Source organism: Plecotus auritus (genome assembly GCF_963455305.1).
Source record: "Plecotus auritus genome assembly, chromosome: 9".
NCBI classification, from domain to species: Eukaryota; Metazoa; Chordata; class Mammalia; order Chiroptera; family Vespertilionidae; genus Plecotus; species Plecotus auritus.
In genome coordinates this window covers 91,665,081-91,802,178 of record NC_137783.1, presented here as the reverse complement: position 1 = coordinate 91,802,178, position 137,098 = coordinate 91,665,081, and the positions used below count along the sequence as shown (strand labels likewise).

At 40.8% G+C, this 137,098-nt stretch overlaps 1 protein-coding gene and 1 long non-coding RNA gene across 2 annotated transcripts; both read right to left on the bottom strand.

Annotated features, from left to right (window-relative positions):
• Positions 1-13,391: 13,391 nt before the first annotated feature.
• LOC308234267 lies at positions 13,392-18,974 on the bottom strand. Its single transcript, XR_013959039.1, has 4 exons — positions 18,754-18,974; positions 14,998-15,163; positions 14,289-14,353; positions 13,392-13,772 (listed from the first exon to the last, which is right to left on the bottom strand). It is a non-coding gene; the product is annotated as an uncharacterized lncRNA (long non-coding RNA).
• A 21,963-nt stretch (positions 18,975-40,937) lies between these two features.
• Positions 40,938-109,678, bottom strand: SESN3 (sestrin 3). The gene is made up of 10 exons (XM_080641951.1): positions 109,259-109,678; positions 69,746-69,811; positions 66,034-66,231; positions 64,386-64,568; positions 57,621-57,857; positions 56,593-56,767; positions 50,871-50,989; positions 49,560-49,750; positions 45,247-45,391; positions 40,938-44,542 (listed from the first exon to the last, which is right to left on the bottom strand). Exons 1-10 carry the CDS (start codon positions 109,334-109,336, stop codon positions 44,456-44,458), a joined length of 1,479 nt encoding a protein of 492 aa, XP_080498077.1. The 5' UTR covers positions 109,337-109,678; the 3' UTR covers positions 40,938-44,455.
• Positions 109,679-137,098: the final 27,420 nt, after the last annotated feature.

Here is a 137,098-nt window from a genome sequence, read left to right as displayed (position 1 = left end):
TAGGAGATGCCTGCCTGTGGGGAAGAAGAGAGGGAAGGAAATGTGTGTGTTCTCCTCAGAGGGAGAGCACACCCAAGTCCTATTTTCTTAAAACTCAATAAATCCCCTCTTCAGTAGACTGCTCTGCACACACCTCATGCCCATTTGTTTTCCTTCTGTATGAGTCAGCTGAATCCCTAAAATATTAGGCATTGTAAAGAAGACGCCAGATGAATCGTAAAAGAATAAGAGCTGAACACGAAGCAGGTGCTAGAAAGTGAAAAGTCACAGGGGAGTCTCAGCACTAGCAGAAGTTCCCCAGACCTCTCCTGGCAGCCTGCAAACTGAAGGCCAGCCCATACCTGCCACCGAGCCATCCTTCTCCAAGAACACCAGGCAGCAGTTCCTGAGATTATGTTCTCTCGAGTGTGTGTTTCCTCAAGATATTTATTGATTAGACAAATCCAGGTGTATCCCATTCACTGCATCTAGAAGTAGACTTCTGGGGCCGTGGACGTTCCAGACGTGAGGAATGAGCAGGCTGGTCAAAGGGGGGGGTGCACCTGGGACACGGAAGATCCAAGTTTACTTCCTTTGCGTTACTGCACCTTTTCTGGATGTCATCATTGGCATATTGGCAAAACAGGACCTTTTTTAAAAAACTTCTTTATTGATTAAGGTATTACATATGTGTCCTTATTCCCCCATTACCCCACCTTCCATTCATGACCCCACCCCCCTGTTGTCTGTGTCCATTGATTAGGCTTACATGCATACATATAAGTCCTTTGGTTGATCTCTCCCCCTTCCCCCATCCTCCCCTGCCTTCCCAGAGGTTTGACGTTCTGATTGATGTTTCTCTGTCTCTGGATCTATTTTTGTTCATCAGTTTATGTTGTTCATTATATTCCACAAATGAGTGAGATCATGTGATATTTATCTTTCTCTGCCTGGCTTATTTCACTTAGCATAATGCTCTCCATCTCCATCCATGTTGTTGCAAATGGTAAGAACTCCTTTTTTACTGCAGCGTAGTATTCCATTATATAGATGTACCACAGTTTTTTAATCCACTCATCTGCTGATGGGCACTTAGGCTGTTTCCAAATCTTAGCTATGGTGAATTGTGCTGCTATGAACATAGGGGTGCATATATCCTTTCTGATTCATGTTTCTAGTTTCTTGGTATATATTCCTAGAAGTGGGATCACTGGGTCAAATGGGAACTCCATTTTTAGTTTTTTGAGGAAACTCCATACTGTTCTCCACAGTGGCTGCACCAGTCTGCATTCCCACCAGCAGTGCACAAGGGTTCCTTTTTCTCCACATCCTTGCCAGCACTTGTCATTTGTTGATTTGTTGATAATAGCCATTCTGACAGGTGTGAGATGGTACCGCATTATTGTTTTGATTTGCATCTCTCCAATGATTAGTGACTTTGAGCAGGTTTTCATATATCTCTTGGCCTTCCTTCTGTCTTCTTTCAAAAAGTGTCTATTTAGATCAGTTGCCCATTTTTTGAATGGGTTGTTTATCTTCTTTTTGTTCAGCTGCATGAGTTCCCTGTAAATGTTGGAGATTAAACCCTTATCATTGATATCATTGGCAAATATGTTCTCTCATGCAGTGGGCTTTCTTGTTATTTTATTGATGGTCTCCTTTGCTGTGCAAAAGCTTTTTATTTTGATGTAGTCCCATTTGTTTATTTTCTCTTTAGTTTCCATTGCCCTAGGAACAGTATCAGTGAAGAAATTGCTTCGGCATATGTCAGAGATTTTTCTGGCTGTGGATTCCTCTAGTATTTTTATGGTTTCTTGTCATATGTTTAAGTCCTTGATCCATTTTGAGTTTATTTTTGTGTATGGTGTAAGTTGGTAGTCTAGTTTCATTTTTTTGCATGAATCTGTCCAATTTTCCCAACACCATTTATTGAAGAGACTGTCTTGACTCCATTGTATGTTCATGCCTCCTTTGTCAAAAATTAATTGAGCATAGTGATTTGGGTCGATTTCTGGGTTCTCTATTCTATTCTATTGTTCTATATGTCTGTTTTTGTGCCAGTACGAGGCTGTTTTGAGAACAGTGGCTTTGTAATACAGCTTGAAATCTGGTGTCCTGTAGTTTTCTGTGTATAGTTCTTTTACCTCCTTAGTTAAGTTTATTCCTAGGTATCTTAATTTTTTTGGTGTGATGGTAAATGGGATTGCTTTTTTAGTCTCTCTTTCTGTAAGTTCACTATTGGTGTATAGAAATGCCATAGATTTCTTGGCATTAATTTTGTATCCTGCTACATTGCCAAATTCATTTATTAAGTCTATTAGTTTTTTGATGGAGTCTTTTGGGTTTTTTATGTACAATATCATGTCATCTGCAAATAAGGACAGCTTTACTTCTTCTTTTCCAATTTGGATGCCTTTTATTTCTTCTTCTTGTCTAATTGCAATGGCTAATACTTCCAGTACTATGTCGAACAGGGGTGGTGAGAGTTGGCATCCCTGTCTTGTTCCTGTTCTTAGGGGAAATGGTTTTAGTTTTTGCCCATTGAGTATGATGTTAGCTGTGGGTTTATCATATATAGCTTTTATTATGTTGAGGTATGATCCTTCTATTCCCACCTTGTTGAGAGTTTTTATCAAGAAAGGGTGTTGGATTTTGTCAAATGCTTTTTCTGCATCAATTGATATGACTATGTGATTTTTATCTCTCAATTTGTTTATGTGATGTATCACGTTTATTGATTTGCAGATATTGTGCCATCCTTGCATTCCTGGGATAAATCCTACTTGGTCATGGTGTATGATCTTTCTGATGTAGTGCTGGACCCGATTTGCTAGAATTTTGTTGAGGGTTTTGGCATCTATGTTCATGAGGGATATTGGCCTGTAATTTTCTTTCATTGTGTTGTCTTTATCTGGTTTTGGTATTAGGGTGATGCTGGCTTCATAGAAGGAGCATGGAAGTGTTCCTTCCTCTTGAATTTTTTGGAATAGTCTGAGGAGGATAGGTTTTAGTTCTTCCTTGAATGTTTGGTAAAACTCTCCTGTGAAGCTGTCTGGCCCAGGCTTTTGTTTGCCAGAAGCTTTTTGATGACTGCTTCAATTTCTTCCATAGTTACTGGCCTATTGAGCTGTTTAGATTCTTCCTGATTGAGTTTTGGAAGGTTATATTTTTCTAGGAATATGTCCATTTCCTCCAGGTTGTCCAGTTTGTTGGAATAGAGTTGTTCGTAGTATTTTTTAACAATCCTTTGTATTGCGGTGGGGTCTGTTGTTATTTCACCTCTTTCATTTCTGATTTTGTTTATTTGGGTCCTCTCTCTTTGCTTCTTGGTGAGCCTGGCTAGAGGTTCATCAATCTTGTTTATCCATTCAAAGAACCAGCTCTTGGTTTTGTTGACCTTTTGTATTGTTTTTTTTTTTTTTTTGGTCTCTATGTCATTTACCTCCGCTCTGATCTTTATTATTTCCTTCCTTCTGCTTACACTGGGCTTTTCTTGTTGCTCTCTTTCTAACTCTTTGAGTTGTAGGGTTAGGTAATTTATTACCATTGTTTCTTGTTTTTTTGCAGTAGACTTGTAGAGCTATGAACTTCCCTCTCAAGACTGCTTTCGCTGTGTCCCATAGATTTTGGATTGTTGTGTTTTCATTGTCATTTGTTGCCATGATGTTTTTTATTTCTTCCTTGATCTCTCTGGTAACCCAGTCATTGTTTAATAGCATGCTGTTTAGTCTCCATGTGTTTGATTTTTTTGGATTGTTTTTATTGTAGTTGATTTCCAGTTTTATGCCTCTGTGATCTGAGAAGATGCTTGATATGATTTCTATCATCTTGAATTTGAAGAGACTTTGCCTATGACCCAACATATGGTCTATCTTTGAAAATGACCCATGTGCACTTGAGAAGAATGTATATTCTGTGGCTTTGGGGTGAAATGTTCTGAAGATGTCAATTAAGTCCATCTGGTCTAATGAGTCATTTAGGATTGATCTTTCTTTGCTGATTTTTTGTTTAGAGGATTTGTCCAATGGTGATAGTGGGGTATTAAAGTCTCCTACTATGATTGTATTGCTGTCAATCTCTCCTTTGATATCCTCCAGGAGTTTTTTTTATGTATTTGGGTGCTCCTATATTGGGTGTGTATATGTTTACCAGAGTTATTTCTTCTTGTTGGATTGCTCCCTTTAGTATTATGAAGTGGCCTTCCTTATCTTGTTATGTCCTTCACTTTGAGATCTAATTTGTCAGATGTAAGTATTGCTACCCCAGCTTTTTTTTCATTTCCATTCGCCTGAAAAAACTTTTTCCATCCCTTCACCCTCAGTCTGTGTGCATCTTTTTTTCTGAGGTGGGTTTCTTGTAGACAGCAGATATATGGGTCGTGTTTTCTTATCCAATCCATTACCCTATGTCTTTTGATTGGGGCATTTAATCCATTTACATTTAAAGTTATTATTGATAGGTACTTATTTGTCCCCATTTTTATTCTTTACCCCTGTGTTCCTTCTTCGCTTCCTATTTCTTTTTTTTACAGCAGACCCTTTAGCATTTCTTACATTGCTGGTTTGGTGGTAATAAATTCCCTTAGTCCTTTTTTGTCTGTGAAGCTCCTGATTTCACCTTCAATTTTGACTGACAGCCTTGCTAGGTACAGTATTCTTGGATTCAGACCCTTCCTTTGCATCACTTTGTATATTTCATTCCATTCCCTTCTGGCCTGATGAGTTTCTGTTGAGAAATCAGTTGCTAGTCTATTGGGGGTTCCTTTGTAGGTAACTTTCTGTCTCTCTCTGGCCGCTTTTAAGATTCTTACTTTGTCGTTGGTGTTTGCCAGTTTAATTATAATGTGCCTTGGCGTCGGTCTTTTGGTGTTCATTTTGCTTGGGACTCTGTGAGCTTCTTGGATTTGTGTGGGTTTTTTCTTCCCTATATCAGGGAAGTTTTCTGTCATTATTTCTTCAAACAGGTTTTCTATTCCTTGCTCCGTTTCCTCTCCTTCTGGAACCCCTATTATGCAGATGTTGTTTTGTTTCATGTTGTCACAAAGTTCCCTTAGGCTCTCTTCCTGCTTTTTAATTTTTTTTTCTAGAAGCTGCTCTACTTGGGTATTTTTTCCTACCTTGTCTTCTAGAGCACTGATGCAGTCCTCTGCTTCTTCTAGTCTACTCTTGATGCTTTCTATTGAGTTCTTTACAGCAGTGATGTCATATTTCATTTCTTCTTGGTTCTTTTTCATTTCCTCTTGGTTCTTACTCATATTGTTGAATTTGCCTTCCATTCTTTTTAGCCACCTTATGACCATTTCTCTGAATTCTTTCTCTGGCAGGTTGCTTGCCTCCATTTCGTTTACTTCCTTTTCTGGTGATGCCTGCTTTTTTTTCATATGCGGGTTGTTTCTTTGTCTCCCCATGGTCTCTCTTCTCCGGGTGTCTGGTAATGTATTTCTCTCTCTCCTGCGTTGATTTAAAGGCACAAAATGCAACACAACCAGGTACAACACACAAGGCACTGAACAGAAATGTATTCATGATATTAATAACCCCAAATAAAGATGACCACCAGAGAAAGGCAAATTAGAGGATAGGAGAGAAAGAAGAAGAGAGAAAAAAGAAAGAAAGAAAGAAAGAAAGAAAGAAAGAAAGAAAGAAAGAAAGAAAGAAGAAAGGTGTGCCAAAATTGGGAGAAGGAAAAAAAAAGTAAGAGAGGAAAGAAAGAGAATAAGAAAGAAAAGGGGAACAAACTACATATATGGGGAGAAAACTCCAATAGAACAGCCACTAATTCCAGTGAAAGCCAGCAACAAGTACCTGGAGATGAATACAAACTACAAACAACAACTAATATCAAGTGAGGCAAGGGAAAGCAGAAGCAAAAAACAAACAAAAACAGAGCAAACAAAAAAAACAACAAAAAAAGTATAAGCAAAACAATCTCACAAAAAAGCATAAAAAGTTTATATAATCAACATTCAAGCAAACAACAACAAAAGGACAGAGAGAAAAACAATTTTTTGGATAGTGAAGACATAGAAGAGAGAAGTGTGTATGAACTCAGAGCAGGGGATTGGAAATTAGATATATAAGTAGGGTGAAATTTTAACGGGGTAAAAAGAAAGAATAGGGAAAATCTAAAGCAGGAAAAGAGTAAGAGAACAGGACAACAAAAGGGGAAAAGTTAGGAAGAGAGTGATGGCATAAAGGTGGAGTTGAGATAGAGTAGAATGATGCTAACGGAAAGATGAAAATAGAATGTAGAATATTAATCTCAAAGTCAAATAAAATGACACTTTTTTTAAAAAAAGGTAAAATAGTAGTAGTAATAATACTGATTGAAAATAAAAATGTAATAATTAAAAAGGTAAAATCAAGTGAGGAAAAAAAGAAAAAAAATAGTTTCTTAAGTAAAAGTTGAAAAATAAAAAAAATAAAAAAAAATAACAAATAAAAATAAAAAATAAAAATAAAATGTGCAGTAGTGAAGGTCATTCACTTCCTCTATTGTTCTGTTTGGCACGCCTGTTTCCCAGTCAGGACAGTACTGCAGTTCCCTGCATTCTACTTCTCCTCAGTGTTGTAAGCCAGTCCTGATTTTTAAGCAGGCAGTGTGTCTTACTTTCTTGTATTCCTTTATTTGTGATTACACAAGAGTAAATTTGTGATTCAGCCCCTGGGTGGCAGTGTTTCTGGATTGACCTCCGGGTCTATAGGTCCTTTCTAGCCTGTGCTTAGATCCTGCTTTCCCTGTGGCACTCAATACCGGTTTGTCGGAGTGAGCTGCCCCAGAGCTGGTTCTTCGATGGTCACTCCCTGCTCTGATGCCCAGGTTCCAGAAAAACAACTTTTCCCTGCAGTCTCCTAGGGTGTCCCTAACTGGGTGATCCTATGTATTGGGCTCAGTAATCAGAAGCAAGGATTCAAAGAGGAAAAAGTGCAAGTGTGCGAACTCCGGGGCTGCGCACAAGCCTGCGCAATCCCCTTTTCCCCCTTGTGTCCAAGCAGCCAGCAAGGCACAAAATTTTTAGGCTGTCCTTCTGCGTCAGATCAAAATGGGTTGCTTTTTAGAGATCCCCTCTGTTAGCAGCACTGAGGACCCCCTTCCACATTCACAGATCACGCCAGCCCCAACAGCCACGGATTTTTCAGGGTGCAGACTTCCCCCAGTCCTCCAGCTCCCACAGTGCGCTTGTTTCTCTCTCCTGCCGGGACCAGAGACCTCACCTTATCCCAGTTGAAATCTGACCTTTCCATGGTGTAATGTAGAGCTCCTCTGAATCCGCATGTTTGCGCCAATTGGGGACTGGTGCTCTGGAGTTCGCAGCTGTTTGGTGGGTGCCACAGTTGTAGATTTTCAGGCTTCCGATAACATCCACTTTCCCCTTCAAGATGGCGTGGTCTCCGCGTCTGAGCCAGTGGCTCTGGGAGGGAACCCAGCAGCAGTGGGGGCTGTCCGGTCAGGGGAGCCCTGTCCAGCAGTCCCCCACCTTCTCCTGGAGTATAGCTGTCCCTTAACTCTCCAACAGACACTCCCCATGCGACCCTCAGCTGTTCTTTCTATCTGCTCCAGGTCAAGGCTTGGGACACGTCTGTCTATTCCACCACCATTTTTTTTCCCAACAGGACCATTTTTAGCATCTTGCCAAATTGTAGGTAATACATCGTTGCTTTTGGACAAGAACTTTTCTATCATTGAGGAGCAAGGTTATCAAAAGTCAGAGACATCCTCTGGGATACTATCAGGAAGGACAGTGAACCATCATCATCATCATCATCATCATCATCATCATTATCATTATTATTAGCACTCCTTCCCAGACTTGCAAAATTAATTAGCAGGGTTACCCTTAGGTAACCTGAGAACATTGAGGAAATATCTGAATGCTCCTTGCTCCCAATAACTCCCCCAGAAGTCTGCAGTGTTGCTAGAACTTTTACCCTTTGGCTCTCTTCCCTTAAACTGTCTCTGTTTCCTATGAAAATGCAAACAGTCTGAGGTGAGTTACACATTGTGTCAATACTAACTTAGAATGAATGGTCTTATCAAATCCTTCCCGGGAGCTGGAACACATAGTACCTTTGAAAGGTGAGAGGCATGGTGGGAAGCACTGTGCTGAGGACCAGAGGTATCTGCACTAAATCAGCTTCCATAGAGCCAGAGCCTTGGCCAGGCGTGCCCTTTAATGTGAGGGCTGGAGAGAAAGTGAGGTGCCCTTTAAGAAATAACAGCAAACCTCGCTCTCTCCGTGTCCATAGATCAGCCTATAATGGATCAGAGCAGAAATACACACCTGCAAGAAGTAACAAGGCTGTCGGGCCTGTTGCCCTCATAACTAGCAGTGTGCTAGTTACTGAACAACCAGCTTTTTTTGGGGGTGGGGGTGGGGGTGGGGAGAATAAATAAACCCAGATTTGTAGTGTTTGCCAATTTCTCTAGTATAAATACTCCCACCACGGCTGATTTTAAGCTGCCAGTGTGACATCACTGCACACAACTTGCGCTCCTAATCACACAACCTCCTAATCCCATTGAGTGCAGTAAGATTTATATAGAAAACATGTTTCCAGAAGAAAAGGAGGTGGGTGATCAGCCATAGTATGGCAGAGGAAGAAAAATCAGTGGACAGACACTGACCATGCCTATACGAGTCCTACCCAGGAGCGAGAAAGGCTTGGCAACTTGAACTATAAATATTTCCAATTCTAAAGGCTATATCACCTGCACTGTAAAATGATTGTATCAAATTATTTTTAAGCTCAATGCCATTAAACCTCAACTTACCTAACAACTCTTTTTCCAATCCCATTCTTCTATCCTGAGCTGCCTTCCTATGTTGGTTTACCTCCATGGCAAGAGTACACTGAACATATAGATTTCAAATCTGCTTGACAATGCTGTATCACAGCAAATTTTAACAAGTAACTTTCTATTATGTTTTGGTTTCCCATGTAGCTTAAGAACGTAATGTATTAAGATACTAATAGAAGTGTTTCAATCTATACATCATTTCTATTTTTCAGTGTAAATTAAGTAAACATCACTATGGTGTCCTCATGTGAATCCTTTTTTTCTAGAGCGCATAACTTCTGGAAGCTCATCAGAGCCCACATCCATGCTTTCAAATCTGAGAAAATATCTCAGATTGTGGTGTCAAATCAACACAGAAAATTCTGCACATCCCTGGCTAACTTCCCCTGAAACACCACGGCCAAGTTTCTCTTCTCTCAAGACTCACCTCTTAGCTATGTAACCTCTTTGAATCAAATATCATGAGGAGGTGTTGGAAATTGATGAAAACACATCAGCTGCCATGGTTTTTCAAGATGGCAACATGCATCTGTCAGGATTCCTTTGGTTGCACACATCAGAAAACCATTTCAAGCTAGCCTCATCCCAAATTTGCTGGATCCTATAACAAAAGGTTGGCAAGGGCTTATTGATCTCAGGGACTCACATGATGACAGGATTCTGTCACATTCTCTGTGTTGTTGTCATTCTCCCCTAGTGTCGATGGTTGTTCTTCATACAGCAAGGAGCATGGTCACTGGAAGCTCTGGGGACTTACCCTTGGCCTCATATCCAGAGAGGGAGGGAAGCTTCTCTGTTAGCTCTGGCTAGGACAATCCCCAGGAAGTTTTCTTTTCAGTTGAATACAACCCATCTTGGACCAATCGCTGAGGCCAGGAAGCAATGATAGGATGATTGACACAGTCTGGGTCCCGGCCCCATGTGATGGTGGTGTTAGATGTCATAAGAAAGGCAGTGGAGGGGGTTCAAGGTAGACTGCTCCAATGGTCCCTTACAGGGTCACAGCTTGACTTACTAGATATAATGATGCTGTTTATAAGGTGCCATATGATTAATAAAGCCCTTTCACATTTATCAGTGGACTATATCTGAACCACAGATATTTTTTCAAGACTTCTCTTGAAAAAAAAATAGGCCTTATACTCTCTGTGTTCTTGTGGGGTGGCTGTTTGCAGGAGAACCTTGGTGCTTCCTGCGGGAGTGGTGGTGGGAATGTGGACATGGTGCTGTGTGTGGTCCCTGAAGGTCACAATGGACAGCAAAACTTAAAGGCAGGTGGGAAGGGAGGGTGAAAAGGTGGGGGTGAGCTTTGGCTCAGGAGAGGGCATGCAGTGGTCTTAATGAAAGACAGAGGTGGGCCTGGCTGATGTGGCTCAGTGGTTGAGTGTTGAGCCATGAACCAGGAGGTCACCAGTTCAATTCTGGTCAGGGGATATGCCTAGGTTGCAGGCTTGATCCCTAGTGGGGGTGTGCAGGAGGCAGCTGATCAAAGATTCTCTCTCATCACTGATGTTTTTATCCCTCTCTCCGAAATCAATAAAAACATATATTTTTAAAAAATTAAATAAACAAAAAGAAAGAAGTGGGCAGCAATAGGGTGCTATCGCAGGGCAGCACCAAGGGCAGCCACGTGCTGCACATGTTCCGTGGTTCCATGGGAAAGCCATGTTCAAATGCATCCCCATGTTTGAGAGCAACTTCATCCAGATCAGCAAAAGAGGAGTGATCAATGTGCACAACAGTGTGCAGATGGTCACTGGGCATCACAGACACTAGCCCCAAACTCATAGTACCTGATATCCGGCTGTTGGCATGACACCCAGGGAAGAGGATTCAAGTCAGCAAGGAGCTTGGAGCTAAACTGGCTGCTTCCTTTGAAGTTTGTCAAGTCCATCTATAGTCATGAGAAAAAAACAGCTTCACTTGAAGCTTGCAGCACTGGCCATTCTTTTTATCTACAATTATCCCCCCTCCTGAGCAAAAGAAGATGTGTTTGCACACTGGGAAGGCCTGGTGTTCTTCCTGAGACCACCAGTCGGGGCTTACAGCGGTACCCGAGCTGTACCAGCTTGGGACGTGATGGACGGACCTGTGTTGGAGGCTGAGGACAGGAAGAGCCCAGCAGTAAGCTTTTGCAGAGACACTCAGCGAGAGGCCTGGGGGAACATTGCACGTAGAAGGGCTCAGGCTAGATAAGCCACTATGTGGAGGCCTTACCACACTGGGGAGGCCTCAAATGCATCTGAATATCCGAGCTTCCTTAGATATCAGCTCTTCTGTCCCCATACCCGATGTTGTAATGCTGTCAGCAGCAGCCTGGTGGCCACAACCATTTAAGGGTGATTTTGTGCCTTGCAATTTTCCTTGCTCTATAAGTAACCCAATCTCTCTTGCTCCCTTCAACCTTGAGGCCCATTTAGCCACGGTCCAGAAACTGTCTATTTAGTTTTCTAGTGCATCGGCCTGCAGAGATAAAATTGAGTCAGCTGAAGAACCTAATCTCAAGGAGCTCACGGTCAAGTTGACCCTCTGATCCATCAGCTCATCAGGTGTCCTTGCCTCTTAGTTTGTTTGCTTATGCAGTCCCAGAACAATGTGACCCTGGAAAATTATTCATTTATTACCAGTTACTGTTGTGTTGTGAAGAATGAGAAGATGGATGAAAAGTGCTTAGCCCATTGCTGGGCACAGATAAAATGCTTCCTAAATCACCTCTGTTATGCAGCAGTGTTGTGAGCCATCCTGCCTGCTTCCTGACTCCCCTGGCAGGCTGTTGGAGGAGGGTGTGATGCTGTTGCAAATGCTTACATGCCACAGCCCCTTGAGCCATGTTCCTGCCCAGAGAAGTGTTGGCACTGCTCTACCCAGGGCTTCACCTCCAAGCTGTTGGGCTGGACAAAGAAGATAGGGAAGGTGATGTGATCATTCACATACATCTGTCTCCAGCACATTTACATAAGGAACGAGTCTCAGAATTACTCATTGTGAGAAGTTAGACATGGTTTAGGCATTTCTCCAAATGCTAACATTATGTAAAGGCATGATATTGCTTTTTTTTTCTTCCTTTTTTAAGAAGGATGAGTAAAAATCAATGTTAGGTGGTTGATTTTAACCAAGTCAGTGAAAAGAGCAAAAAAAGAAATCAACTGTTCAATAATGAAACTATATCCATCCATCCCCACTGGGGGAGGAAGTGTTTTGAATATAACAAAAATGCAGCCAGTCAGTAAAGAAACTCCAGGATCTATTCTGATTTTTTTTAAAGTATGTTATTTATTTATTTATTTATTTATTTATTTATTTATTTATTTATTTTTAGAGCAAGAGGAAGAGAGAGGAATAGAGAGATAGAAACATCAATGAGAGAGGAACATAGATCATCTACCTCCTGCACGCTCCCTACTGGTGATTTAGCTAGCAATCTGGGCATGTGTCCTGACCTCTTGGTTCACGGGTCGATGCTCAACCACTGAGCCACACTGGCTGAGCTGATTTATTTAAATTACTGAAAAATGTAAGCAGATCTTATCCCTGAAAACTATTTTATTCCTACCATTCATCAAACAAATATTCTTTCTCTTGAGTGAGTATCTTAGTCAAAGAGTTTATCCCTCTGTCCCAAGAGTAGACAAGTGCTCACCAACTCCCCCAAGAAGAGGTCCCCATTGTCTCTGAAGTTCCTGGAACCATTCCTCCCTCTGCCAATTGTAAAGCTCTGCCTTTCCCCATCAATTTTTCTTTGTCTTCTGACTTCCTGTATTTTCCTCCCAGGGAAAGTCTGGGTGAATTTGTATAGCCCTCTCCTTACAGCTGATTAAACAGAGTCTCTCCCCTTTCCCACTGTATGAATATCTTGTAGCAACACAAATACGATAAATTGCTAAATAAAAGATACCTTAACTGTGTTTTATAGAAACTACAATTGCAGTCATGCAGAGAAACAATACAAATGAATAAGTGATAACATTTTCAAATAAGGAGGAAGAGAATGAGGAGGAAGGATCTGACTTATGGTTAAAGGCAAACATAAGGCAATGAAGCAAACTTCGGTCTCTTCATGCAAATTGCTCCTGTCCCCAATACCTGTGGGGAATGGCCCTTGCTCCTCAGCAGGAGAGTGAGGCTGGGAGAAAAGGGCCCCATTCAGGAGGCCGGTGCTCTCTCTGGTGGGTCATCCTGTCCTTCAGTTTCTCAAGAGTAGAAGTCAAGTGCTTTCTCAAATGTGACACAGAACTTACATTTACTATTTAAAATAAAAAGTCTCTCCCCCGCTAGCTTTGTGTGAAGCTCATGGTGTACAAAACATCTCTAAAGATAATCTTCAGAAGCCATAAAATGGCTATGTGAGGAATCAGGGATAGCTCATAAATTGGCTCCTGAACTACTTGGCTGTAGTGAACTCTTCTGGGGTTTTCAAAAACTGGTTTCACCCACTTATTAAAAACCCAGCCTATTAAAAACGCAGGGTTGCTTGTAAAGCTTGAGGAAGCTTATGCTGGTCATTTTCTCTGCTGCCATTGTTTGTAACAAACTTGAATTAAAGGCACCTTTGTCATTTTTTTTTTGAACCCACACATAATGGGGTGCATATTTGGGTTGTTGTTTTCTTCTTTGGTTGCTCTAGGAGCTGGGGCCTCGGTGATGAATAAGACCCAGCTGCTGCCCTCAAAGAGCCTGCAGGCTGGGGTTCAAGTGCCAGGTGAAGCTCACCTTCCTGGACCAGGGTCAGCTTGAGCAGAGATGGGTAAGTGGATGTGTAGATAGCTGACTGCAGGATATAGAACAAGAAGGAAAAGAACCCAAGGATTGCCACTCAAAATACAAGTCGGTACACAGAAAATACATTCCAGAGTTGGCCGACAGTGAAATAACTCACCCCAATTGTGTCCCTCTCCTCTGAAGGTATTACGCTGTGCAGAAACCGTCCCTGTGTTTGCCCCGGCACTGGACTGCATCGTAATAATCTCTGTCGGCATTTTCATTCACTATACTTCCTGGCACAGAGCAGGGTTAATAAATAATTGTTGGATTAAAAAACATTCAAGAAGGAATGTCCTCACTAGGTAGAAGGTTGAACTAGGAGAATTCCAAGATTCTTTTCTACTCAGAGATTTTATGATCATATAGAGAGCCTGACATGTGACAGGAGACTGGCATGTGATGCCTGAGTAGTATTGGGGTTATTTGTACCCAGGTTTTATCTCCCCATACAACTAGCTCATCCTTTTCTGCAAATGTAGTAATATTTACTGAGGACTATGTCAATCATTTTGCATGCATTATCTGATTTAATATTCACAATGACCCCAGGAGGCAGTGTTTTGGTTTCTATTGCTGACTACCATTTGCTGAACTGTTTCAGTGGTCCAGGTAGTTATAGACTATATTGTATATAGACCCATTTAACCCTCACAATAATGTTTTTTCCCCAGATGAAAAATGAAACTTAGAGAGGTTAAATAACTTCCTCAAAGTCACTCAACCACTACATGCTAGAGCCAGGATCTTACCACAGGTATGTCTCAGTCCACTTTCCATGCTGCTCCATGCTGAGGTCAAGCTCAGGAAGCAGACTCTGGGATGAGATTGACATGAAGGAAGTTAATAAGTAGGGCTCAGGGGCAGTGAAAGACACAGCACTAGGCAAAGCAGAGGGTGGGCTGTGATACTGTCAGAACAAAGAGCTCAGCAGGCCCATGAGAGCGTTGAAGCTGGGGTAACCCTTCAGAGTTGTCCTGAATGGGGGAAGGGGTCTGGACTTTATTACCAAAGCCCTGTGCCCCCAGCAGGCATCACAGTAAATAGTTGCTGTGTAAACAAATGGATCAAGCAATCAATCCAGATGGAAGTGTTAAGGGAGGCAGCATTGCAGCGGGAGGGATTGCTTCTGTGTAAAGGCAGCGGCCTAGCTCTGGCCCAGGAGGGGCTTTCCCACAGAATGTTAGACTATACGGGGCCCTGACTCCCAGGCAGTCCTCAGGAGAAGCCAGATCTCTAAGCTCGAACCAAGAGCTAGATGAACACTGTGAGTCCACTCTATGACCTGCCCAAGGAGCCCTCAGCTCAGGCTGGTACATTTTTAATGTTGTTGAGTTTAGGCATGGCCTCAAATAGAATCAACTTACAGTATTGAGTTTATTTGCTCTAGGATTCCAAAGTGTGATCACACACCCAGTGAGGAGTTCCTTAAAGTAAGTAATTCAAGAGCTAGTCACTCACAGAGGCCAGTGGTGGGATATTATTAGCCGAAAGATGTTAAGAGCCAATCATCAGGATAATCATCTTCAAAGGGTGGTGTCCAAAGAGGGAGGAATGAATCAAGGAACCGCACATTTCCCACACCCATTCCACACATCTGGGCCTGATCCAGCCTCGCCTTCAGTCTCTGTGGAGAACGGGAGGAAGGAGAAGCAGGGAGAATTGGAAGTTAACAGGGAAGAGGAAAAGGTGAGATGACTTAAGGAAAATAGGACTAATGTATTGAATATGTTTATCTCACTTAATCCTTATCACAACCCTATAAATTATAAGCTTTTCAGATGATGAAATTGAGATTCAAAAGGACTAATTGAGATACCATGACTATGGGAAGAAACAGGGGAGGGAAGAAGAAAGGGGTGAAGGGAGAAAGGAGGAGACTAGAGTTGGGTACATTTATCAGAAAAGGGGACATTTTAAAAATTGATTTTGAGAGGGAGCGTTGGAGAGAGATGAGAGAGAGAAAGAGAAGAGAGAAACAGAGAAGCATTGATTTGTTGTTCCACTTATTTATGCATTCATTGGTTGCTCCTTGTGTGTGTCCTGACTGGGGATGGAACTTACAACTTTGGAATGATCCTCTAGCCAACTGATCTACCTGGACAGGGCCTAGGGGACAATTTGTAAAATCTCACTAAAACATATTCATGCTGCCAGAACACTATGCTTCCTCCATCCACACCCAAACTGAGAAACCAAAAGGCAAATCAGTCCCTGAACCCTTAGTCCTCATTCTACTTCCCTTACTCCTGTCTAAATATCTCCTGATTCTGCTGGAGGTGCCCAAGGACCTTTGATGGACTGTCTTTCCAGGGGTATTGACATGTGATGACAGGAATCACTTTTCACTTTATTTCTAATACAATTTTCAACAAGAAATGAACACTTACTGAGTATTTCTTATGCATCAGGAACTTTCAAATATGTTATTTAATTTACTCTTCACAACAACCCTGTCAAGATAAATAGTGATTATTTCTTCTGTTTATGGAGGGTGAATCTGAAGTTCAGAGAGGTTGAGTAATAGCTGGTGTAAGAACCAGGATTCTAAGCCAGGCTGGAGCCCACACTTTTCACCTAACCCTCCTGCCTCAAGGTCACTCGGGTCTGAGAGTCGTATGCATAGTGCCCTGGCTTTGCCTTTGGTTGATCCAAACATTCAGGTTCCATCAGAGATTGCACATTTTGCATGAATCAGTTGCCCCAGTCCTGGGCATTTTATTTTTGTTTAATTAATTCAATTTATTTGATGATTCTTGGTACCTATATAGCATACAGGCCTCCCTCAAATAAATTAAACTTCCCACCTATACTGAGTCTTTGGCAGGAAGAAATGGTCTGGCCAAAGCAAATAGAGGAGGAGTGCAGGAAAGGGGAGGGGTGAGAGAATTTTGTAATGTATGGAGCTGTGAGTGTAAGTGCCTCATTTTTGCCTCCCCACCCCCTAAATAACCAGCACCCCCAAGGAGTCATTTAGTCTGTATTTTTGGATTATGGTTCCATAGTGACCCCACAGCCTGTGCACTTGGCAATCATCCGTGGTCTGGAACTGGCTCTAGCCTGTGTGGACAACTATGGATGCTGCCAATAGTTCCCTGGCGGGGGTGGGGGCGGGTGACCATTATCCACTGTACCCTGAGGCCCTCACTTTCTGCAGAGTGGATGGGAGGGCACAGGTCCTCCCAGGTCCTGGCAGTGCATTGAGGGAGAGCTGGCAAGACAGAGGGGTGTGTGTGTGTGTGTGTGTGTGTGTGTGTGTGTGTGTGTGTGTGTGATTCTGGAGGCACAACCAAGTAGAAGGCACTGTCCACTCTGAACCAAATGATGAGGTAAGGCCCATATAAGTCAGGGTCCCCCAAACAGTCATACTGTGGCCCTAAGTGTTACCATGCAACCAAGGATGTGGGGCCGGTAAAGAGAGCGTGGGAGAAGGAGGGTGTGGGAAAATGTTATTTACTGGGGCATGTGGAAAAACTGGAGTCAAACAAATGCCAGCCGAGTTTTGGATAGTCTAGAAAAGGAACAGTTTCAAAGTGTCATTAATCCTCAACCCTGGGCAATAGAGAGAAAATACGTATTCATGTATCTATGTTATGCACATATGCATCTGTAATTTCTCTAAAACAGCGCTGGGTTTGAGACCTCCTCTGCCATTTACCAATCATGGAACCTTAACAAGGTACACACCTCACTGCGGATAATGATTGCTCTGGACCAGCTGTCAGGCAGGTTCAAGGGCTGGCACCTGCTCAGAGCGCAGGAAAGTTCCCTTCCCCTGCACTCCCTCCCAGCGACTGGGAAGAGCGCTTAGTTTCCTTCCTGTCTGACCTCCAGCCAGTGAGGCCCCTGGCTCTCTTTGGCTCCAGGGAGCCCTGAGCATGGAGGGACAGTACCAGGACCATGGTATGGTGTGTGTGTGTGTGTGTGTGTGTGTGTGTGTGTGTGTGTGTGTGTGTGTGTGTAGGGGGAGGGGTTGGGGGACAAAGGGGCTTTGTTCGGGAAGGGCTGGCTGGCCAGGCGCTGCCTCGGCTGCTGGCCTGGGAGTGGGCAGTCTGCTCCCTCTGAGGGGAACTCCTCCAGCCCAGCCCACCACGGCCAACCTCCAACAATAGTTTTGTTAAAAGTCAGGCAGGAATGCGGGAACATGACCAGGGACCCTTTATATTCCCCTGGGGTAGGTAGGGGAGAAAGCCGCTCCTCCTCTTGGACTGGATTGAGCCTGCCCTGCCTGTGGGGTGGTTGCACCCAGTCCCTAGGTCCCCAGGGAGGCGGCCAGGCCAACATGCCGCCCCAGGGTCTCCTTGGCTGCGCTCAGCCTGATTCCTCCCGCGCAGAAAGGAGATGCTGATGCCTACGACGCACAGGCCCCCAGCCGGGACGCACAGGCCCCCAGCAGTGATAAACTTGACTCCCCTCCTACCCTCTTCAGACCCTGGAGCCTGAGCGGGGGCTCAGTCCTGAAAGCTGGCGATCCTGCAGCTCCGATTGCAGAAAAATAATTCTATATATCGTGCCTATACGCAAGGCAACCCGTACCTCCTTCAATAACGCCCAGCCCCACGAGGGCGCGGCGGGGAGATTCTCAATGAGAGCGGGGCGCTGGGTGCGGGAGGGCTCTGCTTGGGGTTGTCCGCTGCCTCGGCGCCCTTTCTCGGGGCTCGGGCTCGGAGGAGGAGGGGATCCGGGTGTGAGTCTTTCTTCACTACGATAGCTGTCCGCCCCGCGAGGGCAGGCGGTGGAGAGTCCTACAGCGGCGGCCCCAACCCCTGCCCCCCCTCCCTCCCCCGCTCCCAGCATCTTCCCGGCACTCGCCGCTGCGGGGAGAACGAGCCTAGAGAAGCCCACGGAGGCCGGAGAGACTGCCGGTCCTTCCCTCTCGGGGTCTTCCCCTTCCTCGCGCTGGGAAGGAAGCCCAGACTCCTCCCAGAAAAGGGCACACTCCTCTACCGAGTCCCCACTACCCTCTGCGCCTCCCCGGACCCCGGGAGAACCCCGTGGGCCCTCATCTCACCCTGGGAAGGGCGGCTGCCCCGCGGGAGGCCGGCGCTGGGCTCTGGGTCCGGACACCTCTCGCCCTCTCATGTCCCAACCCGGGGGTGGGCGCCTGCGACCCCCGGAGGTCTCACCCCGGCCGACTGGGAAGGGCTGGGCGGTGCTAACCAGGGAGGGAGGGTCACTTATTAATTTACACCGAGAAAAGGCTGCCGGGGTCCACACCTGGGCGTCCACCTGGGGGTGCGTCTTGTCCCTGGAGTCAAGCCAGGGGAGGCCGGAGCAGGCGAAGGTGCCGGGAGACCGTGAACTCGGAGCGGCGAGGCGGGTGAATGAACCGTACGGTGGCGTCAGGCTCAGTCTGCCGACCCAATTCAGTGTGACCAGATTCTTCCGTGAGCCCAATAGGGTCCAACCTTACCTAGACCCGTGCCGCCCCTCTTTGTGATGCCCCGCCTCTAAGATGTTACAATTTCGTGGAGCAGTTCTTGGCACAAATATCTCCGCGCTCTTCCACCGTGAGCTGGTTTTATAGGTTCACCGGCAGAGGGCAACCTCTTTCCAAGTTCTCCTACGCTGGTCTCTGCCCACCTCTGCCTGGGAGGTGGGACTTGGTACTTTCCCTGTTTACAGCCCTTTCCTTGCCATGGTGCTCTTTCCTACTCCTCTCCGGCTCGCATCGGGCGTCCTCCAGTGGATCTAGTGGGTCTGGCCTCTCCCTCCCGCAGTGAGGTTTAAGGGAGAGGGTCCCAGCCCATCTTGTCTCTAGCAGAGCCAGTTTGAACTGGCTGTGTACAGGTGACTTGTCCTTTTATTCTTTAGGCCCCGGAAGCAGGGGGTGGGGTGGGTGTGTGCAAGGGCACGAGGGGGGCGGGTAGGTGGGGAGAGAGAGAGAGAGAGAGAGAGAGAGAGAGAGAGAGAGAGAGAGAGAGAGACAGAGAGAGACAGAGAGAGAGACAGAGAGAGAGACAGAGAGAGAGAGAGAGGGAGAGAGAGAGAGAGAGAGAGAGAGAGAGCGCGAGCGCTGGGCAGTCTCTGAAAGAGAGTGAGGGAAGGGTTTTCCAGTTTTCTGAAATCACCTCAGATTCCAGTTCAGTTAGCACATGAAAGCGCCTACTCGGTGCCAGGCACTCCATTGCACATCGTCTCACTGGAACAAGCTCTGTGTTTGAAGCTGTCAGATCCAGCTAGAGTTCTCTTTGTATGGATTTACTCTTAACAGTAGTGCATCTTGTTCATAGCACTTACCACTATGCAGCTAAAATCTTGTATAATTATTTTAGGCATTGAATACATATTTATAAAGTGCTCACTATGTGCCAATAAATGACTCCTTGCCAAGCTTGTAGTCAGACAGACAATAAGCAATTAATAGAATAACTAAATCATATCCGTTGGAAGGGGACCAACTGTATAGGGCTTTGCAGACATTTATGGACTTTCGTCTTCATGTGAAAGAAACGGGAAGCCATTCGTGGGTTGTGAGCAGCAGATGGCCTTTCTTGGGGAACACACTGGCTGCTGTGTTGAGAATAGATTGGGGAGGTCACTGAGGGAAATGGAGGCCCAAGTAGTGATCCAGGTGAGAGGGTGCTCTGTCAGGCGGGGGCAGTGCTGGAGGTGGAGAGAAGTGGTCAGATCCTGAATATTTTTTCCAAAGGAGAATAAAAAAGATTCCTGTTTAGTTGTGAGGTCTGAGAGAAAGTGGAGTGGAAGAATAGAGATGCTGCTGACTAAGACTGGAGGGCTATGGAGCAGAGGTAGAGGAGAGCTTAGCTTTGGACCTGAGGTTTCTATTAGAAGAACTAGGAGAGAGGTAGACTAGGGTGACCCTTGTGTCTAGAGAGGGCTGGGCTGGGGGTAAGAAATGTGGGGTTGTCAGGACACATATGAGCCTGGAGAGAGTGAATGAGACAGAGCCTGGGGCTCCCAACATGCACATCACATCTGTTCCCTCTGCTCAGTCTTAACTCCCATAATCCTCTCCTGCTCATGGCTCCATGCACAGAACCTACTCAGAGAACATCTATTAAGCTACCGAGGCTCCCTTCTCTGACTCTCCCTTTCATCACATGTGAAATGAACATAAACATGATACCTACCTTATAAGTTTGTTGTCAGGAAATAGACACTCAGTATTTTTTAAAACTGTAGATTTGATGATCTCATTCTCTTATTTATAACTCAGGTTTAAAAGAACTTTATAGCTTACATAACAATGATAGCTTCACAGTTAATTCCTGGTGCATGCAGGGCAAACACTGCTATGGCATTCTCATTTTGTAGGTGAGGAAAGCAGGCTTGGTGAGGTCAAGTAACTTCCTGAAGGCACCCATCTCATAGTAATACCAGTGGCTGACATATCTGAGCACATCTGTGTCAGGCACTGTATTGATGATCTTGCTTGTATCTTGCAACACTCGGAGGTGGGTATTATTATCCTCATTTGCAAATGAGGAACCTGAAGCTTAGAGAGGGTGATTAACTTAGCCAAGGTCACGGGGTGAGTGGGTAGCAGAGCCTGGGTCACAAAGCCGACATCCTGATCCTGACTTGAATGTTCTTTTTCCAACCTTGTAGCTCCTCTTTCCCACTCACATCCTAGACTGCTGCCAGGGCTGGGCCTTACTATAAGTAAACTGAGGCTGCCTACTTGCTTTGATGTTGGCAAAATTCTCTTCTCACACTCCCCTCCTACCAAGTCTGCCTTAGGATCTGAAAGTTCAGTCGCTCCTTGAGAACCATAGTCAGCTAGATCAAAGCACTTGACTCATTGCTTCCTCTCTCTGGAATGTTCTTTCCCTCCTGTCTATACAGTGAACAACTCCTGGGTGTCCTTCCTCATTCTGGTGAACTACAATGTGTTTTTCTAAATCCAGCTGATATGTTACTTCTACTGGGAAGTCTTCCGTGCTTGCACCAGAGTTAGTCACCACTTACTTCACATGACACTTTGTTCACACCTCTGTTGCAGCAAGAGTCACAACAAATTGAGTTTCCTATGGGTTTGAGTGACCCCACTGTAAGATTGTGATTTCCTCTGGGAAAGCTTCTTATTGTTTTCATGTCTTTGTATTAGACATGGTGTGTGCTTCATGAACATCTAAATGAATGAATGACCCATCCATAATCGCTATCAAGGCACTCTCATGGATATGATTACTGTTTTAGAGATGAGGAAATAGGCTCAAAGAAGTGACTCGCCCAAAGCCACTCAGCCAATTAAATATTGGAGTCTGGGCTCCAGATAGGTGATGAGTTCGTGCCTCATGAAGTCTCTTGACAACTGGTGAAGCGCAAGGACTTGACTCTGCTGTTACCCTCTTTATCTGCTGCCACCCAGGGTCCTTGAACTCACCCCAAATGATCCTGCAGGTGGCAACAGAGGCCAAGAAAAGGTACAGCATCTGGGTGGGAGCCCCTGTCTGGGTGTGTGTGTAGGAAGGCAGAGCTCCCTGAGGGCAGGGGCATGATGACAAAAAAATCCAGGCAAGGGAGAAACATCTCATGCCTCCATCATTGTGACTCAGAGAGGAATTGTTGCTTCTTTCAGTGTAAACACTAGTCATAAAGTTGCAGCGAAGAAAAGGAAAAGCAAGTAAAATAAAAGGACATCAAATAACAAAGTGAAACCTTATATTTGGATGGAAAAGCCAATCTGTCTCAAGCCACAGAGTTAGAAAGTGGCAGAGCCGGGGGAGGGGGACCGAGGAGGGGAGGTTGTCCCAGGGCCCACTGCCTCATGTCACTTGCAGAGCAGCTTTCCACCTGATGGTTGAGCACAGAGCAATCAGGTGTAGGTCCAAGTACATTAGATGGGACCCAGAGGATGTTTGGTCATGGACTGATGGCTCCCGGAGGGTCAAAGCTTCTGGCTTGTGGGGCTCTGTCCCAAGCTCTGCCCTAACAAACATTTTTAGCCATGGCTCATTTAAAAAGCAGAGGAAAGGTCATCGAGATTGCCAAAGATAGGACACTGAGTACTTAAAAGTGCCCATGTGGAAGAGTGGGGAATTGTACAAATCCAAGCGGTATGGGGGGATAGAACAAGGTGACATATCACCCTTGTGTCCCAAATAATTGGTCAAAGGCATCATGGAAGAGGCCTGGCTTCAGCGGTGGAATATATGGAAAAGAACAGGACTGGGTCCCTTATGTCACAACTCATGTTTGTGTAGCATTTGTAGGGCATCTCCATGATCTCTTTACTCCTCATGACACACTATGAGTTGGTAACAGGGAAACTGAGTCTGGGAGTATCTTATGTGATTAAGTGGCCGAGCTATAGAGTGAATTGTGTTTCTGTAACTCCTGGGCTACTTCTCTGCTTTTGGTCACATCTCCACATAGGCTGCATGTTCTGCTCATTCTTTCTTCAGACTGTATCTCACCTCCAGTCCAGCCATCAGCCCTGCCACAGGGGCATATTCTCTATCTCTTTGGCTATTGCACAATCTCCACATTTGATCTCATCCTCTCTTTCCTCCCATTATTTTGATATAAGCGACATGAGTAGCATTGGGTTAAAAAACAAAACAGGATGTTCAACTAAGTTTGAAATTTAAAAAATAATGAATGGTTTTTATTGTATGGGACATAGTATATTTAAACTTTTTTGTTTATCTGAAATTCAAATTTAACTGGGCATCCGTACTTTATCTGACAATCCTATATACAAGTGTTAGTTCTGAAACATTATTTTCATTATTCTGAAAATAATCTATGTCCCCATGACCTATAGGGCTGGGGCCACAAACTCAAATTCTTACAGGGCCTAGGCAGGTAATATAAATGTATAAATTGGGTGATCAGTAGGAGGAATGGGGCTTGGAGCTAAATTGAAAATTGAAGAGCAAATTTTTCCCAAACCCACCCATTCAAATTCAGATTTTAAAAATATATAATAACCCTAGCCAGCTTGACTCAGTGGATAGAGCATCAGCCTGCGGACTGAAAGGTCCAGAGTTTGATTCCAGTCAAGGGCACATGCCCGGGTTGCGGGCTCAATCCCCAGTAGGGGGTGTGCAGGAGGCAGTTGATCAATGATTCTCTCTCATCATTGATGTTTCTATCTCTCTCTCCCTCTCCTTTCCTCTCTGAAATCAATAAAAATATATTTAAAATATATCTATACTAACAAAAAGGTAATATGCAAATTGGTCAGAATGCCCTCACAGTAACGACCGAACAACAGGCTGCATGGGGCAACAAGGCCAGCAGGGGGGTTAGTGAGGGATGACCAAATGACTGAACAGCAGGCTGTGTGGGGAGACCAGGCCAGCAGGGGAGGGGGTGTGAGGGGCGACCAGGCCGGCATGGGGGGGCAGTTAGGGGCAAGCAGGCCGGCAGGGGGCGATCAGGCCTGCAGGCAGAGGCGGTTAAGGGTGATCAGGCTGGCCGGAATTGGGCCTAAACCAGTAGTCAGATATCCCCCAAGGGGTCCCAGATTGGACAGGGTGCAGGCTGGGCTGAGGGGACACCCCTCCGCCCTGTGCAAGAATTTTGTGCACCAGGCCTCTAGTATATATAATAAGTCCCTATGAAAGCAAAAAACAAACACACACACACACACAGACACACACACACACATCCATGGCTTTCAGAATTGACTTCCTATCTGAAACCCAGGCTAAGCCAAAGCACTGGACTGGCATTGGAGGCCCTGATGAGACCCCTCCCCCCCGCCCAGCAAATTCTCTCATCGTGGCCCATCTCACCCACCCCTGGCCATCTTCCACTATGCCAGTCCTGCTGGCCACTCAGGTCCACAGCAATCTTTCCCTTTCCATGGTCAAAGTGCTCCTCGCTGCCCGGGGACAGCACTATTGGTCACATCATTTTCCTCTCCAGCAGTCCACGGGGAAGACAGGAAGTGACTTTGAGAAGCCCCTACCAGGTGCCACGTCCTTTCTATGCAGATATTTGCTTATTGTTGATATCTTCTTTGTGAGATGGTGAATCACTCTATGGTAGCAATCCTGGGCTATATACCTCTAAATTCTATATTAAGTTGTGGTATAAAGATGTGTTCAGTGTATATTTACCAAGAGGGCCAAGATCATGCAAAATAATGAACTTAGTTACTACAGATTGGAAGCAAAACGATCCACTAGTGCTTCCCCCGCCCCCACATTTCCTTACCAACCTCCTACACCTCCCAATTCTAGTTACAACCATTTTTTTTTTTTAATCTGAAGCCTTTAGCACAATTTAAACCTTGGCTTAAAAATCCATTTTTTTTTAAAGAGCTGATTAGGACCTAAATTTGGAAGATGCTGGTTCTTTATTGGCCCTAATTCAAAAAAGTATTGTTCTATTGGAAAATTAGCTGTAGCACCTTCAAAGGCCTCCTCTTGTGCATGCTGAACTGAGCCAGATTTGGGGCTTTGAAAGGAATACCAGCTAATCTTGGCTGAGCCCCACCTTTTGTTTCTAAGCGGGGAAAAGGCTGGAGGAACACAGATGACTCAGAGCAAAGGACCAGTTGGCCCCAGATGTGATCCGCTTCTGATGGGAAAGGGCATGAATCCTGGAAATATATGAATTAGACTCGAAGCTTGGAAAAAGAAAGGGACAAGTGCCAGCCAGGCAGCCTTTCAGTTTTGCTAACTCCAAAGATTTTTCAAATATTCCCCGCCCTCATGATTCCTGGCCTCCCCAGCTACTCCACCTGTGATGTGCTGAGTGCAGGTCGGCTGGGCTGGCTGGGCTGCCACTCCGGGTCTGCTTTGCAGCCAGTGGTGCCTTCCTGGAGTTCCCTCTTCAAGACTTCCTCCTGCTGCATGGCGGCGCCCAGGAGCTGCCCAGGCAGGGCAGGAAACGTCTGGAAGCCCCCTTGCCTTTGGAATTTTTTATTACTCTTTTTCTTTTAAAATGGAGTCCGTTCCTTTCAATGGAAAAGGTTGTCATGACAAATAATATGTCTCTTTTTTATTATTAGGCTCCAAACTTCTCCATGGGGGTGGGGAAATGCTTTTCAAAAAATTAAAATAAACTTGAAGTTGAAGTTCTTTATATTCATCAACTTCAAAGAGACTATACTAGGCTCCTTGGGCAGGACTCAGAGCAGAATTTCTTAATAAAAAATCAGGAACAGAGAGAAAAGGAGACCAGGACACATGAGTGAAATTTACTGGATTAGTGTTTTTCCTTAAATAATTTAGTGTCTGGAGGCAGGGAGAGGGAGTGTGCATGTGGGTGTGTGCCAGGTACTATGCTGGCAGCTGGGGATGCAGATGCATAAATGAATGAAATAGTCCCTGGCTTTCCATGCCTGATGGAGGAACTGGACTTAGGCGCTCTGTGCCCAGGAGGAGCAGTGCAGTGTAGTGGTTAGGGGCACTGCCTGCAGAGTCAGAAGGTCTGGTTTGTGCATTGGCTCTGCTGCTTGCTTAGGGGCTGTGTGGCATCGGGCAAGTTACTTAGCTTCTGTGCCTTACATTTTTTTGCATCCTAAAACAGGGTTTATTATAAACCCTACATGATGGGGCTCCTGTGAGAATTTAAAGAGTTAAAATAGTTAAAAGTACTTTGAAACACAGTGTTTGGCACTTGTGATTATTACTCTCGGTTAGAAGGTGTGGAGGAAGTGTGTGGGAGCACAGAGGAGGGGCAGCTGACTGCCTGCATGTGGCAGGGGAGGCTGCAAAGAGCAGGTGACAGCTGATTTGTACCCTGAAAGATAAGTAGGAGTTTGGTAGACAAAGCTGGTGCCAGTGAACCTGGCTGGGGTGGGAGTAGGGAGAGTGCTGGTCAGAGGCAGGAGGGAAGGCGGTGGCTGTAACAGGAGCAGAGGCCAGTGTGGCTGTAGCCAAGGATTGTATCTGGAATGGGGAGGGAGTAAAGCACAAAGGAGTCTGGAAAGGCGGGGTCAGGCTAGACCGGGAAAGGCCTTGAGTTCCTTGTAATAGGTCATTCATTCATTCATGTAAATCACCTCAACTGTATCTGACAAACTAAACGAGAGCTTCAATATTAGCACTGTTATTACTACTTTTATTATCAAGTTCTTTACAGACATCATCTCACTGAATTCTCAAGACAGCCCTGGGAAGTAGGTTCTATTGTCCCCATTTTATAAACAGAGGGAAGTTACATAATTGGCCCAGCCTCACTGAGCCAGTAGGGGGCAGAGCCAGGAGGTAGTAGAGCTGGAATTTGAACCTGAGTCTGAGTCTAGAGCCTAAGCTCTTAACCATAATTTGGTGCTTTCTCACAGTGTTCTCACTGCTGCCTTAGAATAGTGCTTCCCATTTGCCTAGTTAAATGGGATTGTTTGTGAATACCATACTGTTTACTTTGAAAGATAAAAATTAAAGGAATCCAATAAAGCAGTCTGACAGGGACCTTGGGTGAATACATGCGCCCTCAGCCTGGGTGTGTGTCGGGCAGCCTGGGTGTGTGTCGGGCAGCCTGGGTGGGGAACGCTCAGGCTGTATCTCCCAGGCTCAGGCCCCAGAGGAGAGCTGTTTGACCCCCTGGTGTCCTCAGCACAAAGACCGCCATGGCAGCCCCAGTTAGCATTTCTTTGCAGACTACTTGGCAGGGCTGAGCGGTACCTGATACCCTCTGGGGTCACTTCGCTTTGAGCAAGGACTTGGCTCCCTTAGGGGTCAGCGCAGGCCAGGGTGTGCAGGTCTCCAGGCCTTGGACAAGAGCCCAAACATCTTCCGATTGGACCAGGGCCTGGGATACCTTCTATTCCACCCTCTCACGGCTGGCTGGGCACTTGTGCCCTGGGTTAGTTCTGCAGGTCCACTCCCTTCCTTTGGGAGACACTCATTGGTGGAAGGCACTGAGTCAGTGGGCCCCCAGCACCTGCCGGGAAGTAGCTGGGGAGGGAAGGAGGTTCTCCAGGGGGGAAGCAGGCAGCAGGCACCAGGGAGTTCCCCTCCTCCACTTCCCTGTTCTCTGTGGACTGACTAGTGTCTTCAGTGCCAGGGGTTAAAGGAATCACCAGGGGCTTTTTGTGTGTGTGTGTGAGGGGGGGGACGCGCAGGGGGGAAAGGGAGGGTGGGGACCTTTGCTCTGTGTTTGTGGTGTTTGCCTTCAGTCAAGATTCCAAATAACTTGATTTGGGGAGAGAGAGGAACCTCACCTTGCTTTTTGGCAGCGGGCAATGCTTTCTGGGCCCTCTGTTTGACAGGGAGAGTTGGTAAAGTGATGGCACTATTTTGGGAAGATAACTGCCCTTTGGAGTGAAAGAGGGAAGAGGAGGACAGAAATGCACATTCTCAGGCACAGCCCCAGATCTGCATTAGGAACTGGTAGACGAATAGAATGAATGTGCCTTTGGCCAGGTGGCCCATGGAACTTGGTAAGAAATTACAGCAGGCCCTGAGCCTGGGCAGGTCTATAAAGACGATGTGGTCCTTGGACCTAGGAGGCCCAGAGAACTTTCTCAGAATGCCTGAGTTGAAAAACTGAAACTAAGATGATACTTTCATCCTCAAAGTTGGTTTTCTAACCACATGGCTGGATGAACAGAAAGCAGGAGCCCATGAGAACCTAGATGTCCTTTTATTAAACATCTATTCCTAATGTATTTATTTACAACAACAAAAAAAGAAAGAAATCATCAGGGGTCCCGAGGCATTTACCCTGGGACAGGGGCCCCGCATTGGCATCCCAGTGCGGATGATCTGCTTTGAAGTAATTGTCCCTCAGAGAACCCTGCTCGCCCCACAATTCACTCTTATTCTCTCTCTTTCCCTTTGCAACATTAATTCCAGTTTATCTGTATATATAAAAGCCTAAGCAACCGTACAACTGGTGGACTGAATGACCGGTCACTATGACGTGCACTGATCACCAGGGAGCAGATGCTCAATGTAGGAGCTGTCCCCTGGTGGCCAGTGTGCTACCATAGCCAACTTCCCACGGTCCCTCCCCCAAGCCGGCCACCCTGATTGGCCCTGATCGCAGGCCAGGCCGAGGGACCCCACCTGCGCACAAATTCGTGCACTGGGCCTCTAGTAGTTCTATAATTTTATGGCTTTCTTGCTTAATGTCCCTGCCCCTCCACCTGACTGTAAACTCCATGCAGGCAGGGAACATGCCTGTTTTATTCCCTGTTGTGCAGCCAGGTGGAGCCCATGGCTCTTTTGTCTGCATTTCTGGCTGTTCCTTCTCTCCCTCCTTCCCTGGCTCTGGTGCCTTCTCCTCTTTCTGGCCTTAAATAGTGAGTTCTTCAAGGCTGGCTCTTTGGTTATTTTTGGTCTTTTCCCTAAGCCCGTGGTCGGCAAACTGCGGCTCGCGAGCCACATGCGGCTCTTTGGCCCCTTGAGTGTGGCTCTTCCACAAAATACCACGGCCTGAGCGAGTCTATTTTGAAGAAGTGGCATTAGAAGAAGTTTAAGTTTAAAAAATTTGGCTCTCAAAAGAAATTTCAATCGTTGTACTGTTGATATTTGGCTCTGTTGACTAATGAGTTTGCCGACCACTGCCCTAAGCCATCTCACCCATGCTTCATTTCACCTACTTGATATCTTTGTCTGTACGTCTTAGCATCACCCCAGGTTGTCAGTGACCAAGGCAAACACATGGTTTCTTTCCTAGCCCCTGGCCCTTTCCAGTGTTCTCGGAGTAAGTGGCTCCATCGGGCAGACACATGGGCAGGCCAGGCGCCTAGGAGCACCCTGACACCTCCTTATTATTTATCCTCCCCCCAAATCCAGTCACTGTTATCTCTTACTTATCTCCCCAGCCCATCTACTTCTCACCATCTCTGCCGTCCCCATCCTGTTCCTCACCACCTGCTCCTTTCGCCTGACTGGCTTATTAACTAGCCTCCCCACTTCTATTCCAGTCGCCTTCACTCTTCATGCTCCAGCCAGAATGTTCTTGAAATGCAGATTCAATCATATCAGTATCCTTCCTCCCCTCCTCCACACACTCACTTGAAAACTCTTGCTAGAGCTTCCATTGCTCAGCCACAGCCCAGACCACACAGTGGACTGTTGCAGGAGTATGTTCTCTGGCCCATGTGCTGGGGGCATCTCACTTAGACAGTGTCCCTTCAAGATATTGCCAGCCTGGTTACCTTTCAATTCTTTAATTCTTTGCTTGGTCTATAGAGAGCTTGCACATCCTTGCCATGATGAAGGCTGGAAGAGTTGTTTTTGCTGACCCCCACCCCCTCCCCACCAGGCTGGCCTGCCAGTGAGGGCAGTTCAAGCCACAGTTCTTTCTAATTAAATCATCTCTTCCTGCCTCTTCAATTTCAAGTCTTTTTTTTTTTTAAATCCTTACCTAAGGATATATATTTTCTGTTGATTTTTTTTTTTTTTTTTTTTTTTTTTTTTTTTTTTTTTTTTTAGAGAGAGAGAGATTAGAAGGGAGTGGGAGAGACAGAGAGAGAGAAACATCGATATGATAGAGACCCATGCACCCCGACTGGAGCCAGGGATTGAGCCTGCAACCAAGGTACATGCTCTTGACCAGAATCGAACCTGAGACCCATCAGTCTGCAGGCAGATGCTCTAACCACTGAGCAACCGGCTAGGGCTCAACCTCAGTCTTTTATAGCCAGGAGTAGAGTTGAGGAAAGGCTCACAACAGGTTGTGTTGTTTTTGGTTTTGCTTGTCCTGAGCACATGGACCGTCATTTCACTTTGGGGTATGGGAGCACTTTGCCACATCCTGAATCCTTTTGGGGCCACAGGCAGAACTGAGCAGAAAAACTGCCAGTTACAGAATCCTGTTTTATATAGAAGGTGCTCAGTGAAAGCAGTTGGTCAGAATCTAATGTTACATAAGAAGGGACATGTTCCTTTTGGAGAACTTGGGTAGGCAAAGCCCCGAGCAGCTAGCACCCCATGAGGGCACCAGGAAGCTGAAAGAGAGGGGATAAGGGCTAACTTGGCTCCGTCGCTGCCATGCCTGCTGCCTGAAGTTAGAGCTCAGGGTATCTGAGGCCCTCACCCTCACCCACCTCTGTTGACCTCCTTCCCTCTCAGTCAGTCCCTGTACCCCATCTGGGGACCTTCCCCATGGACGCCAGCCCCTGTCTCAGCCCAGATGGGTTCCTTTTGGAGATGGCTCTAAGAAGTATCCACCAGCCAGGAGATAGCAATCTAGAAATGTGTACTAAGAGCATTGAGTGTTTTTGCCTTTTGATTGAATAATTCCATTTTAGTAGTTTCCAATTCAGGAGTAGTTTGTAACAGGTTTATGATGGGGAGTTCATTTTCCCCATGGGGAATCCATCTTTTTTTGTTTGTTTGTTTGTTAATCCTTTCTGGAGGATATTTTTTTTTGCATTGATTTTTAGAGAGAGAGTGGAAAGGAGGGCGGGTGGGAGAAAGAGAGAGAAACATTGATGTGAAAGAGACACATCGATTGCTTGCCTCCTGCATGGGCCCTGACCAGGACCAGGGATTGAATCTGCAACCCAGATATGTGCCCTTGATTGGGAATTGAATCTGAGACCCTTCCATGCGTGAGCCAACGCTGTAACCACTGAGCACACTGGCCAGTGTGGGAATCCAACTTTGAGGGAACTTCTAGATTCCATTTGATTTGCTGCTGTAATAAGATGTGAACCTTCTTTGGTTTCAGTCATAGACTGAACAAAGAGGGTGAGGCAGTCAATGAGGATTTAAGTTCATGTAGAAAATGTTGTCAAGGGGGCCTGCTTCCAAAAGGTATCTGGGTCTGAAAAGGAGATTGCTGTGGTGCTGAGTGCACAAAAATTCATGTGGGGAGCCTGTAAAAAGGGAAACTGTATGAGTCCGCACCTCCCTTTCTGATTCAGGAAGTTTGGGTGGTTTCCAGGAACATCTATTTTTAAGAAGCTTCCCTGCAGATTTTGATGCACAGAGAAAAGGTTCTGAGAACCACAGCGTAGACCAAAATCTACCCTAGTCCATTTCGTTTTTAAAGAAATCCCCTGGGTCTTATTTTCATGGGAATATGGTATGTCACATAGGATGCTTGCATTCAAGAAATATCTGAAATACCAGACAAGCATTCTTACCACACAGTTATTGGGAGAAGAGTAGTTACAAAAGACATTATGTAACCCATATACCATTTTTAAGTGCACATGCTGCTATATACAGAGAAATCTAGAATGACTTCCTTATGCAAACATGTTCTGCTCACAAGCAAGCATGGACACTTGACTTCTCCTGGGGGTCATGGTCATGGAAAATGGGTCCACGTTTCCATGATCACCTTCCCGGCACTAAGATTCCACTGTAATATGATTTTAGAAGCCGCTGGGAATTCCTTTTTGTATCTGCCTAATCCAGCGGTCTTCTCTACATTCAGCCTGCAGGTCAGTTTGGTAAATCAGGGCTGCAGTTCTTCCCACTGTTAGGACATAGCTATTTGGTGGGAGGTGTTATGAATTTTGCCCACTGATTCTCAAAATGTGCTGGGCATTGGAATCACTAGGAAAGCTTTTCAAAACCAAAATGGCCTGTATGCGCCTTAGACTGATCCCATCAGAACCTCAGGGTGGGGCATTGGTTCTCAGATATCAGTATTTTTAAACTCCTCAGGGGATTCTAGGTGCAGGGTGGTTGAGAATTATTCATTGGATCTAAATGCCACCTGAGATAGGAATAGAAGCATAGCAAGAACTTTCATTGAAAACCAGGAGAAAAATACTTATTTTCCTTGCCCCCTACATTTCTGACTCCATGGTGACTTTCTGTGTCCACTTGTCTTCCTGTGGTTTGTTTTGTTTCTTGTTCTTTTTTCTCCCTTCACAGCCTTCAAGTATTACCTTCCATGTGGCAACCAGGTACTATATATATATTAGAGGCCCGGTGCACAAAATTCGTGCACAGGGTTGGGGGGGGGGGCCTCAGCCCGGCCTGCACCCTTTCCAATCTGGGACCCCTTGGGGGATGTCCAACTGGTGGTTTAGGACAGTGGGACATCCCTCTCACAATCCAGGACTGCTGGCTCCTAACCGCTTGCCTGCCTGCCAGCCTGATTGCCCCCTAACTGCTCCTCTGCCAGCCTGATTAATGCCTAACTGCTACCCTGCCAGCCCAATCACCCCCAACTGCCCTTCCCTGCTGTGACCCGCCTCCTCCACTGGGACCGGCCTCCTCCACGCCATGCAGAGCTGTGGGACCCCCAGGCCTCACTGCACAGAGCGGCCACTGGGCCCTGCCTCTGCTGTGTGCACAGCCATCTTGTGGTGGCCATCTTTGTGGCGGCCATCTTATGATGTCGTCGTGCACAAGGGCATGAGGACCACCTAGGCTTTTATTACTATATATATATATATATATATATATATATATTAGAGGCCCGATGCACAAAATTCATGCAAGGGTAGGCCCTCGCAGCCCCACAGCCCCGCCCCCCATCCACTGGTCATTTCGGAAGGTTGTTCTACTGTCTGGTCTAATTAGCATATTAGCTCTTTATTATATAGGATATCAATGGAAGTTCCTGGTCTCTGCTCCATACACACTAAATCAGAATCTCTGAGGGTAGTTCCATAAATCTGGATTTTTAATAAGATCCTCAATGATTCTTATATATACTAAAATTTAGGTATTTGGGCCATAAACTCACTAGTCTAGTTATGGGTACAGTCATGCTTAGGGTCCAAAATATTGAGGATGAAGATTTAAGAACAAGCTTAACAGGAATATTATATATTTTACCCCACAAAGAGGGGACAAAGAAGGGTGATCAAAGGGCTGAATATTAATTTACTAACTACTTTGACTCTAGTTTAGAGATATAAATGAAAATCCCTGAGACTATTTCCTATTTTTTTCTTTTGTTGAATTTATTGGGATGCAATCTATAATAATAATAAAAGCATAATATGCTAATTAGACTGGACATCCTTCCAGATGTCCTTCCAGGACGAAGCCAGGGCTGCAGCCGTGGGATTAAGGCAGCTGCTGTGGCTGTGAGGGAAGGATCCAGGCAGCCGTGGCTGCGAAGGCCTACTCTTACATGCATTTCATGCATCAGGCCTCTAGTTGGTTAAAAAAATTGTATAGGTTTCAGGTGTATAATTCTACTACATCATCTGTATATTGTATTGTGTGTTCCTCACCCCAATTCAAGTCTCCTTCTATTTATTCCCCCATACCCTCTTCTACCTCCCCCTCCAAGGCTACCTTAATAGACTGTGATATAAGGAAGAAATTTCCCAATCCCGATTCTTATGAAGTGCCAGCCACCTGCAGCATTTACATCATGTCAGTTATCTATTGCCACAATAATGCTGTGTAATTTACAACCATAAAACCTCAATGGTGCACAATAAACAGGGAGTTGTGCTCAGGAGTCTGTGGATGGGCTGGGCGATTCTGCTGCTCTGATCTGGGCTTGGAGAGGCACTCCCATGAGTCAGCATCTGTTGCAGGTCTGCTGAATTGATCAATACCTGGGGCAACTCAGCTTAACCAGTTGGCTCATCCTGTAGCAGGCTAGCCCTGTGGCAGGATTCTAGAGAGAGTGGAAGCTTGCGAGGGCTCTTAAAGCGCAAGTCTACAATGCGAGTCACAGGACGAACCCATATTCAGAAAGTGGGGAAACAGACTCACCTTTGGATGAGGGAAGTTGTTACGTTACAGTTCAAAGGGTGTGGCTGCAGGGAGGACAGTAATTGATGCCTTTTATGCAAACAATTGACCATATCCACCCCCTAACTTTCACTCATTTAGGTAAAGGGTAGTTAGCACAATGTTCTGAAGGCTCTCCTCTCAGCCCTGGGCATCGGGGGTCTGTGTGCACATAGTGGGAAGGTAAGGCCTTGTATGTCAGTAGTCTGCTTTACCAAGCACAGCCTGGTGTACATCGTCAAGGGTGTGTATGACAGTACTCGGGAGATTATTTCAGATGTTCCTAACACTTCCCAAAGGAGGCTTCCCAGTTACCTTGCAGATCCTGCTTCTCTCCTGCCCTGGAATTCTAGTCAGACTCCAGTTAGCAAGGGGCACATCCATCCCAGTGGTAAAAAACCCATTGAAAGTGGCTTCCATCTTTTCTAAATGAATAAATACAAGTGATTTAACCTAACCTTCCAGACCCTGCACTGTCTGACCAAACAACACTTTCCAAAGTCACGTCCTAATGTAAGTCCTACACATCCGCACTATTACAGGGGGCTTTCTCCATCTGTCCTCTCTGCCTAAATGTCTTGTTCCTCAGTCTCTGCAAATCCAAATCTTAGATATTCTGTAGGTCCCTGTTTATTACCTGCTTTAAAAGCTGTCACTGATAACAGCAAATACAGTGCACTACTCCCCTATGTACTTGGCAGTGAGGAAAAAGGGTATTAAAGTCACACAAATCTGAGAACAGTTCAACCATCGACTTGTTTGATCTTAGACAGTTGCTTAATTGTGCTAAGCCGCGGTTTGCCGCTCTGTTGACTAATGAGTTTGCCGACCACTGTGCTAAGCCTATAGTTTTAACTGTCTAAAATCGGGATAATACCCACGTGCAAGATGATTATAATAAAAATAATGTTTAAAGTTCCTAATATTGAGAAGGTTCTTGATAAATGATGGCTATTTTATGACCCCATTTTACAAGCTATTACCTTATTCTTTGCTATGCTGGCAGATGTCACCTATCTTTTCTTCTTCTTACCCACACTTCCCCTTCTTAAGGACAAGGGCTGCCTTCTTTCTTATTACCTGCATTTTACAGATGAGGAAACAAAGGAACCACAATATTCAGTGATTTGCTCAAGGTCAGGTAGTTAGCAATGGTGGCACTTAGATTTGAATTCATTCCAGGATCTGCTTTCTAACCCCTACCTTGTACTGCCCTATCTTGGCCTGGGCTCCCAGGGGAGCAAAGCCCCAGATCCAGGCTGATTTGAGACCTAGGGGGCAGGACTGCAGGCCAGGGGGGCTCAAACAGGAAAGGAGGGATGACCGATGGAGTTGGCCTGGTACTCAACTCCACCAGACCCTTGGAGTCTCCAAATCGTGGCTTGGGGAAATGAAAGGAGGAAGCATTCATGCATTGTCTCCATTTACTGCTCCTGGGTTAACCACGAACTCCCTGCACTTCTGGTTGTGCACACTCAGCTCAGAGGCTGTTCCCTCTGCATCCCGCCACAGACTCCAGCAGCCCCGAGGCAGGAAAGCAGACAGCAGTCCAGGGCCACCAAAGGTACTTTCCCACCGAACCTGTGAACACCTGGCCACAGCTGGCATGGGACTGGTGGCCACAGCAGCAGGATGGGAGAGGTAGAGGGGCCATGGTGACCGCGAAGTGGGGTCTGAGAGGCATGCACCACCTCGCAAACCGAGGTGAAAAGTACTGCAACCAGGAGGATTCTCTGAACTTCACCTTGATGCAAAGACGGATGATTTACTTAAGTTTATTTTGGAGCAGGCCAGTGTAAGAGGGAGTATTAAGAATTCTTGCCTCACGTTCTTTTTAGAGTTCTATGGAAAGGCTTGGGCCCACCTGCGTTTTGAAACGTGAAGTATGTGAGATCCTGCGAGAAGAGACAGTCTCTGAAGCTGACTTTCTTCTCAACTCACAGAAAGTTAAGTGCATAAGAAACTATGACTTTGAATCGGTAACTTCCACCACGCAGCAGCATGTCCTAAAAATAACATGGCAGCAGTTGCAAGCTTTCCCGAGTCTTCCTAGCATCAGGCTTCGTGTTGGGAGAAATGGTCAGCCTTTCAATGGACAGGTACCGCTTGTCTACACTGGTCTGTGCACCTTCCCCTGTGGAACCTTCTAAATCAAAGGGCCCATTCAGGAATGGAGGAAAGAACTATAAAAGTTGCATGTTAGCCAGAGAGGAAAGTTATCCAACTTTTGGCTGGCAGTAAAACGCCAGGTTGATAGCATGGTCATTTAGATCATTAAGCAAGCCACTTGGGCTTACTTGAGGTAATGAAGTTCAGTGTAAAAGGCGGTAACACAAAGACCGAAGTACAAATCTTCCCCAAGCCCATTCCAGGTGCCAGCTCTCGGGCAAACAAAGATCTCTTACGTCTCAATTTCCTATAAAATGTCACTTCTTTACTATTTTAGTAACAAGAGATAATACTGAAATTAATTTGTCTCTTGCCGAGTTCACAACTGATATTTTAAAAGGTAACAATAACTATATATTTTGCCTAATTTATACTATTGCAATAGTCTACTAATGTAATATTGAGTGAATGTAAGAAATGTCATGAGACAACTGTGGGTCGGGAAGAAATAAGGGGAAAAGTGACTCTTATGATTCTGATGTCTTGTAGAATGCATGTCTATACTCAAGCAGAAACAAACCCAGGCAAGAATGCTACTTCAATGTAAGTACAAATATGTATATAAATATATAAGAAAGAGCAAATAATCGGGGTTCAGTTTTGCCAATTTTATTGAACCAATAAAATTCCTACTAATAACAATGAAATAAACTTTTGCAAGTATAAATGTGATACAGTTTAACAAAACCCATTGTTCTGTACCTATAAATAGATTTTCAAAATGTCATAGAAAGTGCAGTTATGAATTGTTAACATGTTAATACACAGTTCCTTTATTTCAAATGTGTTTGTCTTGACTCACTAACAGTTCCTTCTGCATCTGTTCAAATAATATTACCCATCCCTCCAAAAAAAAAAAAAAAAAAAAAAAGGCATTAAAGCACTAGAATATTACACATACACTGATCCGTTCAGGTCAGCTTTAGTCAGAGTTGTAAAATCAGCAACGTAAGAAAAATAAAACCTAGTTATACATACAAAAAGCTTTCATGGGTTCTATAATCTCCTTAACTGCTGACTCATGTGGAGGGCATAACAGTGGAGAAGGCTTATATGGGTAACTACCTCAGACTACATCTACAGCAGGGTCTGGTTCGCCAGAACACGTTTAAAGTGGCTGTTTCTCAAGTTTGCTATTTTCAGAATTGAAACTATAAATATAAGACTGCCATTTGACAATGCAAATTGTGTAAATCCTAAATTTCATCAATGATCTATTTGATAAAAGCTTATTCTAATGGAAAACCTTATATAGTAAGAGACTGATACATATCTAGCAGTCTTAAGATCATCCGCCTCACATTAGTCCAAAGTCACGTGCTTCGTAAAAAAACATTACAGTAACAAAGCACAGGACTACAAAGGCAAAACATCACAGCTTCTGATTACATTGAATAAAAAGTACCAAGGAACGCAAAAGATAGTTCTGTATTAATACTGATGAATTAAAGAACTATAATAGACATTTCACAGCATGCTACATATATCGCTCACAACTTAAGGATAAAATGAAGTCTAATTTTGAAAGTCAAGAAGTTGGCAATCTGATTTCATGTGCAATTCAGCTACAAAGTCTTAATATATACATTCATCGTGTAGCTGCCCTGCAAAATCAGGATTAAAAAAAAAAAAGATTTCAAGTTCAAATCCTGTTTCATAAGCTAAAGGATACATCCAGTTCTTCCATGACCAGAAAAGGTATTTTCAGGTTTGAAGGGGCTAATCCAAGTGGCAAGGCCATGTTCCACGTCGACCTGACAGGGTCCTTTTTGACCTTGCTCAGACTGTGCCTGTGATGTCACTGTTCTAGTAGCACGAAGAGGCCACACTGGCTTGTGGTTTGTTTTCTGTCTCTCCTATCTTAGGTTGAGAAGAGTAAATGTGAAGAGAAAGAGGGAGGGAAAAATTGTATTTTCTTTCCAGGGAAGATGTATCAATGCAAAGGAAATATCTGCATTAGATAGAGTTCGGATAACTTTCCTTGAGGAACAAGGGTACCATTGAACTCTGGCATTTTATTTTAGAGAAGCAGTGAAATTCAGACAGGAGAAAACAGCCTCCACATTACAAAGGAAACTACTTGGCCACCCAATTGATGTGCTTCCTTTAGCCTACATTTGATCCTTCCACATCAGATTTAGAAGCCAGATGGAAAATTTGTGAAGACTGATTAAGGAAGAGATGTACAATCGATTTCATTCGGTGTCATGATGGATATATCCAGCTAACCAGGATTCAGACATTTGCTTCTAAGAGGTTAAATTGAGGGGTAGAAGAGAAGATTGTTTTTGCAAGTTTATATACCAAGAATTATATTTGTCACATTTAAACTTACTAATGTTTGATACTGTCCTATGAGCTATAAAATGGGGTGTTTGTTCTAAAGGCTATTTTATAGTATGCATTTCATTTTTCCAGAAATTTCCACAAGCACTGCAAAGAATCAGATATTCTTCCTTCCCCCCACTTCTTATCTCCTTTTTCAATTCTGTACTTCATGATGGTGCAGCCACGATGAATTTAAAGCTAGAACAAATACTTCATGACATACAATTTAGTAAAAACCATTCCTTCAGTTTCCATTATTGTCTCATTCCTTAGCTAGGCACTGCTCCATTCCTGGGCCCTTAAAGGCATTTACTAGACTCTGCTGTCAGGTTGGGTTGCTCATGAATGGGAATGGAAAGCATCCAGATGCCACCATTGATCATAATAATCGATACTTTCAAACAGGTGGTTCGTTCGTCCCCAGGCCAGACAACCATCTATAGACAACCCTGCCCCATGTGAGAAACCTGACAGGTTTTCCTCTGTGACGACACCGAGTACACACTGGCGGGAGAGGAAGAACTGCTGCGTCTTCCTCCTCTGCATTTCCTGCTCCTCACAGATACTGCCTGGAAGTACCTAAGTGCAGCCAGAAAGTACAGATGACAAGGGCAACGCATTTCCTCTCCATCTCATAGGACGTTCCCCCCAAGAGAACAACAGGGTCGGCATGGGGGTGAGAAGTTAGTCTAACCCAGGAAAGCTTCATCAAACTCTCACGCAGCCAATTTTGTGGTGGGCTTCCGTGATCCAATAGGACCACCTAACCATCTTTTAGCAGATATCCTTCTACTAGACATGTGTTTCAAGGCCCAGATACCACCAAATACAACAAATGATCTGAAACACTGCCCATTTGTATGCCAGAAACCCCCTGTAACTGAAGGGTTACAGATCTGTCTGGACTCCTAGGGAACTTTAACTCCACATTCAAATAACTTGGACTAATACCAGTATTAACTACCTAATACAGATCCAGGTTAGAATGGCAATTCAATCACTTTAAAATCTGGTTAAATGCTAAGTTCTGCATGGTAGAAATAGTTCACTTTCTGTATCATGTATAAATATAAAGATTCCTACTTTGTTAGAAGGCAAAAACCTTCTATGATTTATTTTAACTATGGAAGTAGTATTACTGAACAACAGAGAGTGGATCCATGAAAAGGCTGGATACTCTGAATTTACAGGCTCTTTGGGGATGAGGTAGAGGAGAGCAAGACATTTTGGCAGCTGGGAAAGGTGGAACAGTCTGGGATGGACAGGATTACACTTGGTGCTGCGTAATATTTGGTAGGGCATCTGGGGCAAGGATTAGCCAAAATATAGCTGGATGGTTGTGGGATTTAGAGGGAGCTGGGACAATGGAGATAAAAATGACTTGGTAAAGTAAATGCTGGTGACTATCAGCAGGTGGCTGGTGATGTCTGGTTTGTAGTGTGACAAGGCATTCAGATCAAGATGGGCTGAGGGAAGGGGAGGAGAGGGAGCGGGTAGAGATTGAGGCACTTGGAGGATGAGAAAGCAGGCGGGAAGGGTGGATGGAATGCAGGCAGGAGCTCCCACGATGGGAAATGTCCTTTATAGTAAGTGTATGATGCTGAGGACAGCCACACTCTCCAAATTATGTTCCACGTGTTCTTTGAAAACCTTTTCCTTCCTCACCAGGCTCTGCCTTGACATATACATCTACCTCTATGATCCATTTCACCCCTGCTGTTTTTGTTCTAGGTCTCACCTGAGCAGACACTGCTAACTAAGCCACATTAGCATGAAAATAAGCTCCACATCCAGGAGGCAGGTAAGTTCTGTTGACTGAGATGAATACATTCATGTTACAGTACTGCTTCGAGGAAAGACTACTTATTTTGATTCTCAGTCTCCAGAGGAATATTATAGGGAAACACAGTTTATGATGACGGCCACCTAGAATAGGCTCTGATTATACAGATTAGCTAACTTAAAACTTGATCTGAACAGTACAGCCATATGTCTTTCAGTTTGCTGTTGAGTTATCCTAAGAACATTTCATATACTATTTATGTAACATTATGGTTGCCTACGTTTATTCCATGTAAGACCATCTATTTGCATAAAAAGGAAAAGTCCTATTAGATAAAGAGGTTAAGGTCTTGCTTTCCGGAGGAATAATTCAGAATTGTCTTTAAACACAACTAAAACAACACAAAAACCTCATTCTACTAGTATAGTGCAGATCATTTTTATAATTTGCACTGGAACTTATTTATTTCTCCCTGATGAATTTCTTTAGAGTTTAAAAGAAAGTTACCGTCATATACGCATGCACTCTGCACTACAGTGGAGAACTATTTTTAAGCACAGATCTTTGTTTATTAATTTTGTTTTGCTGTGGCATAAAAATCTAAGTTTTTGGATTAAAAAACTCTTTAAGGTGGAAAAGGAAAAAGAGTTCTGAAATAATGTTAGCTTTCAGAAGCACTGAAAAATTTTAGGGAAGTGTAACACAATTAAAATAGGGGTTCTGGTTCAAATAGCATTTTGATATAAAGCTTACACTGAGTTCTCTGTTCTAAAACAGCCTTGTGAAGCTTGGTCATTATTTGGGTTTGAAGCCATGATTAAAGGCCAAGGCCATGCCCCAGATTCACACTGGCCATCTTTTATTTTAAAAGTACCCCAAATGAGACAAAGATCCTTCCCCAGACTAAGACAATACACTTAGTTCAAAAAGGTGAGGAAGGTAATAAGTCATCGAGTCTCAAAAGCCTCTTTTCCTCTACATATTATGAGTCTGCCCGAGAAGGCCTAATCTCAAGGATCCCATGAGGCCACTTCTGGCCACTCCCGCGGTCAAGGGATCGGGCCAAAGGACAGATTCACTTTCAGATGGCAGAGTATTTAGATATTTCTTAAGGGGATCTGAGAAAGGAAGAATTACAACGGAAGCTGGAAAACTTGAAATTCAAAGTAAATCGACATTGATCAAGCATTTACATCAGTGGGTGACTAAACTAACTTTAACATAACAAGCTACGAAGGTAGAGAATTCACATTCGCATGTGCTTTTTTTTTTTCACGTACACTTGCACATTTAAAGTTTGGCACGGTGTGAGCCCATGGGATAGGTTAGCGTCTTGTATAACCACATCACTTCACCAATTGAACCAGATAGCTCTTTTAAAAATATCACATTTTAATATAAAAAGCTATACTATAAATTACTACATAGTAAATTCAATACTCTGAAAAAATACCACCCTGGAAAACCGCATCAGAATTTCAAGTCTGCATTAGATAAAGTCCACAGCAAGCTCGCTGTAAAATGGTATCCACAACCTGGAATGCTGCGCATGCGTCTGAGTAGGTGCTTAATTAAACACCTCCAGAGGTCACCTTCTCTAGGCTGGTTCACTGAGATTCATAAATAGATTGTTTTGTTTCTGTTTATAGTTCCAAGCCAACTTATTTTCCTGATTACTGATGAGATGGATCAATGCTGAGCTGGAAAGAAACCTTGCTAGGAAAGAGATCTAGTAAAGGCACTAAATTTCCATAACCCAAACTCCAACTACTTACATTTCTGAGGGAAAAAAGCAAAAAACAAAAATGAAGAGGCCCTTTTAGTTACTTAAGCCTTGTTTCCTCTTTTGGTCTAAAGCTCATAATGGTGTTCTGTGAGACTTTCTCCTCCTTTTCAATATATAAAAATCATTTTCCTCCTATAATAGAGGTCCCCTGCACAAACATAGGGCTATTAACTGAAGGACTCCTATTAAAAAAACAAATGTCAAGAATAAAAGAGATTCTCAACTTGAAATTTTTTTAAAGTTTGGGAAGGTAAATGGACATTTATGTTGTCGTACGGGTTTTGCCATTCTCCTATATACTTTTTAAATACATAACTATATAATATGATATTGAATAAAGCCAATATATGGCATATCAACAAACAAAACAGAAGAAACCTGGCACAAGTTCTTTAAGTAATCTCTTTAAATAAACCACCCTCGTCTTTAAAAAATTAGTAATTTTTTCCTCACATGGAAGTTTTCAAAGAAGATCCTGGAATCCAAAAATGCAGAACTGCCTTATGTTACTAGGCTCACAGTCTTCTTCCTATTTTCTCATCTGGGACAAAATTTAAAAGAAAGCAACCTACTGCATTGTACCAGAAAAGGATGATAAATGGGAAGGGGGGAATCATTAAACGAAACACTAGCCCACTATTCTTTCATGAGAGAGGAAAAAGAGAAAGTCCTCTATAACAAATAAGTCTAAAATGAAATCTTTGTGGGAAATCTAACAAAAATTTTAACTATTAAATACTATTTACTAGGAAAAAATTGATCTGCTTTAAAAAAATTAGCATGTTGGTGTACAATTTAAGTCACCATTAATTAACCACAAAGTGTTTAAGCTGTGCAGTTGTGTCCCACCGGATGGTTGTAAGCATCTCTTTAGGCACTTCGCTGGTTCATTAACGTAACACAAATTAAAGCTATAAACACAGAATGTTGTGCTCTGTGAAGATAGTCTAATCAAGCAACACAAACCAATGCAAAAATGTGACTTTTTGGATGCTTATATTCCTCCCCTAAGACTTGTTCATTTTTTTTTAAACTTGTCGTCCAAAGAGATTTTTCTGGGGAAGGGGATGCTTTGGCTTTATGAAAGGAACACTGTTCAACCCCAGTAAGATGAAAGCCTTGTGCAATAAAGAAATCTGAACCAAATTTCTTTATGGCTCTGTCTTAAAGGACACTTCTGCAGTGACATAATAGGGGGGAAGTTTAGTATGTTTTTTAACATATTGCACTCTTTTTGTTCTTGTTGTTGTTGTTCATTCACATTAATGCATAGAAACACAATTTTTAACTTTGAATAATAAACCATTTAACCTATTATAATAAAAATCATGGAAAATAAGTTCTAAAAGCCTAACAGGAAAAAAAATATACGTCGAGTAACCTTCTTATGCTTACTGCAATATAGAAAACACTATGAGAAAAGAAAAATGTGCAAAGAAAATTTTTGGTCAGCCTAGTGTGGGTACAAGTTTACATGTGCCAACTAAATAAACTATAAGCAGCACTGTGAGCACTGATAACTGAAGATGACGGAGGATTACTGTCAGTGATAGGAAGGATTGTGCATAATTCCACCTTTAATATACACATCTGATATGGAAAACAGAAACTTCTGTTTCAGAAGAGAAAGAAAATAGCTGAATTTGGCATTTCAGTAGCATGCTATAGAATTCATCATGATTAATTTCACATTAAATTATGGACAATGGCTGTATCACATTTCACGTTATTGCCAATAGCAGTAAAAGAACAAAAACAAACAAAAAAACCAAACAGTGCCTGACAATAATCTCCTGGGGACACAGGGTTGTGTCCTGTGAGCAGCTTAGTTCAACAGCGCATGCTTTTCCTCTACCAGATTTAGGACACACCATGAAAAGTGGAGTGTCCAGAGGAGGTTATTCTTTGCTGAATTCCAATATCTGAATAAACAATTGCTTGAGCAGATTGTAAGCGCTTTTCCTTATTCAACAACAACAAAAAAAGGTGGGGAGAGAAATACACATACACACAAACCCCAAAGCGCTGAAGTTAAGCATTAACAAACCAGGTTCATGATTTATGATCAGTTTCCAAAACTCCAACTATAACAATGCAAAGTAGTGCTCCTCAGTATTATTTTCGCAATTGTTAGTAATGTTAAGCATCAAGAAAAAGAAAACACATCATTGCACATTACAGCCGCCCCCCCAAACGGCTAAACTTTGACACAGAGAATTGAATAACTTTTGATGCTACATCACAAACTGCTTCTGATGTATATATCTTATGTGAAAAGGTCTTTACACACATCTGACATTTTCCCTGGGTGAGGCTTCAGGTCAAATGCCGAGTTATGGCACGAAGAGCATACAGAAGTTCAGCTTGCATCCGTGCTTCCATTAACAGTAAATTGACATGAACCTGGAAATGAAAATGTTATCAATTTAATGACCATTATAAACAACTGAAAAACTTTAAACTTTTTTCATATAGCAGACATTCACAAAGGTTTTTCTTGTGTATGAAGACTCATTTACAAACATACACGCCTAAGCATTGCTATACATGCACATGATGTGAAACTCACAAGAAAACTGTTTATAAAAAAATGGCTCTTGTGCCCAGCTGGTGTCACTCAGTGGAATGAGCATCATCCTAAGCACCAAGAGGTCACCAGCTTGATTCCCGGTCAGGGCACATGCCCAGGTTGCGGGCTCGATGCCCAGGTTGCGGGCTCGATGCCCAGGTTGCGGGCTCGATCCCCAGTAGAGGGCGTGCAGGAGGCAGCCAATCAATGATTCTCTCTCATCATTGATGTTTCTCTCTCTCTCTCCCTCTCCCTCTCCCTTCCTCAGGGATCAAGCTTCTAACCCGGGTATGTGTCCCTGACTGGAATCAAACCCAGGACTCTTCAGTCCGCAGGCTGTCGCTCTATCCATTGAGCAAACAGACTAGAGCTAAATATATATATATATATATATATATATATATATATATATATATAAAGTTGGCTAGATTATGCCACTTCCATTTCTATAACGGCACTAATTTATTAATATTTTCATAATCATTACTTCTCATATTGAACATCTATCTATGGTATAATGTTTAGTCATGAAACAGACCTTTTCTGAGTGTTTGAACTGACGCCAGTAACTATCATACATGCGCTTGGTAGTTCTCTCAGGATAGCAGGTCACTGTCTTAATGTAAACCTTCAGGCTTCGTTCAAGTAATTGATTAACTTCTCCGTAATCATAGTCATCATACCTATGAGGAATGACAACAGCTTTATAATGACAAAATCAAAATTTCTGATTTCTAAAGCTGTAATAGAGACACTTATTGTCCAGTAATTAAATACCAAAAGCTCATTAATTAAATTCATCTAAAAATATTTATTGAGTGCCTATTATGTGCCATATGCTTTCTAGGCACTGGTGATACACAAATGAACAAAATAGACAAAAGCCCACAGTCTTGTAGAATTTAAATTCTATGGGAGAAAAAAAAGTTAAAAAGATAAACATAGTATGTAGATGTGAGAACTGCTATGGAGATAAAGTGAAACTGGGGGCTAAGAGGAGAGGAACTGTGATTTTAGATAGGAAGGCCTCTCTCAGAGGTCAACATCTGAGCAAAGACCCAGGAGCAAGTATAAAGCCCTAAGTAGGAGTCAAGTGTTTCAAGGAAGGAGGAGTAATGACTCAAATAAGATGATAACTGGAAACCACCAAAGTAGCATGTACAGAGGTCACTGGCAACCTCAATAAGATAGTGGTTTCAAGAGAGAATGAGAGTTAAGAAAATGGTGATAATAAATATACCACCAAAGAGATTTGCTGTGCACAGGAGCAGAAAAATGAGGCAACAGTCAGAAGGAAAAGCCTGATGAAGAAAAAGAATCTCTTTAGCCCAGCGAGTGTGGTTCAGTGGTTGAGCATAGACCCAGGAATCAATAAGTTTCTGGTTTAATTCCCGGTGAGGGCATATGCCTGGGTTGCAAGCTTGATCCCTGGTAGGGGATGTGCAGAAGGCAGCAGATCAATGCTGTTCATCTCTCATCCATGTTTCCATCTCTATCCCTCTCCCTTCCTCTCTCTCTAAAAATCAATAAAATGATATTTTAAAAAAGAATCTGTTTACAGATGAGAGAAATGCATGTTTATATACAGATGGGAAAGATCCAAGAGCGAGAGTAAAGGTGATCACGCAGTAGAGGGGAGATTGCTAGAATAAGGATCTTTAGAAGAAGAGAGGAGATGGGACTTTGTGCCCAAGGGCATAGGAGCATAGACAGTTCATCCACAATAAGAGAGAGAAGCCAGAAGAAGGAGGCACAGAGGCAGACAGGAGGGTAAATGCAGTAGTGGGGGTTTGTAGAATTTCTGGTCTATATTTTCAGTTAATATTTAACCCAAACACAATGCTTAAAAAAAGAGCATCTCAAGAATTTTACATAAGCTTTATTTAGTAGCATATCAGAGATAAAGTCACCATAATATTTGTTATTTATTGTCATGAATAAACATTATCACAACTGAATTAAATTCTATTGTTTATTTTTAAAAATAAATCTTTATTGTTCAGATTATTACAATTGTTCCTCTTTTTTCCCCCATAGCTCCCCTCCACCCAGTTCCCACCCCACCCTCTGCCCTTACCCGCCCCCCCCCCCCACTGTCCTCATCCATAGGTGTATGATTTTTATCCAGTCTCTTCCCGCACCCCCCCATGACCCTTTCCCCCCAAGAATTGTCAGTCCACTCCCTTTCTATGCCCCGGATTCTATTATATTCACCAGATTATTCTGTTCCTCAGGTTTTTTCACTCACTTGATTTTTAGATTCACTTGTTGATAGATACGTATTTGTTGTTCATACTTTTTATCTTTACCTTTTTCTTCTTCTTCTTCCTCTTCTTAAAGAATACCTTTCAGCATTTCATATAATACTGGTTTGATGGTGATGAAGTCCTTTAGCTTTTTCTTATCTGTGAAGCTCTTTATCTGACCTTCAATTCTGAATGATAGCTTTGCTGGGTAGAGTAATCTTGGTTGTAGGTTCTTGCTATTCATCACTTTGAATATTTCTTGCCACTCCCGTCTGGCCTGCATAGTTCCTGTTGAGAAATCAGCTGACTATTGTATGGGTGCTCCCTTGTAGGTAATTAACTGTTTTTCTCTTGCTGCTTTTAATCTTCTCTCTTTGTCTTTTGCTCTTGGCATTTTAATTATGATGTGTCTTGGTGTGGTCCTCTTTGGATTCCTTTTGTATGGGGTTCTGTGCGCTTCCTGGGGGGAAGTTTCCAGGTGGGGGAAGTTTTCAGTCATTATTTCTTCCAATAGGTTTTCAGTATCTTGCTCTCTCTCTTCTTCTGGCACCCCCATAATTCGGATGTTGGTATGCTTGAAGATGACCCAGAGGCTCCTTACATTATCTTCATATTTTTTCTTTTTTCTTTTCCAGTTGGGTGTTTTTTGCTTCTTTGTATTTCAAATCTTTGACTTGATTCTTGCAATCCTCTAATCTTCTGTTAGATCTCTGTATATGATTTTTTATTTCAGTCAGTGTATGCTTAATTTCTAGTTGGTCCTTTTTCATATCCTTGAGGGTCTCGCTAAATTTATCAGCCTTTTCTAGAAAATTCTTGAAAAACCTTATAACCGTGGTTTTGAACTCTATATCCAGTTGTTTGCTTTCCTCCATTTCTTTCATTTGTGATCTGTTTCTTCGTCTCCACATTTTGGCTGTTTCGCTGAGTTGACAGAGTGGCTTTGTGTGCTAGGTGTCCTATAGGGCCCAGTGGCTCAGCCTCCCCAGTTGCCTGAGGTGGACACTCTTGGTGCACCCCCTTGTGGGCTGTGTGCACAGTTTTGTTGTAGTTAAGTCTTGATTGTTGTTGTTATCACTGGGAGGAATTGACCTCCAGGCCAATTGGCTGTGAGGATCAGTTGTGTCTATGCTGGGAGAACTTCTGTGCTGGAGACACCCTTATGAGATAAGACTTGCAAAAGCCTCTGTGCTCAGCTTGGATGGGGTGGAGTCTCAGGGCAGAGCAGACAGCAATGGCTTCCCGTCAGCCCTGCCCTAAGAGGCTGGGTCTCAGTGTCCTGCGGTAATTGCTGCAAGCACCTCTGAGAGAAAGCCGCCCTTGAGTTCCACCGCTGCCAGACAGTCCAGTTTCTCCCCGAATGAGTCTGGGTCCCCAGAGTCTCGCCCGGAACTGGAGTTCAGTGCAGTTGGGAGCTTTTGTCTCCCTCCCGCTTGAGAAAGCCAGCTGCGCACTCAGTTGCCAGCCTCTCCACACGCGCGTCTCAGTACCTCTGCCTCCTGCAGCTCCTCTGAGTCTCAGTGTGCTTTTCTCTTTCCTTCTAGTTGTAGAATTTCCACTCAGCCAGTCTTCCTGTGGTTCTGGATGATGTCCGTTTTGTCTTTTAGTTGTAGTTTTGAAACTGCTGTGCGAGGCAGCAGTTTAGGTGTTTACCTATGCCACCATCTTGGTTTCTCTCTCTATTGCTGTTTATTTTTCTTATTTAGGTAGGTACAATATCTGTTTTAAAATGTAATGATTCTGTGATAACTTATTGTCTAGGATGGTAAGTGGGTAAATAGCAATTACTATATATCACCATAGTAGTGTCTTCTAGGTAGAATGTTGATTTTTCAGGAATTTTTTTTTTTATGTTAAAATTATAGAAACTACTTCACTTAAATTCTAATTCCACTTCACAGAGACTTCCTGATACTATATCAGAAAGAACATAGTACAGAGTCAAACTGAATGCATCCACATCTGGGGATTTCTCTTTCTACAAATCTATCTCCTTAAAAGCCTCAAAAAACAGCTCAAAAGGGCACATTAAAAATAAAAAGCTTTCCTGATCACACCATGATTAGACTCTTCAATCTCATTTATTCACTGTCCTCTCAATGCTAATCTTTAAAAAACTGAGAGGCTATTAATTTACATTGATTGAGAGTTTTCTTTCAGTGTTTTTATGTGAACTTATGCAAGCTTTATGAGAGAAGAATCTATCCTAGTTTTATTTATACCCTAATTATTATTCATTCAAAATAACTATCTAACCAGCATTTATTAAAGTGATCTAAAGGAATACAATATATGGTTTTTAACTGCTATTTCTTCCAGTAAGGATTCTCAAACTGAGTCTGATTTTATCCTATCTCCAATAATTCCTGATATTTTCCCCCTCTTTAGTAAATTATTACTACTGTATTTACATATGCATATTAATATTCACCACAGTTAACCATAGAAAAATGCTTTTCTATAAAATGGAATTGATTTTCCAAAATCAGAAGTCCACATGTAGTATTTTCTCCCCAAAATACATACTCCTAAACAGGACAGGAGTAAGGCTAGTGTCAGAATTTTCTTTTAGAAATGTGTAAACCGGTCTCCACAATGAGCATACCTGATTCCAAACATACAGTGGACATAGTTAAATAAAGCTCTGCGTAGCATGGTTGTGTCGACATCTTCGTGGGTGGCCATAGTGTTATAGGTGAGACTGTAGACCATGCGAAACTTTTCATCAAGAAGATGTCCAATGTCAGAATAAAGTCTGTTCACCAGGGAGAACCCATGGTTTTCCCAGGTATAGTCCTAAAAGAGTAAAACATACACACTTACAAAATGGGTATTCTTCATTTAAGTAAACTCTAGGTTTTTATTAACTACTAGGAGCCCAGCTCGCGATTTGAAATTGTGCGGTGCCGCCCACCCTCGAGTCGCCGGTCCGGCCCTGCTTTGCTCTCTGGGCCCCGCAGCAGCCGAGGCCGCTGCCAATCCGGCCCTGCCTCCCTCTCCGGCCCTTGAAGCAGCCTTGGCTGCTGCAGATCAGGCCCTCCCCCAGCGCAGGAGCACGGAGGCCCCTGCCGCCCCGCCCCACATGCTGCGTGTGCAACCTCCTCCTGTCCGGTCGACCCGTTACGGTGTCCTGGTTAATTAGCATATTTCTCTATTATATATATAGATAACTACTTAAGCAAGTAAGTGAAGATATTTCAAATTTATTTCTAAATTTGTAGCTTTGCTAAAAAGTCTTCACATCAGTTTGTAGATTTGAGTGCCATGCTATTTCCCACGTTCAGGGGTTAGCATGTTCGTGATAAACTGGCTACTTCCTATGGTCAAGTGCTATGCAAACTACGCCCTTATCTGGAAGAACCCCAGAAGATCTTGGACTATTTTTATGTGACCAAACCTATTCAATGACATGGACAGTTAGCAGATCATCTGAAATAGGCACAATGGAGTTTGTCTTAATTCAAATTTGCACCCTCTTTAGGGGTAAATCATTATTGTGACTGTTTTTCTAGGGGTGGGGAGGGGATAACTCTGAAGCCGTTAGCTACTGATTTAGGATTGTATTATAAAATGTCTTTTTGTTATAAATGTGATGTGATGCATCACTGGGTTTTTTCTCTGCTATGTTCCTCCCCCCAAAATGGTATGAATATTATACAACTACAATGTAATAATGCCATAACTGAAGGAAGCCTTTTCCTTTTGCCTTTTTAGTGGGGAAAATGTTGAGATAATAATCTACCTATTAAGACATCAAATTAAACTAGGCTGAAAACAAGATTAAATAAAGTGATTTATAGACTATCAAAATGACCTACTAATTTCTTTAGAAGTCAATTTATTTACATTTAAACATGTCACAGTTAAAATAACAGTATTTATTCTCTAGTTTCTCTGAAATACAGACATCTCATACCTGAGCTCGGAATGTTGGCAAATGTTCTTCTCCTCGTCTAGCAAAGTCTTCATACCCAAAACCAGGGTCTTCAATGTATCGGGAGACATCAGATGTTATAATCATGTCATCCTCAAAATCTAAGAGCAACAACAATCTAGTGTTAGGGAAACCACATAGTTAGAACAATGAAACCCCTCCATTTTCCTCCACTTTTTAGTTTTTCCATGGATTTCCAGAGTGATAATATTGACTACCTGGCTTAAATTCAAATAAAATATCTACTATTTAAGTTTTGAATACAATTTCATTACCAAATCCTGGCCATCTCAGCATTTAACTATAGTTACTCAGTCAAAAAATTGATGAAATTAAAATACCTAAATAGTAGTAGCACATTTAGACAAGGAAGATAGCCAGGCCTCTGGTTAAAATGCTTAAACTTTTAATCTCTCTGGGGATGAAGTGGGATGTGGGGAAAGAGAAGAGGTGAAGGTAAAGAGCACTTTAAGTGAGCTGAATGTTAAGATAAATTTTGTTAAAATTAGATAGATGGTGTTTCATCTGGATTCACAGGGAAAATGAGTTCATTTTTAGTTTACCAGGAGGCATATAAGGAGAAGGAAGGGAACACAACAGGGAGGACAGTAGACTTCCAGGAGTCACTATTATTATTAGTTGATTTGCTGTCAGTTAAAGAGGAGGTTTCTGTTTGGGAAAATTCATTGAGTTCTACACCTAAGATATGTGTGCTTCTCTGTGCACATGAAAAGAAAAGGTATACAACATGTGGAGTAAACAATATGCTAATGAGATTGTGAATGGAATACTATCAAAGTGGCATTAAGGAAGAGAGGAAGACTACAATATCATCATAAGACAGCTAATTTCTGCATTCTTGATAATATTAAAAATTCACCCCTGAAAGACTGTAAAAACCCAATGCATGTTAATTTAATTTAAAGATAATTACCTTTTAACTCACTTTTTTAGGTTAATCTTTATAATTACTTTTCCCTGATTTCAACCACAAAAGGAAATGAACCTTTATTTACTACCTTCTGTTATAAAAAATAAACATATTTTAAAAAATAAATGAAAAAACTAGCTCCTTCCACACAAAGAATATTTTATTAGTATTTTAATTAATATTAAAAATACATTAAATATTTAATAAATAAATATAAATTAAATAGTTAAAATAATTTTATGGCATAACAAAAAACTATAACTCTTAATGGACAGTGTTGATAGGCTTAAAAAACAAGTGCAATTATAGTAATTCATCTGAAAGACCTGGTAAACTAGTAGTACCTTCATTATCTTTATTTAATCTTTGTTATTTCATGAAAAGCCTCACAATAAGTATTCTTTTTCAACAAGTTTTGAGCTTCCTTGGGTCATTAGCAGGGACTAATTGGAGTGCTTGATAATAAGGCAAGAAAGATCAAGTGCCCAGACTACCCAACCTAGGAAATATTGTATGAAATTCTTAGCTAATTCCTTTATTACACCAATGAGACTGGCATTGTTGAGTACTTACTCTATACCAGGTACTATGCTATGTACCTGTTATTTATTTATTTTTTTGTTTCATTACAGTAAAAGAAGTATCTACTTAAGACATAAGTAAACCAAGTGTAAGTTACGGATACTATTGTTGGTACTGAGTGTCAGAAAGAAATACAATGTGGATTAGTTTAAGATGATGTGGAAAACTTGTAAACATTAAATCACTGAAATTGGTCTGAAGCTTCAAAGTGACTTTCAGCTCTAAAGAGAAATCTCAAACTCCCCCAGCCCACTCCTCAACCACTCTGTTGCCTCCTCCTTATGCTCCAGTTCTTTATTCCGGGTAAATAGAAATGCTTTATGAATGGCGTTTTCAATGCATTATCTTTTAACATTTACCAATGAGGTTAATTAAGCTTGTCCATCCCATAATAATAAAATAAAGCCAAAAAAAAAATGCAATTGCTGAGGCCACAATGAAAGCAAGGAGTTTTGTGGAGTGCAAAGTAAAATTAAAACAAGCACAGTGAGTGATAACTGAACTCTGTAAAACAGTTTCTCTCTTGAAGTGATTTCCCCCCGCCCCCCACACTATATAGCCTGCTGGTTTCATTTGCCAAAAATCAATACTGGAGTTGGCTATTACTTAGCTAGTTCCTTTGACTTTAATGTTAGTTTTTGTTTTGCTCCTATACATTTTTGGATTGTTATATGACTTTCAAACATCTTTAAACAATAAAGAGTAACTAACCAAATAACATAAAAATGTATCCTATGAATATTATCCATTCATTCATTTTTAAATTAGGAGTCAATTGAGACCTGTTTTCTAGACAATTTTGTCTACAGAAAAAAATATACAAAGATCTTTCAAACCACACATATCTTTTTTCTAAATCTATCTTAAGATGTTAAAGTTTAAAAAAAATTAAAATTAGTACTGTGATTAACAAATCTAAAGCTCTCACTTTAATTCTACCTAAATAAATATTTCAAAGTCTGAACTGAAAGGAAATAGTATTTTGCACTTTGTCTGCACTCTTCTGCCCCTAAGAAGTAGCTATTAATAAAATACAGAAAACATTATGCTATAGTAACGAAACACCTTTCTAACTTGAAAAAACCCCCAACACAATAAAAGCTAGTTAACTCTGTTACCAAGCTACAGAATATCACCCTCATATAACACTCTAAATATTTATTTTCTTCAAAAGACTTGAAAAACTATTGTTAGAATCTCCCCATAGAATCTGGAATGCTTTATCACACTGGTTAAACCAAGAAATCGTTTACTTTTTTTAAAACCAAGAAATTTTGCATAGGAAAAAATAAATTTCTATTTTAAAACTGTGCTAAGTTTATAAAAATGACACAATTAGCCAGTGTATGAAGTTATTTTTCTAACTTATCTTTGTGTGACCAGCAAATTTAGTACTGGGAATGTTTAAGAGTAAATAATGAGATGATTTATTTCCTTGAATTATTTACAAATGATACAGCCTCTACTGTTAAAATTAGAACACAATTTGGGTCTAAGACTTGCTAGTCAAAAATTCATTTTAGAAGGCAGTAGTCCTGCTCAAGGGTCCAGGAAGATAGAAACTGGGATCCAGGAAAGATTTTCAGCAGTAAAAAAATAAAAACAAAAACCTATCTTTTAAATTCTAATGATCTTAGAGAAGCTCTTAAAAAGTAATATCTAAAAGCAAATAGATATTAGTAACTTTAATAAAAATGTTTACATTTTAGAATATTGGCTTACCTAGAAGGTTACTCTAGGCTCATTATTACTATTATAATAATTATGTTTTTTCTGACTTGAGAGACAGAAAGGGAGGGAGGGAGGAAGAGAGGTAGGGAGAAGGAGAGGAAGAGGGAGAGGGAGAGGGAGAGAGGGACAGAGAGACAAAGACAGGTTGACTCACCACCTTTTGGTGTATGAGACTATGTTCAACCAGCTCAGCCACCCAGCCAGGGCCCTAGGCTCATTATTTTTCGTTGTTTCATTTGTTCTACCTGGATGATTTTTATAATCAACTAGAGGCCAGATGCATGAAAATTCGTGCAAAAGTAGGCCTTCCTTCCCCTGGCTGCTGGCACCCGGGACCCAGGCTGCTTCCCTCCGACCCTGGCTTTGTCCAGAAGAACATTTGGTCTAATTAGCATATTACCCTTTTATTATTATAGATTATTTTGATTTTAACCCCAAATATATGCTGAAAACTTCCAAAACTTTATCTTGAGCTAAAAACTCTCTCCTGATCGTCACACTAACTACTCTGAGTGTGTTTGCGGACTAGCATTAGTCCCACCTGGAGCCGTGACAGAAAGTGTGGCCTATCCCGTCCTAGCCCAGATGGACTGCACTCCAGCCAGATTCCCCAGTGACTCACATGCACAGTAAAGTTTGAGAAGCACTGTGCAGACATCCCTGGACTGGATGTTGTAAAGGAACTCCACATGTCCAAACTAAGGCAGCTTATCTGTTCCTTAAGGTTAGAAAGATCAATCACTATGATAAGGCCCCTGTCCACCTACCCAGCTCCTTGTCCCATTACCTATATCTCATGATTTATGTCCTAACAACATGGCCATTTGTTCCAGAAGCAAGCATCCTATTTCCTTACCACCGTGCCTTGGCTCAGGTGTGGATGCTGTTTACACCAACTCCCTTATCCCCCAGCCACTGCCTGACATCCCTGCACTCAGCTTAGAGCCAAATGGTTGGAGAAAGTCATCTTCTGGGCACCCCTTCTGTCTACACTCCTCCCCCACTAAGGCTGGGTTCAGGGTCCTCTTCTGGGCTCAAAAACCTTCCACATTCCACTATGTATTATAATTACTTATCTTTCCCACCAGCAATGACAGTTCCCTGAAAGCAGGAACCATGCCTCATGTAGGCTGAAAATCCATTTGCCACAGTGCTGAGAGTATATGGCAGGGGTGGGCAAACTTTTTGATTCGAGGGCCGGAACAAAAGCATGGATGGAGTGTTTGTGTGAACTAATATAAATTCAAAGTAAAGGAGCAGAGGGGAGAGCAAGAGAACCCTCCGCTCTTTCAGCTCCGTGGGCCGGATAGAACAGCCGAACGGGCCAGATCCGGCCCGCGGGCCATAGTTTGCCCACGGCTGGTATATGGGGTACTCAATAAATGTTTATAGAGTAAATATTAAACAAATAACTAAAACACCAGGTTTCCTTTTTGAGGGGGATTTCATACTGATTAGAAGCTCTGAGAAACTAGTACTTAATAGACTCAATTTTGAAGATAAAATCTTCATTAAAAGAAAATCATCATGAGAAATGATAAAAGGAATTCTTATTTTTCCTGGTAAAATTTCTGAGAGCTATTGGCTGATGCTATGTTTGAAGTTAACAAACAAGTATGGGCAAATCAATTACTCACAGAACTTATGAGACTAACTAGTCTTAAGACTAGTCATTTTGAAGCTCCCTTTTAAACCAAAATGGAACTCTATTTAAAAATAAATGTTATGTAGATGGATGACTTTGAAGGATTTAAGCTTTCTACTGAGTCTATGCTATTTTAATAACATTTACTACATGGTGTTTAATATATTTTTTAGTCATAATTGAAAAGTTTCCCTCCTTTTTCAAAGTCTGTTAGAGTATTAGATAAAAATGGGTTTTTTTAAGACTACGGCAAAGAAGCCTAGCTTTAAGTATGGAATAAATTCCTCCAAATTCAACCTAAGAAAATAACCCAAATAATACATTTTTATAAATTCCAAAGATTTCTCCAAAGAAATGCAAATGCAAGTGAAATGTAATTTTAAACTAACCTGGAAAAGCAGAAATGTGAGAATAGTCCTCCTACACACTCTCCACCCACAAAAAAGGCAGAGATATTTTTTAAAAATTGTATCTATTGAAACAGGATTTCACTGATCATGAAAAAAAAATCACAAAAGTAGGATGAATTAAGTATTTCTATCTAATTTTATAAGCACCTGGTCTGCTTTGAATTACATTTTATCCAGGATAGAGTATGGAGTATTCCTCCCAACTGGGTCTGAAATATATTCAAAGATGCACCAACATAACAGAGGAAGCCCGTAGTGTCAGCTATACAATCTATAACGCAGAGGACGAGAAAGAAATAAAAGGAATGTGTAGCACAATCATTTTTACAAATCCAGATGGAAAACACTGAAGGTGGTCTGTCAGGGTTCCAAGAACAACCAAAAGATAGTGGAAAAAAAAGGCACCTGAATGAGGAAATGAATGAAAAGTATCTCCAGAGACAACGAAAAGACTTTCTTTCGTCTCCTTCTCAAAACGAGTGGTCATTTCTTCCTGAGATGTGTCTCCATCTTCCCTTTCTTCTTGAAGCATTTTCATTCTTTCCATTAAGGACTCCAGCTCACTTAGGGAACCTACAATCTGAAGCCAGGAAGGGTGATGGTGTTATTAATATTAGAAATGGGTCCAGTAAACATCTCCACCTCCCACGGTCACCTTGTTATGTACAGAGGTATCAGTACTATTATTAAGTTCCTAAGTGGGTTTTCCACCAACTCCAAAGAAAATCATATCACAGCTTTAAACATTTTCAGAAGTAGGATGTTTTTACCTCAAAGTTTATAGATACATTCGATCTAGAATTCTAGCATTTGGTATATATTAAATCATTTTATGGTTTATTTTTTAAAGTGAGGCAGCTTCAAATTCTTTAATTTTTCTGTCATAAGACATATTTGCTATTGGTTAGTCCAGCATCTTATGGACCAAAGATAAACTGTTCTAGGATCTGCTGTTCAAAGGGTCTAACATTAAAAGCCTAGGATCATTGGAATGCAGCCTTGTTTTAGTCTATGATTTGTAATGGTATCATCTGCGGTAAAAGCCTCTTTAAGAAAATTCAGAATTTCAGGTACAGGTTACATTTTTATAGTAAAAATTATGCTAAAAAATATATATCCTATTTAATCAGAGAATAAATGCTCTGTAGATATTTTTTAAATGTTTTTATTGATTTTTAGAGAGAAAGGAAGAGATAGGGATAGAGTTAGAAACATCGATGAGAGAGAAACAGCATCGACTGGCTGCCTCCTGTATGCCACCTATTGGGAATCGAGCCCACAACCCAGGCATGTGTTCTGACTAGGAACTGAACCGGTGGCTTCTTAGTTCATGGATCGACACTCAACCACTGAGCAACACCGGCTGGACCCTCTAGATATTTTTAATGTTAGAAATTATAAAGGCAAAACAATAAGGAGAGGAGAAAACTGACCCCGAAGTTGTTGCCTGTAAGGGATGCATTCTCTATGTTGTTGTCATTAGCGAGGTCACAAACACAGAAATTGTTGACTGATATTAGCCTGAATCCATTGGAGATTTCTGGATCTCTCTCTGGATTGATGCCACTACCAAAAACAAAGCTTGCCAAAGCATGATAATGTGCCAGTAGGACCACAGCATGTACCAGTTCGGGCAGAGACCAATTATTTTCTCCAGTTTTGACAAGTTTCTAAAATGAGAAAGCAAATCAGAGTAAAAATGAAAATCACAGAATGCTACAAAGCAATAGAAAGCATAAAAAAATCTATTAAATTTCATGTATGTTCATTTATATGAATAAAACTTAAAATTCTGTTTTAAACATGTTTCCTATATTAAAGATGTAGCTGTAGTCAAATACTACTATTACATTAAAACTATCAAACCTAACAATATGATTTTGTTGTGGCTTCGCCTAAATTCATATATATATACTAGAAGCCTGGTACACGAAATTCATGCACTCGAGGTGGGGGGTGTGGGTCCCTCAGCCCAGATTGCGGGAGGGCACAGGCCAGGCTAAGGGACCCCACCAATGCACAATCGGGGCCAAGGAGAGATGCGGGAGGTTGGCCAACCAGGGAAGGACCAAGGGAGGGCTCCAGCGTGTATCCGACTCATCTCGCTCAGTCTCGATCGGCTGGATCCCAGCAGTAAGCGAACCTACCAGTCAGAGCATCTGCCCTCTGGTGGTCAGTGCATGTCATAGCAAGCAGTTGAGCGGCCTTAGCATATCATTAGCATAGTACACTTTGGTTGGTTGAATGGATGACTAGACAACTGAACACTTAGCGTATTAGGCTTTTACTTTATTCACATATATATATATATATATTAGAGGCCTGAAATTCATGCACTCAGGGGAAGTGGGGGGTCCATCAAACCAGACTGTGACCTCTTGCAGTCCAGGAGCCCTCAGGGGATGTCCAACTGACAGCTTAGGCCCGCTCCCCCTAAGCTGGCATTCGGGCATCCTTAGCGCTGCCGCGGAGGTGGGAGAGGCTCCTGCCATTGCCACTGTGCTTGCCAGCTGTGAGCCCACCAGGGGGGCAGCTCCTGTGTTGAGTGTCTGCCCCTTGGTGGTCAGTGCATATCATAGTGACTGGTTATTCCACTGTTCAGTCGATATGCATATTAGCCTTTTATTATATAGGATAAATTCATATATATAGTATCCCCCAAAATGTATATACACTTTAACAGCTGATAGCTGTTATATGAAAATGAAACGTATTTTAATAAACATTGCCTTTATAATTATTCAAAGTGTGTGCATACATTTTTTGGGACACTATCCTATATAATAAAAGGCTAATATGCAAATCTACCGAATGGCAGAATGACTGGTCGTGATGATGCACACTGACCACTAGGGGGCAGACGCTTAACGCAGGAGCTGCCCCCTGGTGTGGGAGTGCTGCTCAGTCAAAGGCCCAGAAGCCAGGCTTACGCGGCAGTGGCAGGAGCCTCTCCCGCCTCTTCGGCCGCGCTAAGGAGAGCAGGGAGTGGCCTAAGCTGTCAGTCAGACATCCCCGAGGGCTCCCGGACTGTGAGACAGCGCAGGCCAGATTGAGGGACCCTCCCACTCTGATTGCATGAATCTCGTGCACCAGGCTTCTAGTTATATATAAAAGTGCTTCCAAAGCATTTTTCCATGTAATGTTATTTTAGTAAGATATTTCAGAGAATTTAAGAACTTTACATTGACATTATCTAGCACAACCATTCATTTAAATTTTTTAAGGTAGAGACTCCACCTTTAAAAATCATATAAAAATCCAATTCAATAAATCAACATTGTTAATCCCTTCATCCTCTCTTCCCCCAAGAACCAAGTCCATCCATTAACCCATCAGGGATTTGTTCTCATCAGTGTTTGCTTTCTCCTCTGTCTATCCATCTGTGTGTGTGTGTGTGTGTGTGTATGTCCTACAGCTCCCTCCAAATTTAAAACATTGTTGAAAGTATCACAGATGCTTCCCCTTTTACCCCATTGACTGTTTTACCCAGCACCTGCCCCCACCCAGGCCTTCACCACACTATTGTCTGTGTCCATAAGTTATGCACATCCTATATAATAAAAGCCTGATATGCAAATTGTCCCCTCAGGTGGTCGTTCAACTGCTCGCTATGATGTGCACTGACCACCAGGGGGTGGCACAGAACATGGCGGGCCTCGGTGACGCAGCGCTGGCAGTGGGCAGCAGTGGAGGTGCTGCCAGCCCTGATGGGCCCCAACGAGAGCGGGACTGTGATGGGATGGTGGAGGAGGTGAGTGGGTGGCGCCAGGCCAAGGTGGGTGCGATCAGGGGCCCGATCACCCTGCCCAGCAACCAGCGGCGGCAGCGGGACTGCTGCCTGGCTCCCAGGCACTGAGGGAGCTGAGTGGGGGGTCCAGCCCTGACCAATCGCCCTACAGGCGGGGCTGGTGGAGCAGGTTAAGGGGGCTATGCCAGGCCAAGGTGGGGTGCCAGGCAGGGCTGCGAGGCTGGAGCCCGATCTCCACAGGCCACCCCAAGGGACCCCACCTGTGCACGAATTCATGCACTGGGGCTCTAGTATTCATATAAGTTCTTTGGTTAATCTTTTCCCACCCACCCCCGCCTTTCCTCTGAGATTCGACAGTCTGTCTCTTTCATGCTTCTATGTCTCTGATTTATTTTGCTTATCAGTTTATTTTGTTCTTTAATTTGGCTCATTTCATGGCTAAAAACTAAAACCAAATGACTGCTTTTGTTTTACTTTCCATTATTTAAATACACACACACACACACACACACACACACACACACTCACTCACCCATAATTTATTACCAAAAACAAATTTCAGGGAAAAGAAAAGGAAAAAACAAATCAATTATATTCTACCCCCTTAATATAACTTTTACACATCTTTTATTTTAATAGGCATGATTATATAATCAGAGTATACATCTCTTTTTATCTGCTTTTCACACTTCACATTTTGACATGTTCATTTCTCAAAGGCGACAGTTCTATATTAATGTTGAAGCCTGGGCTACACTGTCTAGGAGTGGGTGTACAGAACTACTTCTCCACTCCCTATTGTCAGACACACACATTGCTTCTAAATTATTGTTGTTTATTTGCTACTATAGCTTCATGCTACAGCTTGGTTATTATTTTAGAAACAATTCCCGGAAGGAAGTTTAGGGCAAAGGGTATTAATAGTTTTATGACTTTGGATAATACTGCCGGAGAGTTTTCTAAAAGATTGGTAAAATTTACAATGCTTTTGTCAGTTTTTGCATGTTTATCATTAAACCTGAAAGGATAGCCAATATTCATCTTTCAAATTTCTCACCTCATATTCACTTCTTTTTTTTATTTATTATAATCTGACTTCTTTTTCAAACAAACTCCTGAAGCTATTTTCTATTTCTTTTTAGTCCTTATCCTATTAGATCTCTGCAGAATTTACATCTTCCTTGCTTCCTTCTAGAAATTTATCTCCCTTGACTCCATCTCCCTCGCAGACTCCTCCTTTTTCTATTTGTCTCCACAATGTTGGCTTCTCCATTCTGCCCATGATCTTTTCTTGTGCAATTTCTCCCTGAATGGATCATTCATTCCTTCAACCTGACCTTTGCTTATCCTATCTAATAAAAGAGAAACATGCAAATTGACTGCACCTCCGCTATGCCCACAAGCCACGCCCACAAGCCAATCAGGAGTGAGTATGCAAATTAACCCAACCAAGATGGCGGCAGCCATGGAGCTGGAATGAGCAGGAGGCTTGGGTTGCCCCCGGCGATGGAGGAAGCCAAGCTTTCCGCCCACCCTGGCCTCCGCTCAAGGTTACAAAGTTTCAATTATAGAAGCTAAATAAATCCCAGATACCTGCTTCCAGCTGGCCCTGGCCTCCACTCAAGGAGGCGCTGAAAAAAAAAAAAAAGAAGCAAAAAAGGAGGGGCTGGGAGCTTGGGTCGCCGGGGGCCATGGCCAGCCTGAAAACAGCCATCAGCCCCTCACCCAGGCTGGCCAGGCACCCCAGTGGGACCCCCACCCTGATCCAGGACACCCTTCAGGGTAAACCAGCTGGCCCCCGCCTGTGCACCAGGCCTCTATCTATACTAATAAAAGGGTAATATGCTAATTAGACTGGGAGACCTTCCAGGAGACTTCCAGACATTCCTCTGGACAAAGCCATGGTGGACGGGCCGAGGTAGAGGCGGTCAGAGGCCAAGAGGGGATGGCAGTTGTGGGTGATTAGGCCAGGATGGGACAGCAGTTGTGGGTGATCAGGCTGGTTGGGGGTGGGACTGTTGAGTGTATGCAGACCACAGGGGGCCAGTTGGGGGTGAACAGGCTGTCAGTAGGGGTCAGTTTGGAGTGAGCAGGCCAGCAGGGGGGCAGTTGGGGGCAAGCAGGCCAGTGGGGAGGGAAGGTGAGGGTGAGCAGGCCAGCAGGGGGGGGCAGTTGGGGGTGATCACGCTGGCGGGGGGAGGCAGTTGGGGGCGAGTAGGCCAGCAGGCAGAGTGTTAGGGGCAATCAGGCAGGCAGGCAGGCGAGCGGTCAGGAGCCAGCAGTCCTGGATTGTGAGAGGGATGTCTGACTGCCGGTTTAGGTCTGATCCCTGTAAACCGGCAGTAGGACATCCTTAGAGGGTTACCAGATTGGAGAGGGTGCAGGCTGGGCTGAGGAACACTCCCCCACACCCCGTGCACGAATTTCGTGCACCGGGCCACCAGTTTGTAAATAATTATCCAATTTTATTTCTCCTCTATCCTTTATCTTGAGTTACAGACCTGCAGTTCCTCCAGTAGCTGGACACAACCACATGGATGCCACAATCTCCTGTCCTCAGGCCTGTGTGTTTTCTCCTGCTCAAGCCATTGCATTTTGCCCAGTCAGGAAGGCAGAACCTTAAAATGGTTCTCCTACCCCACCCCCTTTTTCATCCTCACATTCTGCCTGTCACCAAGTCCTGCTTATTCTTAGGCAAATAATTATATACTGTCTGATCCCTCCTCTTCATCTGCCTATGAATTTAAAAAAAGTAATCTCTTAGGTGGATTCCTGCAACTGTTTTATGACTGGCCTCCCTGCTTCTAGTCTGTACCATCTGTAATTTATCTTCTGCATCAACTAATATGCTCATATTGCCACTCAGCTCAAAACCTTAATGATTCTTGACTCTTTATCATAGTGATTTCTAAGCTCTTTTGAGCACATATATTTCTATCAGTAACAATTAGAAGCCTACCTCTGATAATACATTTATTTATAAATTAATATATATTTACAAAATTTTATACATGTACTATAATGCTATTATGAAACAAAAAATACAAAAGAATGACATACGAATACACACACACATTACATTTTCTGACATTTTGAAGGACTGTCTTGTGCACTCTGTGAGGTACCATAACTTTCTGATGGTAAAACACAAATTCTTTAATACAGTATTCATTGGGTCATACCATATGATCCCAATTCTTTCCATCTCCTGTCCCCACTGCACATAACCACTCCTCCACTTAAGTAACTAAAGTTGCTAGCTACTTTTCCAGCATATCGTAATATTCCATACTCTGCTCTCAGTCTGGAATGTCCTCCTCTACTCCAAAACTCCCCCTAATTCTTCAAGCCGTAGCTCAAATATGACCTCTTTCATGAAACCTCTGGATCAATTCTCTTTACTCACACATTCATACACTATTATACTGCGATCACTGTCTCTCTTCCTCTAGACTCCAAGCAGGCCCTAGGGCAGTGTCCATCCTTTTAGACCCACCAGAGTTTCTGACACAAAGTAATTAACATGTGACATAAAAATAATGAGTAATTCCTTTATCTAACGAACATATTGCAAAACCAGAACATAAGCATCAGGACAACACTGTTCTTCAGAGATTCCCAAACAGGTAATTGAAATCTGAGCATATACAGATGGACAAAAATTAAGTGAATGTAACTGGGCAAATAACTAACAAAAATGTAATCTAGTAATATTTTTTTAAAAGGACATCTCAATGCATTAGAAGCAGAGATTTTAAATGCCTTAGGCTTGTATTGATAATAATTTAGATGATTGCTCCTATTTATTAGTTACTAAGTGCCCCGCACAGTGTTAAGAATATTCTATAACCACCTCACCCTGCTGGCCTTTGATGAAAGGTCCTTTTGAAGTGCTTTAGTCCATCACAACTCTAAATGCCATCACAGGCATTTAAACATTCACACACACCAGCTGGCAAAACACTTCTTATTTGCAAAACCATTCTGTGAAAATCTTAAAATGATTTAATGTTAGAATTGGAAAAGAGCTTAGAACTCATATAATCTAGGTCCCTTATTTTATAGCAGGGGAACTACTTAGGCCCAAATAAGTTAATTTACTGAAGGTCACAACCTTGTGAGTAGTAGCAGAGGAGAGACTAGACCCCAGGTATCCTATCATGCTTGTGTATTTTCTTTCTTCTACCCACTGCTTTTCTCATAGCCACTCAAAGCACTTGTGCAAGCTAATTATTGATTACTCAAAGAGAAGCATTCATTCATACTTAGAGTAAACCCACTGACTTCCTAAATTTATTTTTCTACATATATTAATATTCTATTTTATTTTTCAAGTTCCTAATATATGCAAGTTTTAAAAATTGAGTCTTAAGCAAAATACTTAACTAGAAAACTACTCAGTTGGAATCATTAGTAAATATCTTTTTTATTTCAAAGAAACATCCAGTACCTGAATGTGCTCTTTCGTGATCAGCCAGGGTCGGTGTGCTAGCAGCTTATTTATTTCATTAAGGTTTTTCAGTCTTTGTGGTACATATTTCAAACCATTCAACCACTCAGCGATACCTCCTGTCTTTAGGAATTCATCCACATGCATGTTTATTAGGTAAGAACACTGATGTCTAGCTGCAGCCTAAAACACAAAGAGTTAGTTGATAAAAAGTCATGGTAGAGTCTTATTCTACTATTTCTAAACAAAAATATAGATGGAACTAATCATTTTTGTAGCCAGTAACTCTTGTCTTACAGAATATTCATCCTTCTAAAACTTCCATCAGAATGACGCCATAGATTCTTGAATCAATACAGGAAGCTGACACTTGTACTAGTATAAGCCCATGAATTGTCACACAAAGTCAATTACTTCCTCATCTAGAAATTGGTGCCAGTCAACTTAAAAGCTACTTTCCTATTTTGTGAAGAAAGTACATGTTTGTTTCATTATGGTAAATTATATCAACTGTAGTCTATTTAAAACAATAAAATCTCATTAACTTGTATTCTACCAATTCAGAATGCATTCTAATTTGGGTAATTCTCTTATAGCCTTTGGTGTAACTGTTGACATCAGTCTTATCTGTGCATACCACTGAGAAGAAACTGAAGATCACTGACCCTTTCCTTCCTATGCAGCCAAAATCAGCCGTGATACTGAAAACTAGATAAATCCACACACGGCAAACTGTCGCAGCTCCTTTCTTCAGGGCTCCTCAGTAAAATAGTGTCGTTTATTCTTTCTGTTTTCTGTATCTTATTTCTTTCTTAGTTTATGATCATTCTAGGTCTGTTTCCAGCCTTACTGTCATCAAAACCTTAAGCTAAAATTACATTCTTAGTCAAGTTCATCATTCAATAAAACACAGAATGCTACATTTTCTGTTTGTTTAAAACTACAGTGAGAGCATAAACAAGGTAATCAAAGTAAACCTGGTAAGACCAATCTGCTAACTCCTGGCCATCTCTGCTAGCTCTGCCAGCCCAGCTGGTCTAAATCTCTAAATATAAAGCACTTGCATCACATTCATTCCTCTTTTTCTCTGGTAATAGTTCAACTGTAGCACTGCTTCTTTCTACCCTTCTCATTCCTGCTGCCTAATCCCCCAATTTATAATTCTCTCCTACAAACATTAACTAGTTAACTAGTGCCAAGTACTATACTTAAAAGTATTATCATTCACTTAAGAATTCTTCTCTTCTCCAGAGTCTCCATTGGTGCAGACTGATACTTTCCTCTTAGCCAAAATAGTAATTATTTTCATGTATACAATGACTAAATAAAATGTCACAAACTGGTTTTATACTAACAATAAAAACAAGATATCAAGAGCAAAAACAAAACTTGTGGGATATTACAAGTTTGGCCCCTACAAGCATCTTTAATCATAAGAGAGTAAGTATAGAAAATGATTTTAGTGAAAATTAAATGAGAAATTTTCAGTACATTAAGTGGTTGAAAGCATTCAGAATATACCCAAGGGGCCTGGTATCCAAAAGGCCACAGCCTTCTTGAATTCTTATGTCCTTAAAATTATACTTAGTTCTACACACCCACACTCATAATGCTAGAGGGAAGAAGGAAGAAGTGAGCGCAGTGTCACCATTATTGCGATGTAGTGCCTGTGTGGTAGAGGAAGGGGGCCGTCCATGCGCAGCATGTAGAACTGGCTCCGCAGGAAAGACTCCAGGTACTGGGTGTGCAGACTCATAACCTGGGTGATGTTGTCCAGACGACCGGATGTAGAGTATTCTTCCACAAGAAAGTTAGTTCGTTCATCCGCTGTGTTTGCTTGAGCAACCTTACAACCAAGAAACCCAATACAAGATAATTATTGAGAAGTAAACACATCCTTGGTTTACATAAATTATGCCACTACTGAAGCAAATGAATGTTCTTTTGATATTAACAGATGCTGGAATTACACAGTTGCTCATATGGGAAACAGAAGTAAAAAGAAAGCACCACTCATTTTTGGCTCTGGTACCACCATTTATTAAACAACAAATGTCAAATTATCAAACATTACACACACAGCTATGAAATTGGAGAAAAGAAGCTTCCATCTGCTTTGCCAGGAACATAAGGCAAATATTTCAGAGCCTACATGCGTGGCCATTGTCACACCAATTTGTGGTGAGGCAAAATAATGGCATTTAATTATATACATAATTTTATGTCAATAGCCTATGAAGTTATTTAATCACATTATCTTTAGACAAATATTTTCCGTCTGATCCTTTGCTTTTTTTGTTTTTCAAAATTAAAAAGGGGCCTTCTGAAGTCTTTTTTAGGGAAAAAGGAAAATATGATAATTTGTAGGGAAGTGTTAATTGAAAAATTAATAACATGATAATACTGTCTTTCCTATTTTGAGCCTATCATGTTAATTATAAAATCAAGGTAAGTTATTAAAATGGACATCCTCCATCCTAGGGAATCAATAGAGCTTACTCAAAAATAGGTTATTTGTATTACAGTTTTATACACAATGACAGGTTGGGCATCACATCAAGAATTGGCTTGGAAGGTGTAAAGAGCTTATTAGCACCTTGTAGAAGGCCCCAGCTCTGTGGGAATGAATAGGCATGAGATGCTATTTCTAGTATTTGTTCATTACTTATTGATTTTAGATTAGAGTTCTAGACTTAAGAAGAATGTATTCCTTGTATTAAATTCAAGATTAAATTCAAGCTCATGCATCTCGTTATTAGCAGAGCCTGATCTGGAAACAGATTTCCTAAAGGCCAAACTAACAGTCTTTCCAAAGACCCACACTGCTCGTAAGAAATCCTGTTAACTTACAGGGCTGGCTCCACAGTCTCTTCTTAAAATAAGTTATATAAAAGGCACTGCTGACAGAAAAATTTAATCCCAAAGAAAATATGTTTGAAAAGTGTAAATTGCAAGGAAATGCTAATTACAATTGGTGTGAAAAAGCAATTTCATTTTAGCTCACTAGAAAGCCAAAATATATGTTCATTTACCCATTTCCCCCATTTTGTTAACTATAGGGACCAAGATGATTGTTAAAAATAATAGGATCCTGATAAACTACATATAATTAGGGATAGTATACTAGGTGTACCAGTTAATAATGCGGGTTTTTTTCAATAGATGGAGTTACACATATGTTGATATATATGCGATTTGATATGTATGCTATTTTGTTGTATTGACAGCAAGCTTCAAAACTTCGTATGTCAAATTTGCTGAAGGTGTTAACATCATAGGTATTTTTTATGCTTAAAATGTCAAATTTTGTGCCAAATAGCATTTGCAGGAAGTTTTAATTCATTACTTTATTTTGAAGAAAAGTGCTGCTGAATACTTCAGGAAGCTTATGATGAACATGCTCCATCTCAAGTTACTAGTGAACGCTGGTTTAAATGCTTTAAAAGTGATGATTTTGATGTGAAAGACAAAGAACGTCCAGGTCAACCAAAAAAGTTTGAAGACCAACAATTACAAGCATTATTGGATGAAGATGCGTGTCAAAGTCAAAAACAACTTGCAGAAAGATTAAACATTGCTCAGCAAACAATTTCCAATCATTCACAAGCAATGGGAAAGATTTTAAAGGAAAGAAAATGGGTGCCACATCAACTGAATGGAAAGACAAATGGAAAACCGAAAAGTCATCAGTAAAATGTTGCTTCAATGGCATGAAAGAAAGTCTTGTTTGCATAGAATTGTGACTGACGATGAAAAGTGGATTTATTCTGAGAATCTGAAATGCACAAAATCATGGGTTGATCCAAGTCAACCATCAACATCAACTGCAAGGCCAAATCGCTTCGGAAAGAAGACAATGCTCTGCGTTTGGTGGGATCAGGAAGGTGTGGTGTATTATGAGCTTCTAAAACCAGGTGAAACCGTTAATACTGATCACTACTGACAACAAATAATCAATTTGAACCACGCTTTGATCGTGAAACGACCAGAATGGGCCAGAAAACAGGGCAAAGTAATTTTACTTCATGATGACGCACCATCACACACTTCAAAACCAGTTATAGACACGTTAAAAGATCTTGCCTGGGAAGTATTAACCCACCCGCCATATTCACCAGACCTTGCTCCTTCAGATTACCACTTGTTCTGATGGATGGCACTCGCACTTTCTGAGTAGCACTTCAAAACATACGAAGAAGTGGAAAATTGGGTCTCTGAATGGTTTGCCTCAAAACAAGAAAAGTTCTATTGGGACAGTATCCACAAATTACCTGAAAGATGGGGGAAATGTGTAGCTCACCACCTACGTCAGCTATAGTCACTGAGCTCCTAAAACATTACTGTTATCTTTCATTTAAATTGTAAGGTTACTAAAAAAGTGAAATGAAGGTAAAGGAACTGCTGACTTTGGCAATGACCTAGAATGTCTTATTTGAATTCTACTCATCCCTTAGGACAATGTTTGGCACAAAATAGATGCTCTATAAATATTTGTTGACTAATTTCAGAACAATATGGGAATTATGTTGGTGCTTTGAGATAAATGCTATCTTTGCAATACATAGTGAATCAGTATATATAACCATATTCAATATGAATTAATAACCCCTTGAAGCAGAGAAAAACTCCTTAATTAGTGGTTCCCAAACATTTCTTAGCCCACGTGTATCTGAGAGGCATCTAGGAATCTAGAAGGTCCTGCACATTGCTGTGATCCTCATAGAGATGCACACCCACATAACAGGCACAAATCCTGTCCTGATTTTAATCTCCTTTGTGTCATTTTACAATCTTTCCTTCTTGCATTCCCCACCTTGACTCCCCATCCTCACCAAAGGTACAGATTTAATCAGGGACTCTGTAGCATTTTGTACAATGAAGACTTAGAAACAAATGAAAAGAATAAGTACCAGTGATGTAATACCATGTTTTGTTTAATAACTGGTTTAATAAGGAAACTTAACAGGTTTAGTTGGGAAACTTACTTTTTCATTTCAAAATATCTTTTCTTAACATTTATGTAACCTATAATCAACATGACAGTGGCCATTTTAAAACCTAAAACCTTCAGATTAATATTAAATTTTATGACTGTTAGCAGCTTTGCTCAGAAAAGTTATATTTGAAATCAAACATGTTAAAATTTGTTTCTAACCTTACTAATAATAACTATTATTTTATTAATAGTTACACACACAATATTTTAAGTGAACTTGAAAAGAAAATATTTCTGTAGTTTTTTGACATAGAAATAAGAAACGAGCAAAACACATATTTACTTCCATATTAAAAATGGAGATATTCTTTGATATAATTATTATTTATCACACTTCCATGTATTTTATGACAAATAAACTTACTTCCTTCTCTGGAATAAAGGCACTTGGTCCTCTTGTCAAGGGCTGAGATACTCTGATTCTTTTATCCTGTTTTTAAAAGAAAAGTTTTATGTATTAATGATGACTTTCTAAGAAAAGTTAAATTGGTGCATACTTATTGTTAAAGTACTAAAATAGAATTATGTAAAATCAGAGTGTTAGGTCTCAGATCAACAAAAACCCATGGGGCCACTGGATGAATAAGATAATGGGACCAGCTCCTAACCAATGCTGCATGCACAGTAGGCTCCCAAAATGTCACTTCCTCAGGCACATTCTACAGCGCCATAGACTTTTAGTCCATAGTTGACATGACTGAAAACTATCAACCTCCATAATAAAAACCTACCTAATAGTACCTCAAATTGAAAGCTAAAGGAAAGGTTAAATTCAAAGAATTAAATATCATGCAACTCCCCAAAGCAATGAATGACCTGACCTGTGTGGTTTTTAAAAAGAAAATAGGAATAATTATATCAAAGATAAAGTTTTGAGGGTTTAAGTAAGAAAAATGTAAAACTTGGAGAAGTAGAAGTTAATTTAACCTAAGAAATAGGAGAATGCAAGAATGCTTATTGTTACACTTGCTATTCAATTTAGTATTAACAACTGGTAGATTGCCAATGACATGTTGCTCTGTTAGATATTTTTATGTTTCAAATTGTTATGATTTTTTTAATTAAAAAATATCTTGGTGTCCCCATTTAAGTGTGATTATCTGTAAGCCACAAAAATTCCCATCAGGGACTAACTTCCTTCTCCATAGGCAGGTGGAAGAGCAGGAATAGCCAAGGGAGGCCCTCTGGCTTTGAAGTTCTTAGGCAGGAGAAGAGATTGCAGAAATGGCCACTTAATTTTCTATAATACAAATAATATTTTAAAGTGCTGAAAAAGAAGCCCTCCAAAACCGTAATAAAAAAATAGGGACTATGCCATGGTTTATAAAGATTATAAACAATGAGTGGGAAATTACAGAGCATGGGAACTGGAAGAGAGTGAATTAAGCTTTAGATGTCACTAAGCCCTCCTCAGGAAGCGTCTAAATTGAGGAGGTAGCTCCAGGTGATATTTCTTATCTGAGGATGGCAATTATCTCTCACATGGCCACAGCTGACTAAGCAACGATTTTCAACCCTTTTTTATCTCACGGCACACATAAACTAATTACTAAAATTCTGCAGCACACCAAAAAATGTATTTTGCCTATCTGACAACAAAAGAAAGGTGTATTGATTCATTCACATTGGAGGGCTATTGTGTTGGCTGTTGTAATTTTTTTTCTTGACAACCTAAGGGAAAAGAAGTCAGTGCCCTGGATGAAATAGCCAGGTATTATATGTTTTAAGAATTCTTGTGGCACAGCGGTTGAAAATCGCTGGACTAGACCAATAAACATAGAAGCTGACCTGCAGCCCATAGGTGCCTTGGTGAAAGAGTTCTGCCTAAATAGTTGAGGGTAATTAGCTGGAGCAGTAGGATTCCAGAACACTAGAAGTCACTCTAGAGTACTGGAGTTGTACAAAAGCAATGTAACCTGATGGAGAAGAGGAACAAATAGCGCTCAGAAGCAGGAGCAAAGAGAGAATAATGAAGAGGCACCAGAGTAAGCATCAACCATGCCTGCTTCGAAGGGAAAACCACTAGTTTCCATGGATTCACTAGAGAAAGCAAAGCCTAATCATAGCTCTCTTCTCTCCCTTCCTCCCTCCTTCTTTAGCTCTGCACAAAGTCATCCGAGTCTTTTTGTTCCTTACAAACAGCCCACCAAACACGAAATAGTGGCTTAAATCCCTTACTTTATTAGGATGCAGTCACCATACAAGTTGACAAAAGTAGGCAGTCAAGCATTCAATGATTTTTTTTAAGAGCTTAATCAGATCTTTAATCACAGGGTGAACAAAACAGATATGGTCCCTGCCCTGATGAGTCTGGCACAAAATCATCATTAAATTTCAGGGTTCTATAGAAATAAATATATTAAATAATGATAATTTTAAACCGCTACATTCTCAGAAAGAACTAGGCATAATTTATGTTATATTTATAAAGTGATGACAAATATATCTCAATTTATTGGTCAAGTACATTAGAGGACTCCATGTAAAAATAAGTAATTTCAAATTTTTAATATTGGCATTTCTTGCCTACATCAACCATAATCAAGATTTACCCAGAAAAATAACTTCCAAGAAAATAACAGATTTCTTCCCTTTGCTACTCTCTGGAAGTTATAGAAAGTGAAATTTCAAATACTCTCCATTTAATATAGCCTAATGCACTAGTATGTAAAAAGCAATTTCCTTTACAACTGATGATTCCAAATAAACAATGCAGTCAGAGAAACTGATTCTTAGGACAAATCATAAGTTTGAGGAGAAAAATGCCAATAGGAAGGTAAGTGGAATATTTTAAGTACATTTATAAAAATACATAAAATTCATAAAAATACAAGGAGGAAAAATAAAAGTGTACAAAGGGAATTTGGAGATGCAGAATGATTTACTACTAAGATGATTTGTTTATTAAAAAAAATCACTATCTGATACACACACATTTAAACTTACCTTTAAATGTTTGAAATTGTTATTTTGCTTACAAAAATATTTTCTGGAAAAAGAGATGTTTGCATCTGAAATACATTTTCAGATTACTGAAAATTACTGCACTTAAAAGAACATCTCTTAGTTTTAATCAATTAATAAGCAATGGAAACAAAATTTCATTTGTGTCAACATTCATTTATTCAGCAAATTATTAAACATTTACACTGTGCTTAGCATAATGGGGACACAAAGAATGGTTAGATGGGCAGAACTGCATACAACTAACCGTATATAGCATATGATATATTGCACAGTGGATGCATACACCAAGTGATGTGGGAAGACATAATTTTAGCAATTACAATTTACTTTATTTCCCTATTGTTGAATATTAAAGTTGTGTACAGTTTTCACTATTATAAATAATGCTATCCTGAATATCTTTGTACAAAGAGATTTTGGGGGCATATTTTGTGGTATTTAGGCTAGTTTCTTTAGGAAGATTCCCAGATGTGTATTTATTGGGGTTTGGACTGTAAATATAGTTAAAGTTCTTATTGCCGATATACTAACACAAATGTTTTACCGCCCTGCCTGGGTAGCTTAATTGGTTAGTGTCATCCAGATATGCCAAGGTTACATGTTCCATCAGTGGAGTAACAAATTGATCTCTCTCTCAAATCAATAAAAAAAAATTTTTAAAAAGTTTTACCAAGTTTGTTTCCTTCAGCTGAGTAAATGTCCACTTAGCCCATTAACTACAAAAGTGAAAAACAACATCCACAAATGTGTGTGAAACTTTTTATTATAAACTGTTTTCAACAATATAATTCTGGGGGTGATGTAGCCCCTGGGCCTCACACACAAACACACACAACAATGCCCCCTCCCCGCCCCCGCCGCCCCCCACACACATACACACAGGCACAAAAACAGCTGGGAAGTTACTGCAACAGCCCAGGGAGAGATGATGTGGCCTGACCTAAGAGCTGTTTAGACACTGAAGAGAAGGAAAAACTAACATTATTTTCAAGTTTCACCATCATGTACCCTTCTCCTTGGTTGCATTTTTGAAATGACATCACTACTGGAAAGATCAGCCTAGCTAGCTCCTGCTTCTGTGTAAGGAGCACCTTTTCTGGTGAGGACTTTACAATTGTGTCAGTTGGTTGCTTTGGATATTTATATGGAGGTGAAAAACAAAATTTTAAAAATGACCAAGCAGCTAATAAATCCTACTATAAACTCATTTTACTGAAAGTTTCTTTTCTCCACAAACTTTCTATCAACTTTTTAAAGTTGATAAGATCAAACACAAAAGAAATAGGATTGCATCATATCCAAAAGATTCACTTTTTTAAACCATAAGCTGAAATACTGGTCTCCTTTCTTCAGCTTTTATTTCAAATCCAAAATGTTTAGGACTGAATTTCTACTTCATTCATACCCCAACCAGCTTGTCTGAAGTCTCTTGACCTGTGTTGCCTTATATGGTAGTAATCAGCCACATGTGACTAAATTTAAATGAATTAAAATTAAATAAAGTTAAAATTGCAGTTTCTCAATCACATGAGTCACAATTCAAGTGCCCAACAGCCACATGTGGCTATGGCTACTGTACAGGAAAGGGCAGATGATTCCATCTGGCATCGCAGAAGGTTCTACCAGCTAGGGATGCAACACTTTTAAAATCACATCTTCAGGCATTTTAATGCCTTTCTGAAATGTTAAATGACAGCTCTGCAGAGTTATTGCTTTGATTGTTACTCCTACTCAATCCCATAACCAAGCATTTTAATGTAATTGCAGAAATCCTCTCAACCAAACTAAGAGTGAATCCACACAGGAGCAATGCAGGGGGGGAAAGAAAAAAAAAAAAAATCAGTTCCAAAGGATCCTTGTCTCAATTTCTGCTCACATTACAGTCTCCAGAAAAATATCAAGGAATTTCCCTCCTCTTTTGTCCCTTTTAAACAATGATGGTAAAAACCACCCGAGGTCTACCTTGTTAACAATTTAGTGTACAGTACAGTCTTCTTAACTGTAAACACAGTGTCATACAACAGATGTTTAGGATTTTTTCATCCTCCTAACGGCAATTTTATACCATTGAACAACAACTCCTCATTTCCCTCACCCCTCAGCCCTTGACAACTACTACTTCCTGCTTTTTATGTAAGCACACTCTTCAGATCCCAGCTGAGATGCTGTGTAATCACCAGCCTTCTTCACCTCCCAACACCATTCAGATCTGCCTCTTCCTGTGTAACTCTCCCTTTGCTGGGCTTCCATAGCACCGAACCACCCACTCCACTTCTTCGTCCACTTTTACACTTTCCCTAGATGTTCCCTATGTTTTTTTCATCAATAGTCATTCTCTCAAGTGTTTCTTCCATGGCTTACAACTTGTATTGCACACAAAAAATTCTACTGAATTGTGTGACAGTCACTATATTGGGAGAAGAGAGCAGAGAGGGTAAAGTAGAAAAAAGGGACATGTGATATGAAAATGAGCAAGCCATACAACTGACCCCTCCATCTTTTACATCCATCTAGGAGCTTAGCCTTTTGGTCTGACTTCTGAACTGCTGTGACATCATCTGCTTGTAATACTAGCACCTTCAAATCAACATATCTAAAACTAATCTGCTACCCCAAACCAGCTGTTCCTGCTTACTCTCCTCTATAAGTTATAAAATCGCCCCCTCCCCCTCCCCGCCCCCCCCCTCCCCCTCACCAGTAACCCTGGCTCCAATTTACAGCTATCCTTGACTCTTTATCCTAGGAGTCTGCATTCAAACAGTTGCCAAATCCTATCATTGCTCTTACCAAACTAAATCTTTGTCATTCTTTCAACAGACCCTTCAACCATAAGAGTTTCTCTTGGCTGAGGAATACTTTCCTCTCACAAATAAGAATAATATCAATATTAGGTCTTGGCTTTCCCTCTTGCTTGGAGGCTTTGAGAAGACAACACATAAAAAATGTAAAAACTCCAAAGCATAAAACAAAATAAGGTCCTATTTTTATTTTTCTCCTGCCAATTTTCCCTAATGTAAAACAAAACACCCCAAACTGGAATAGCTGTATTTTCTCCGCAGATGCCACTCTAATAGAATAACTGACGGGTTGTTCTGTAAGTGAAATAACCTGCCGCTGCACTGGTTCTGAAGAACAACACTGCCATACCTCCTCTCCTCTCTTAGTTTAGTATAAGGCTAATATCTTATTCTGGGGAACAAACGACTTTGATCATACTAGTGCTGAATCTTGTACAACAGCTTTTGAATCATGAGCCTTGTTTTGTTTCATGAAAATCCAAAACCAACAAGTAAGCCCTGAGGCTTTTTTAGCTGTATAGTCCATTTACAGTAGCCACTAGTCACATGTAGCTATTTAAATTTAAGATGATTAACATTAAAGTTAAAAATTTCGTGCCTCAATTGCACTAGTTACATTTCAAAGGTGCCATAGTCACATGTGGCTACTGGGTACCATGATGGACAATGCAAATCTAGGATTTTTCCATCATCGCCAAAGGTTCTATGGTACAGCACTGCTCCATAGCATTATCAGTCCTGATTCTAGCTACTGGGCTGATGAAAAGATACAAAATGGCAAAAAATTCAGGAGTAAAATAAGCACAATAAACATGTACTAAACTTACTTCATAGATATAAAAATTGATTTGAATACTAAAACTGAAAAAAAAAACACAGTAAAATAAATGAACTACAAAGGCAAGTTGGAGACGATACCATTCTTCAGTCTTAATTTTTTAAAATATGTTTTTATTGGTTTCAGAAAGAGGAAGGGAGAGGGAGAGATAGAAACATCAATGATGAGAGATAATCACTGACTAGCTGCTTCCATTGATTGACTGGGGATTGAGCCCAAAACCTGAGCCTGGGCCCTGACCTCCTGGTTCATGGGTTGATGCTCAACCACTGAGCAACACCAGCTGGGATGTTGTCTTAATTTGATGACAATGTTCAAATAACTAAAAATTCAAATAACTAAAAAAATCTCATAATTTCAATTAAGAAAAAACTGTAACTATATAATAGGAACTGGTACTTTCATATGTCAGTTCTATATGTTCTAAATTAATCTCAATAGAAAATTAAGAAGCTTACAAGTTACAAATTCTTCAAATTATGTCTTTAGGTGTAATCAGTAAATTACTTGCCCTGAAAATGCTGAATGCCAAAAATAATTAATTGCTGCATTTAAAGCTACTACTTTCAAATAAATTATTAAACTTAATTTTACTTTTCTTCAGTTTATTTCATTAAAAAATGGAAAAGTAAAAAACACATTCTACTCATTAAAATATCAAAGCTTATGAATTTATCTCTTTATGAGAGAATATTTTTTGGAAACGAACTTTTAAAACAAGACAAAGTTTACTAAAAAGAGTAGCATTGTTTACATTTGTACAAATATTAGAGAAAGAGAAACACTGAACGGACCATCAATCCTCAGAGGGAAGGCTGGGTAGGGGGTTGGGGGTGGGGGGAGAGGAGATCAACCAAAGGACTTGTATGCATGTATATTAGCATAACCAATGGACACAGACACTGGAGCAGTGGGGGCTTGTCCTGGGGGGTGGGAGTGGCCAGGGAGGGGTCGATGGGGGAAAAAGGAGACATATGTAATACTTTAAACAATAAAAATAAATAAATAAATAAAATAAACCTGCCACTTCAAGGTTACAAAAAATAGCCTGTACTTTAGGTTTCAATGTTAGTATAATAAGTGCATAGTTTTCTAGTTACCTCAAAATAAACAAGACCATTGATATGATCTAAGCATCACTAATTTTTAAGCATTAAAATGAGAACCAGAACATTGAACTAGACATCTATACTAATAAAAGGGTAATATGCTAATTAGACCAGATGACCCTCCAGACAAAGCCATGGTGGCGGGGGCTGAGGCAGAGGCAGTTAGGGGCGACCAGGATGGCAGGGGAGGGCGGTTAGGGGGCGAGCAGGCCAGCAGGCAGAGGCAGTTAGGGGCGATCAGGCAGGCAGGGGAGCAGTTAGGGGCATCAGGCAGGCAGGCAGAGTGGTTAGGGGTGATCAGGCAGGCAGGCAGGTGGGCAGTTAGTAGCTAGCAGTCCCGGATTGCGAGAGGGATGTCCAACTGCCGGTTTAGGCCCGATCCCCTAAACCGGCAGTTGGACATAAATCGGCAGTCAGACATCCCGGATTGGAGAGGGTGCAGGCTGGGCTGAGGGACCCCCTCCCCCCCATGCACGAATTTCGTGCACCAGGCCTCTAGTTCTAAGATAAAACTGCACATTCAAATCAAAGAAAACACCTACCAATCAGTATGCCCTAACTAAAGTCTTCATTATTAAACAGCTCCTGTAATAGCTCTTTTAGGAATATAGAAAGTACCCTGGCCAGTGTGGCTCAGTTGGTTGGAGCGTCATCCTGTGCACCAAAAGGTTGCTGGTTTAATTCCCGGTCAGGGCACACGCCCAGAATGCAGGCTCAGTCCCCAGTTGGGATGTGTATGAGAGGCAACCAATCCTTCACATTGATGTTCTCTTTCTCTCTACCCCTGCTCCCCGCCCCCTCTCTGTTTCTTTCTCTCTCTCAAAAAAAAAAAATAATAATAAATAATCATAAAAACATATTTTTTTAAAGTTCAGAAAAAGAATAATGAAAGAATAAAAGCTATGTAATGGAGCTTACATACTCATTAAAATTAGACAACTTGAACAACAATAAACAGAACGAATGTAACTGAATGTTACAGGTATAGTGATATAATGAAAAGGGTGCTAAAAACCTGAGTTCTTTTCCCCCTCTCAAGCACTGAGAGACCTTGATCAATCTCAGAGGCATCAATTTTCTCATCTTAAAAATGAGAAAGATGATCTCCAAGAATCTTTTAACATTTTCTGGTTAATGTGAAATGCTGTGAGTTTCTAAATGCTGGTAGAAAAGTTTTCAGAAGCAAAATAACCAAAATGCTTTAAAATTATCTTCTCATTAATTGTACTGGTTTAAAATATTATTTTTAAATAACCACTTTACTTAGTCTATTAATAAATTGATAAACTTAGATTTAAATTTTCGGTAAAATGTTATAAAACCAAGATTAAAAAATAACCCATATTATAGATATATATTATACAATTTAAACATTTTTTGAACAGAATAACTTTAATTCTAAATATATCTAAGGTTATTTTCAATGTTGTATACTCTATGTCCTCTATAAATGATCTAGTTAAGAAAACATAATATTCTAAAAAAAAAAAAAGTGAATAAATTAACAATAAACATTTCTTTCAAGGATCTATGTTACTTAATGATTTTCTTCCTTCTCTAGTTTTTATCCCCCAAATAAATCAAGGGATAATGAGAAACGATTTTATAGTAAATAATGAGTAGTCTTGTTAATAATCTTTATAAGAACAAAAATCTTTATAATCTATTATCTACACTAATAAAAGAGAAACATGCAAATTACCGTCATTACGCTACGCTACCAGCCAATCAGAGTGAGTATTCAAATTAACCTGAAAACATGGCAGCAGCTCCGCGCCCCCCACTGCTCTGGGCTTGTGGGGGTCGGCGAAGTCGGGCACCAGAGCCTGAGGCTGGCTGCAGCCTGGAAGACGAAAAAGCCGCCTGCCCCGTGATCCTAGGCTGCAGCCAGCAGCAGAAGCCTCACATCCGCCTGCACCACGTCCTGGGGGAGACAGAGAAATCGGGCCCCAGCTCCTGAGGCTGGCTGCAGCCCAAGAGACAAAGAAGCTGCCTGCCCCGTGATCCCAGGCTGCAGACAGCTGGAGAAGTCGCCCACACTGCATCCAAGGGAAGAGGGAGAAGCCGCCTGCCTGCGATCCAGGTGCCAGCACCTGCGGCTGGCTACAGCCTGGTAAATGGAGAAGCTGCCCACCCCGCAGTCCCGGGCACCAGTACCTGTGGCTGGCTGTGGCCCAGGAGACAGAGCTGCCCACCCCGCGGTCCAGGGAGCCAGCACTTGTGGCTGCAGCCCAGGCGAAGCCACCTGCCCACCATCCCCTGCGGCTGCAGCCGACCTGGTGACTATGGCTGACCAGAGGGAGGGAAGCCCGGATCCTGGGTGCCTGTGGTCGGCTGGAGGAGGGAATCCTGGGTCCCAGATGCGGTGCTGAGGCAGAAATGGTTAGGAGCAATCAAGCCAGCAGGGGATCAGTTAGGGACAATCAGGATGGCAGGCAGAAGCAGTTAGGGGCAATCAGGCAGGCAGGCGAGCGGTTAGGAGCCAGCAGTTCTGGATTGTCTGACTGCCCGTTATCCCCTGAAGGGTCCCAGATTGGAGAGGGTGCAGGCTGGGCTGAGGGACACCCTCCCCCACCCCGCATAATTTCGTGCACTGGGCCACTAGTTGTAAATAATTTTTCAAAGTCCTCACAAAATAATGTATGGACTATTGTTCTCAGATAATTCTATTAAAAATGTATTATAGAATTTTAGCTTCAGCATTAAGGAGTACTAGGCCTGTATATATTAGAGTTTCAATTTTCAATAACCTTTTTTAGGGGGTTCAAGTAGGTTTTCAAATACAACTGTTTCTTCACTAGAATGCAATCTCCAAAAAATACAATTTTTTCTTCTAAAAGAAGAGCCATATGATCATCAGTATACCAAACATGTATACAATGATCAGAGCATAGGAGGTGGCTGCTGGGTCGAGATGCCTCACTCAAATGCTGGCACTTGGTGCTGGTTGTTGACTGGGATGCCTCGCTTTTCCACATGGGCTGCTTTTGCTTCCTCCAAGTATGGCAGCTGGGCTCCCAAAGGAAGCATCCAAATAGCAAAGGTTAAAGCTCTAGCTCCTCCCCATGAGTTTTTATCACCAGCCCTTCAAAGCCTAATTTTACTTTCTAAAGCAAAGAAATTTAGTTTCTCTAGTTGCACTCCAAACTATCTTTCCACTAAGATGAGTGTATTACAGTGGGAACAACTCTGAGTGCTTTCAGCCCAATTAATGAGTGGTTCAAGACCTAAGTGACTAAGTTCACATGACAAGGTACATTTCCAAATCAATAAAACCAGTCCAAGTGATGGTTTTTAGAGAATTTAAAGGCTAATCCAAGGGTGATTTCATGCTATGATCAAGAGCAGAAGTGAACCTACCAAAGTTGTCACTTGTACCCATAATGTAAATAAGATTATTTTAAATAACAGTTTGAATAGACATGTGACTGTTTAATCAGCAGAATTTAGTTGGCAAATAATACTTTTGATGTACCAACGCAGTGGTCGGCAAACTCATTAGTCAACAGAGCCAAATATCAACAGTACAACGATTGAAATTTCTTTTGAGAGCTGAAAACCGACTTCTGTGCATGGGCCACAAAGTTTCAATTGCACCGTATGTGCGCGACTGCACGTGGTATTTTGTGGAAGAGCCACACTCAAGGGGCCAAAGAGCCGCATGTGGCTTGCGAGCTGCAGTTTGCCGACCACTGTACCAATGGACTTCTGCATTCCAGATAGCCAATAATTTCTTTTTTATTTTGTTAATGTCAATATTATGTGCTGCTTTGACATCTGATAAAATTGGGAGAATCTCAAAATATCTAATTTTAAGTACCTCTCCCCAATCTGCTCATGCAGAGAAGGCCCCCTGGTCAAACAATCTTCCTTATCATCAGAAGGACCAGATAAAATTCCTGTTTATCCTCAAGTAGCAGGTTTCAGTTCCCTACCAGCCGATGAAATTGTTCAAACAAGCCAATATAGCTTCCCACAGGAACCCCGGGGGTAACTCACCCTCATCATGCTACAAAGCCTTTCTCCCACAGCCTCCAATTGTTCACTCCTGAGTGAAACCTCAATATAGCCCTGCATGTTTTCTTCTCCTGTGAACCTACGTAACTAATAAACGGTGGATCTTATTTGTTCAGTGTTGAATGTTCAGTGTTTGACCACCCCAGAGCCCAAAGTTGGAAAGAGGGAGCGCACCAATGGGGTGAACAGGAGGCTCGTGAGACTATTTATATGAGTTAATACCTGAAAAGCTCTTAAAACAGGGGTGTATTATTTACTACACTAGAGGCCCGGTGCACGAAATTCATGCAGTGGGGGGGGGGGGGGGCCCAGCCTGGCCTGTGCCCTCTCCCAGTGCGGGAGCCCCACAATCGATCGCCCTAAAGAGGTAGGTCCCACCCACCCATCCAGGGGTCCTCGATGGATTGCCCCAAAGAGGTAGGTTGGAGCTGGGGGTCCTGCCTCCACAACGCACGGAGCCACAGGACCCCCAGGCCTTGCACGCAGCATCAAGCCCCCACCCACCTGCGCGCGCACGCAGCCCCACCCACCCGTGCACGCCCGCTGCGCATGCAGCCTCCTGGTGATCGCTCGTTGCGGCATGAGGGTGTCACGGTGTGAGGGCGTGATGACCACATAGGCTTTTATTAATAGGATAGGTATTTGCTATTATTAGAATACATAACAATGAATTCATAAAACGTAAACTAGTTTATAAATGTCACTAGTAAAAATGCTTAAACATTATCTAACAAGTTAAAGAAAAGATTTATACAGTAGATTAGATGTAAAAAAAACTATTAGTTGGCTCACAGTAGTCTCTTAATTCAGTATTTTGCTCAACAAATGATGCCGAAAATTAAAAAAAAAAAAACCAATTTGGAAAATAAAGCCACTTAAGTGAGAAACACACATTTATAAAATAATTGATTATAGATATTCTAATGAGCAGATGATCATTTTCAATAATTAAAATTTAGATTTAAAAAATCATTAAAATGTAGAAAGTCATCCAGATTACATCTCTTGACCTTAAAAATAAAAATAAGTATTTAATATTTAATGTTTAACCACAATGCTTTTCTATATAGTAGCATATTTATTTGGATGACTTGAAATTTTATTCATGCCTTCACAGTTGTTAAAGACAAATAATAATCTATGAATCCCTATAAAAAGCCACAAGGGCATATATATTTTTCATTTTTACCTTCCTTCACAATTATTTAGAAAACATCTTTGTCTCCAACCACACATTAAGCTCTCTAAAAACTAGGGCATATTCTGTATACCTTTTTAAACATTGACGAGAGAGAAACATTGATCAGCTGCCTCCTGCACTCCCCTTACTGGGAACCCAGCCTGTAACCCAGGCATGTGACCTGACCAGGAATTAAACCAATCTCTTCTTGGTTCATGGGTTGATGCTCAACCACTGCGCCACACCAGTCATGCTGTATACCTTTTTATTGTTCAAAAATCCTAAAAGGTATCCCTGGCCAAGTGGCTGTTACTTGAGCATCATCCTATACACTGAAAGGTCTCAGGTTTGATTCCTGGTCAGGGCACATAGGTTGAGGGTTAGACCCCTGGTTGGGGCATGTACAAGAGGCAGCTTATCGATGTTTCTCTCTCTCTCTCTGCCTCTCTCTAAAACAAAAAATGAGCCCAGCTGGTGTGGTGTGGCCTGAGTGTCAACCTATGAACCAGGAGGTCACAGTTTGATTCCTGGTCAGGGTACATGCCTGGGGTGTGGCTTGATCCCCAGTAGGAGGCGTGCAGGAGGCAGATAATTAATGATTTTCTTTCATCATTGATGTTTCTATCTCTCCCTCTCCCTTCCTTTCTGAAATCAATAAAAATATATTTAAAAGAAAAGAAAAAGAATCAATAAGAATAAACATTTCCTTGGGTGACGATTACAAAAATCCCTAGAAAGCAAATATTAACTGTAAAATAAAATAATTTCATAAAACAACCATCTTGTCCTATGTGCACATTCTAATTGATAACATCTGTAGATTAACATGCAATGTTCAAGTTATATGTTTGATAAATTCATTAAGTTTATACAATAAGTCTTTTTTAAAAATTTAAATATTTTATTGTTTAAAGTATTATGTAAGTCTTCTTTTTCCCCCATTGACCTCTCCCCGGCCACCCCCACCCCCCAGCTCATGCCCTCACACCCCCCACCCTCCGTCTGTGTCCACTGGCTATGCTCATATGTATGCATACAAGTCCTTTGGTTGATCTCTTACCCCCTCACCCCCAACCTTCCCTCATAGGTTGGACAGCCTGTTTGATGCTTCTATGACTCTGGTTCTATTTTTGTTCATCAGTTTATGTTGTTCATTATATTCCACAAATGAGTGAGATCATGTGATATTTATCTTTCTCTGACTGGCTTATTTCGCTTAGCATAATGCTCCCGTTCCATCCATACTGTTGTAAATGGTAAGAATTCCTTCTTTTAAGAAAACAGAAACACCAATCAGAAAGGATATATACACCCCCCTATGTTCATAGCATCACAATTTACAATAGCTAAGATTTGGAAATAGCCTAAGTGCCCATCAGCAGATGAGGGAATTAGAAAACTGTGGTACAACTACACAATGGAATACTACGTTGCTGTAAATAGCAAGTCTTATCTATCAGAAAGAGTAAAGCAAAAAATATTGTAGCTATCTTTTAAATTCAATATTAAAGAGAAAAAAGTAAATTCCTGATTAAATATTATTAAGTACCTTTGTCCTATAAAGAAACCCTGGAATGGTTGATACAGCATGAAGGAATATGCTATAGAGACAGTTATACCACCTTCATTCATTTCCTGATGGTATATATCTATGTCTACACATCTGAGTTCTTATTAGCCACCTACCCAGACATTATTATTCCCTTGGCAATTTAGCCACAGCTTGTATCGGTAGCTATTAAATCTATGAGCTTTTGTTTTATCTCAATGTATCTTTAATTTACTATCCCATTTAATTTACCATCTCATTTGAATTTCCTCTGTGCACTATCCTTCACTTATTCTACTCTTATTACGTCAAAATAGAACTCACTCTTGAATTTTTATCAAATACATGTTTACTGTTAAAATAAACAAAAGACAATGAAGAGAAGTAGATGGTAAATAATAATTTCCAGAAATTCCACTACTAGAAATTAATACTTTAATTTTGGAGTACATTCTGTCTATGTATTTTTACTTTTTTAAGTGCAAATAAAAACTTCACACCTTTAGGAAATAAAATACCTATTATGGACCTCTGTTCTCTTCAATACATAGATCTACATCCTAAAAGGCATCTAGTACTCCATTGTATTTATGTCAAATCATTGGTTTAATCAAATTCTCTTGTTAACAATAACCTCAGAATATTATGCATTTACTGATACTTTAAAGGTGAGAGATGATTCAACTGGAAATTAACCCTATACTGAGATAAGGCTTAGTCAAGGAGGAAATAAATATAGAAAAGAACAAAAGAAGATTACAAAGGATAATGTGTTATATTTTAGTTCTTAATGCAGCACTGGCCCTGACCTTCACTGAAGGCTTGGTGGCCCCACAGTGAGAAGCAATGGGCTGTGCCTCTGCAGTGGGTGTGGCTGTAATAGGGAGCTAGGGGGGCAGGCTGCCCCCAGAGTCTTTTAAGTGATCCTTAGACCCCAAATTGCAGGTACCAGCTAGGGAAATGACCCATCATTTTGTCAGTATTTTTATTTTTTATGAGAGCAGAACTACAACCAGCACTAAGCAACTTTTTTCCCTAAATTTATACCTGAGCTTCTCAAGTTTTCTATTAATCTAAAGATATCACCACTTATTAATTAAGGGAAGGAATTATTTAGCATTTTGAAATACTCAAAATAAAAAGTGCTGTTAAAAAACACACACACAACCCTATATTATACTAGCTTAATCAGTCATGCAAAAACTGACAGGAAATATTCTTATACCTTACTTTGCCATAGTGCTATTTTAGACCATGAAAATGCTTTTTAAATTTTCCTTTTTTATGAGTCTCAAAGTCAAAAGCTGACTGCCCATTGCCATGGAGACAGTTCTATTTAAGGTACTATATTAGTTCTCTCCTCACAGAAAAAGGATAGGAAAGTGGTCAATAGAAAAACATCACTCTCCAGGGTTTAGATTTAAGTACTACATATGCTTCTGGGGCAGCTGACACATAAGGAATTGGAAAGTGGGGTTGGGGGCATAATTTAATACAGTCCCTTACCTTTCATTAGTAAGACCAACAGAGGTTAAATTTTAATATTACTCTAGAAGCAATATGAGGAAAACTCTTATTACCTCAAAATTATATGCAACCAAATAGTAAAAAGAAATTACTTATATTCAGTATCCTAGATAGAACTGCAAATAACTGAAATAATCTCTCCTTTTCAAGAGCAATCTTTTATCCCTTTGCTTTATCTAAGGTCCATATATGATATTCATTCCTTAGGTTTGTTCTGTTTTAATTTTCAGGCTTCCTGATGTGCCTTTCTGACACCCAGTTTGTAATTGTAACTGAAGAGTAAGCTACCAGTTTACAGGTGAAAAAGAATATCCATAATTTACATGCACATTTAATCTTATTAAGAGACTCAGAACAATAAAAAAGACCCCGCAATGTATCAATACTAAAACTATCTTTAGGACAGACATTATTGTTTTTTCTGTTTAAGAAAAAAAATCCTTGAGAGGTATAAATTGCCAGTTAGATAGTCACTGGGATGTAAATTAAAGCACAGCATAGGAAATCTATATATATAAAAGCCTAAGCAACCGTTAAGACAGGTCACTATGATGAGCACTGACCACCAGGGGGCAGACACTCAATGCAGGAGCTGCCCCCTGGTGGTCAGTGCGCTCCCACAGTCCCTCCCCCTGCTGTCCCTCCCCCTGGCCAGCCAATGATTGGGACTGGGAAAGATGGCCCCGATCGCTGGCCAGGCCTAGGGACCCCACCTGTGCATGAATTTGTGCAATGGGCCTCTAGTATAGTCAGTAATATTGTAATAATATGTATGATGTTAGATGGGTACTGACACTTTTATGAAAACACTTTTATGTAAACAAGCAATTCCAAGAAAAACTGTCACTTGATTTCAGTCATAACCAAGCTTTCAAAGCCCATCTCTCTTCTTTTTCCTTAAGCTAAAGTTTAGAATCTAGCAACAATAAAATAAGACATATTTTTCTTAAGGTTAGAGCATATTATACCTGAAGGTCCCAACTTATAATTATTTTTCTAAAACTGGCTGAAGGAATTTTGAATCTCCCTGATTCTAGAGCTGGTACTGCCATTATTATCTATAAAGAGTACTGTATTGATTTAATTTCCTGTTTTCACCATATTGCTCAAACAATTGACAATGCATACTGAAAATAAAATGGATATATATAATTTTGACTTGAAGAAGCATTTGGTTAACAATCCTTGAACAGTGGTTCTACTTTCTCACTTGAGATCTTATTAAAATGCCAATTATTGGGCCCCGCCTCCAGAATTTCTAATTCAGCAGGTTTGGGGTGGGTCCAAAATTCTGCATTTCTAACACCCAAGTTGTGCTAATGTGGCTGGTTCCAGGACCACACTTCAAGAACCACTGTCCTAGGCATTAAAGAAGCTTATTAGTCTATAGAGTTGTTATTCCCTGTTAATTACTTCAATTTTTCCCAAAAGGAACCACTTTCAATTAAACAATAGCTCTAGTCTCTGGGGGGAACAAACAGCCAATTTGGAAAGGATATTAATTCAGTAAAAACCAAGTTAATTCCTAAAAATTGCTATCCAGTGGTTGGAGAACTGCTGTGAGTTACAATGATATTCAGGAAAATAAACCCCTTACCAGCAGTAAATGCCTGTGTCCCCTGTGAATTCAACTGGCCTTGAAAAGCAAGTATCTACTATAAAATTTTGAGGAGGAATTTAGTCTTTGAATGTAAATTTTTCTTAGAAATAACTGTAAAGCAATTTTGCATTATGTGTTCCAGAAAAAGACATGTACCAAATTTCTGAGTCCAATCTAACTTCCAACTGACTTATATCTTTATTTTAGAAATCCCTTATCTTAAATTGATCTACAACCATGGGAAACATTACATTACATTTTAGTTTTCAAGTGCTCTACAACTCATCAAATAGTTAATTATCCATAGACACTAAACTGCATTAAAATGACTATAAAGATAGAATAAAAGGAAATGGCTTTGTAGAACAAGAAACTCCTCTCTTCTTTTATGGTCACGAAATGCATACCTGCCACTGAAAAGTAATGGAGGAGTTCTAGAGGACAAATTACTTTGTTTTTATGACATCAGAGTACCATTCATGAATGGTCCCAGTGTCTTAGTAAAAGCTAGAATTAACAAATGCACACCGCCACAACAGGTTCTAATTTTAGAGGCACTAACATTAAAGAGGTAACACTCTGTAGCACATTGGTGACAGGATCCTAAGTTAATTTCTTACTTGGTATTTTTAAAAATGCAATTGTTTCTAAAAATACCTGAAGTTAAATGGAGTTTTCATAAAGATAATCATTAATGATCCATTCTTTCCATTTGCCATTGAGGCAAATATGTTCTCTGCAATAGCTTTAATAATAACCAATAGTAAAGGACATAAGAGAAAAAATATGTCAATGAAAAGTAAGATATTTTCTACTAATGACTGCTTATACATCATGGGAATTTGCTTTTTAAAATCAAGTGCACCAGATTAGTGGTTACTTCATAAAAGAAGACAAGAATGATCATCCCTATCAATGAATGTGTTATATACTATTAATTCTCCCATATATAATCACTAGAGCCCAGTGCACGAATTTGTGCACAGGTGGGGTCCCTCAGCCTGGCCTGCGATCAGGGGGGCGGGACCACAGCCAGCCAGGGGAGGGACTGTAGGAGGTTGGCCAGCCACAGGAGGTTGGCTGTGGGAGCGCACTGACCACCAGGGGGCAGCTCCTGTGTTGAGCGTCTGCCCCTTGGTGGTCAGGGTGCATCATAGCTACCGGCCAGTCGTCTGGTCGTAATGGTTGCTTAGGCTTTTATATATATAGATAATATACAATCATAACAAGAGTTGGTCAAAAGAACTCCCTACCAGATCTAGTTTGAACCACACATTATGAAAATGCATACTAATAGTTGTCAATCTTCATTTCAACAAAAATTCCAATTGACTGAACAGGGTTTGAACCTTGCACAATACACAGCCTGTGTCACTGCTCTGGGTGTCATTAGACCTCAACCATGGAAACATCATATACTGATGCTTTTACAAAATGTGCAACCCAGATAAATGGTCCCATATTATACTTACTGATTAAGTGCTCAGTGTGAAATTTTTAAAGCTCATCTCTATAAAAATATTTCGAATAACTAACGATTTCCCATTTTTAAATTACTGACAGCTTTCACTTCTGCTCATTAGAGGTGTCTGCTTCTACTGAATTATACCCTCCCCTCATGCACATGACCCAACACCAACATTCACGTATCTCTGTCTTCGGGTAACCCTAACCCTTGACAGCTCCTAAGTATGTGTTTGGTTCACTTATTACATAGTGGAATTTCTTGAGTGCCACTATGTTAATGTTGGTTGAGGAAGTCAGTTATGAATTAGGCCTTCAAGGGAATAAGACAATTATTTACTGTAGAAAAACTACACTGCCTGTTTCACGCCCATCTGTAGTCACAGAATGTCTATAGAACTACTGCATATTATTTTCACCAGAGACCTCAAAGACAACATGAATAACAAGAGTTCTGGAATCCTAACATGGGGACTCTGACCAGCATAAAACACAGTCTGATTCTTGAGGGATTCATTTTGTAATAGGACATATCAATCCAAACCCTTTATATAAATTAGGTTTTGGGAAACAGACAAAATGTAACTTTAATTAAAATCTAAGGCTCTGTAATACATAATGGCACTTTCACTGAAATCAAATACTAGTAAGGTATGACAACTTCAAAAGAGGTAAAAAAAACATTCTATTTATAGTGCTAAATGATCTGACATATGTACTTTCAAGTATATTCAGTATCTACAGATTTTTATTTTATTTATTTATTTTTAAAATATATTTTTATTTATTTTTTACAGAGAGGAAGGGATGGAGTTAGAAACATTGATGAGAGAGAAACATCAATCAGCTGTTTCCTGCACACCCCCTACTGGGAATGTGCCCGCAACCAAGGTACATGCCCTTGACCGGAATTGAATCTGGGACCCTTCAGTCCTCAGGCCAATGCTCTATCCACTGAATCAAACCAGTTAGGGCAGATTTTTAAAGTTTTACTTTGGACCCATCCAAATTATATGGTATTTATCCAGGTACTATGTAGATAGGTCACTCAAATTAAAAGTTTTAACAAATGACAGTGTTTATCATGTAGCTGCCTTTTGATTTAATTTGCACACCATTAAATGTATAGTTAGAATGATACAGGAAACCTTTTTAAAAAATAGGTACTATAGCTATCTATATTTAAATAACGAGCAAAACAATTTAGGAAGGTCATGTACCCTAGGCCTCTGATGCCAAATTCATTGCATTTTCTTTTATTCCAGGAGGTCAGCAAACTATGGACTGCTGGCATGTATGCTGCAACTCACCACACTGCTTGGGCAAGAACCCTGATGTCCTCACTGTCTGTGTTCTTTCAGTGCCTAACATTAATGTTTGTTGAATGACTAAATAAATGAATAAAACATATTCAAACTAGTGGCCCGGTGCATGAAATTTGTGCACGTGTGTGTGTGTGTGTGTGTGTGTGTGTGTGTGTGTGTGTGTTTGTCCCTCAGCCCGGCCTGCACCCTCTCCAATCTGGGACCCCTTGGGGAATGTCTGACTACTGGTTTAGGCCCGAAGGCCGAAACCGGCGGTTGGACATCCCTCTCGCAATCCAGGACTGCTGGCTCCTGACCGCTCGCCTGCCTGCCTGATCGCCCCTAACCACTCTGCCCGCCGGCCTGCTCACCCCCAACTGCCCCCCCCCCCCGCCGGCCTGATCACCCCCAACTACCCCCCCGCCAACCTGATCACCCCCAACTGCCCCCCACTGCTGGCCTGCTCGCCCCCAACTGCCCCCCCCACTGGCCTGATCACTCCCAACTGCCCTCCCCTCCTGGCCTGATAGCCCCTAACCACCTCTGCCTCGGCCCTGCCACCATGGCTTTGCCCAGAAGGATGTCCGGAAGGTCTCCCGGCCTGATTAGCATATTACCCTTTTATTAGTATAGATAGTGTATGTGTGGCTGGTTTATAAATGTGTTACAGCCTTTACATTTCTTGATTGCTTAAGAATATGAAGGCCATTAAAGGGTAAGAGCGTTGAGACATAGAATAGGCATGTAATGGCAATCTATATATTTTTACCAAAAAGAAAGAGAACTGTTTCTACATTCTCACTTACCAAAACATATTTTCCTTCATTTTTAAGAGCACTAAATACTAAATAGGTGTCTTGCATAATCAAAAGAATACTTATAAGTTCATGCTAATCTTGGGTGTTCAACAACCAATGCACTTTGCCTAAAGAATATTAGAAACTGTATCTTGTAGTTATTTTAAAGCTACACAATATAAAACAACTAGGGGCCCAGTGCATGAATTCGTGCACCTAGAAAGGAACTGGGCCGTGAGGCTGCGGTGGGCACAGGGGCGGGTCTTGGCCCACCCTCCACACCCCCACCTGGCCCCTCCTGCCATGGCACCCTGCCCCATCTGCTGGCAGCCCTGCTCCCGCTGCCACCACTCCCATGTGCTGACGGTGGCACCGGCCCCGCTCGCACCCACTGACAGCATGGAGCAATTGGGGCCAGCGCCAGCAGTGGGTGCGAGCAGCAGCTGCTGCCCTGATCACCCCTCATGAGCCAGGGGCGGTGGAGAAGCCCTGAGGGATGATCGAGGCCGGCAGCCGCTGTCACACCCGCTGATGGTGCTGAGCGATCAGGGCCAGTGCCAGGCACCAGCAGTGGGTGTGAGCGGTGGCTCTGGCACCAGCAGCGGGTGCGAGTGGGGCCAGCACTGGCAGCAGGTGCAAGTGCCGGGTGGGACCACAGTGCGTGGGAGCAAAGAATTTCAGTAACCACCAGAGGCTCGTCCCAATAACAGTGACCGGCGTCTCGCCTTGGTTTAGAGCAGGGGTGGGCAAACTTTTTGACTAGAGGGCCACAATGGGTTCTTAAACTGGACCGGAGGGCTGGAACAAAAGCATGGATGGAGTATTTGTGTGAACTAATATAAATTCAAAGTAAAGGAGCGGAGGGGAGAGCAAGAGAACCCTCTGCTCTTTCGGCTCCGCGGGCGGATAGAACAGCCGAACGGGCCGGATCCGGCCCGCGGGCCGTAGTTTGGCCACGGCTGGTCTAGAGCCTCCGCTCACCTGCTCCACCATCCCACCGCGGCCGATGCCTGCCATGTTCCATGCGCACCCCCTGGTGGTCAGCGCATGTCATAGCGACCGACTGTTCTGCCGTTCGGTCTATTTGCATATTAGGGTTTTATATATATAGATGTCACAAAAGACTGTATAGATCATACTCCATTAGAAAATAAAACAAATAGGTATTCCATAACCAAACTAAATATTCACTAATTTTAAGTAATATACAAAAAGTTTTGATAAAGGCGGGCTTGGACGCGGAGTCTGCGCCATCTTGATCCGGAAAGTGGAGCTTATCTGAAGCCTGAGAATCCACAACTGCGGCACCCCAGGAACAGCTGCGAGCCCCAGAACAACGCTCCCCAACTGGCGCAAGCACACGGGTTCAGAGGAGCTCTACACTCCACCACGGAAAGGTCAGATTTCGCCTGGGATAAGGAGAGAGAGAACTACATAACCAGACACCCAGAGAAGAGAGACCATGGGGAGACAAAGAAGCAGCCCGCATATGAAAGAAAAGCAGGCATCACCAGAAAAGGAAGTAAACGAAATGGAGGCAAGCAACCTTCCAGAAAAAGAATTCAGAGAAATGGTCATAAGGTGGCTGAAAAGAATGGAAGACAAATTCGACAATATGAGCAAGAACCAAGAGGAAATGAAGAAGAACCAAGAAGAAATGAAAAATGACATCGCTGCTGTAAAGAACTCAATAGAAAGCATCAAGAGTAGACTAGAAGAAGCAGAGGACCGCATCAGTGAGCTAGAAGACAAGATGGAAAAAAATACCCAAGAAAAGCAACTTCTAGAAAAAAAAATTAAAAGGCAGGAGGAGAGTCTAAGGGAACTTTGGGACAACACGAAACAAAACAACATCCGCATAATAGGGGTTCCAGAAGGAAAGGAAGCTGAGCAAGGAATAGAAAACCTCTTTGAAGAAATAATGACAGAAAATTTCCCAGATATAGGGAAGAAAAAACCCACACAAATCCAAGAAGCTCACAGAGTCCCAAGCAAAATGAACCCCAAAAGACCGACGCCAAGGCACATTATAATTAAATTGGCAAACACCAACGACAAAGTAAGAATCTTAAAAGCAGCAAGAGAGAGACAGAAAGTTACATACAAAGGAACCCCCATCAGACTAGCAACTGATTTCTCAACAGAAACTCATCAGGCCAGAAGGGAATGGAATGAAATATACAAAGTCATGCAAAGGAAGGGGCTGAATCCAAGAATACTGTACCCAGCAAGGCTGTCAATCAAAATTGAAGGTGAAATCAGGAGCTTTACAGACAAAAAAGGACTAAGGGAATTTATTACCACCAAACCAGCAATGCAAGAAATGCTAAAGGGTCTACTGTAAAAAAAAAAAAAAAGAAAGAAAGAAACAGGAAGCGAAGAAGTAACACAGGGGTAAAGAATAGGAATGGCGACAAATAAGTACCTATCAATAATAACTTTAAATGTAAATGGATTAAATGCCCCAATCAAAAGACATAGGGTAACAGATTGGATAAGAAAACACGACCCATATATCTGCTGTCTACAAGAAACCCACCTCAGAAAAAAAGACGCACACAGACTGAGGGTGAAGGGATGGAAAAAGGTTTTCCAGGCAAATGGAACTGAAAAAAAAGCTGGGGTAGCAATACTTATTTCTGACAAATTAGATCTCAAACTGAAGGACATAACAAGAGATAAGGAAGGCCATTTCATAATACTAAAGGGAGCAATCCAACAAGAAGAAATAACTCTGGTAAACATATATGCACCCAATACAGGAGCACCCAAATACATAAAAAAACTCCTGGAGGATATTAAGGGAGACATTGACAGCAATACAATCATAGTAGGAGACTTTAATACCCCACTATCACCATTGGACAAATCCTCTAAACAAAACATCAGCAAAGAAACATCAATCCTAAATGACTCACTAGACCAGATGGAATTAATTGACATCTTCAGAACATTTCACCCCAAAGCCACAGAATATACATTCTTCTCAAGCGCACATGGGTCATTTTCAAAGATAGACCATATGTTGGGACATAGGCAAAGTCTCTTCAAATTCAAGAAGATAGAAATCATATCAAGCATCTTCTCAGACCACAGTGGCATAAAACTGGAAATCAACTACAATAAAAACAACCCAAAGAAATCAAACACATGGAGACTAAACAGCATGCTATTAAACCATGACTGGGTTACCAGAGAGATCAAAGAAGAAATAAAAAACATCATGACAACAAATGACAATGAAAACACTACAATCCAAAATCTATGGGACACAGCGAAAGCAGTCTTGAGAGGGAAGTTCATAGCTCTACAAGCCTACTGCAAAAAACAAGAAACAGGGGTAATAAATTACCTAACCCAACAACTCAAAGAGTTAGAAAAAGAGCAACAAGAAAAGCCCAGTGTAAGCAGAAGGAAGGAAATAATAAAGATCAGAGCACAGATAAACGACATAGAGACCAAAGAAACAATACAAAAGATCAACAAAACCAAGAGCTGGTTCTTTGAAAGGATAAACAAGATTGATGAACCTCTAGCCAGGCTCACCAAGAAGCAAAGGGAGAGGACCCAAATAAACAAGATCAGAAATGAAAGAGGTGAAATAACAACAGATCCCGCCGAAATACAAAGGATTGTTAAAAAATACTACGAACGACTCTATTCCAACAAACTGGACAACCTGGAGGAAATGGACATATTCCTAGAAAAATATAACCTTCCAAAACTCAATCAGGAAGAATCTAAACAGCTCAACATGCCAGTAACTATGGAAGAAATTGAAGCAGTCATCAAAGAGCTTCCGGCAAACAAAAGCCCGGGGCCAGACGGCTTCACAGGAGAGTTCTACCAAACATTCAAGGAAGAACTAAAACCTATCCTCCTCAGACTATTCCAAAAAATTCAAGAGGAAGGAACACTTCCCAGCTCCTTCTATGAAGCCAGCATCACCCTAATACAAAAACCAGATAAAGACAACACAATGAAGGAGAATTACAGGCCAATATCCCTCATGAATGTAGATGCCAAAATCCTCAATAAAATTCTAGCAAATAGGATCCAGCAGTACATCAGAAAGATCATACACCATGACCAAGTAGGATTTATCCCAGGAATGCAAGGATGGTTCAATATCCGCAAATCAATAAATGTGATACATCACATAAACAAATTGAGAGATAAAAATCACATAGTCATATCAATTGATGCAGAAAAAGCATTTGACAAAATCCAACACCCTTTCTTGATAAAAACTCTCAACAAGGTGGGAATAGAAGGATCATACCTCAACATCATAAAAGCTATATATGATAAACCCACAGCTAACATCATACTCAATGGGCAAAAACTAAAACCATTTCCCCTAAGAACAGGAACAAGACAGGGATGCCCACTCTCACCACTCCTGTTTGACATAGTACTGGAAGTATTAGCCACTGCAATTAGACAAGAAGAAGAAATAAAAGGCATCCAAATTGGAAAAGAAGAATTAAAGCTGTCCTTATTTGCAGATGACATGATATTGTACATAAAAAACCCGAAAGACTCCATCAAAAAACTAACAGACTTAATAAATGAATTCGGCAATGTAGCAGGATACAAAATTAACACCAAGAAATCTATGGCATTTCTATACACCAACAATGAACTTACAGAAAGAGAGACTAAAAAAGCAATCCCATTTTCCATCGCACCAAAAAAATTAAGATACTTAGGAATAAACCTAACCAAGGAGGTAAAAGACCTATATGCGGAAAACTACAGGACACTGAAAAAAGAGATAGAGGAAGATGTAAACAGATGGAAGAACATACCATGTTCATGGATTGGTAGAATCAACATCATTAAAATGTCCATACTACCCAAAGCAATCTATAGATTCAATGCACTCCCCATTAAAATACCAACGGCGTATTTCACAGACCTAGAAAGAACTCTCCAAAAATTCATCTGGAATAAAAAAAGACCCCGAATAGCCACAGCAATCCTGAGAAAGAAGAATAAAGTAGGAGGGATCTCAATACCAGATTTCAAGCTGTATTACAAAGCCACTGTCCTCAAAACAGCCTGGTACTGGCACAAGAACAGACATATAGATCAATGGAACAGAACAGAGAATCCAGATATCGACCCAAACCAATATGCGCATTTAATATTTGACAAAGGAGGCATGAGCATACAATGGAGTCAAGACAGTCTCTTTAATAAATGGTGTTGGGAAAATTGGACAGATACATGCAAAAAAATGAAACTAGATCACCAACTTACACCATACACAAAAATAAACTCAAAATGGGTACAGGACTTAAATATAAGACGGGAAACCATAAAAATACTAGAGGAATCCACAGGCAGCAAAATCTCAGACATATGCCAAAAGAACTTTTTCAGTGATACTGCCCCTAGGGTAATGGAAGCCAAACAGAAAATAAACAAATGGGACTACATCAAAATAAAAAGCTTTTGCACAGCAAAAGAAACCATCAACAAAACAACAAGAAACCCCACTGTATGGGAGAACATATTTGCAAATGGTATCACTGATAAAGGTTTAATTTCCAACATCTACAGGCAGCTTATACAACTTAATAAAAGGAAGATAAATGATCCAATAAAAAAATGGGCAACGGACCTAAATAGAAGCTTTTCAAAAGAAGACAGAAGGAAGGCCAAGAGACACATGAAAACATGCTCAAAGTCACTAATTATCCGAGAGATGCAAATCAAAACAACAATGCGATACCATCTCACACCTGTCAGAATGGCTATCATCAACAAATCAACAAACGACAAGTGTTGGCGAGGATGCGGAGAAAAAGGAACCCTCGTGCACTGCTGGTGGGAATGCAGACTGGTGCAGCCACTGTGGAGAACAGTATGGAGTTTCCTCAAAAAACTGAAAATGGAACTCCCATTTGACCCAGTAATCCCACTCCTAGGAATATATCCTAAGAAACCAGAAACACCAATCAGAAAGGATATATGCACCCCTATGTTCATAGCAGCACAATTTACAATAGCTAAGATTTGGAAACAGCCTAAATGCCCATCAGCAGATGACTGGATCAGAAAACTATGGTACATCTACACAATGGAATACTATGCTGCCATAAAAAAGAAGGAATTACTACCATTTGTAGGCACTTGGATGGAATTAGAGAACATTATGCTAAGTGAAATAAGCCAGTCAATGAAAGAAAAATACCACATGATCCCACTCATTTGGGGATAATGAAAAACATTATAAACTGATGAACAAAAAGATAGTTACAGAGGCAGTAAAGCATCAAACAGACTGTCAAATTACAGTGGTAAGGTTAGGGAGAGGTGGGGGAAATAAGAGATCAACTGAAGGACTTATATGCATGTATATAAGAGTAACCAACGGATGCAAAACATTGGGGGGTGAGGGCATATATGGGAGTGGGGTGGGGGTCGGGGGCAATGATAAGATATGTACACATATAATACCTTAATAAAAATTTGAAAAAAAAAAAAAAAAAAAAAAAAAAAAGTTTTGATAAAATAATTTTCACATTACTTGGGGTTCAGTGCTAAGGTACCTTTAGGTTAGGCAATTTTGTTTTGTTTTCATTCTTTTTTAGTGGAATAAATTTTCTGGGCTTGTTTTCCTTTATTAATTTATACCCCAAATTAAGTTATACATGTTAAATTCCTTATTTCATATAAAAAGAAAACTTCCTGCAGAGTTAAAATTGATTATTTTTTTAAATTTATATTACCTTAAAGACAATGATGGGTAGCAAAAAATACGGCACCTAGTTTAAAATGGTGGGCCAGAGCCTTAGTACAAAGGGAACAAGGATAAGCCAGCTTGATGATGGTCCTTGATTATCCCAACACACTGATTATTACCCAATTTTTATCCCTTTCTTCATTTCAACTCCTCCCTGAATACTGAATGCAACTGCATTAACAGTTTTCCTATTAGTCACAACAATAACCAAACATATCCTCTGAGTGAATATATTAAAAAAGTTTTTGACAAAATCATCACCCTTTTTATAGTGTTAAGTATAACAAATTAGGAAAGAGCCTCCAGTGAATCAATTACTTAGATTTCAAGATGCATTTTCACCTGGAAACAATGTTGTACCTAGTGGTTAGGTTTGCAGGCTAATCAGTAAATGCCTATTAACTATACCTGTCATATTAATAATTCTCTGGAACTTAACTAGATATTTCACTGTGTTTCCATGGAAAACTCTCAGGAGTTCTAATTTACAAGTAGCAGAACCACATCTCCCCACAACTAAACCCTTTGTAAGAATGGAAACTCTTCTCTAGTTGTAATAATTATTATAGGGGCTATAAGTAGAGAAAGGCCTATGGAAGGATACCAGTCCAGGATTTCCTTCCTTTGTCACTATTTTTGCCTTAACACAGAAAGCAAAAATGAATGGTGGAAATGAGCATTCATGTTACTTATCTTCATAAATAAATCATTTTTACTGCAAAAACTTTACTAGAAAGTGAGAACGTTTCTTAGAGGTCCCATTCAAAAGACAATATTAAACTCAAAATGTTTCCAGACAGTTCTTATACAACAGATACTATAGCAACACTGATCAATGCTATGAACTAATAAATGACTGACTGACAAAAAGAGGAAGCCAAAATTTGCTGGAAAATTAGGAAAAGTATATTCTGGTATTAGGAAAGAATGGCCACATAATTAACAACAGACTTATATAGATAAAAGAGCTAGCTAGACTAGAGGGATCAAATTGTGCAATGAGAACTTCAATTTGTTTCTCAATTGACTTATTATAGATAGAAAAATTTGCATTTCTAATGTAAAAATAAAGTAGAAAATATCTGAATTTGAAATCACTCCTATTATTCTCTCAAACAATCAGGTCCTATTAAGTTTAGTTAATTTTACATTTTATATCTTTTGTATAGAAGAAAAACATGTATAATGTAAGGCAATACAGTTGTTTATACCTGTAAAATGAGCTGGGCTTTGAAACTCACGTTTCAAAGTCTGCCACTTATTGGTACTCTGACCTTAAGCAAGTAACTGAAGTTCTCTGAGCCCTAGCTTCTTCATCCACAAAACGTAGTAATTCTTCATAGGTTCATAATAAGTAAATGTGATACACAAGTAGGGCTTAAATACTTAGCACAGTCTATGGCACATAAGCAGTAGGAAAGCTATTGTTGTTATTGATATTATAAAATGCATTTCAAAGCTTAGAGTTACAGTACCAGAGAATTACAATAATATGCCACAAAATCTAGCTTTAGTTAGCCATGAGGTAAATCTTACACATCTCCATTATTTGGAAAGACATTTCATTTCTTCCACTGACTAGTTCCATCTTTGCAATAGAGGAAGATGTAAAATTAAATATGCATCTAGAAACAAGAACATATACTTCCATTACAAGTAGCTATTAATTAGTAGAGAAAATAAGTTCTACACAAATATATATATTTTATACATGTTAAAGAAATCTCTGGTTCAAGAAATAGTATCGCCCAAACCAGCCATTTTTTAAAAAAAAATATATATTTTTATTGATTTCAGAGAGGAAGGGAGAGGGAGAGATAGAAACATCCATGATGAGAGAGAATCACTGATCGGCTGCCTCCTGTATGCCCCCAACTGGTGATTAAGCCCACAACCTGAGCATGTGCCCTGACCAGGAATCGAACCTGGGACTCTTCAGTCCGCAGTCCGATGCTCTATCCACTGAGCCAAACCAGCCAGGGCAAACCAGCCATTTTTATAATTGGTCATACTTATTCAAAAATATACTTAATACATTTGTTATGAAACATAAAGCTAATTGCCTGCCATTCCTTTCAGAAGCTTTGAGCAGCAAAACACAAGGTATTTCAAACCATCATTGAATAACCCATAATATTCATGTGTCCCTCAGGTGGCAGTCAATATCTTGGCCCACAGACCAATGAATGACTCACTTCTGGGTGGATCTAAAAAGTAAAGGCTAGCTAAGGGGTAGTCCAGGCCTTTGAACAATTCTCTGGTTCAGTTACCAAGGGAGTGCCTGCTGGCCAAGGGTATCACAGCTGGCTTGGGATACTTCCAAAGTAAAGGACTTGGGGGGGTGGGGAGGAGGGGAGGTGGAAGAGGAAATGGTTTAGACCAGTGGTAGGCAAACTGCAGCTTGCGAGCCACGGTTTGCCATTCTGTTGACTAATGAGTTTGCCGACCACTGCCTTAGGGAAAAACACTTAAAAAACATTTTAATAATGTACTAATGTCTTTAACCTGAAGTCAAAACTTCTGGGAAAGGGTAATGCCTTACTCAGTGGTTGGCAAACTCATTAGTCAACAGAGGGGCAAACTGCGGCTCACGAGGCGCAGTTTGCCGCCCACTGGTTTAGACAGAACTCCATGGAGAAGTGAACCTTAGGAGATGGCCTACAGAAAATCTTGGAAGTTTCAAGGTATGCCTTGAACTACTCTGAAACAGCCATTCCTTACAGAATACTGGAAGATTCCAGGAGGCAGAGTGTATGTCCATATCAAAGCAATGGCCACTTTACATCTCTGAGAAGAATCAACAGCCAATGCCAGTATCCTGACCCTCTTAATGGACTAACATTCTTTCTCCGTATCAGAACTCTGTCCAAAATGTGGTATAATCCTATATAATAAAAGGCTAATATGCAAATTGACCGATCAGCAGAACAACCGGTTGCTATGATGCGCACTGACCACCAGGGAGTAAACGCTCAACGCAGGAGCTGCCCCCTGGTGGTCCATGCACTCCCACAGGGGGAGTGCTGCTCGGCCAGAAGCCCTAAGCCAGGCAGTGGTGGTGGCAGGAGCCTCTCCCCGCCTCCGCAGCAGCACTAACGATGTCCAACTGCTGCTTAGGCCCGAGGGCACAGGCCAGGCTGAGGGGACACCCTCCCTCTCCCCCCTGCAAGTGCACAAACTGCTCATGCATCAGGCCTCTAGTCCTATATAATAAAAGAGTAATATGCAAATTAACCATCACTCCACTACACCCAAAAGCCACGCCCACCAGCCAATCAGGAGCAAATATGCAAATAAACCCAACCAAGATGGCTATGGCCACAGAGAGCAGGATGGAGGCTTGGGTTTCCCCGGCAATGGAGGAAGCCAAGCTTTCCGCCTGCCCTTGCCGGCCTAGGCCTCCACTCAAGGCTACAAAGTTTCAATGATAGAAGATACATAAACCCAAACAGAAATGGCGGCAGCCACGGAGCTGGAAAGAGCAGGAGGCTAGGGTTGCCCCCGGTGATGGAGGAAGCCAAGCTTTCCACACACCCTGGCTGGCCCAGGCCTCCCTTAAGGCTACAAAGTTTCAATTATAGAAGATACATAAATCCCAATAGAGATGGCTGCCGCCACAGAGCAAGCAGAAGGCTTGGCTCCACTCCAGGCTACAAAGTTTCAATTGTAAAAGATAAATAAACCCCAGATACCAGGGCCTCCGTTTGGGTCGCCAGGGGGCATGGCCGGCCTGCAAACCACCACAGGCCCCTTGCCCAGGCCGCCCCACGCCCCAAGGGAACCCCCACCCTGATCCAGGACACCCTTCAGGGCAAACCAGCTGGCCCCCACCCGTGCACCAGGCCTCTATCCTATCTAATAAAAGAGTAATATGCAGATAGACCATCACTCCAACACACAAGATGGCTGCCCCCATGTGGTCAAAGATCCTGCCCCCATGTGGACACAAGATGGCCACCACAAGATGGTCAGCAGGGGAGAGCAGTTGGGAGGGACCAGGCCTGCAAGGGAGGGCAGTTGGGGGCGATCAAGCCTGCAGGGGAGGGCAGTTAGGGGTAACCAAGCTGGCAGAGGAGGGAAGTTGGGGGCAACCAGGCCTGCAGGGGAGAGCAGTTGGGGGGGGGGGACCAGGCCTGCAGGGGAGGGCAGTTAGGGGTGACCAGGCCTGCAGGGGAGGGCAGTTGGGGGAGACCCAAGCCTGCAGGGGACAGCAGTTGGGGGGACAAGGCCTACAGGGGAGGGCAGTTAGGGGTGACCAGGCCTGCAGGGGAGGGCAGTTAGGGGTGACCAGGCCTGCAGGGGAGGGCAGTTAGGGGCAAACAGGCTGGCAGGGGAGCAGTTAGGCATCAATCAGGCTGGCAGGGGAGTGGTTAGGGGGTGATCAGGCTGGCAGGCAGAGGCGGTTAGGGGCAATCAGGAAGGAAGGCAGGCAGGCGAGCAGTTGAGAGCCAGCAGTCCTGGATTGTGAGAGGTTATGTCCGAATGCCCGTTTAGGCCCGATCCCACCGGTGGGATCGGGCCTAAACGGGCAGTCTAGTGTTTAATAAAACAGTATAGCAAGTTAAGTTTACTGATGGGGTTTCAGATTCTACATGGCAACTAACCTTCAAGAAGCTCTAGTCACGTTTTGGTGTGGTATCAATGAAGAATATTCACAATTGTCTTTTTGTTTTTTAACTATGTATCTGTGGGAGGCCATATTTTCTTCACTTGAAAGCATATCACAAAAGATTAAATGAAGAAGCAAATATGAAATTCAGCTGTCTTATATTAAAGAGAGATTTGCAAAAAATATAAATGCCACTCTTTACTGTTTTTCTTTTGGGAAATTTATTTATATAAAAATATGTGGCTTAAGTTAACATTAATGGATTATTTAAATGAATCAAACCTTTACATTTTTCTCAGTTTTAATTTCTCATTAAATAAATATTGACAGTTATAACCCACACATAACCAAAAGCTCTTTGGGGTCTCCAATACGTAAGAGTGTGAAGGAGTTTCAAAGCCAAAGTATTTGAGAACTGCTCAGCCATTTGTCTTGTACTTTGAGTGGATCTTTTACCCATGTATGATTGTGATAAACATTTTCTCAAAAATAAGTCAAGTAAGTGATCCTGAAAATTCAAGAAAAACTACTGACAGTATTTATTTCCTGTGATAAAAAAGAAGGGTCAGATGCCCATTGTGCTTACCTGGCTGGTTCTTAGCTGAAAAAGAAAGGCTCTGAGTAGCAATGGTTTTATATATTGGTCATCTGGAAGATATTGATGATTAAATTATTCAGATCTTCAAGATGTTGACACAGTTTGTTATACAGCATCAAAAAAGCATATCCATTAACATCACCCAAGAGAAAGCCTTTAAGTTTTGGGAAGCTTTCAGGCTAATGATGAGAGATACACATTTTCCAAAATTCTACTATTTCCTTGAAAGTTTGAATTTCTTCATGGCAATGAATATTGTCAGTTTTTTCTTTGAATTTTTAGGGTCACGTTATTCTTTTTTAAGATTTTTTTTCCTTTATATTGAATTTATTGGGGTGACACTAGTTAATGAAATTATACAGGTTTCAGGTGCACAATTCTACAACACATAATTTGTACACTGTATTGTGTGATCACAACCCCAAGTCATCCCCCCCATACCCTTCTGCACCTTTCATCCCCCACCCAAACTCCCCTGGCAATCACCACACTGTTGTCTGTGTCCATGAGTTGGTGGGGTTTTTTTGAAAATTTTAATCAAATATCCAAAGTTTGTTCTTTTAAATAAAAATGGGGTTACAGTTTGAAAACTTTAAAATTAACATACCATAAAATTAACTTTTTCGTATGTGCAGTTCTGTGTGTCTTAACATATTTGTCTCCCTACCTCCATAGTCAGGACACAGCAGTTCCATAACCCCAGAAAATCCCCTTATACTGCCCCTTTCTAGTCAAATCTTCACCACCAATCTGTCCCTTTAGATTGGACTTTTCCAGAATGTCACATACATAGAATCACAAAGGATGTAACATCTGGAGACTGGCTTCTTTCAGTGTATAACATCTTTGAGATTCATACATGCTTGCTTTTTATGGGTAAGTTTCCACTGTATGGATGTAGCTTGTTTTACATTCACCCACTGAAGGATATTTGTGTTTCCAGTTTTGGGCAATTTTGAATAAAACTGCTATAAACATTTTTTTAAATGTGGTTACATTTAAAAAGTGGTTAGTTTAGCTTGTAACTAAAACAACTGCACAAGTTTTTCCATAGAAATGAGGAGTATGCTATGCAATAGAAGTGCTTTATATACTTCTCATTTTGTCACACAGGGTATTTTAAAAAGATGGACACTCAAGGATCAAGCTATTAAATTTTAAATTTTTACTGCTTCTTCAAGGTCACTCTTAAATGAAACTGGCATTTTTTTCACTGAATATATGGCAGTGAAGAATACAATGATAACTGTTTGGTGCCACTACCTTAACTTACACTATGGGGCCAGCAGAGTTTTACTTCTAATGCTCTTGCACACAGTGAAAAAGGCAATAAAGTCTTAATATGATCATAAAAATAGTTTGACCCCTTGATACCCAAAGGGTATTGGACATCCCCAGGATCTGAAGATCATATTTGACAAGTGCTACTTTATCTTATTAAGGAATATACCAAACAACAGTTACAGAGATAATAAAAATAGTCAGCTATATCCTCTCCTTTCCCTCCCATTTGATCTGCAATAATGTGTCAGGGTAGATAAAATTCATACTTCCAACCAATATTACCTGGAGAGTTTTAGGTACCTATAGACATTCCCCAGATGCGAATCTGGGAGTGGAGAGATTCCCCAAAAACCTCAACACTGCAAGAGACAATAGAAATATGGAAATATGGTTTAGTTATTATAGAGGCAGTACTGAGAATTAAATGGGCATCTTACTAGTTATATGGCAAAGTCCATGCCACTTGAATTTTCTCAGTTTGTGACAATCAATTAAGACTATGTGAAAACACTCTAAAAATTGTAATGGCCTAGACAAACATAACCCAATCCCTTCAAAAGGAAAAAAAAGGGAAGGGATGAAGGGACAGGGGGGGAAAAGACAGAGGCTTTTACTTCCATAACTTTTCCCCCAAATTAAAATAATTAAAAATTACTTGCTTTATCCTAGATTTGCCCCAACTTCTATTAAACACAACCATCCTTAACTATTAGTCTTTTCAAATTGAGTACCAATTTCCCTCAACTGTTAAAAGTGTCCAAAAGGCAATTTTATTTAATGATTTGAAAAACCAAAAGGTATTCAATGAGTTATTATTTAAGGGGGAGTTGGATACAAATATATATATATATATATATACACATATATATGCAAATTTTAAAATGTTGATCATTCTAACTAAAGGCATATCTTTACCTCTCATTTACAGGCAATAAGGAAACAGGACAGAAAAGTGAAGACTAACCAAATTACTCAGTATATATTGAAATATATTGCCATCACACACATATAATTAAGGTATCTGGATAAAAGAAAAATAAATAGGTTTGACATTTTCTTTCTTGCATTTATAGTTGTACTTTGTGGTTTATAAAGTATTTTGACACTTATTACTTCTCTCAAGCTATACAGCTAACTATAAAATAAGTAGAAATTATCTACATTTTACAGAGAAAACTAGGCTTCAAAGAAGTTAACTAACTTGCCCAAAATATAAGAACTTATCAAAGACCTAACTGTGAGCACATTAGCAGTTATGTTTTAGGAATTTATTTGGTGATGGGGGAGGAAGTGGGAAGAGCAGTAGAATCCCTTTTACAAATGAAATCTTATATTGAGCCTGAACTATGAAGTACATAAATATACAAAACCATTATTTGTATGTGTTTTTGTGATGAAGTAACAAGTACTGATAATAATAAGTTTGTGTTCTCACAAATAAAAATTTAACATAAGTAGATATGTACAGAATTGAATTTTTATTAAAGGCCAGTGCCTTCACAATCAATGACAATCTTTCTTATCAATGTTATATTAACAAAAATGTTCAAATACATATACAAAGGTAACAGAACAACATTTAATTCAAGCCCTGTACCAGAATAATCTCGTAACAAAAGATAACTTTTTAAACAACGTTAAAATTTGATAAAACATTTTGGGGTAGCAATATTTTTAAATTATAATTTTAAAATAGTTTAAAATCTACTTAAAAATTTAATCCAACTCAAGCACTTTTGAACACAAGCATTTTAGGGCTCCATAAAAAGCAGCTTGCAAACCATTGCATACTGGATTGCTATCATAAATTCACTGCTTAATCTCTGCTTAGTTCATCCTATATAATAAAAGCATAATATGCAAATCGACCGAAGGGTGGAATGACGGGTACTTATGAGGTGGAATGACCACTGGGGGGCAGACGCTCAACACAGGAGCTGCCCCCTGGTGGTCAGTGCGCTCCCACAGGAGGAGCACCATTCAGCCAGAAGCTGGGCTCACTTCTGGCGAGCCCAGGCGGGTGGTAAGAGCGAGGGGTCCCGAGGCCGGGCTCAGGGGGGGACCCTCCCCCCACCCCCCCGCCCCAGTGCAAGAATCTCATGCACCGGGCCTCTAATTTAAGATAAAATGAAGTAAAAAACTGCTTTTGACAATCAAAATTATGTACATAAGAAACCTGATTAACCAAGGTAGAATATAACCACTAATCCTTAGTCATAGCAATTCTATTCTATTGGTTGAACCATATAAAATTGCTATTAACTGACAAATTTGACTAGAAAAATAGGTCCATATAGCTCAATCCAATATTTCCCATTTTATTTTCACAGTCTCTTCACTTATAAATCCATTAAAAAAAGGTGTCAAAATAAGCAAAGTGGAAAAATGCAACAACCAACAAACATATACCACTGGACCTACTGAACATACTAAGAATTTTTAAATGTTTAATCCTTTAACTTACGGTGCAGAGTTTTATTCACTCCAATAGCACTAAGTGCTTAATAGCCTACTGTAATAGGCCACCTTTTATTTATTGGAAGATGAGTGGACTGACAGTTACCTACCTTTCTTAATGTAGTTTAGCACTCTACTTTAAAATATATCTAGTTGTTCCTGGAATTTCTTCAAGTAAAATGTATAACACTTCAAAAATTCATTAACTTTTCCTTAATAAATACAGGCATTTCCTCTTTTATTAGAAACCTTGTTGAATTATTTCACTGATAACAGGGCACGTTAGACTTAGTAGGAGTTACAGATTTGAGGACAGTTTTTTTTGTTTCCCTCTGTGGTTTACTTCTCCATTCTTTTTACTGACCGAAGGTTACCAAATTATATTCAATATTTTAAGAAGTCTCCTTATTTTGGAGGACACTGAATCAAAATTATAAAGGCACTTCTTAGAATAAATGTGATTCTCATACAATATACAATTCAATTTTCAGATACAGAGTTAAACCAAATTATTTCATGTGAAGGTGAATCCAGTTCCTTTTGAAGATATTCCCAAATCAATACACTGCAACAAATTAAGCCACTTAGAAAAAGGCATCATGCCACATATAAAGGTGACTCTTCCCCCATCATTAATGAGGATTATAACTGCAAAGAGTAATTTACACTGGGTGTGCATGAGTTTCATTCTTCCCAACAAAAAATTCAAAATGCTATGACTCACTTGGTTATTACTGAATACATTATTAAATAGAAAACAGGATAAATTTGGAGAATAACATTTTGAGAGTTGCAGATGAATTTTAGAGTCATATATTTTGTATCAAAAAGAAAACCATCTCTTCATTAGAAATAAACTCTTAGATGCTTTTAGAATGATAAAGAATTTAAAATGCTAAATACTTGATATTTTTAAAGAGCACTTAAGAATACTACTCTTAAAAAGCTACTTATGTTGCCAAGTCATGTCATAACTGGCTCAAACAATTCCATTTCCATCTAAAGCTCTTTCATGCTACTGCATGAATCAATATTAAATACCCCTTGGATTTGTTAAAAACTGGAATATTGGCAGAGGTATGCATAGTAATTATAAACTATGAAAATGGTGAATATCCATTTCCCATATACCTTTTTCTTTTAATAATGGCTAGAAAGATATTCTTTCTAGGTAAACAGAAATAGTTTCCTAAAAGCTAAGAGAAAGACATAAAGAATGCTAGCAAAGTATGATTAATCCTTAGCCATGGTTCTCACAAAAGGAAAAAAAAAAATTTTGTAGCCTAATATCACCTCCAAACATTTTATTAGCCTACCAAATTGAGAGAACCACTTAAAAAAAAAATCAAAATCAATATAGCTCTCTTTTCCTTCAGTTAAAAAAAATAACTTAACCACGCAGGAGTGTAATCAAATGTGTATCAAACAACACTTTTTTTCATGTTAAAGTCATAACTTACCACTTTTAAAGTTAGGAAATAATAATCATTATTTTTTAAAAAGTTTAGTTCAGAGGACATCTGGCCCTGAAGTGAAAGAGTTAACATTCAACTAAGCAGAGCTGCACTTCTGATCCATTACATTTCTCACAAGCTGCCCTACAATGAGCTGAACAAGTATCAACTGTAATTTGATCCCAGAGTTTATGGAAAAAAAATAACTGCACATACTCAACATGAACATTGAATAAAAATCTGTTTCAAGAAAAACATACCCAATAAACACAATTTAAGACATATTTAACTGTTCTATTAACTTCAAATCTGCAATCTCTTTGCTTTCTTCATGCTCTCCAATAAAATGGGGGGTGGGGGGGGGGGAAGAAGCAGCAGCCCTACTGCAGGGAAAAGAGGCTTGAAAAACAACTTTGATTGGCACTTGGCCTGACCCACAGAGGAAGAAAAACAGTTTTTGGACAAAGAGCGAAAATATTTGAGCTTGCTTACTTATATGCTTTCTTTCTTTTTTAATATATAAAGAGCAATCCCAACTGAACTGTATTTAGAGAAATTGACTAAAAACGGTGCCCTATTCATCTTAGTCCTTCAGTCCCCACGCATTTGCACAACTCAGCAATTTTAATTCATTTGTACTGGGCAAACAGAAGCACCTCAACTAATGTTTCCACTTAATGAAATGTAAAAATAGGGTTTGGAAAAGAATAAATTGATTATCGTATTACCCAGTGGCCAGTGTTAAAGTCTGATTAAAAGCTTTTCTCAGTCTAAAGCGACATGCCCCCCCCCTTCCCCTTTAACGGAGCGATTAAGCCAAGAGAGCTAAACAATACTGGAGTAAACTTTCTATCAGTCACTCTGAGAAGCAATAAGCTGATGGTGCGTCTGATTTTTCTGGACAAACGCGAGCGGGGGAGGGGTTGTTAAAAAGGGATAACTCACGTTCACCCCTGCCTCCTCCCCCGCCCCATCCCAGCCTGAGGAACTGTAAGGTCGAATAGCATTTCCCATGGGCATAAAGTTCAAGCTGCTTTACCAATTCTTTTCATGATTGAGTTCTAGACACAAGACGACCATCAAAAGAATGTAAAAAGGAGGTGTTAGGGGAGAGCACGCCAGGAAGGCAGAAGGGAACCGAGTAAACAAAAACACCCGCAAGAGATAGCTACAGCGAAGAGGGAGCCAGGTTCCTCAAGACCAGACCTGGCAGTTCCGATTTCACACCAGCCTCCATCAACAGCACAAGCAGGAGAATCGAACAGGTCCCTCGCTCCCTGCGCCCGAGGAGCAGGCTGGTTAGGTAAGATGAGCCGAAACAGTACACAGCACCCCCTTACCAAAAAAATAAAAATCCCCAACCCCTCGGGACTAGAGTCTGTCCCCGCCGAGATAAAAAGCAGCAGCCTTAACCCTCCACCCTCAACCCACGCCCCCTTTTTCGGTCTCGGCGTGGGGAAGGTGCCCGGGATCCCTTTGAGCCTCGCTCCAGGAGTGCGCCCGGCCGAGCAGCCCGAGCCCAGGCCGGCGGAAAGCGCCCCTCCGAGCTGGACCCCAGGCCGAGCCCGTACCTTCCGCAGCACTTTCCGGCAGTTGGTACAGATCAGGTAGTTGGTGGCGGCCGACGGGCTGCTGCCGCCCCGGTTCATCGTGGCTGTGGGCACCGAGGGCGGGCGGCGGGCCGGGACGGGGCTGTCACTGCGGCCGCCTGCGCCGCTGCGGAGCCGGACGGTCCCCGCGCCGCCGGCCGCGCTCCTCCGGCGGGATATCGGGATAGGAGGCGAAGAACCCGAGAGCAGGCGACGCTGTCCGAGGCGACCACCGCGGCGGCTGCCGAAGCGACGGCGGAGACGGCGGCGGCTGCTCCTCACCGGCCCGTTGTTCCACCCGCCCCCATCCTCCAGACCCCCGCCCCCGCCTGGCTAGGACGAGCAGCCGCCACCGCTGCCTCCGCCGCCGCCGCTGCAGCGCCTCAGTGCGGCCCCGCCCCTGCCTCCCCACCACCTTCACCACCTCCACGCTCCGGTACCGCCCCCTTCCACCAATCGGACAGCTCCGGCCACGCCCCCGGGCGCTAGCCCGCCGCCTATGAGCAACTACAGCTCGGTTGGGAGCGGCGCCGGCCAATCACAGAGGCCGAGGATGCCTTGAATCTCTGGGCAAGTTAAGTTCATCCCGGCGGCTCAGTACCGAAGGGAGAAGGCGGGTTAGTTAGGCTGTGAGGTGGGAGGGAATACAATTTGTGCTGCTCTGCCAATAGGAGGAAGAAGGTGTGTCATATGCAAATTAACTCGGGAAGTCCAGTCCCTCCCCGAAGCCAAGCTACGCCCCCTTCTCTAGGTCCCTGCAGGAATAGTGAGTGAGATAAATAGCTGGGAGCTAGAGCTTGCTAGTTGATCTAAAACTGAACTAAATATTTCCTGATTTCTTGAGAAAGGTTTGGAAGGTGGCGTGGGGGTGGGGAACTAAAATTTTCATACCATCTTGTCAGTGGGTAGGCTTTCTCTCAGCCCAAATGTTAGCTTAGCAGAAGACTGCAGTCACGTAGCGCTTTGCATCCAGGGAGCTCTAAGAACTTTATGCATCATTTATCGCGAGTCTCGGTTTGCAAAAGACCAGTTACCTGAGGTATGGGCGTAAAGTAGGGGAGGCTTGAGGCATATTTACACCATTAATCAGTTAATTGGGGGAAGGACACAAAACCTCTGGTTTTGCGGTTTCCTCTGCATCTGAAGCCCCTTTTCGCAGTCCTCTTGGTAATGAAAGTTCCTTTATTTGTCTAGCACTAAAGGGGCAAAGAGACAGGTTTATTTTCTCACCCAAAAGTCCTTTCTAAAGCAGCTGGTCAAATACCCGCAGAATGCACAGCCCTGTTCTCTAAAGGTTCAGAGAACAAATTGCCTTTTAAAACTATTGGTCTGTACCGGCCTCTTCCACAGCTAAAAATGGTGAGTCAGGATTTTTGCGTTCGCGCCCTGGAGAGAGAAGGCAGATGTAATTGGGGAAAGCTCTGGCTGACCGGATGGGAGGGGGACAAGGCCAATGGGAGAGCCAGTTCGCCCGAGGAGGCCAGCAATGCGCGTGCGGATCGAATGCGGTTCCCGAGGCTAGACACCCCGAAACCTGTTCCCCAGTGAGAACAAAGGCAGGCGCCGAGCTAGAACCTGATTGGTTCCGTGTCCTCACCGGTGTCCTGGGGCCCCGGAGATAACTTGTTTCACCCACTGACGCGGAGCTCTGTGTTCCCAACTCCCCGCCCGGCCTGGGCTGCAGCCATACAGGACTGTGCGTTATGACATCACCTGTTTTCCTTCTTTAGAACACGATCAGTATTCTCGGCTTCTCCTGTTTTAAAGGTCGCTAGTGTACGCAGATTTGTGAAGGCCTGCAGCTAGCAGAATGAGTCTGTGATGATTGAAAAGAACCGTCGCACTGGTTTGCATTTCTTTCTTTTCTTTTTAATTTAAAAAACTACCCCGGTTTCCTTTGGGATTCAGTGTGGTGTTGTGATGCAAAATCAGAAAGGTACACTGGGAGGAGCTAGCAAGTTTAGCATATCAAAGCTATTAGACCAAACTGTGTGGTTAAAACTGCCAATCTTGTGATTTTTTTTTCAACAGCTGCCTCCTCTCTGTCCTTTTTAGAGACCAACAGGCATAAACCAAAGTCTACACAAGGAACAAAGGAAGTGGAAATCTGCCAGTGTTGGGTTTAAATAGATTAAAATAGACTGGAAAACCCCCAAAAGGTCTAAGTTATGTGGTTGGGTAAATGTGTTGATCCATTAAACTAGTGATAGCTAAAAGTCTCTTAATGCTTAGACTATAGCCTAGAATAGCAATAGAGTGGACAAGCTGCTTAAAATTCAGGTAGGAGAAACTGTAAAAGCAAGAAAGTTCAGCAATGGGGGAAATTACCACATACTTTCCAGTGTGTGTGTGTGTGGGGGGGGGGGGGGGTGCGGAATAGGAACACACAAGAAATTCAGGAAGAAAGTTATCAAGGCCCAGTTTTCTCAGAACTAAAATACAGTATGTGTCTCAATTTAGTGGTAAATTTCTTGGACTGTATTCCTAACTGGTTCTGTCTTATAAAGCAGATTTTATGTGAATACATTTTAAAGGAAAGATGAAGTCAATATTTGTGCAGAGATTGAAATTCCTCAAATAGCACAGTAGCTTCTAATTATTTTATTTTTTGTTTGTTTTAGAAATAAACACTTCATAAGCTTTATTTATTGATTGATTTTTGGAGAGAGAGAGAGAGAGAAGAGAGAGAGAGAAAGGGAGAAACATCAATGTGTTGTTCCACTTATTTATGTATTCATTAGTTGATTCTTGTATGTGCCCTGACCAGGGATGGAATCTGCAACCTTGGCATATCAGGAAGATGCTCTAACCAACTGAGCCCAAATTATTTTCTATCATATTCTTTTTATAACATTTCTTTTTACTTAATAGATAAAATTCTTTAACAATGAAGCCCTTTAAGTTCTTCAGTAACTAAATTTCCCTTAAAGAATGGCAGGAGAGTTCATCCCTACACAGTTATTCCCTCTAACAAGATTGTTAAAGGGAAGTTTTAAAGGAATATCGTCACTAATACATGGCCAGATACAGGTATGTGACCTAATGATGGCTCTCTCCACCAAACTTCCCCAATAACATTAATAGTCTATAATGCCATTTATTGACAGTTAACCATGTACTGTATTGTGGCATTTCTTATGTTGAACTGTTACCTATGTGTTTATGTTCCAATCCTGAAGTTTTTAATCTAGTAACTCATTCTCAAAGCACAGCAACCACTCTTTCTTCTGGTTCTCACACCCTCGGGCCTACCATACCTTCTTCTCCACTCTGGTAATTTTCAGCATCTGGACCCTTTCTGTCTCATCCATTCCTCACCTGGCCTCCCTTCTTTTCCTAGCTAGCCTGGATATCATCAAGGGACTTAGAAAATAAGCGACTTGCAAATAAATCCTGGATCACACTTGTCTAACCAACTCAAAAAGAGTCTGGGGGCTTTGCTAGAAATAACTGATAAAGATTTATTAAAAGTTCTGAGTTTGCATACTGGAAACACAACCAGGCAATAGCCAGAGTTCTCCAAAGAAGAAAGAAAAGCTGAGGTTCTTATAGTAAAAAGTACATTCTTGAGAAGAATCAGTCCTGCAATCTTAGCCTCTGGACTGGGGGGAAATGGTAATCCTCTCAATGGCCCGCGGTCTGGACACTGGACATCAAGAGGTCTGGATACACGAACATTCTTTCTTTAGTCCTTCAGGGCGTAATCAGAGGGTCATCTGGAGGCTTGATTCAGACATTGACGCAGCACAAGAAAGTTAAAAAATGTTTACGTTTCCAGGCTTGTTAGAACAAGAATAGATTGTTTCCTCATACCTCAACCTACTTGATTTTAGTATTTCAGCAGTTTGGCTATATTACTCCCTTTTATTTCTTTACTCTATTCCTCGTTTTCCCCTTTTGATCAGGATTTTCCTCTCAGAAAGCATCATAGATCCAACAAAACATTTTGAAGTCATCTGATGCCAAGATGGCAATGCTTTCCTTAGGTTTATCAGAGGGGGTGTATGGATTAGAGCAGGGGTGGGCAAACTTTTTGACTCGAGGGCCACAATGGGTTCTTAAACTGGACCGGAGGGCCGGAACAAAAGCATGGATGGAGTGTTTGTGTGAACTAATATAAATTCAAAGTAAATGAGCGGAGGGGAGAGCAAGAGAACCCTCCGCTCTTTTGGCTCCACGGGCCAGATAGAACAGCTGAACGGGCCGGATCCGGCCCGTGGGCCGTAGTTTGCCCACGGCTGGATTAGAGACATGCTTGCTATATATGAATTTATGGTCAGCTCAATACTTTAGTTTGAGTCATTGGGAAAGGACCAATGGAGACATTATGATTATATATCAGTTTTAGAAACCAGTCTCAGTCTTGAGAATAGGTCAGTTTTATTAAACAGTTGTCTCTCATCTCTGGAGTTGACGATGCAGGTGGCTCCCAAAGTTAGGCCTATGGTACAAGCAATCAGGTATTTAATAAGAGGCATCTCTATAAAAACAAAAGAAAAACAATGTTTGATTTAAGCACACTATAATTCTACTTCCTGAGTGTTAAAGGTAGCTAGTTGAGAAGATTTCGAGATGTCTGTCTTGAAGCATCTTCAGATGGAGTGAAGGGAGGCAGTGGCAATGTGATAGATTCTCTTGGTTTGCAGTTTGAATGGCCCAGGTGATTTTTCTGCAAAAGGCAAAAAAATCATCTCTATATGAAAAGTTTATATTAGTTCAGAGGACATTTTAGCTTGCATCATGTTGGAAAAAGGGCAGTTTTAGTTCTCAATGATTCCATATCAGAAGGGTGAGAGAAAAATTGGAAATTTAGTTTGGAGAATAAGCCAGATGTTGGGAGAAACTAGAAGAATTCAAGATCCAGTCAAGTTTATGGGTAGGAGCAAAACCTCAAGACATAATGAACAGCATTAGACTCTAACATCCACAAAAGTATATGATTGAAACAATTTTTCTCTCTAAATTATTCTCATTTTTATCACAGATAGCCAAATTAATACAAAATTGTTTGCAAAATAGGTCTAGTTTCAATAAACAGCCTATTGTTTACATAGAAGCAGAAAAATGATAATTAACCTTATAGGCTCTATTAAATCTATCTTTCTGGAATTTTCCATAAGGAAAATTTGCCTGCAATACCTCTATAGTTGGGTGAGTTACTCTCTTCTCAATATCCCCCAAATATCTTAAAATTCCTGCACTGCCAGGAACTGACCTACCCGACTCACCTGGTAAGGCTGCTGGGAATCTATACCAAGCTGATATACCCAAAGGTTTTATTGGCTTTTGTAAGACAGTTCCTTAAAGCTGTCTGCTCATATCTGAGTCTATGCATGTCTTCTTCAAATATGACATTTCAATCAAAGCCTAGGTAATATAACCAGTTTCCAATTATGTCCTATTACAAGGAGAACAGATTCTTATTGAACTTATGCAAATTTGCCATAAAAAATAAGAAGACTCACTGAGAGTTTCTGAGTTGTGGAGGTATTAAGTAGGGATAAAAAGACAATTCTTCCATTCCTGCTCACATAGGGTAGTTTACCAAATTGCAGTCTAAGTCATAGGTAGCATAAGAGAAAAAGTTGCCTTGTATTTGGTAAACAGAAGATTAAAGACCCAGTAATATTTCAAACAAAAAGTCATAAAAATGATAATCATCCTTATCAGTCCCATGTTATTATTTCTTGTTGATCTTGATCTTTTTGTTAACAGTTTTATGAATCCAGTTTTTCCATTTGTTCTCTCAACTTTGCCTGATGATTAAGGGTGTTAGTGTCTGTGATAATTCCAGGAAGTTTGTAAGGCTTTCCATCACGGCTTGTATGTTTTTCTCAGTGAACTGTGCCCTGAACACTAGAAATTGTGGAAGATATATCCCAATTGTGAAATACATTTTCTAATAGTTTCTTTGCTACTGTGAGGACATAGGCCTTACAGCAGAGGAAGGCTTCAAACCATCTGGAAAACATTCATACAACAAGAACATATTGATAACCTATACTGAGTGGCAGTTGGATGAAGTCCAGCTTACACTCACTATGCTGGATGAAGGAATGCAAAAACTGAAAATGGGGTATGCCATAGGTTGTCTTGGATTTCCCATAACTCCAACTGATCATTTAATGTACAGCCACTGTGTCTCCATCTTAGTTTCTCTGATTTAGGAGTAGACTGTTGCCATGGTACAAAGGCATCAAGACGGCTAAAGTCTGGCACTGAGGGGTCATTTTTTGCAGAAGCAGAATAGACTTCATCCATATTTGCCACAGTCTTTATAGATTCTGTTGCTGCTGCTTTTGTCTGAAAGCCAACCAGGGCATTTCCCTGATACTCAGGTTCAGTCCCTTTAATGTGAGCCTCAGTTTTGATGACAGACATCTTATGCCAGGACATATCAGACTTACAGATTTTCACACAATTTCTGGAGCAATTATAACATACACTGTACAGATACAACATAAAGAAGGCTTAATGTTTATACACTTAAATAGAATCACAAATTATTATGAAATAACACAGTTATCTATATGACCAAAGTAACAATAAAAGATTTCAAAGACAAATACAGAATGCTAGCTCTTATCAGTGAGAAGATTCACTTTTCTTAACTAATCAAAGACTTGATTAAGGCAACATAAAAAAATTTTCTTTTATAGAACACAGAATCTTTGCTTTATTAGAAGAAAACTTTTCACAATATCTTATCAGGAGCAGACAAATAGTCCAGGAAGATGTTTTCCTTTTAGCAGATGAAAGAATATTATTTTAGTATACTATTGATAGTAAAGCTTATTTGTAAAAAATCCTTTTAACAAGTTTCTTCAATCTTATTCAGCTTGGTCACATATTAGATTTCACAAATCTTCTACAACTTTCCTTCTCTCTCTTTGTCTCTTCTTACTCATTCAGAAATAATCTATTTATTTTAGAATAAACCATTTTCTTTTAATTTTCTCAAAAATTCATTTCCATACTTTATTTTAAAAAAAAAAATATTTGTTGATTTCAGAGCGGAAGGGAGAGAGAGATAGAAACATCAATGATGAGAGAGAATCATTGATCGGCTGCCTCCTGCACAAACCCACTTGGGATGGAGCCTGAAACCCAGGCATGTGCCTTGCGGGGGAATTGAACTGTGACCTCCTGCTTCATGGGTCAACACACAACCACTGAGCTGGGCAACATTTCCATACTATTTACCTTCTGCTGAAAATGCATTATTTTCTTCCATATTAATTAGAACTCCTAAACCTTTAGAAACCTTAATTTCTAATGACAACTAAACAGTAAGCAATTAGCATTCTTCATAGCTTTTAGAAACAAAGTTTCTTTTAGTGACAAATATATTTCCTAATTTTTAGAAACATATGCTTCCTCAACAAAACACAAAACATATTTATTAGCAAATCCAAATTTATCTTATAGCTTCTCTGTAATAAGAAGTCAAAAGTAGATAAACATGTATTTATTCAACACAACAATTAATGGTTCAGTATTTTATCTTACTTGAAAATTATCTTGATATTCAATGAATTTAACTTATTTAATTTAACTTAGTAAAACTAAAGTTTCAAAAGATTTTGGGAAACTATTTTAAGTATATATAACATAATTATTGCTAAAACATTTTATCTAAATTTTTTATCTTAGACCTATTTAGATTATTAGTTCTTAATAATTATGTTTAGATTACCCATTAAAACTCCAGGAGATATCAGACAGTAATTGTGATTGACTAGTTATTATCCCAAGGTATTTTTCCTGCTGACAAATTTTGTAATAGAGATCATATGAACTTCTTTTTGTAATCCCATAATCCCAGGTAAAATAAAAGTATTATACTTAATTCTTATAACTCTAAAAACATTCTTATTTAACCAGATCAAGCTCAGAACAGCTTTACTATGAAATATTTTCTCAGATCAAGTGATTCTGAAAAGCATGTGGGTTAGTTTCTGTTATTTTTGAAAATTTTTATATAAGCACTTAATTCATTTAATCCAATTAAATAGCTTTTCAAATTAGCAATATCATCTGAAAGTAGAAGATAGCACATAACACAGGCAGATGTAAACAGATACCTGATAGATTTGTTTTTAAAATTTTAGCCATGAGACAGGTATAATAAGGCAAAACCCACTAATTTATAACAGTTACGTTTATTCATTCAGATGGTTAAGGCTTTTTTCTTATTAATATTTGTGCAGAAGACAATTAAGATTTGTATTTGCCCTTGGCAAGAAGTCTTGGAGCCGGATCAGCAGTTTGTGTTTTTAAAAACCCTTGTTTTCTTTTTTTCTTCAATCTGAGGAATTGAGGATGGTAAAGATAGATGGGCTTTGAACTACTTTTAGAGTTGCATTTCTGGTTTCACAAAGATTTGTAAAATTATGACAGTTGCTCTCGATTCCTCCAAAGAATTGGATTGTAATTTAACAACCATGTAGTTTGGATATCTACCCATCCAAGCACATCTTCCTAATTTGCTTCTTTCCCTCTGGATACATAGCTTTATTTTCGCTTAAGGGAGAAGGCTTTAAAATTTTTTCTAATAGGCTTTGAATCTTTATTTTCTAATTTTGCCAAATTTCTGATCATAGAGTTACTACATTTTTTGAAATATCAGGTTTCAGAAGGGAGAAATAGTCAGAAAGTTTAAAACACCTGCAAAGTTTCTTTTAGGGTCCTTTCAGAACTATTTTGAAAGTCAGTTTGTCTTTTAGAATCTGTGCCTCTCAATGAAAGAATGCATTCTGTTGTCCCCGAGAAGTTTGGAATTCTCTCTAAGGAGGGCCCTTGAGGTGTAGACTTAAAGGATTTCCTGAATGGCCATTAGAGTTTTAAATTATTTTGGCTAAGTTGGTCCATTTGATTGAAAAGGCACAAGAGAAGGAACCAAAATGTCTGTATATATAACTAGCTGGAGTTCCCAACTAAAGGGTGAAGGTCCCCGAAAGTTGTCATGACTGGACACAAAGACAAAGGAGCAGTTAAGGCGATCATTTTGGAATCATTTGATTTCTTAGAAGCCTCTAAGTACCAATTGAAAAATGCTTCTCATTCAGCTTGTTTAACATTTCTAAGATTCTCTAATTGTGTGTATAAATATACTCATTTAGGAATCTCAAAAAATCCCCAGAGTGACCACTGTAAACCCAAATTGTCCTTCATATCAGAAGCCCATCTAAAAATACTCAGCAGAGAATGGACCAGAATGGGGTTCCTCCTCCATAATAGCCTTAGAAACAGGGCACCCCATTTAGAAGAACCAGTATCAAAGGACCCAAGAATAAAAGCTCTGAATCTCAACCGAAGCAGGGAGATTTAGAACTGAGAGCACTCTCCACTGAAACCCCAAAGCCGCTGGGGGAACAACAGAACACGAGGGCTCAAGTCCAACTGGTGGCATGGGAACTGAAGTGGAGTGCTCTTCAAATTCCATCACACTGACACCATAAATGCCGAATGAATTGAAAAAAATGTTCGGAAGCTTTGCTAGAAATAACTGATAAAGATTTATTCAAGAGAGAAACCAAGATGGCAGCATAGGTAAGCACCTAAACTGCTGCCTCACACAACAATTTCAAAACTACAACTAAAAGACAGAACGGACACCATCCAGAACCACAGGAAAGCTGGCTGAGTGAAAATTCTACAACTAGAAGGAAAGAGAAAAGATCACAGAGAATTGGAGGTACGGCAAAGGGTCTTTGTGCGCGCAGAGAGGAAGGGCGGCTGAGAGCCTGGCTGACTTTCTCTGGCGGAAGGGGGAAGGAAGCCCCCGACCGCACTGAACCCCAGTTCTGACTGCACTGAACCCCAGTCCCGGGCGAAACCCCGTGGACCCAGGCTCATACAGGGGGAGTCTGGACTGTCAGGTAGAGAGAAAGGCACCCGGAGACTTGGAGACTCGGGAGAGACCCGGGGGAGCCCCAGCGGGCAGGGGTCTGGAGGTGCGCGCGCCAGTGTACACAAAGGCTGCGGAGGTTGCCACAGGCTTTCCCTAGCAGAAGGGAGTCAGAAGCTCCTGACTGCACTGAACCCAAGTTCTGACTGCACTGAACCCCAGTTCCAGGCTAGCCCCTGGGGACCCACGCTCTTGTGGGGGGAATCTGGACTCTCGGGCGGAGACTCGGGAGCCAGGGAAGGCAGAGGTCTGGAGGCACTCAAGGGCAAGGCTGACTGGAAGCCAAGACTGTCTGCTCCGCCCTGAGACTCCACCCCATCCAAGCTGAGCACAGAGGCTATTGCAATTTGGCAAGTCTAATCCTATAAGGCTGTCTCCAGCACCGAACTTCTCCCAGCGTAAACACAGCTGATCCTTACAGCCAACTGGCCTGGTGGTCAATTCCTCCCAGTGATACCAACAACAATCAAGACTTAACTACAACAAGGCTGTACACACACCCCACAAAGGGGTGCACCAAGAGTGTCCACCTCAGGTTAACTGGGGAGGCCGACCCACTGGGCCATATAGGAAACCTAGCTCACAAATCTACCCTACCAACTCAGGGAAGCAGTGAAAATGCGGCGTCAAAGAAACAGATCACAAACAAAAGAAATGGAGAAAAACAAACGACTGGATATAGAATTCAAAACCACGGTTATAAGGCTTTTCAAGAATATCCTAGAAAAGGCCGATAAATATAACGAGACCCTTGAAGATATGAAAAAGGACCAACTAGAAATTAAACATACACTGACTGAAATAAAAAATATTATAGAGACCCAACAACAGACTAGAGGAACACAAGAGTCAAGTCAAAGAATTGAAATACAAAGAAGCAAAAAACACTCAACTGAAAAAGAAAAAAGAAAAAAAAATCCAAAAAGTTGAAGATGGTGTAAGAAGCCTCTGGGACAACTTCAAGCATACCAACATCAGAATTATGGGGGTGCCAGAAGAAGAGAGAGAGCAAGATACTGAAAACCTATTTGAAGAAATAATGACCGAAAACTTCCCCCACCTGGTGAAAGAAATAGACTTACAAGTCCAGGAAGTGCACAGAACCCCAAACAAAAGGAATCCAAAGAGGACCACACCAAGACACATCATAATTAAAATGCCAAGAGCAAAAGACAAAGAGAGAATATTAAAAGCAGCAAGAGAAAAACAGTTAATTACCTACAAGGGAGCACCCATACGACTGTCAGCTGATTTCTCAACAGAAACTATGCAGGCCAGATGGGAGTGGCAAGAAATTTTCAATGTGATGAATAGCAAGAACCTACAACCAAGATTACTCTACCCAGCAAAGCTATCATTCAGAATTGAAGGGCGGATAAAGAGCTTCAACAGATAAGAAAAAGCTGAAGGAGTTCATCACCACCAAACCAGTATTATATGAAATGCTGAAAGGTATTCTTAAAGAAGAGGAAGAAGAAAAAAGTAAAGAGAAAAATTATGAACAACAAATACATATCTATCAACAAGCGAACCTAAAAATCAAGTGAATTAAAAACCTGAGGAACAGAATAATCTGGTGAATATAATAGAATCAGGGGCATAGAAAGGGAGTGGACTGATAATTCTCAGGGGGAAAGGGGTATGGGGGGTTCAGGAAGAGACTGGACAAAAATCATACACCTATGGATGAGGACAGTGGGGGGAAGGTAAGGACAGAAGGTGGGGTGGGAAACGGGTGGAGGGGAGCTATGGGGGGGGGGGGGGGAAAGGAGAAACAATTGTAATAATCTGAATAAAGATTTATTAAAACAAAAAAGATTTATTCAAGGGTCTTAGGGTTTGCAAACTGGAAACACAACTAAGCAGTGCCCAGAGTTCTTCAAAGAAGAAAGAAAAGCTGAGGGTTCTTTATAAAAAAGTACATTCTCAAGAAGAGTCAGTTCTGCAATCTGAGCCCCTAGCTTGGTCCGAAATGGTAATCTTCTAGATGACTGGTGTCTGGATATATGAACATTCTTTCCTGGGTCCTTCAGTTGGTAATCAGAGGGTTATCTGGAGCTTTTGGTGTATATCCTGGAAAACACAAATGTTTAAGTTCTCAGGCTAATTAGAATAAGAATAAAATTGTTTCCTCATACCTCAACATACTTGATTTTAGTACTTCAGCAGCTTGGTTATAGTGACTCCATTTTATTTCTTCACTCTATTCCTCATACTGTTAAGAGAGAATGAAACAAAGCCACTTCTCTTGATTTTCACACAGAGCAAAGAGAAACTCCAACCATCTTGTTTGGTATGTCTAAACAAGAAAGAACTTGACGAATGTGGGGTATGAGTGTAAATTGCAACCAATGTTGAAAACTACTTAAAAAAATTTGTTTTAATATTTTTTTATTGATTTCAGAGAGGAAGGGAAAGGGAGAGAAAGATAGAAACATTAATGATGAGAGAGAATCATTGATTGGCTGCTGCTTGCATGCCCCCCACTGGGGCCCTTCCTTAACCTGGGGGGCAGAATCAAACCATTGACCTCTGGGTTCATAGATGGATGCTTAACCACTGAGCCATGACGGCTGGGCTTAAAAATTTTTATTACAAGGTTAGGTAATATTTCATTAAATAGTTTACATCATTTTAAAAAATCAATTTTGTTTGTCTTGAAATATTGTTTTTAAATGATTGGGGTTTTTTCTTACAAGTACTTCATGAAATCACATGGCTTGGATGTACCATAACTTTTTTAACCATTACTCCCTTGTTGAACATGCAGGTTGTTCCCAGTTTTTTTATGATCATAAATAATGCTTTGATAAGTTTCCTCAGACATAAGTTCCTGGCAGCTTCTCTGATTCCTAGACATGGAATTTCTAACTGAAAGGACATGAATATGTTTTAAGACTCTTGATGTAATTTGCTAAAATATTTTGTGAAAAGGTTTGGCCAATTTGTACTCATCTCACAGTGAATAAGAACACCAGGGAGCCTTTGAAAGCACAAATCTGACCTGTCATTCTCCTACATAAGGCCCATCAATAGCCCACTTCCCTCTACTTCTAATGTCTTCTGCCTGGTGAGTTTTCCTGTTGAAAGATCGCCTGGAAGAGTCAAGCACTTGTCAAGTTGTCATGGTGCCTCTCAAACCTCTTCTTTAGCATCAAGCTCGTATTGAAATGATTGATTTAAATTCTGTTTTTCTCATTAGATTGTGAATCCCTTGAAGACAGGAATAAAGTTACATTCATTCACTTTATATTCTCAACTCCTAGCTCACAGAGAAATGCTTAAAAAGCAGGAGAGAAAAATAATGAGGTTTTGCTCTTACTTTCCTAAATACACCATACATTCTTCTAGGGCATCACTTTTGAATCTCTAATAATAGCTACAGGATCTTATAAAAGGAGATTGGATTTACATCCTTTTCTGTCACCAATTCTTTTTCTGATATTGAATGTAATAATTATTAAAGCCCAGATCTGCTATCTCTTTTATAAAATGAAAGTTCTTGGCACAAACTAAGGTTGGGGCAAATTTTTATGTTCAGTACTTTTGAAAGAAGTTATTCTGTTAGTAACAGGCTGTGACTTTTTGATTTGAAATTGTTTACTTCTCTAGATATCTTGATTCTACTGACCTCAGAATGAGGCCCCTGTATAGTTTCCTAAATGAGGATTCAATTGAAAATCAATTGTTTTTAAAATTCCATTTCTTGAGACAATAGGTCATTTTCTAACATTTTGCCTCCTCAGACTTTGTCTCAGCACCCAAAGCCTTTGGACTATAGATAAAGTGCTATATTATTTACAAATTTACAAATATGGTTATTTGTTTTGTGCACAAAGGAATTTGCACTTCACACAGTTTTAAATTGATTACTCCCTTTGAGCTGTTAATTAGAGTCCTGCTATTTTTTTTCCCCCTAGGGCCAATACCAATATTACTCCAAAGGAGAAATGAAGAGGATCTCTTATAAAAAGGCCACTGCTTTGGTGCCCATTCCCATCCCACCCCCTCAATCCTCCACCTCCACTGAGAAAATTATTCATACCAAAGCTCATTTTTCAAAGAGCAAATATTCCACCAGGATCCAAGTTTCTGTCAGTCTTCTCTTCTAACTTCCCATTTCAGAGCTTCCTGTGTTTAACCCCATGTAGGGGAAACTATGACTGAGAGGCCTAAAGATGTAGGGTTTGTTGTTGTTTGTTTGGCCTGCACAATATTAGCCAACAAAATGCTTTAAAAAAAATCAAATTACTTAAAAATATTTACAATTTAGGAGCTTTTACACCAGAAATCTAGAATTCTAGTTTCTCTTGAAAAAATGTGACATCTGGCCACACTGAACTGATACTGCCACATGCAACCATTTACTGGGGCCTAGTACCTGCTATTTGGGTTTGGATAAATACTTTCTAGTTTACCAAGGTTTCTATCACTCCCTGGAGACTCCATTTTGCCATTTTATTTACATTACTAGAGGCCCGGGGCACGAAATTCATGCACAGGGGTGTGTGTCCCTCAGCTCAGCCTGCACCCTATCCAATCTGGGACCCCTTGAAGGATGTTTGACTGCCCGTTTAGGCCAGATCCCAGTAGGATTGGGTCTAAACGGGCAGTCGGACATCCCTCTCACAAGCCAGGATTGCTGGCTCCCAACTGCTCGCCTGCCTGCCTTCCTGATTGCCCCTAACCGCTTCTGCTTGCCAGCCTGATCACCCCTTAACCACTCCCCTGCCAGTCTGATTGATGCCTAACTGCTCCCCTGCCAGCCCGATTGCCCCTAACTGCCCTCCCCTGCCGGCCTGGTCACCCCCAACTGCCCTCCCCTGCCGATCTAGTCACCCGTAACTGCCCTCCCCTGCCAGCCTTATCGCCCCTAACTGCTCTCCCCTGCTGGTCTGGTCCCCACCTCAACTGCCCTCCCCTGCAGGCCTGGGTCCCCCCAAACTGCCCTCCCCTACAGGCCTGGTCCCCCCAAACCACCCTCCCCTGCAGGCCTGGTCCCCCCCAACTGCTCTCCCCTGCAGGCCTGGGTCTCCCCCCCCCCCCCAGCTGCCCTTCCCTGCAGGCCTGGTCACCCCCAGCTTCCCTCCTCTGCCAGCCTGGTCACCCCTAACTGTCCTCCCCTGCAGGCCTGGTCCCCCCCAACTGCCCTCTCCTACAGGCCTGGTCCCTCCTAACTGCCCTCCCCTGCTGGCCATCTTGTGGCAGCCGTGTTGTGTCCAAATGGGGGCAGCCATCTTTGACCACGTGGGGGCAGCCATCTTGTGTTGAAGTGATGGTCAATTTGCATATTACTCTTTTATTGAATAGGATTGTAGGGATTTGCCCCACCTCCACAAACTTTCTCCAGCGTCTAAGTTACTGATCTGCTGGTTGTCACTTTACTTTATCATAGAATAGAAATTAAGAATAAACTTGCCATCTCTAGGTTACAGCAAAAGTGAGGACAGGAATCAGATTCAATATCATGATGCATAGCTAGGCATCCTGACCCCACATATATGCTTGTGTGTGTGTACACAATGGGATGGAGAATATATATATATATATATATATATATATATATATATATATATATCCTAAGAAGGAATTACCATGTTCTTTATTTTGCTAATCTCACTCCTTATTCTAACGCTGACCACATTTCCATTCTAATTGTAGGTTTAGGAAAAGGGAACCACAGGGAATGGGGCAATAGTGGAAGGACATTGGGGATGTTATCTATGATGGACATAGTCATGTAGAGATGAAGAGCCCTGGCTCTGGAGTCTGATGTGGATTTGAGTGCTGACTTTACTCTTTACTAGGTATGTGACTCTGGGAAACTTAATTTCTCTATACTTGAGTTTTCTCATCTGTAAAATGGAGTAATAATGCTACCTATCTTTAAGGTTGAGTATAAAAATTGAATAAGATAATATACTATAGTTATCAGCAAAGTGACTAGAACATTGTAAGCCCTCAAAAAATGTTTGCTGCTGGCGCCATAATATAAAAGATGTTATGCTCTCCGCATACTGTGTGGCCTTGGTCTATTTACTTAACCTTTCTCTGTATCAATTTTCATCAACTGAGAAACAAGGATATTAATATTAACTTAGTCATAGAACTGTTTGAGAATTAAATGAGTTACTTAGAGAGCACTTTAAAGCCTAGCATATAAAAAATGCTATTTAAGTGTTTGCTATTATTGTATACTATGGTCTTTTATTTGTTTCTCCCTCCACCCCCAGTAGAAATCTTTGGTTTTTGAGGTACTCTGCAAAACTTAGATAATGTGGGGTAGTAGAAATAGTAATAGACAGAAAGTCAGGAGACCTAGGGTTCAGTTCAGTACTGCTGTGAGCTATGTGATTTTGGGCCTCGGTTTTTTCATGTTTAATATGGAGGGGTGATTAAGTCAAGGCTCAGGGGCATAATCAGGTTTTAGGGTTTTTCTTAACTTTCTTTAAGAAAAAATATAAAACTAGAGATGAAAAATTAATGAATACATATTTTAAATGAGCAACAAAATCACAATACATTTTTAAAAGCTGAAAAAACCACATCACAAAAATCCTAATAGATAAATGATGGTTTGTTTGTTTCAGTCCTAAGGGAGAATTTTCCTTTATTTGGAGAACTCTGCCAACCTTCTTGCTGCTCAATAAATAACTGATTATTAATTATCTGACACAACCTTATGTTACTTTTTCCCTGCAGGTTTGGGGCTGTATAATCTGACTTGCTCTTCATGTGACAATGATGTTTGCAATATTATCTATTATGGGAAGAATTAAAAGATTATGTTCGCCTAGCATACATTTATAGTGCTGAGTGCTCCGGGACATAAAAGCATCATGAAACAAACTCTAACACTACATTTTGGTGACATGATGCTGGTGAATTGGCCTGTTGGGCAGTGGAAATATTCCTAGAACCCATTCTTACATGGAAACAATTTGAAATAGCAAGCACACACTGAAATGATTGACTCACATATATCTCTATAACTCACTAAACCTGAGCTAAAAGTATCCCATCTCAACTTCCCCTTAGCCAGATAACAAAAATACCCATAGCTCCCGCAATTTCTCCAGCAGGAGGGTTTATTTTTTATTATTTTTTAAAATATATTTCTTTATTGATTTCAGAGAGGAAGGAAGAGGTAGAGAGAGATAGAAACATCAATGAGAGAGAATCATTGATCGGCTGCCTTCTGCACGCCCCCCAACCCCCCACACTGGGGATAGAGCCCGCAACCCGGGCATGTGCCCTTGGCCTGAATCGAACCTGGGACCCTTCAGTCTTCAGGCTGACTCTCTATCCACTGAGCCAAACTGGCCAGGGTAAGGAGGGAGAGTTTAAAGGAGGTGAGTGGGAGGGCAAAGAGACTGTGGTCTTTACCAACAATGGTTAAAATATCTTCCTTTTGACATTTCATAAAAAATCTGGCCATGTGAACACATTGCCCAGGCCTCTCTCAGGGCCTTGGAAGGCACCAATGCCAGTGATGGGCTCTAAAGTTTAAACTTCATTGAATGTGTGGTTAACGCCTGTCTGACTAGAGAATTGCAAAGATCTTTTCAAACTTCAAAATTTTGTGAAGTTGTTTTGACTTGGCATTTTCATGAGAACCTAGTATGAGCAGGATGTAGGAAAGGTGGGAGAATTCCTCCAATGCGAGTGTCCCCCCCACCCATGTCCCGTGTGGTTCAGGGTTCAGGTTCAGGGTTCGGGCTCTGGAGGAGGCTGCACGCAAATGAAAGAGACTAGAAAATATTAATTTGGAAATATTGGGGGCCAGGTGGGAGCCCAACTCAAGGGGAAGGACTCCACCCCACTCTGGCCTAGCGATTCCTTTTATTAAGACTATGGGATCCGCCGAAACCGGTTTGGCTCAGTGGTAGAGCGTCAGCCTGCGGACTGAAAGGTCCCGGGTTCGATTCCGGTCCAGGGCATGTACCTTGGTTGCGGGCACATCCCCAGCAGGAGGTGTGCAGGAGGCAGCTGATCGATGTTTCTCTCTCATCGATGTTTCTAACTCTCTATCCCTCTCCCTTCCTCTCTGTAAAAAATCAATAAAATATATTAAAAAAAAAAAAAAAAAAGACTATGGGATCCACCCACAGCCTTTAGGCAGGCAATTCCAATAATAGCTCCATGATAGCCCATCAGCAAGGATTTACATAAGACTAAAAGGTGGAAGTTGCTTTAGCTCCCTTTGTCTCAACTAGACAGTGGGTGCTTGGCTCTGACCTTTCAGAGCCTTCAAGGTTAACCAGCCTTCCGGGTTCCTTGTCCACACCTCTCTGCTAGTGAAGACAATTGGCGGCTTCCAACATCTCCCCCGTTTTTTTTCCTTAACAAATCTTGCATCTGCAGACTAGAAATAAACATATAAGAATAAAAATGAGACAAGCAATAATGGTTATGCTGAGAGGCAAATGAATCAGTCTGTAGTAAGTTTCTTTCTGGGCCAACAGTTATTTTGAGTCCCAATTTCAATGTCCAACAGTTTTGAATCCCAATTTCAATGTCCAACAGTTCCTTATGTGTACATGTTTTTTGGATGGTGGGCAAACGGTGGCAATGCAGGTCCGACCCTCTCTGGTTTGGTCCTGGGCAACCTACAGCAACACACAGCTGCTGACTGCTAGCATAGCAAGGTGTCTTCACCATCTTCCATCTCTGGACTATTTCTCCTCTTGTCTTCATGGCTGGAGCAATCCTGTCAGTTTCTCTCTGGGATCTGGAATCAACATGGGCTTTTCCGGAAATATACAAACATATTCTCGACCAAAGGTTAATAAAGGAATCTTTTCTATAAATTAGACTTGGGATCCTTTTTTATTTTTTTGCCCAAACAATTTTCCTTTGGCTTATTTTGACACCATATGATTTTTCATGGGTGTCTTGCTATTAGCATTACAAATGAAAATTAATTTTCCAAAGTAAAAAATTTTTTGATGTAATTTACTTACAGGGAATTATTCTTATAGGATATTTTTCCACTATCCCCCTTTTTTTGATTTAAATATTAGTAAGCTTTTGGAAATTTTTTAATGCAGTCTTGATAACTTTTAATTTTAATTTTTTGCACAAAAATATGAATGCTTTGGATTCATTGCATATTTGGCAATTTTACTATGAGATAAACTATCAATAAAAAATTTTAGTTAATACTTAAGGAACAGTTTTTTGTCCAGTACAATTAAGTTTTCTTGAATATTCACTTATTTCAATTAGCCAATTTAAATTAATCTGAAATAAGGTTTATTTTTTAACTTCACTTGTCCTAGGTTATGGGCAATAAATGATATTAATTAGACTTCTTAAATTAGTTTTAAAATAACTTTACATAAACTTTGTCAGGGAGGCAAAAACAGAAATTACTTACTTCAGTTTATGAGGCCAAATATATTGACTTTTAATTACTGTTCTTCAGATGTTTGAAGAAAACCTCTCTTTATTTCCTTCCAAAATAATTCTCAGGCTACAGAATTTCATTTAAAACTTTGTCTTTCTTTAAGACAAGCAACCTATGGGGTTGCTGCTTAATATTTGCTTGTGCATCTGAATAGCCATGTCACAAGAAATCTCATTACAGTAAACTTGACTACTATTTTACTGTCAGACTTAATACTCTAACAACAATCTTAGTTTACCCTGTAAATATCAGTGAAAGAGATTTCAAAATTTTCAAATTTCTCCTTTTTATTAAGCTAGAATTTTATTTTTAAAGAGTATCCCCTTAGGCTTATTTGCATATACAGAGGGATCATGGGAGGTCTCAGTAACTTTATTTACAGAGAGGGGTTGGCCTTTGCTGTTTCAAGATGGCGGCCCCTAGGGGAGCGGCAAGCCATGAGGCCAACATGGTGGCTGTAAAAACTGTTAAAGCCAAAACTACACTGCAAACAAACAGAAATCTCACTAGCTGTTTCTGGTCTTTTGATATAACTTAATTTATATGAGACTTGATTATATTTTAAAAAGCTAATTTATAAAGTAATTAAAGTAGGTATCTTCATTTAAAAAGGCAAAGCAAGTAAATTTAGTAAATGTTTACGTCTGATTCACAAGGCGCAAAAGCGGCCCCACCTTCAGCCTAATTAAGAATGCAGGCGGCTATGGGCTTTTTGTCTTTCAAATTCTGCTGTTAAAATTCTGGCTTTATTTAGAAATTTTGTTTTGTCCTCCTTAGAGGCCAAAACTTTCATAACATTTAAAATATATGTATATAAGTAAAATATATTGATTAATTTTTATTTGATAAAGTTTTCCATGCAATTTCAAGTATATTAGATCAGTTAAATTTCAAAAATATTTCATTTAAGAAGAGAATACAAATTTCTTGAATTACTCCAGGTGCCTTGGAGCTCTCCAAAAATCATCTCTCAGTTAAAGCCTTGAAATTTTAACTTGGAAAAAACCATCAAACAAATATCTATATATGATTTAAAGATTACAATATTTTTTATAATTATCTTAAGATATCAATTAAATTTAAATTGGTTATCATATTCAAAATTTGGTTGAGATCATAGAATTAATCCTTCTTACTTAATTAGCCAATAAGAAACATATTTTGAATTCCTAATTATTAGAGCAAACACATTTTAAATTTCTATACTTTAGGCATTTAATTACCACAACTATATAATTTCTCCCAATTTAATTTAATTTAATTTGAATCTTTAAACTTTTAGAGCTGGCAAGTCAAATATTTAGCAGTTCCTAGATTAATAACACTTTACATTTCTAAGAATAAATTTCAAAAATACAAGACATAATCAATCAATAGCTTCAATTCTGTCCTCTAGGTTTTTCTCATGAGGAAGCAAACTTCTAAAATTTTAAGCTGCCATAACCCACATTTCTGGATGGCAAAATAGGTTCCGCAAGGGCTTAATCAATTGACTTTAAACTGACCATGTTTTTTCTCTGCCTGGAGAAATTGAGTAGCAAACTTGTAGGTATTCAAATGCAAATTACCACATTCTTCCTTAAAGTTGGCTACTGGTGGGAAAATGATTTCAAACAAGCCACATTTAAATTAGCATACTGGGAGAGTGGGCTTCCATATTGGATTGCCACATGTCTCCCTTCCCCCACAACCTGCTTACTTCGAGGGAAACATAGGAACAGATCTGGTCAAGTATCTTTTCATGCTTAATAGATAAAGACAGATCTTAATTTTTTTCTTTCTTTTTCGCTTTCCAAAGTAATAACTAGCACCCAATTTGGCCAAATTTTGCATTTCCCTGCGAGTTCTTCTATAATTTTTAAACAAAACTTTAAGTGATCTCATTGTGGGAGAGTAGATAGCCCTGCCCTCTCCTGCCCCCTTTGAATTTCTCTGCACCAGAGGTGGTTTCAGCAGCAGTTTCATTTCTTATTACAGATTTTACAAATACAAGTTAAGATTTTAATTTGAACAAGAAACCACATTCCTTAAGCATGCAAACCAAAAGTCTATAATAAAGTTTACTTTATAACCTAATGCTTCCCCATTAGCCTGGCTGAAAAAAATGTTCCCACCCTACTTACAGATCTCGACTTATGCAGCTGATCGTGGGCTTTGTGTACGGTGAATTTCCCTCATCTATATGGTGATCTTTTCCCCACTTTTTTGGTGAATTCTTAATCTTCCCCACCTTTTCGGTGAAATCTTCCTTTCTTCGCTCTAGGCGAAATATCATCCCTTCCAGAGGTCCCACGTCAAAGGCGCCAGTTGTGAATGCCCCACGTTGGGCTGCCAGTTGTGAGTGTCCCCCCCACGTCCTGCGTGGTTCAGGGTTCAGGTTCAGGGTTTGGGCTCTGGAGGAGGCCACACGCAAATGAAAGAGACTAGAAAATATTAATTTGGAAATATTGGGGGCCAGGCGGGAGCCCAACTCAAGGGGAAGGACTCCACCCCACTCTGGCCTTGCTATCCCTTTTATTAAGACTATGGGATCCGCCCATAGCTTTAGGCAGGCAATTCCAATAATAGTTCCAAGATAGCCCATCAGCAAGGATTTACATAAGACTAAAAGGTGGAAGTTGCTTTAGCTCCCTTTGTCTCAACTAGACAGTGGGTGCTTGGCTCTGACCTTTCAGAGCCTTCAAGGTTAACCAGCCTTCCGGGTTCCTTGTCCACACCTCTCTGCTAGTGATGACAATCAGCGGCTTTCAACACTCCAAGGAGGCAGGAAGAAAGAAAGAGCCCCTCCAGCCCCAGAGTTGTGCTGGTTTCCCTCAGTTCCCTCAGGGATCATTTTTCCTGTTCGTCTTTTTATCTCCTTGATATTCCAAACTCAGTCTCCCCAATCCTCAGTATCCTTCTTTTGGAGTTGAGGAAACCGAGACAGAAATATTTCATACATGTTAAATACCATTGTGAAATAAGCTAGCTGTCTAGGTGTTAATAAAGTGGATGAATAAAATTAAAAATCCATATGAGAGTAAGAGAGTTTGGGAGTAGGCTCTAGTTAAGGGAGTACAAAGGATTTATAATTTGTAGACTCAGAATTTAGTTGCAATAATGTTCTTTTGGGAGGGACTTTCAGGGAATCAACATGTTGGACTGAGGTGAGATTGAAGGGGCCCTTAGAATAGCCTACACTTCTATTTCCAAACCCTGTGAATGGTGACTATGGTACGTAGAGACTGAGCATCTTCAGGGATGCATCTTATTCATCTGAGTATTCTAAATACTTGGAACCTAAGAGGCATTCAGAAAAGCTTGTTGTGTGAAATGATTAGCTGTATTAGAGTTTAACTGGAAAGGAAGTAGACATATTATTTTTACCAACAAAAGTTCCCAAAATTGTCTTAGAACTGTAAAAATATTTTCATGCAAATGTAAAATGTGCCTTGTTAGCAAGGAGAAAGTTTCAGCATTTATGTGCATAGTAATAATAAAGACAGCAATTTCAAAGATAACATGTTGGCTTGGGATAGCGCATTCCTACATGAATTGCAAGCTTGGAATCACAACAGCAATTTGTGAGATTCTGGAAGGCTGCAAATTTGGAAGAACATGCTTTGAAATATATTCTATCCAGATATTCTTTTATTCACTCACTTATTTATTGGACCCTTACCAGTTAGTGAGTCCTGGTGATAAAAATAACAAACAGTTCATAATCTAACAGTGAGACTGATGTGTAATCTCTGTATTGGTAGGAGATAAATAGAAAATGGGAACTAGAGGTAAAAGGATTATTAGCAAAGAGCTCAGAAAGCTCTTTTGAGCACTTACGAGTATGCCTGTAACCAGATGCCTCTTTGTAGCAGTGATGGAATCATGATGCAGAACGTTTGTTGTGTCTCAATGCAATTTACAAGTCAACAGGAAGATAGGATTAACTCTTATAAGTGTTAGAGAACAATACAGCCAGTGTGTGATGAAATCACCTCCTAATTCCATGTTCATTACTTAATTCAATCTTGCATTTATGCATTCATTCACTCAGCATATTTTTGTGGAGTATCTACCATGTGCCAAGCACTTGGCTAGCCATGGAGATAAAGTGAAGGACTGAGAGTTGGGGTCTTATAGAACTTAAAACCTATGTAATGCCCATATGTAGTGAGTATTAGAGTAGAGAAAACACAGGAAGGGAATATGCATCGGGGAAATCTAACCCGGCCTAGGCTTCTCTAAGGAAGTGAAATGGAAACCTGAGTGGGCTATCCCCTAGTTTCTGACAGTGACTTCCATTGAGTAGGTCCTTTCCATTTGCAACTCTCAATGTTTCAATTCTCCCTTTAAATATACTTCATGCTCCAGTTATAAAATCCTTAGGAATCCTGGCTTTTTACATTACAATAGATACACTTTCTTGCTGGGAGCAATCCTCTTTCTTTTTCTAAGAGGTACTATTCACCAGCATTTTATTTTATCTTATTTTTATATTTTTATTGATTTCAGAGGGGAAGGGAGAGGGAGAGAGAGATAGAAACATCAATGATGAGAGAGAATCATTGATCGGCTACCTCTTGCATGCCCCACACTGGGGATCAAGCCCACAACCCAGGCATGTGCCCTGACCAGGAATCGAATCTTGACCTCCTGGTTCATAGGTTGACATTCAACCGCTGAGCCATGCCAGCCAGGCACCAGCATTTTAAAAGGATATTGAAAGATATTTCCTGATTAAAGAATATCACTGAACATCATTATTTCATATTTAACATTCTCATTTAGTTGACCATTCTGCTGAGTTCCACTTGTGTATGTGCAAGTTACATGTATGTACTATTTCTAATATATACATTTATATTATCTGCCTTAAGACTGGAAAGTATTTGAAGATTACCCTCATATTATTAATCTCTATTCTCTGATCCCCATAACACCCATGATAATAATATTATAATCATAATAGATATAGTAATAGAAGAGACTACTACCATGTACTAAGTGCTTGCTACATGCCAGTTTTGCAATAATCTACATAAATCAGCTTGCTTAATATTTATAAAAATCTATGAAGTGGTTATTATTATCTCCATTTTACAAATGATTTATATGGATTAAAAGTTTGGTCAGAGTCATACCATTATTACAGAACAGAGCTGATTTGAACCTAGATTTGGTTGATGCTAGTGTTTATAGTGTCCTGTAATCCTGACTTGGCATTATATAGCCAATCATTATTGTAAATATTCTTTGAACTCATTCTCTGTATTAGGCTACCAAATTGTGAGGTCCACTGACTTAGATCTCCCAAACATGCACCAAATATAGTTTGGCACCTCTATTATTGGTATTCTTATTGAAATAAATACTATGGGAGTAGGAAAAGAAGTATCCCTTATTCCCTATTCTAATATTTTATTGTCCACTGGCATATTACTCTAAAATACAACAATTGAGTGATCCTGGGATGTGAAAAATACTTTTGTTGGTACTCTAGGTTGAAATTCCAAATGTTTTGACATGTAAATCTAAAGATTCCTAGGGACTTGGTTAGAGTAAAGAGATGGATGTAATGGAGGTAAAACTGATAAAATTGAGGAAAAGTGGAGAGGAAAGAAGGCGCTGTTGCTACCCTCACGATATAGGCTGTATCAATGATCCCCCAGGACTATTGTGAATAGCTGGGATGAGCTCCACTAAGAAAGAAGATGAATAAACTGGTTTCCAATTAATCTGCCTACATACCTGTCTCATCCATATTCTCCTCTAAAGAAATCTTTCTTCTTGTGGCCTCATTCTAAATAGTCAGACTCTATACTATGCGTTTTGCTCCTTGTTTCAGATGAGTGGACCAAGGGGTAGACACTTGACTTCAAAGACAGCCATTCTGGGACCTGGCCAGCCATCTGTATGGACTAACTTAAAATGATAATCTGGGCCAATCATATGCCTTTCTTGGAAACTTGGCAGTGGGAGACTAAGACACTAAGCCAATTGGCAGCAAAGTCAGATTGTGAGAGGATGCCATGAACCACATGCAAGCTAAAACTAGGAAGGAACAGAACAGATAGAGAGTAAAGGTTGAGGAAACTGCTGGGGACAGGAGAAGGGGGCAATGCATAGAAAAAAGAAAAAAAAAAAAAAAGCAAAGACACTACCACACTGGTGTCTAGAGCTGCCTTCAGTCCTGTCCCTGCTGTGTATTCTTGTAACAATCCCTCTTGCCCACCTCAATCGAATCTTGTCTCTGCTAATTTTGGGAAGTAACTTGAGTGTGTCTTTGTTTCTTCAACCAAAAGAGACAGACTGAAACAACCTTCATTTCCATAGCAAGCACTTACAAATATATCACTCTTAGTTCTCATTACTACATGGATGTGAAAGTCAGACACTCTAAAAGAAAAACAAAAAAAAAAAACACTAGAACTCATTGGGCCAGAAATCCCTGTTTTCATGTCTGTACATAAAAAATTCCCACAGCCTATGTTTTATTAAGAAATTCTGCTCTGCAAAAAGCTCAAACATTTCAGGACCTTTTTGTGTTCCCAGTTGGAGAATGGAGATTGGTAATCTCTTACCCAAACTACTTTTCTGCTCCAGGCTTAATGTCAAAGCAGCTCTGGTGTGTCTACAGTAGGAACTAACTCTGAAGAAAACTCAGAGGCAAAACTTTCTCCCTTTCTACTTTTTATCCTTCATTCAAATGTAATGCCTGCTGGCCCAGTTTAATGATTTCCTAAGTGTTTTGAACCAACAATATTTTCTAAAAAGTAAAGACAAACAAATCAAAATTAAATTTCCTTCAAAGTTTCCAAGAACTGAGTAGTCAAGAAAAAGACACAGTGAATTGTGGGGTTGGGGGTGGGGGTAGTGGTGGTGGTGGTGGTGGTGCTGCATTAGTTTGCAGGTTAAACCACTGTGATTGTCTTTATGGGGTGTAAAGGGGACCAGGCATATTCAAGGAGGTCATCTGTTTTAGAAATATAAACGTGTATAAGTGTTCTAATTCGATCCAGCTTCCCAGATGTGGAATGGGCCTCAACAACTGACCTGTTGCTGCAGAGCCAGTCACTAGCCTTAGAGGAGCTCATCTCAGCTAACCATATAGATCTGGACTTTTCTTGGCTTCCATTAATTTTTGTGCCTCTCATGCCTTGTCTCTATAGGAACCACTGCTCTTCCTTCCCATTTTAAGTCATTCTCTCTCTCATTTATATTGTGCTTATTCTGAGTTCAGCAGCCCTTGAATCTGTTCTCTATCTTACAGAAAAAATAGTTCCTGGGATTTGCAGTTTGTCAGTTAATCTTACAGAAAAAAATAGTTCCTGGAATTTGCTATGACCTTGGAAAATAAAGGGGGCACTTCACTTTACCAGTGAGGATCATCTTTTGCCAGATCTCTGAAAACTTTGTGTTTAAGGAAGAAAAGGAAATGGTGCTTTTCTCTGGGTAATACTAGATAGGTTGTGGTTGTTTTGGACTTGCTGTTGATGAGATAATTCTACTGTTATTTCTGTATATAGAAGACCTGATACTTTGCATTTTCTATTTATCTGAGAAAACATGCACATCTAGAGATGCACATGGTTAGGGGGAACTAGAATGCTGAGGGACAGAAGCAAATGGAAACATTTTGTACAAGTTGTTTTTAGCTGTGACCTGAAATGTGTTACCTAAGAGTTCTGCAAGGGTGAACTTGAAAACTTTTTTTTTCTATGGTGATTTTGTATAATCTAGTGACTGTTCAAAAAGCCTTTAAATTTCATTTTCTAGTACTTCCTTCATAGGTGTTTTTTTTTTTTTTTTTGAGGATTAAATGAAAGAATAATGTGTAAAATGGTTAGAACAGTGTCCCTCCTATGAGAACTCAGTGTTAGCTATAATTATTTCTATAAGGTTTCACACCACAATCATATATTTTTTCAATAGCAATTGAAATTTACTTGAATTTTAATGTTTTGGGTTCCCTGATACCATTTACCACTGTTGGTTTGATTTAAAAGGCCCCCCACATACTTGATGTCATGCAAGGTTTATCACTAAGCGTCTTTATTACACTTGTGTTTGAAAGTGCATTTTTGTCTTCTGTTAGTCTATTCTATCACATTCCAAGATAGCGAACTCTGTTTCAAAGATACTATTGAATAATGAAGAACCGAACTGCTTGGGAAAATTAGATGACTACCTTTTCCCCCTCATTCTATCCTCTCTAGAAATGAAGAAAGACAATCTTCTTTACCAGTAGAACTTGGACTTGAACTTGTATGTAGGTGAGTGTGTGCACATGCACATACCCACAGACACTCACAAAGATGAATATATATCTTTATGTGTCCTGCTCTCAACAAATTCTTTTTTCTATGCTAGCGATAGCATGTCATAACCATCCTTTAAGCTTTTAACTGAAGATATTCAGTTTGCCAGTAAATGAAGAGGAAATAATATTCCCATTTAAGAGCTGGAATTCTGAGACAGAGAGCCTTGGGATACTTCTAGACCTTTGCCTGCTAGCCAATAGCTT

Coding starts and splice junctions, on each gene's coding strand:
- SESN3 (XM_080641951.1), bottom strand. CDS start 109,336: ATGAACCGGGGCGGCAGCAGCCCGTCGGCCGCCACCAACTACCTGATC. Junction 57,858..64,385: donor TCACGAAAGAGCACATTCAG/GTACTGGATGTT, acceptor TTCTCATTTTAG/AAACTTGTCAAAACTGGAGA. Junction 56,768..57,620: donor TTACAGGCAACAACTTCGGG/GTCAGTTTTCTC, acceptor TCCTGGCTTCAG/ATTGTAGGTTCCCTAAGTGA.